General features: G+C 39.7%; 1 protein-coding gene and 1 non-coding gene across 7 annotated transcripts; both read left to right on the forward strand.

Annotated features, from left to right (window-relative positions):
* Window positions 1-9,669: 9,669 nt before the first annotated feature.
* Window positions 9,670-114,827, forward strand: Znf608 (zinc finger protein 608). Of its 6 annotated transcripts, none has more exons than XM_047556240.1 (10): window positions 9,670-9,913; window positions 13,258-14,356; window positions 52,633-52,888; window positions 102,427-102,514; window positions 103,007-105,461; window positions 107,331-107,748; window positions 108,313-108,485; window positions 110,758-110,911; window positions 113,533-113,617; window positions 114,214-114,827. In XM_047556240.1, the coding sequence occupies exons 2-10, from the start codon at window positions 13,442-13,444 to the stop codon at window positions 114,218-114,220; spliced, it is 4,551 nt and encodes a 1,516-aa protein (XP_047412196.1). In that variant the 5' UTR covers window positions 9,670-9,913; window positions 13,258-13,441; the 3' UTR covers window positions 114,221-114,827. The 6 variants fall into 6 exon arrangements, with proteins under 6 accessions (XP_047412196.1, XP_047412200.1, XP_047412195.1 ...); XM_047556239.1 differs by lacking the exon at window positions 9,670-9,913 and adding an exon at window positions 11,663-12,251; XM_047556242.1 differs by lacking the exon at window positions 9,670-9,913 and adding an exon at window positions 11,663-12,251 and having other exon boundaries at window positions 113,536-113,617.
* Window positions 50,156-50,227, forward strand: Trnad-auc (transfer RNA aspartic acid (anticodon AUC)). Its single transcript has one exon. It is a non-coding gene; the product is annotated as a tRNA-Asp (tRNA).
* Window positions 114,828-144,179: the final 29,352 nt, after the last annotated feature.

Here is a 144,179-nt window from a genome sequence, read left to right on the forward strand (position 1 = left end):
CCAGTTCTATTTCTTGAAATAAGACAGAAAGCATGCACTAAAGAAATCCAAATTACCAAATCTTTTTCTTTATTCCAAGTATATTATACTTGTAATGAATGTTGAATATTTATTCTTTAATTTTATTGACTCTGTTTCTTTAGGGAATCGATTTTTTTAACTTCTTGATTGAAATATAGTTCATGCAAGGATGTTATAAAGTGTTCAAGTGAGGCTCCTAAGTGTATGTCGCAAGTATAAATAGAGCATTGCAGACTTTCGCCCTATATGGCCTTACCAATATATTTGGCTCAGACGAATAAAACCTATGTAAACAAAGGGTAGAATGCAAGTGAAATCTTCTGCTTCTTTGTACACATAACAACGTCATTTGAGATAATTTTACTTTGTTGATGCCAAAAAATGTTCCAAAGTCAAGGGTTAAATTGTGTTTCTGAATAGCTCTTTCCTTTCCCCAAAACAAGTAACTTTCTTTTCCTTTTAGCTTTTAATGTAGAAATTTTCAAACGTGTGTGTGTATGTGTGTGTGTGTGTGTGTGTGTGTGTGTGTACAGCCCGTACGCTCACATGTGTGCCCGGATGCATGAGTTACATAAACAATAATATAATCCCTGGGGGGAGAGGAAGGAAAGGGGAGTACTGGGGATTGAAATGGAGCAAATTATGTTATATGTCTTCATGAACTTGTCAAAATGTACTCCACAATTATATAAAACTACAATGCACTAATAAAAACATAACAAAGAATGGAATGACCCCAGTGCACACCCACTAGTCCCAATAATTGAGAGTCTTATGTCATATTCACTCTGCCACCCATTACGATGATATTTTTAAACTGTTTAAAAATGTTGGGGCTGGGAATATAGCTCAGTTGGTAGAGGGCTTGCCTCACAAGCACAAGGCGCTGGGTTCAATTCCTAGCACCGCAAAAAAATAAATAAATAAATAAAAATAAAAATGTTCAGTTAGGCTGGGTATAGCTCAGTGGTAGAGTGTTTGCCTAGCATGTGTGACACCCTGGGTTCAGTCCCCAATACTGCAAAAAAAGAAGGTGGGTGGGTGTTCAATTAAATGATAACAAGAAACATATATATATATCAAATCTATATATATCATTGATAAACATATGTTCAATTAAATGATAATAAACTGAGGTACATATATACATACACACACACACTCTTATAAATCTTTATAACCCTGAGTCTTAGGACCAGAAGTAACATACTTTGTCACATAACTTGCTTTTCTGATGAAGCTCCATGATTTCTTCTTGGCATAGTTTTTATCTTTGGTACAAAAATTACCACATTGCTTTTCTTTGCTAGAAAAGCAGCTAAATTAATTTTTTTGTTTGTTTGTTTGTTTGGAAACTAATTCATCAATCACCTGCAAATGTTCCTATGCTCAAGAAAAAGGGTGGCATTGTTTGGGGAGATACATTTTTGGTGGCACTTTAGTATAGTGGTTAAGCATATAAACTCACTGGACTTCTGTGAAAATTAAATAAGTTAATATATATGGAGAATTAAGAAGAGATTCTGGAATATGGTCACACATGTATTTCCTATTATTATTCACTTGAATTACAAATTAATCAATTTATTTATTTATTTATTTATTTATTTATTTATTTATTTATTTGGGAGACTGAACCCAGGGGTATTTTACCACTGAGTTACAGCCTCAGATCATTTATTATTTATTTATTTATTTATTTATTTATTTATTTAATTTTGCTTTGAGACAGATTCTTGGCACATTGAGAAAACTGGACTCAAATTTGCAATTCTCCAGAGTAGTTGGGATTAGAGACATGGGCCCCTATATCTGACAAATTACAAACCTATTCTAACCTTGAAAAAAAAATTGTGTATTCTTAAGACACTTGTGAGGCTTACGGAATAGATAAATTTCTAAAACGTTTTAAAAATTATCAGTAAAATTCATTTTCTTAATTATAAAGAAAAGTACATCATATTTATCCTCTTAAAAGTGGTTTGGCAAAACTATTCAGTATTAAGTTCGAAACTTTTTCATTTAATGCTTTAATTAATAAAAACATAGCAAAAATTCTTGTTAGGACAGATAATAATTATAAAAAATAAAGCATATGACTGGCACAGTGGTGCACGCTTCTGATTGCAGCGACTCTGGAAGTGGAAGCAGTAGGATCACAAGTCCAAGCAAGGCCAGCCTGGGAAGCTTAGTGAGACCCTACTTCAAAATAAATAAAAAGGGTTGGGGATGTAGCTCCGCGGTAGAGTGCCCCTGTGTTCAATCCCCACTAGTAGAAGAGAAGAGAAGAGAAGAGAAAAGAAGAGAAGAGAAGAGAAGAGAAGAGAAGAGAAGAGAAGAGAAGAGAAGAGAAGAGAAGAGAAGGGAAGAGAAGAGGAGAGAAAGCACATGTTCCAGCAATGTGTTATTTAACTTCGTGAGATTGTTCTAAAAATCCAAAGACACGCCATGAAATCCGAGATACATAGAAAACATTAAAATATGGTCAGACGAAATGTCCCTGTACCTTAATCACTCTTAGCAGATCTCTAATATGACCCTTATGTGTTAAAAATACATAGAAGATGCTTCCCTGGATGATTTTAGAACCTGAAGACTGATGAAGAGGTAGAGAAGGAGAAGGAAGAAAACAGAATAAAATAAGGGAAGAGAAAGAAGGAAGAGAAAAGAAGGGAAATAAAAATATTTTTGGAAGAAGGGATGTCCCTAGAGGAGCCCAGCATGCCGTGTGTGTTGAACTGTAGGAACCTTGACATCCTGGCCCAGGAGTCAGCCAATCAGGAGGCTGAGAACCACATTTCCATAATGATGATTGGCTGGTGCACTGGAGGCTGCCTTGAGCTGGGAGAGGATGGGGAGAAAACGCTCTGCTGAGAAAAAAGCGAAACAACTTTCTGGCTTTCTGTTGTTTATTGCATATTCTCCAAATGATTGTAGTGATTCATCCTTTAGGGAAGCTTGTTTTGAAAACAAAAGAGGCACAGTTGTTCACAACAAAAGTGATATTCAACAGCGAAAGAAACTCTTTTCTTCTTTAAAATAAACTTTAGTCTTCTCGTTTCTTCTAACCATGCATAATAAGACTTCCTAGGAGGTGCATAAGGGTTACAATTAGACAGAATTTACTATTTCTGATAAGCATCAATGCTTTATTAATCTGCAGTCAACTTCATGAAATGTGCAGAGTATAATTCATAAAGTTTAAAAATCCTTAAATTCTAGTGCAAAAAAAATATATTAAATATTTCCACAATGAAGATAATTTCACAAAGAAGCTATTTTAGGTATTTTGCCTCTGAAATCATGTGTATGAAAGTTAAAGATACATTTATCAATGTATTTGATATCACTCTCATAAATTTACATATGCATAAAAATCTGTTGTAAGTCATAGTGTTTTTTTTGTTTTTTGTTTTGCTTTGTTTTGTTTTAATGACAGAAGTGGAATCAGAGAAAGGGAGGCAAGGAAGACAGATGAAGTGCAACATAATGGCTGTGTCCTGTTGCTTTTTGACACAGCAAAAAGTATGGCATTTTGGTGTAGTTGTTTTAAATTCAAATAGAGCAGTGACAACATTTCACCTACAAGTTTTTAAATTTAGTTTTACAAACATTGTTTCCACAGGCCATCTTTCTGGAAATGAGAATAACTCTATAATGCAGATTAAGCAGAAGTATTTTGCAGTCTTTCCCAGTGACCATTCCTTGGCTAGCTAACAGACCAGCCATTCAGAAGCAATTTTCTTCAGGCTGAAATTATGTGCTGACCGTAGCAGATCACTTCCCATAATAACCCTTCCCCCACCCAATGCTAAATACAATCTGTCTCCTACTCACTGTAATAACGTGCAAATGACTGTAATTTTGCAGACAAGAAACAGCCCAAAGTGAAACGTGTCTAAACAGAGGTCGATTTGAAAAATCAGGGCTATTACCTAAATCTGTAAAATACATATTGTAATAAAACCAGCAACAGCAATCTCCGATAAGTAGTTTTTTTTTTTAATGTAGCTTGTGTTTTGATCTTCTTTATGCACCCAGTCTCTACCAGCATAAAGGAAAAATCCTTTTCCAGAAATGGTTTTATTACATGCAATGTAAATTGCCTTACTTTGCTAACGGATCTGTAGACCTTGCTAGGGCACCAGTTCAGATAGAGTAGCACACACTACACCGCAAGAGTCTGGGCCAAGCAGGGGTACGATTTCAGTCACTTAACACTGACCTACATTACAATTCTCTCAATGCAAGCAGTATACAAATGTTTTTCTTTAAAAGAATGTGCTGTTTTGCAGTAGTTTGCTAGGTTCTCTAGAACTGAAAGGCATCAAAGGGACACAATCTGCTTTTTCTTTTTGATTATTATAAGGTGTAGGATTGGAAAAGTAATGAGGAAATATATGAACCTACAGGGAGAAGCACCATCTTCTTCAACTTTCTTTCTCCTTCCTTTCTTATGCTGGGGATCAAATGCAGCTCTTATGCACACTAGGCAAACGCTCTGCCACTGAACTATATCCCCAGTCCTATACCTGTACTCTTAAATCAATCGAAGCAATATTTACTTTATATCTTCTTTTGAGCCAAACTGTATTATAAAGATTTGTCAATGTAGTCATTATTCTCTGTCTTGGATGTAGAGTCCCTTTATCATACTCTAAGGAATTAAATTGAAGATAAGTTAGTAGGGCATAAAAATGACCTGAAAAGTTTAATATAGCAGTGTTATGCAATGTCTGTAAACATCTATAGTCACAACATGTTTTTTCAGAAATGTCCAAGTCTTTCATGGCAGGATACACCATTGATATCTTTGTTTCCTATTTGCCCCCGACCTCTGACCCACAACAAGGACCTGAAATGTTTCAGTGTACAGAAACCTCTCTCACTTATAGACCAGTTTTTGATGCTGTATCTTGGTCCAGTGATATTTCTGGGTAATATAAAATACCAGATATTTAAACAAGAACACCGCTCTTCTCTTTGATGAGACTTATCCAGAGAAGGATATTATTAAAAGTACTCCACAAAAACTTGAATTGGATTTAGTAGGCAGGTGTAAACGGGCAGAGAAACTTTTTCTAGAAGCTCTTTAGCAAGTAGAAAGTTAAAATATTACCTGTAGGAACTTGGCCTGGTGGCTCAAACCTGTAATCCTAGTGACTCCATGACGCTGAGGCAGGAGAATCACAAGTTGGAGGCAAGCCTCAACAACTTAGTGAGACCCTCTCAAAATAAAAATTAAATAAAAAGGGCCGAGGATGTGGCTCCATGGTTAAGTGCCCCTGGGTTCAATCCTCTCCCCCACTCTCTCAATAGATAGATATAAATGTAGATATTACCTATAAGGGTGTGGGGATGTAGCTCAAAGATAGAGGGCTTGCCTGATGTGTATGAGGTATATGAAAAAATCTATCTATATCTATATCTATATCTATATCTATATCTATATCTATATATTACCTGTTAACTGTAGGTAAAAAGAGTGAAGACCTGGTAATGTTTGTGTGGGTGTTTAATAAATCACCAACTCTACCTTCCCTAGAAAACAGACTAGGTCACCTGTCCACTGCCTTCAGGCAGACCATTGCATAACAACTCCCAGACAGATAAGGATCTTTCTGTGCAGTTTTCCCGGGTTAGCCAGTAGCCAGTACCTTATATATGTTTAAATTAGGTTCATTTTTCTATAAATTAAGCCCATTTATGCATATAATTTATTTATTTATTTTTTATTTTTCCATCTTTCCCCTTGATCTTGAGTAGATTTCGAGTGTTGTTGTTGGCACAGATTTAAAAACTAGGTCGAGGAACAGACTTGCATCTGAATAAACAAAAACTCACTGGGTACAGTGGTACATTCCTGAAATCCCAGTGACTGGGGAAGCTGAGGCAGAAGGATTGCATGTTTGAAGTCAGCCTCAGTAACTTAGCCAGGTCCTGTCTTAAAATAAAAAATAAAAAGGGCTGGGGTATAGCTCAGTGGAACAACCTGCGTTCAATCTCCAGCACAACAACAAAAACAAAACAAGCAAAAATTCAAGAAATTGGTTCTCATTCTTATTAGCATATCCCAAATAAAAGGAAACAGAGACAAAGACCACAATGTTTTCCCATGTTATTGCTTAAAGCCCTTGACCTCCTCAGCTTTTGCCAAAACCTTTTGATCACCTTGTAAAGGACACAGTATATGCTGGGCAGAGTTAATCCTGGGCCCCATTACCAGGGAGGGGTAATGGCATTTCCTAGAGGTGGGATGAGACAACTGCCCCTTTCACATTATTCTTATGGTTTCCCCAACTGTCAATTCCTAGTACTGTTCTCCTTTTCAGACATCTCTTTTCATCTTCCACATCTCTGAGTTGACACACACTATAATATAAAATTATGCTAGGTGTAGTGGTGCAGGCCTATAAGCCCAGTCACTCCGAAGACTGAGACAGGAGGGTCCTAAGTTTGGGGCTAGTCTCAGTAACTTAGCGAAGCCCTAAGCAACTTAGTGAGGCCCTAAGCAACTTAGTGAGAGCCTACCTCAAAATAAAAAAAATAAAAAGGGCTGGGGTTGTAGCTCAGTGGTAAAGTGCCCCTGGTTCAATCCCTAGTACCAATACAAAAATAAATAAACAAATAAGTAAATAAATAAATAAATAAATTGCAATGATGAAGCGCGCATATTACACAATGGTGTACTGTTATTATCAAGTACATGTATGTGGAGATTAATGTAGAGACAAGTATGTCCCCTGTTACTTTGATAAGAAATTAAGATAATAACTGAGGGTGGTAGCTGCTTTCCTAGCTTGCATGAAAGCTCGGGTTCTATCCCTAGCAATGCAAGGGAAAAAAAACAAGAAAAGAAGAAAATAAGAAAAAAGTTTTTTATACTGAATTGAATTTCCTCATTGTGTAAGGGCAGCAACTCTGATTTTCAAGGCTGATAGTTCATTGTCTTAGTTTCTATCATTAATTAGCTGATAGTCCTCTGATTCCACTTGATGGCCCCTTTGTCAAACAAACAAATACCACATGGTAAAGCCCGCTAGGACAACTTCATTGTATTCAAACATTGCCTAGACAAATTTGGGAACCAGGAGATGGGAATAGAGTGTAAGTGTAGAAATGCTGGCACGGAAGGGAATGCTTTAATTTTTCAAAATATTGAGTTAAATAGGTGGTGCAGTTGGGCATAAGCCTTCATCTTTGGCCAGTGGTATTTATCAAAAAGGGTTAAAGGAGGCTGGGGTTGTGGCTCAGTGGTAGAGGCTTGCCTAGCCTGTGTGAGGCACTGGGTTGGATCCTCAGCACCGCATGAAAATAAACAAATAAAATAATTGTGTTCATCTACAACTATAAAATTTTTTTTTTAAACAAGGGTAAAGGCGAGGTGTGCAATTAGGGCTAGTTTCGAACATTTGTGTATTAGGATGCTTAGACTTTGGTTTTGGTTATAATAAATCTATGCTGTAGACCTTTGGTTTGCTTTTACATAGGAGGTGTATTGGAGGAGCCCTACCCATCTCCATTGTCACTCGGTCTCATATTTTTAAAATGCCCTTTGAAGTCCTGTTGTTATTAAGAACTAACCATTGATTTTTCCAAACTGAGTTAACACATGGGTGTAACTGTAGGTTTCCCAAAGCTAAAATGGAGATGACCCTCCAGGGACCCAGCAAGTACCCAAGAATGATCTGGTGCTTTAATGAACCACTCTTCTGAAAGGTGAAAAGTTAAGGTGCTGTGCTATTATCCACGGGCCCATACACAAATGTAGAATTTATACACTCAAAACTATAAAACAAATACAAAACTAAACTAGAAGATAAGTGGATATGAGATATTTAATTTGTCCCATTTTGTTTGTTAATGTACAGCTTTGATTTGAGTGTAAATGTATTTAGGGAGGTCTAAGGACTATTATGGATTGCATTCTTCTAGTTTATACACCCCAATAATGGGTAGAAACTGCTGTCTATTACTATTTGCCACATCAAATGTAGTTCATCTAGAGTAGTGAAACAATGAATTGGCAATTTTTTTAATGGACTAAATATATTAAAAGCCCAAACATGAGTCAATAGCCAGTACTTAAAACATGTGACATAAATATTCGTATTGATCCACAAAGTCATCACTGAATATTTACATCATATGCTATCTTCTGCTAGCACTAATTCACTTTATGTGTTCATTTGATTCTGTTAGGACACATTCTTAAATTGCAATTGTCAGGTGGAAATTACAATCCCAGTTGTGTTGGATCCTTTAAACTTGGGATCATGATGCTTTCCATCAAATTCATTGGCTTTAAAATTTCCATATTATAGCTCCTAAAAATAATGAAAAATAACAATGAAAAATTATAAATGAAACATACTTTGAAGACAATATATATAGACACAGTCATTTAAAGATATATTAGCAACTTGCTATTTCATATTACTATCTTAACTACGTCATGAATCTTATTAACTTGGTTGTATGTCCTACAATAAAGACTAAAATTTGTGTGTGTGTGTGTGTGTGTTGGATTGCAGATGTAGCATTCAGAGAATTAAGATACCCCATTTTCACCAAGTTAGGGTTAAAAATTTGGGGAAAGAGGAATCACAACAATTCCAACGGTTTAAAAATGTGGACTGGGACTCTTTAAGGGGTTAATCTTCCTAGTATATATTATCTCCCACAAATCGATTTTTTTTAAAAATATGAGACTGGCCCGAGGTGTTAATATGGTTGGTGGCGGCCTTATTGTATTTTTTATTTTTTGGAGCCGCATAAGACCAGGTGGAAAGGTTTGTTACTAATTTAAGGGAAGAACCATTCCTGTAGTGCGGCTAAATGGTTGCCAGCGTTCACACTTCAGTGGTTGTAAACCCGAAGACTGGAAACAAAAGGGTTACTTGTTTCCCCGCCGCCGCCTTTACCCCCAGATCGATTTTTCTTATTTAATCAGCGAGCAAAAAGACACAGGAAAAAAAAAAAAAAAAAAAAAAAAAAAAAATTGCAAGAAGGGCAAAGTGGTGGGGGAGGGCTGAGAGCCTGAAGCTGCAATACAGAAAATCATTCTTGGGAGTTGGGCTGCCGAGTCCTTGGAACAAGGAAGGGAAGCCAGCAAAACCCTCGCAGTCATTTCCACACAGCCAGCCTCCCTGTTCTCGCTATGCGCTGGTGGCTCATTTGGCTTCCCTCTGCCACCGAGCGATCACATACATTATTTCCCCCAAGATAACACAATCAAACTTGTATTTACCGACATCCTCTCTTCGCAGCCTGTTTGAGATTTGTTTTAATAAATAAGTGTTTTATGTGAATGATGTAGTAATTGAAACGGGCGCACCATTTTTTTTCCCCTTCTTACTGCGGGAGGTTCCTCAACCCCAATCTGGTTGGAAAATAAAACGCTTTGTCTCCACAACTACCCCCCACCGCACCCCCACCCGGGCTCAGTGTGTGTTTTATACGTGTGTATATCTCAACCCCCTACAGTAGCCAAGAGAAAGCAGCTAGCCAATGAGAGAGCCCAGTTTCATAAAAGCTGCTCTCTGATTGGCCCGATGCGAAAGGGCATTGGGAACAAAGAAAAGTCCCTTTCAGGTATAGAGGCTGAGAGCTCCTTTTGCTCCACTCCCCCTGTGTGTGTGTTGTGTTTCGGTCCTGATTTCAGTGTTGCAGAACAAGCTTGTGTGTGTGCACCAGGGGGATTTTTGTTTTTTATTTTAATTTTAATTTTTGTTTTTACAAAAAATACACAGGACGGTCTGTGACATTTGATGGTCCATCTTCTTTAATAAAAAATTTGTTGAAGAGATTATAATTTCCAAAATAAAGCGGCTGCAACCAAACACATTCAATGCAGTTAGAAGGAAAAGGTCAACTCGATCCCATACAGACCGTAAGTACGGTTGCGTGGTGTGTCTCTATATAGCACTTAGCGGGGACTTCATGCAGGGGAATGTGCGAGTTTTATGCATTGAAATGAGGAACTAGTTACAGGGTTTGGCTTTTGCATTTAGAACAACCCAAGAAGGGTGAATTTTATTCAGTGGAGGGTAAAGCATTTGTAACTTCTTCACACAAATTAAGCTTGACTGGGCACTCGGGGTAACTTAGAGTAAATTACCTTTTGGGCTCTAACCCAAAGGAGAATAAAAGTGACACAGTTACATATCCTGGTCCGTAGTGTCAGTTCTCTAGCGCACCTTACCTTCTTCCTCTCCTTTCCTTGCTGGGCAGCCCCCCTCCCAAACCGAGCCATTAAAATGGGGGCAAGGGCAGAACAAGCCGATTTTTGTCTCCTGTCACATTCTAGTGCCCAATAATTTAATATTAAGGGAATATTCATCCATTCCATCTAATGGTTATAACTACCATTTTCCACTGTCTTAAAAAAGCAACCAGCAAAGACACCATTAAGAGAAAAAGAAGAAAAAAGAAAAAAGCCCCACCCAACCCAAACAAACCCACAAATAGTAACAATGGTGTGTTTATTACAGGACCCAGTTTGGGAGCTAGAAAAAAATGTTTTTCTTTGTGTAATACATGAAGGGGTCCCTAAAATCCAAATAGTTCGGAGGTGCTCTCCCCCTCCCCCAAGCGTCCGCTCTCTGGCCCCTTGGGAAAGCCGACAAATTGGAGATAAGTTGAGGAAAGGTTTATAAGGTGTTTCTTTAAAACATCTGCTTTGCTCTTGTGCTCATTACATTTCACTCCTTCCGAACTTCCGAGATCCTAGATCTGAGAAATGTTTCACATTCATAACTTGTAGCTTCGCCCACTGCGGGGGGGTGTGACGGTGGGGGGAGTGTGTGCAGGGGGAGGCGAGAGACCTTCAGCTTTTTTTTAAAGACCAGATCAGTATTTTCTTGATACGCTTGTCACCATTTTTGTTCTCACGACAACCAATTGAGCCCTTGATCCTCACGTGATGTGAAAGGCTTGCACTGTAACAAAATCGCTCCTTTTAGATGGTTGGTTGTTGCTAACTCGCCCATCCCCCTCTCCCGGCCCCGACATTTCCAGCAAAGCGACTCTCCACTTCCAATCCATCAACAATTCATTACTGCTTTTAGCTTCCAAACGCCAGCTAATTAAAAATACTAAGCCAAGCTCCGAGGCCATCTGACTAAACACAGGAGGGGGTGGGCAAGAGGTGGAGGAGGAGAGAAAAAAAATAAATAGAAGGGAGACGCACCGTTTGCTGCGTGTGTAAGGGGGGAAAACTGTCTTGAAAAAGGTCGCCTTAAATTTTTTTTTTTTTTTACTCTAATTATCGAATTACCACATGACTGATGGACTTGAGCGACAGAGGATTTTAGACCGTCCCCGGGGGGGTATACTAGGAACTCGGTTCCTTTTTCTTAAAACAACATAAAACAGGAAAACATCACATCCTTTAGGTTTCGAAGTCTGAGCCCATTTTAAACGCCGTTATTTCCTCCGCTCCGCTGCCCCCCGCCCCGAGCGAATGCTGTTATAACTGGTTTATCAGCTCACTGAATCGTCTGCTCCCTCCTCCTCCACACCTTTCTTTTTCTCCTCTGGCTCAGCTTCTCATCCCACCCTTTCTTCCTCCTTCTCCTCCTTCTCCTCCCCCCATTCTTCTTCCCCCTCCTTGTCTCTTAAGTTAGTTCGAGAAATCAAATCTGTCAGGACGGGCGGAAAAATGCCACTTCCCGACTAACAGGCGGAATCCAGCCCAGATTTTCAGTCCTTTCTTCTTATTCTTTCTTCCCTTTCACTAATTTATCCCGATGTTAGCACATTCTGTCTTGTTACTAGCGGACGCCTGTAGGTTTGCTACATGGGATCATTACTTACTGATCACGGTGACTCTGAAGTCTGGAACTGAAGGCGGAATGAGAAGTTGGGAAAACTTTTTTCTCTAAGCTCTTTCTCTCTCTCTCTCTTTTAAACCCTATTATTCTCGATGCTTGTTAAGAGGGAAAAAAACCTTTGGTGCTTCTGTTGTGAATGTGAAACATTATCTTCCAGCTGTACAGTGACACATTTTTTTAAGGAGAAAAGGACTCCTGATCCGTTTGCCAAAAGAGGGGGGTGGGGAGGTGGAATAATGTTATCGAGTGATTATTCTGGCTGAGATGTGTTATTTGGTTTCTTCCTTCTTGATCATTTGGTGTTTAAGTAAAATGAGGCACAGGCTTGTTTGCCGAGTGGAGTGGGAAATGCATTTTGATTTGCTGGCCTAATTAAAAAATGATAAAGGATTAAAGGTAAGCAATGTCTCTCTCTCTGTGTGTGTGTATATATATATATATGTATATTTATTTATTTTTTTCCTTGACAATCAACTGTTAAAAAGGGGCTGATCCCTTTAAAAACCGTTTTAACTGCTCTTTGTCAAACACACACTCATTTGCGGTCATTGAGGCCACCTTGGCGCAGATCACTTAAAGTGTATGTCTTAATCAGTTTCCCTGTACAGTCAGTAGCACCATATTTAACAGACTGAGCAATTCTGTGACCTAGGGATATGGTAGAATTGTTTAGGTGGATCTTTTTTTTTTTTTTTTCTGAAGGCAAATATTTAACCTTTTATATAACACTGTCTTTATATAGAGAAATGCTCTTGAAGACGTGTGTGTATTTCAAAAAAAATTGTATAAGCTTTTGGGAAAGGGAGGATAGGAGGGAGGTATGTATGTGTGTGTGGGATTATTGGTTGTTTTTTCTGTTCCTTACTGGGAACAAATACCAGATTGCCCAGACAATTTGTAAAAAGAAGTACTAAAATTAGAAATAAGGAAAATTTAGCAACATCATTCTGAAAACTAGCCTTCAGAGAACTTCCAGGGTCTGGTCTTTTAAATTGCAAGAGCTAGGACATGTTTAGGGCTGTTTGATGCCGTGTTCCTCTTGTTTGAGTGTTCAAGCTGTATTTCAGAGGCTGAGATATCACATGTGCCAGACAAAATTCTAAACTTAAACCCACAAAAACCTTCCTGGACTTGAATCAGATTCTTAAGGTATTTTAATGCTTTTTAAAAAGTGATTATCCTTGTGTTGTTGATAAAGGGATTTTAGTAAGATGCTTACTGTCATGGGTTTGTTTTGGGGGTCTGATTATTTTCCTTTAAACCTGATATTGGACTGTGGAGACAATACATGAGGCACCTTACTTTCTATCCTTCCCTGTACCCCTTACTGACTCCCCAGTATTAATCGTTTTTTATTCTGGTAACACCCAGACAAGAAATATTCGACTTTTCCCCTTCACAGGAAAAGGTGGACCTGGACTGAAGGGTGTAAAATCCCTGGACACATTCGTGGGGCAGGATAAAGAAGAGGAAGATTGGAAGATTTTTTTTTTCTTTAAGAGAAAGCCCAGCGGAGCTAAACGAATGTCCCCTCATCTCCAAAGGAAAGTTCATCGGATTTTTATTCTAGAGAGCTCATCTTCAGGATGTCAGTGAACATTTCTACTGCAGGAAAAGGTGTGGATCCAAATACAGTTGATACTTATGACAGTGGCGATGATTGGGAAATCGGGGTTGGAAATTTAATAATTGATTTGGACGCTGATTTGGAGAAAGACAGACAGAAATTTGAGATGAATAATTCCACCAACACCACTAGCAGCAGCAGCTCTAAGGATTGTGGAGGTCCGGCCTCCAGTGGGGCCAGTGCTACGGCAGCCTTAGCTGATGGCCTAAAATTTGCTTCTGTTCAGCCCTCTGCTCCCCAGGGGAATTCACACAAAGAGACCAGCAAATCAAAAGTGAAAAGGAGTAAAACTTCTAAGGATGCTAATAAATCTCTGCCTTCTGCTGCCTTGTATGGGATTCCCGAGATCAGCAGCACTGGCAAGAGGCAGGAAGTCCAAGGGCGCCCTGGAGAGGCAACTGGCATGAATTCAGCGCTGGGTCAAAGTGTGAGCAGCGGCGGCGGCGGCGGCGGCGGCAACCCAAACAGCAATAGTACCAGCACCAGCACCTCCGCTGCCACCGCGGGGGCAGGCTCCTGTGGGAAAAGCAAAGAGGAGAAGCCAGGTAAAAGCCAGAGCAGCCGAGGCGCCAAGCGGGATAAGGATGCGGGGAAATCCAGGAAGGACAAGCACGACCTGCTGCAGGGCCACCAGAATGGCAGTGGCGGCCAGGCCCCTTCCGGGGGGCACCTCTATGGCTTTGGGGCCAAGAGCAATGGAGGTGGCGCGAGCCCCTTCCACTGCGGGGGCACTGGGAGTGGCAGCGTCGCCGCTGCAGGGGAAGTTAGCAAAAGTGCTCCGGATTCAGGGCTCATGGGAAACTCTATGTTGGTAAAGAAGGAAGAGGAGGAGGAGGAGAGCCACAGGCGAATCAAGAAACTGAAAACTGAGAAGGTAGGATAAAGTCGCCTTCCTAGATGTCCCACTCTCTTCTGTGTGCATTTGTGTGGGTGTGTGGGGGTGTCCCTCTATGTGCCTTACACTTCTTCGTGCTTTCGTTCTTTGTGAGATTTCTTTGAGATATGTCCTTTACATTAAAATTTGATATGGGGGCGCTTTCATGGGTGCAATGTTTGACTCTTGCTGCTGTTGCTTCTGCTGCTTCTGCTGCTTTGGGCCCCCAGGTGGGAGGGTCTGAGTGTTGTAAGTACCTTCTGCCCTGCACGTGAGCTCCTGGCCAGTCAGCAAGTTGTGGTGTGCTTTCAGTTGAAAACTTGCTTATGCACCCACTTGCCTCTTGTCCTGGTTTCTCCCCTAAGAACATTGTTCTGTTTAGTTAACATGCCCATATTATTGCTAGTAATGTGTCCTTAGGTGCAGGGTTCAAGTTTCCTCTGTGGAGAGCATCCTCCAGGATTCCATTTTACACTTCACCCTCAGTCCATTCATTGTTACTTTCTCCAAAATAGTTCAGTCAAAGGATATCCTTGGATGATTTCCTGTTATTGCTTCTGAATTAAACTCCAGGCCTGGGGTGTTGGGTCATTGGTTTCATAAATGTGCAGCAAAACTGAGATGGTTTTGGTGGCTGCTAGGATGATAACTCTTCCTTGTTCCCTCACCAAGTTTTTAGCTAGAGATTTGTTTATCTCCTGGGTGCCAGCTTCACTGGGGAGCTTTAATGCTGTAAGAAGAGTAAAATAGAGTTGGTGGACTGATATTCCTGAAACGTGGAGACATAGCCAAAGGAAAGGTAGACACAGAAGTGAGGCTGAATACTAGATTGTGTGTTGCACTTGAACAATGTGGATAATTGTTTTAGACCATTTGGGTCCTTTCCCCCATCTTTGTCATTGTCTTAAAATCTGCAGTTAACACTATCTTGGGAAAACTGCCCTCAATGTTTTGCTGCTTAGGACTGGTCTTGCTGGTCTGGGATGTGATTGTTGCGCATTGAGTAATGTCTGCTGTGTCCACCAGGCAGGCTAGGAGCTAATTGGGGTGTGAGTGATCTTTCTGTAAAATTAACCTTTAGATTAATTCTACAGGTTGTGCCTTGCAGAAGCAGCATTTCTATCATGTGGCTTGTGGTGTGGTTGTTTGGAAATATGCTTATTAAATGATTTGATTTTTGTCCTTTGCTGATCAGAATTTTAGGTGGTGGTATATATCTTCGGGTAACCATTTCTGTGTGCAATTATTCATGGTTCTCTATTTAAACCTTTTTATTTTTGTTTTTGTGCATTCAAGATTCAAAAAGGAGTTTAGGAATAAAGTTTTGATTTTAGAAGTTGACAGAGGTATATTAAGTGTAGCTAAAAATGCCAACTTGGAAAGGACCACTGAACGCTTTTTGAAATTCATATCCTCTTGGTTAGATAGCCTTTTACATTGATGAATTTAAATCAGCTTTTTAAAATCCCAGGTTTTGATTCTTATGTTTAAATGTGCAGTTTCACATAATTTCTACTAAAAGGCATTTTGAAATGTTCTTATTATTTAGTACAGTAGGGCATTTACTTTTGTTGCCAATAGTCTTCAAATTGCAGTTCTAATCTGCTTTAACTATCTAGATGAATTGCCCTAATCCAGTGCTCACAATGGCTGTGGTTAAGGAGTCAGAGGCATTTGATTGGATTCACTGGCTGCCTGGAATGTGGGAGGTACTGCCCTTTTGCATTCCCCTTAGCCTTTTAATCTTCCAGCCAAATGTTCACATTCAACAATTTTGTTTAGCTGGCAATCGGAACATTTCAGGATCTCAAAGGCTGCTGTCATGGCAACTGAGATTAGAGCGTGGTGTCGGTTCTCCAGTTTTTGTGTTCTTTTCACTTTTCAGTCACAGAGGAAACTGGATGAAGAATGGAAGAATTAAATTATTCATATACACGCAACCCATCTTCAGTCAGAGCAGTATAAATGTGATCATATGAATTACATGAATGAAGAGCAAACAAGTCATGGTGGGGCTGGGGTGTGGAAGGGGAGAGAGAGCACATGGCACTTAGATTCACTCCTGGCCCTAAGTGGGAAGGAAGCTGCACTGCCAACTTTAGCCACTGGAGTTGGCACAAAGGTCCTCCTGGGATGATTTGGAGGCACTTGGATCTTGCAGGGTTGGCCATTCTTGTCAAGCAGGGGAGTTGGCTCAGGATCTCAGACTTCATTCCTTAAGTCTTTCTTCCCACCCCCACCCCACTCCACCCCAGAAGGACTTGAAAATGCTTTCATCCTTGGCACACAAAGATGGCACTCCCTGGCATGAATGCCACCCAGGGAAGTAACTCTAATTTCACTAACTAGTGGTTATGTCAAATTAGGCTTCAATTTAGAAAATACTTCCTAATGATATGAAGAAATCTATTTAGGAAGTAAAGATTGAGTAGGACAGGCTTCACCTGACAAATGTTTCAACTCTGAGGCATCTTTGAGGAAGGTTTTATTTTATTTTAGGTGGTGCTGGGGATTGAACCCTGGGCCTCCTGCATGCCAAGCAAGCACTCTTATTTACTGAGCCATATCCCCAGCCCTAGGGAAGGGTTTTGATTTTTGGACATTTTATGCAATGTTTTAATTTCAGCCTTGCTTGATTATCTGAGTTTGTGAAGATCCAGCTCCTTAAAAGTGAAGATGATTAATTTTCATTCATCAGATGTGTCTCACGAGGGGCTACATGTGAAAACCAAAGGAGAGTGTAGGTGTGTGCACATTTGCCCCCCACCCCTTTGGAAGGTTCGCAGGAGATTCATAAGACTTGCTGTTACTGGTTAATTTTCACAGCATGCTTAAACGTCTATTTTTGGTATGTTTATTCTATTTCCTCACTATACAAAGTCATGTAAAACATGATAAATTAGACCTTATGAAACCTAATTAAATCAGTGAGTGTTCTACTCCTTTATGTGGAAACCACAAGCATGTTGTAAAAGTCGCCACTCCCTTAATACGTGAACAAAATCAAAACATGCCATAATTCTAAGATGTTTGAGCTATATTTCTATAGCCCATTTTGTGGTTAAGCCACCAGTGACATGTCTGAATAAGTAGATTTGACGGGTTGGCTTTTGGATGTTAAAACCTGCCTCCCCACCACCCCCCTCCTTTCTTTTGATGCATAATAGTCTTGTGTTGAAACCCTTCTTTATGTGTCCTCCTTAGCCGTCTTATAGTTTTGACTTATCAGAGAGGGAGGCATTTGGCTGGGCTAAATAAACAGTTATATAAAGTATTATACATGGGTTTATTTGATCGTTAGATAATTTGAAGATTCTTCAAAGCAACTAATACTTAAATAGAAATGAAAAACACAGGAGGTCACATAGTTGTGTCTTAGGGTCCTATTCAATATATATTCCCAGGAGAGAATTATTTCTGTAATATCATATTGCTTTCATTAAGATGGTCCTTGTCATTCTAAAGGTGATATCTATAAATGGACCTGCCTATAAAAGATATCATTCATTTTATTTTATTCTCTTGCAGAAGCCTTTTTACACCTCACTAGGGAATTCTGGCACATTTTCTAAGTGAGTGTGAGCAGTTTAAGAACATATTTTGATTAATGAGTTTTGTGGATGATTTTTTTTTTCCAGATATAGTGCCCCTTATGAATTCTGCTTAGAGAGTGCAGATTATCTATGGTGAAATAAAGGGGCAGGAAGGTCACTTGCTATAATTAAAGAACAAAGTCCATTGTTGTTGGACAGCAAACTGTTTTGAAAGCTACATAAGGGATTTAGCTGTTAAAAACGTTGGTAACTAAGGCTGGCTCCCAGTCAGCATTGATCCAGCTCCTTACTTTTCTATAGGCTTCCCTGGAGGGTGACAGGGCTTTCTGAGGTGGGTGCAGAGGGGCTGCCCTTCCCCAAGGAAGGTTTCTGTGAGAACCCATGTATTGGAACACTTTTGTGACCAGGCTTATCACTGAATTCTGAGTTTAGTATTTGCTGGAGAGATTAAGAAATATGCACAACTGCTTAAGGAGATAATAGCAACTTTTAGTAACTTTACAAATAGTCTGTAAAACAAAAAGCGAGTGTTGGGGGGATTGATTGTCCAAATGTCATGAGGTTAAGAATGCTCTTCAAGTGAAATTGCTTGGCTGCAAGATGGTTTTAATTAGAGTGTTATAAAGACTTATTTTTCCTAAGCAGCATTTTATAGTTAGTAAATTAAATGTATGCCGAAAGTGCTAAGCAGAAATCTCCCTAACCACAGAGGTGTTCAATAACCAGATTCAAACAACATGGAAAGAACCATCTGTTCTTCGTTTTCAGCATGAAAAACAGGGATTGGATGGCTGAGATTTGCTCCAATTTTGATGGTGTCTCTGTGTGTGTGTGTGTGTGTGTGTGTGTGTGTTTTAAATTTAAAAAAAGTTCACCTGATACTTCATAGAAACTTGAAATTGCAGTAATATGAGTAACACTGTGAAAACACATGTTCCTACACTTATTTTAACCAGTTCAACTTTTATTTAAAAGATTTCCAGAAGCTCAGCCATTGACCACTTTATAATGGTTATTTGGTTCCTGCAGGCACTCACAATGGGGGTGGGGGTCAGTTCTTCAAAGATCTGACTATTTAGTCAGTACCTGAATTATTCTGTCAATTTAGCCCCTGGAGGTGGGAGGCGCTCTCACAGGCTAACCTTGGTCTGCGTTTATGGTTAATCTAATTGTGTGTGATAGTGCTTTAGATTGGTGTTTACTATGTATTGGCCATGTGCTTGTTCGGAGATGTAGTCTAGGATTGTCCATAATGAGCAAAATACATTTGTAAGGATAACTTTCTAGTTTTTGACTTTTAGGCACTAAGATTCTTGGTTCTGGGTTAGTAAGAGCCCTGGGTAAAACATTATCCGGCCTTTGTTTGAGGTCTTTTATTGAAGCTAATGACTGGGCTTGTGCCTCCCTGAGATAAATGACATTATCTCTGAGTGGGCTGACAGGAAACAGACATGTTAATGGTGAAGCTGCGGGGAGGATCTGCTCCGGTTCTGACAAAAGAGTGGAGAAGGGACCCCTGGTTGTGGTCATTAACACATAATGCATTCTTGCTCTTCCTAAGAGGCCCTTGATAATTGGAAAGCTATTTTAGCCACAAGCACTTAAATCATAAATCTACTATTCCTAGTTCCTTTGCATTCTTAAAAGTAGCAAAGTAATGTGTTTTTGTTAACAAGTGTGTGATCTGGTTTTTTAGCATGGTAGCAGTTCTAGGCTGCCTGATCATGACATTTAAAAGAGGTGCAGGTTGAACTCTTTTTATCAGATGGGCCCACTCTTTGTCTCTCAACATTGCTCTGCCATGGGGAAAAAGTGTCTCCAAAGCTTAAGAAAAGTCATTTTTATACTTGAAGATGTCTCACGGGGGGGGGGGGGGGTGAATTTTTTTTTTTTTTTTTATAAGCTGGGAAAGAGATTTTACTCAGTGATCTGAATGTGATGAAACCTGCCTTTTGAAGTGTGTGTTTTTAAAAAGTCATGGTTATAATTGAGTTTCAATGCAGTTTAAACTCTGCTTCTTGAACGAAGATAATTGCCATGTTGAACACACTCTAGAGGTGTAGAAGAGGTGGAAGGATTGTGTTATTCTATTCTTTAATATTAAGCACTGGAAGTTTTTCATAGTAATTACTGTAGCACAACATAGTTTTTTGATTGCCAGCGCTCTGAACTTGCTAGCGATCTGAACATCAAGGGATTCGCTTGAATACTAAACAGTTTATTCCTTACTTGTATAGCATTGTTGTATAATATGGAAGGGAAGCCAGAACTAAGGAAATATTGGTTTATCCTTTATGGCAACATCACAGTGGAAATAATCCTTTTTCTTTAGGTTTGTTTTCAACAAATGATAATAATGCCTACCTAAGATGATAGAAGAAAAGGTGAGATCTTTGCCTCAGTAATGACTTAAATTATCCTTACAGCGTGGCACAGGGATCATATTGGTGCTCTGAAACTGGTATTTCATAGTTGTGTGCATTTAAATTTAGTTGCATATGTAGATTGGATTGGGAGCATTAGGTGGTATGGGCTTTATTCTTTCAAAAAGATCACCATTGATTCTGTGTTCTACTCCGCTACAGAGTAAATGGGCCATTTTCAGTTCTCCCTTCCCACAGAAGTTTCACTAGTGGCTTCTTGCTTTCTTTTACAAGTTTTAATTGAAGCTGGTTTTGGCAACAGGAACAAAACCATTGCACCTAAATGAAAGGTTGTTGAACTATTCATAGTTGATTGACCGGGCATTTGGATTGTTTGTAATGTTATTTTGGGGTGAGGGGATATTCAAGATGGTCAGACTGGCACTTTGTTCTTAAAGTCAAATGTTGCATATTTGCTAAATTTTGTTTTGATTAGGTTTCTAAACAAAATTTGGGCATGTAGTAGAAGAGATTGTAGGTTTTGCCTGACAACCTGAAATGATCACAAAGCAAATACAAATACTTATATTTTGATAGGTCTGTAGAACTTGAACCATGGAAATCTCTGATATGTAGGTTTTCTTTTCTTACCCCCAGTGAAGCTAAATGAAAATTTAAAAGTATATGTTATAATTGTAATAGAGAACTCAGAACAAGTGGGTTTGAAATGGTGAACAAATACTATTGCTGATTTTTCAAGGCTACCCTGCCTCCACCCTTGGTTTGATTATTATTCATTGTGATGACTCCAGCTCAACCACTGAGGTTTCTGCCTCCTGGGAAACCTCATTGTCAGCCAGCACCTTAAGAAAAATGTGCCTACACGGACATTTTAGGCATAGTCCAGTAATGTCATGTGAATGCAGCTTTTGCAGTTCTAGAGTAAATAAAAATACATTGATTATATTTTGTGTTGTACATAATGATTTTAGAAAGTAGATATTTAGGTTGTGGAATTGGCTTATTATGTTAACCAGAGAGCAGATGGCATGGTGCCACAGACGTATAATTTTACTTAAAGGGACTTTTAAGGTTTTGATGTGTTTTCTTTTCCTCTTATTTCCCTGATGGCTTCTTTTTATTGAAGGGTAACTTAAGGAGACCTGGTAGCAATTTTACTGCTTTCCCCTGACAGTTTGAAATAATAGCTTGGTCTTTGGTTGCACTGATCTTCTACCAGTCAGCTTGATTCTGGTTTTTGTCATGTGGCAGTGAATTAAAAAAAAAAAAAAGTGTTTGTAGTATGTTTTAAGAAATGGACTCTTTTATATGCTTCAATTAGCAACAGACGACAAAGTTCCAGTTGGTCACACTTTCATAAACTCCTGGAAGTCACTGTTCTTCCTTTTGATTAAAGAAAACTCCTGGTTTGATTTCTTAGGAAAGCACATCTGGCCCTCTGGCTGCTTTCTGTAACTTTCTGTCCTTCACATTAGTCACTGAAGGTTCAAAGGTTATGTCTGAGTTGTTCCTAGTTAGGTTAGCAAGCTTTCCCCATGTTGGAGGGCTGTACTTTTGGTTACTACACTCACCACACGTTTGGATTTAGTTGGAATAAAAGTACCATTTGTTTCTGTGCCTAGATTTTAATTTAACCTGTTCTTCACTTAAAATATCATCAGAGTTAGTTGGAAAACATCTCCGAAAACTTTTCTTCCCCCTAAATGTGCATAGCCAGACCAGATTACTTTTGGATTTCCTGTCACATCCCTGGCTGATTTTATGGATGGCTCATGTTAAAAACAATAATGTTTGAATTGGAAGAACTGCAACCTTGGGTTTTCAATCTTCATAGAGAACTGTTTATTTGTGTGTGGTTCACCACAGTACATGGATAATGCTATCAAATCTGTGCTTTATTATAGGCTTATAACTGTCCCAGCAGCGCTTAGTTAGTGTTCCTGAGCTTCAGTTCTTCATCAATTCTTTTGTGATGGAAATGAATTAGAACTGAATCTTTGCAGCAAAGGAGAAAATAAGCACAACAAATAGAAACTGTCCCCTGAGCCATTTCAAAAGTAAGCAGCGTGAGTTTTTTAAAAACACAATTATTTTCTTAATAAGTGTAATATACATAAAAAGAGTTCATTTTAACTTTGGTGAAGATACATGGAAGATGAGCTGAACCCTTGGACAAATGGAGCCTGCTTCAAAAACTAGTCTTTATTCCGACTTATTGTTTGACGTCTTGAATAAGAGACTGAAAAGAGATTCATTTCCCCAGATCTTTAAGCTGTGCTGAAGGTGGAATTTGAGTTAGGTAATAGTATTTGCTTCTGATCCCCAAAGGGAGCAACATGATTTTAAAACAGAGCGATTGAGCTTTTCCACATCCAACTCCATTTGGGCAATTGTCTCCATTTACATTCCTTGCCCAAATCCTTCACCAGCCTTTCCCATGATGCCGCAGCAGATGCCAGACACTGAAGTAGAAAGCCAGCAGCTGTTTCCATTACTCCATTGCTGTATTATCCCCTACAATCTGCTTTCTTTTTCTCTCCCTTCCCCCACCTTAAAAAATAAAGCAGCTTTCTCTCTCTTTGACTTTTGCATCCTCCAGTTTATCAGTCTGCAAGTTTAATATCTTATCAGTAGCTCGGGCTTCTTCTGAAGGCGCATTTATTGTTTTCACTTAGGGAGCAGATGGAGGGCCCGGGTCCCTGGGGGCGTGGCCGCTGGCGCCTCGGGCCTGGGCTGCGCGCTCCCGGCGGGGCCGCGGGGACGCGCCCTCCTTCCCGCCCGGGACCCGTTTATGGCCCTGAGCGCTGTAAATCTGTCAGCTCTTCACGACGCCTTCACCTCTTTCTTCATTTGCTCCAGCTTCTAGTTTGACAACGTTCCCCTGAGGCGGAATTCTAATCTGCTTCCAATTAGTTGCAAAATGTGACTGAAATTTCCACATTATGACTGCTGTTTTACTTGCACGCACACATCTAGAAACAAATTAATGCTCTTGAATATTTATTTTTTGAGCCCTTGAATTTACTTTAAGAGGAAGAGTTTCCAACTGTTTGGAATGACTTCCAGGATTTGCATTCTTCCCCGCCCCCAAAGTCTCCTACAGTTGGGTTTATTCAAACAAAACAGAACAACTATGGTTGGGGTCCCCGCCCCCACCAGCCTTTAATGAGTCTTTGCCATCTTTTCAAGATTTCCCCAAATGTATTGCATATGTTTAAGTTTTGCAAATAAATTTTGTAGTATTTCTAAAATAAACAAAACAAGGATGTTTGGCTAAGGAGGGGTCCCTATAAAGTGTTTTACTAGAACACAAATACACGCAAATTTACTTCTAAATATAGCTAAAGTTTATTTATTTGGCCAAAACACAGAGACTTTGTTCTACGCTTTTAAATTCTTTGATTTGATTGTCAAAAGCTGTAAATCCAAATACATGAATTGGGTGATTAATTGGCTTGACAAATATAAGGACAGCATTAGCCATGTCATTGTGGGTAGTAACCTGGGCCCTAAATTTGTGTGTAGGTCTTTGGATTACACTATCAGAGTCTTTGAGTGCTTGAGTTGCAAGAGTTGGAATGGGTGTAGTCCTGTGACTTAAGTCCCCCCTTCCCTTAAATAATCTACCATGAGGAGAGTGAACAGGACTCTGGGTTTTGCGGTGATTTTAACCTTGAGCCAGCAGATCATTGCTTCAACTCTCATTAATTCATCTCTATTTCTTCCTTTTCAGTGATTTTTTTTTTTAAGATGCTTGATCCACCTGATTATATTTTAAATGTTAGAGTTGTTTAAATTTTGGTTTTTGAGAAAGTCAAATTAAGACTACTATTTACCTTATTTGCCTTGAGAACTTCTTTCTCCAGTACTGTACTGGAGAATTTTAACTACTTGGACAGTGGATTTCTGACTTAGTGTTTGCAGAAAGGTGGTACTCTTAAGTTAAAGAATGTAAACAGTGAAATTTACTGGTGCATTTTATAGTAGAATTCAGTCCTCAAACGTCTTGGCAGATTGATATCAACTGTAATAATGGGCTTTAAAGAGGTGTGAAGGATTTTATTGATGGTAAAGTGGTTATGTTGATCACATCACTCAGTATTAGTTTCTAAGTAACACCTTCACATGTAAATGATGCATCCATTGTTTTTTTCAACATTATTGTCATAAATAAAAACCCTGCACTGATTTTTACTGTCCTTTTTTATGTGCTATTTTCAATCTCTGTAATCAAGAGGTAGAGCATTTATTTCACTACATTTAAACAAAACTTGTTTTAGCTTATATATTCTATATATAGAATATAAATTAAATGATTTTATGATAAAACCTAATTGTTAGTACACCAGAATTCCAGAAGAGAAGTAGGAGTGCTCTTTGTATTGCTTTCTTTCTTTTTACTCGATTACTGGTAGTAGGAAAAAAATAAAAGTCAGATTAAGATCCTTAAAAATTTCAAATGTGGGTCTTTCAGATTGCAGAGACCTCCTGGGCACAAAAAAAAAAAAAAAAAAAAAAGAAAAAAGAAAAAAGAAAGAAAATAGTGGCCCTATAGTGAAATGCTTACAATGGGCATGATTGTGGTAGCCCCTCAAGTCCTGGGGTTCACTAATTACCCTTTAATGAGGTCAGTCTGCCCGGGCTTTTTCCCTACCTTGGGAGGGAAAGCACACAAGACGGTTGGAGTTCAAGTGGATCTTTCTGTATTTGCAACTTAGCATAACTGCTTTGAAGGCCCCCAGGGTGCTTAATTGGGGCCGTGCATTTTTGTTTGGGGGGAGACTGCACACAGCTCCTCATTGTGCATGTCGAAGCCACTGTGCATCTTGGAAGCATTACATGCTTTTGTTGATGGTGCATAGTTTTATCAACTCCAAATGAGCTTATTGCCTTTTAACCATTGGAGAGCTAAATAATGGAAGAACCTAGAAGTCTCTGGGTTGGGCAGCCGCCCAGCAGTTAAGGGAAGGAAAAAAAAAAAAAGGAGAAAAGACGAATGAATGGTTTAATTGTAGAGCAAACCATTTGTTTACAGATTAAGATTTACTTGGTCACTAAATCCTATGGAATAGGAGCTGAAAGAATGAGACTGTAAGGTACAGAAATTGAATGCCCAGTGTTGTGTTTTGTGATCATGCTCAGCTGTTTTTGCTCCCCACCCCCTTTTTTTCCACAAAGGAGGCAAAAGAAGAATGAATTGTTTAATGGTGAGAACAGTCTGGCCAAGTGTACTTTTTGAGCTCTAAAGAATGAGGGGAAGAACGAGGAGGCAGGTTGTTATGTCTTTGCTGCTGCTCAAGAAGTTGAAGCCTTCAGCTTCTTCTAGCTGAGAGGGGACTAGAAGATTGTTGCTGAACCTTCCTGTTGGTTGAGGGGGGTGGTGGTGGGTGGAGTAGTGAGTGGAAGAAAGGTGTGTGGGAAAGTGGGTGGTTGCTGGAGGCCTTTGTGGCCATGGCCCTGGACAATGCATTCTCATGAATAGTAGGAACCCTTTGCAGAAATCCCCCTATTTCATTAGTTAGTTTCTGAATAGAGAGGGACTCTCCAGCAATGGCAGTGAAGTGGTTTAGCAGCTTTTTTGGGGGGATGTGGGGGAGGAAGAGCTGTTCCCTGGCACTCTGAATTTCAGCATTTTTTACCTCCCCATTTTAAGGATTTTATTATATTTTAATAGTAAAAGGCCAGAAACCATAGTGTTTGTCCCATAGTAGTCGTATTTCATTCTTTTAATCTGCCTATGAATAAATAGGCTTATAGAACTCTCTAGTAGAGTGTTGTTTTCTAGCTGTGTCATTCTAAGCACTCCCCAGATCTCTGTTTTTACTTTTACATTAATCTTGGGAGTACAACCCGTTTTCTCAAACTGTTGTCTTGTGTATTAGTCTGTTGCCCTTTCTGTTAACTCAGGATGTAAGTACTGTTTCTACACCAAGTTTTTGTGTTTTGTTAGCTCGTGACTAGGCCCATCCCTTCTGTAACATAAAGTCATTTGTTCATTGCCTGATGTGAATTTGATCAACTGAGCTTTTAAAATCTTAGTTGGCTTAGGATGATCTTGTTTTGTGTTTTTCTCCTTTAAGTTTGGCCACTATTGTTTTCATATCATGATTCTTCTGAAATAGCATGATTTTTGAGTCCAGATGATGGCTGAAAACTTCATTCCACAGATGTATTTCTTCTGGGATTGGGATGGTGGTGTTGAGCAACACGATTGTAAGGGGCTGGAAAGTAAAGAGGGTATTAAAATGAAGACTTGTCAAACTGCTAGTGACTTGTTAAGTCGTTTTTGTTCATTTCTGATGCTTTCCTATTATCTTCTCTGTATTAGTGAGGAAAGACACTGGAGCATCCAACATAATTTTTAAAACTCCTGATTTTTAAATTGCCTGAAACTTAGCACTGTCATAGTCACCAAGTAGACTAACTTTGTGAAATCACATTTTTTAAAAAATCCTGAATTTTTTTTTTTTTTTTACTAAAGTGGTAAAACTCTACAAGTGCTCACCTAAATTTGATTTTTCTGGTGGTTGTTTGAATGTTAATATGTTCTCAGTCTAGGTTTATTTAGACACCAAAACACAAATGCAAAAATGAAAAACATGACTTGGGTTAATATTTACAACAGCCTTGGGCTATGTAAGCTTGAGATCTCTCTACGGTTTTAATTCTTTTGGAAAGAAAACTTTATATCAAATTGTCAGTGCCTCTACAAAATGAATGCTTCTAAGGATTTTTAAAATATCATCTAGTTGGGTAAGTTTGTGTTCTCTTGTATAAGAATGGGGAGAAGGTTCTGAGTTTCCTGCCCCTCGGGACTTTATCTGAACAGGAGCTCCCCTTGCTCTTCTTCTGTGTATTATTTAAGTGAATTCTTTGTGTTGCCCATGTAAAATGTGAAAGGAAAAACGCTAACCTAAGATGCTCTGAAAAAGATTTTTATAAACCTACTTACCCCAAAGTCTAGTACTTTGTGTCTTAGCTCATGTGAAAGTTTTAAAGTCTCCTTTGAAAGACTAGTGTATGAATCTATAAGCCTGCCATAAATTCATGTACATATTTCCTTGTAAAAACCAGTGTTTTCCATTTACCTGGAGCTTGTACAGCTGCAGAGTTACTTCCAACAGATAATCCTGTCCAATTTTAGATTGATGGAAGTTCTGTAATACTACAGTTATGTACTGGTGATTGGATGTCAGTTTAATGTACTCAGAGAATGTACTTGAGTTTTCCTTTTCTGACAATTGTAGTAAACTCTGAAGACTCTTGTTCTTGAAAAAAATCTAGAAAATGCCCAGCATATTCAAATCATGTTTTTACCAGTGTTCAATACATAAATATAGAACTCTGCAAATTGCTTTTGAATTTAGTGAGCAGTTTGCCAGCACAAACCAGTAGCAGTAGGACAGTAAATGGTGGTTAAAAAAAGAGATGCTGTTTTATCTTTTGTCTGTAAGATAAATTGTGAAAGGTTTTTGAAGAATTTCATTTTGGAATTGTCGCAACTCACTTTAGTATAGGAATAACATTAACTGTACAAATAATTGTGTGCAGTGAGGTATAGTTGCCTCCGTGTTATCTGAGCCTCAATGTGCGTGCATAATTGGAGAGATTATTGGAAAGAGAGTGTTTTGCTGTGGTAGATGTGGTTTAAATCCTAGCGCTGAGCATAGCATTTAGTTTCTCAGCTTACCCACAAAATCTGTGACTAATTTAGTGAATGTGAAGATTTTTGTCCAGATGGTTAGGTTTAATTGTAAAAACTGGAAAGATTTCAAAGTACCCTTTGGGGGAGTACGGGAAACAAACAACACAAAAGAATTAAAAGTAACTATAAATCACTAAATATAGCACATATGTATATATTTCATATTTATAAACATACATAGTCATATATACTTAAACATACACACACATATATGTATATACAGTCAAGGAAAAGCTTAAAGAATTGATTGCAACAGCATGAATAAATAGGATCTGTGAGTGATTGGAATGTTTAAGGATTCACCATGTTTTATTCTTAAGTATTTCCTAGTTTGTGTTTGGCCTTTCTGGACTCAAAACAAGTTTCTTCTCAAGTATGCTAAAGTATTGCTTTCTGGTCGCTGGTTATTCTTGGTTGAGGGGCTTGGTAGTGACCAAATGTTAGGGCAAATCCTTGCTCTAGCCCAGAACTTTAGTGGCTGCTTTTGCTTCTTTGTGGGGCTCTGAGGCTTGGGCCAGCTTGCTCTTCCCAGTCTGCAGCTGTGAGGCCAGAGAGGTAGTAAGCTTGCAAAAAGGGAAGGTAGATGGAGCTTATGTATCATAGCGACTTCCCTTTCAGCATCCATTTCTTCTTCACACTTACTCCATTTGATGGCTGCACTAGAATGGAAATGATAATCTGAGCTGATAATTTTAGAGCTGCTCAAGACCTCATCCTTCTTCTGGTTGTTCCCTGTGAAGAGCAAAGCTTTAGGGACAGAAATTGTCCCCCCCTTCAAATTGGTTTTGAAGTTGGTAGGCTAATAGGGTTCTATGGTGAACTTTGTGTTACCTGGAACAACCAAGAGAGGAAGAAGAGGAATGGGCCATGGGGTTTAGAAAGTAGCAGGACAGAAGGTGAGATGGGCTACTGATAATGTCTGCTGTGTTGGAGAAAAGTGGAACTTCATGGCACAGTGCTCTACAAGGCAAGAAACATGGACACATTGCTTGTGCAGGAATGGAAATGTACCCCGATATTTATAAACATACACATTTCATAACATTCAGGAAGTAGAGAGGAGGAGCTAAATGTATGTGTTATATTTAATATGTATCAATTGCTTTAATATTTGATTATAGAGTCCTTAGCATTTAAAAATGGCCCGAGAAATGAGCTTGAGGTTATCTTGTACAGCCAGGAAGATAAGCAGGCCATGGGTGTTGGGATGGTGATTTTCATGCCATGAAAAGTCTATGTAAGAGAAGTGGCTCCCTAGGAGGAGTAAAGTGTAGGTCAGTGAGGTCATCCTCTTTTCAAGCTCTTCTCTGTCCCCTTCCACCACTCTTGGTCTTCCCTCTATTTCCTGAGATCCTTCTCTAGGGGTTTCTTAAGATACTTACAGCCAGCTTTAAGATTCAAATGATGAAATTGAAGCAGGATCTGACATACTTTCCCTTCCCCCTGGTGTTTTTTTGGAGAGGGGCATTTTTAAAACTAAAATAGGGAGTACGATTCATTTAGGGATCTAATAAGCAAATGAGAGTCTGAAGCTTGGTACTGATATTAAATTGTGCTGTGACTCACACTGCAGTATAAATGTTTTGTCTTTTTACTTTTCACATCTGTTATTCAAGTTTTACATGCATTTCTATCCATAAGTTGTGTTTTCTAGAAATTTCTGCCAATTTGTAAGATACCTGATGAAATTGATATGAGGAACAGAACTAATGCACAGTTATGCACAGTTATGAACTGACAGTTATGAAGAAGAAGCTGAGACAAAGGCCACTGGGATTCCAAGGACACAAATCAGAAAGATAATGGATGTGATAAGCTCACCACGATTTGTGCAAGCAGTGGTATTTTTAATTTCCTCTGATGTCTTCATTTTGGGAAAAGAGAGCCTTTTGGGTTGCCAGAGTACACGGTTATGTGTTTTTCTGTTGGAAATTCTGGAACATCTTAGGATAGAGTGGGCAAGGAGGTTGACCAGAAAAACAAAGGTTTGCCTACTTGTTGCAAAACTTCTTCTGTTGTTAATATTTCTTTAAGGCTTCTGGTGCTGGGAACTGCACACGAGGGATGAAGTTGAAGTTCAGGGGCTGATGGAGCTGATTTTGAAGCTCTATTACAGGATAGAGAGCTGTATCAAGTATAGGCTTGAGATGGGAGAGAAAGAGCAGACTCAGCAGAAAGAACCACGTCAGCAGATTCAGCAACTGACGCTGAATGGAGAGGGGAACCAAAGCCTGGAATCCCGATTGATTGAACGTTTGCACTTTTTTCTGGACATGCTTCCTAGGCTTTTTCTTGGCTGACTGCACATGCTGTTAAATCCACTCAGATAACACACGCGGAATGTGTTTTGCACAGACCTTGTCGAGATTGGGTTGGGAGTTGGGCACAGTCCTAATCATGCAGGACCTTGTAGGTCATAGTAAGGAGTTTGGATTTTAGTTTGAATATGAGAAAATTTTCAGAATTTTGAGCAAGGGAATAACATGATTTGGTCTGTTTTTTAAAAATCTTACTCTGACTACTGTGTACAGAATTGCCTATAGAGAGACAGGAAGACAAGAAGAGGAATAGGGAAATCAGTTACAGAACTTACTCAATAGGCCCAAGGAGAGGGAAGAGACTTGGTACTCATGAAGGCGGAAGGAAGATAGGACTTGGATATGTAGTCAGGAAAGAATGAGGATTAAGGATAATACCTGGATTTGGGGGCAAGTGGAATCAAGAGTTGTGATTAGTCTGGTGCATACCTGTAATCCCAGTTATTCAGGAACCTGAGGTAGGAGGATTCCAGGTTTGAGACCAGCCTGGTCAACTTTGTGAGAGCCTGTCTCAAAATAAAATAAAAATGACTGGGGATGTGCTCAGTGGTAGACTGCCCCTGGGCTCAATCCCAAATACCAAAAAAAAAAAAAAAAGAAAAAAAAAAAAAAAAAGAAGAAGTACAACTCACTTTTGATATAGCTGCTGGTTGCCAAGTGATGTTTGATCAGTTGGATGGCTAGACAGGAGGCACAGATGAGGAGAAATGGTTATATATAGCTTGAGTTTAAAGTTGTTGGGCTGGAGTGGGTTACCTAGAGAAAGGATAGTTGGAGAAAACTGGGGTCCAGAGCTGAGCCATGGACATTAGGATGAGCTAGCCCCACTTCAGTGAAGCGAAAGAAATCCAGTCAATCTGGTGTTTCTGGAGAGCAAATGAAGAAATTCCAGCAAGGAGGCTCTGATCAGCCATGGCAAATACTGCCAAGAAGTCAGGTTAAGATGAGACTCAGGACTGACTGATGGCAACCTTAACATAGATGGTCCTGGGATGAGGGATAAGGAAATTAAAAATCTGACTGCAGGACTGGATTTTTTTATGAGTGAGAAAAAAAAAAAAAGAATATAATTAATACATCATTCTTTTCTATAAGGGGCACCATGAGGTCAGGGACTACTCTATCATTTTCTTTAGAGTGGGGAACTTTTAACAGACTGTTTGCAGAGGGGAGGATGGTGAAGAGAAGTATCAAATTAGACAGAGGTGGTGCGCTGGTGTTTGGGAGGGTCTGGTACATGGGTGCAGCTGTGGGCTTCTGGAGTTGCTGGGACAGGTAATCCATCTGAACAGGAAGAGTCTGCATACATGCAAGGGAGGGAGATAGGTCTTGTGCTTAAAAACCAAACCAAACCAAACCAAACAAAAAATAGCAAGTTTTTATCATTTGTGCACTGTTGGTACTATGTTAAGTTTTTGTTTTGTTTTGTTTTGTTTTTGTTTTTACCTGGAGATGCAGACAGCAGTTGGATATTCATTTCTTCATTCATTCCACGCCTCCTTCCCCCAGCAGTTTAGGGGAGCTTTGGCCATTTTATGTTCAGACAGTAGAAATCTTAGAAAGGAAAAGTGCTGATACAAGTTTGAATTTGTTTTTTCCTTTCCTTCCTTGGTCCTCTCCTTCCCTCAGCAAGTAGTTTTTGAATGTCTATCATATGTGAAGCACAATCTGGGTCCTGGAGGTCCAATAGTGAACAAACCAAGTATCTGCTCTCATGAAGCTTATATTCTAGTTTATTCTTGTCGAATGAATGTATTTTGGTTGGCGTTACGTGCTTTAAGGGAGAATCATGTCTGGGAAGGTGGGAGAGAGAGTGGGATTGTGGGAAAGGAGAGTTGATATTTGTTTATGTTTGAGTAGGGACCTGAGTACAGTGGGGAGGAGCCATTTGGCCTCCTGTGGTGGGAAACTTTAGACCTGGGAAGCCGCCTGTGTACAAGCCCTGAGGTGGTGAGTGTTTGGTGTGTTTGCTGAGAGGCAAGTGCCAGGAGATGAAGTTCAAGAAGAAACTGGAGGCCAGGCTCAATCAAGTAAGACTCAAAGGTGGGAGGGACAGGCTGTGATGGCCCTGTGTGGGAACCTGCCCTAAACTTCACTATGGCTCCAGTCCTTAGATTTCATTTTCATTTCTAAGAGGTTAAGATACATGAACAGGCTATCTTGTATGAATTTTATCAAGTGATTCACAAGGCAAGATTGTAAATATTGAGGCTTTAAAAAAATGTAAAAGAGTGGACAAAAACGTTACCTTCTTCAGAAGACATTGATTAAAAGAGATTCTTTTTCCCTGGGGCATGTGTTCAGATGTCTCAGGCATCACAGACTTACATACGCGATTATATTAATATAGTTGATTTTTACCAATTTTGCTAACAACAGAAATAGAAGGGGTACTAATGTAAATGGGTCAATATTTTTTGCCTTTCACCTCCTCCTTTGAAGAATAGTCTAGAACCCTGAGAAACTATTGCCATTTATTAAAATACTTTTTGACTTTTTTAAATTTAAAAAAGCAGTAAATAAATCTATAGAAGTTTAAGTTGTAAAATGTTATATAATGGAAAGTAGTTTTTACTTCCCCCTAAACGTTCCCCCTAGCCTATTAGAACCAGCTACTTTTAACAATTTTGTGTGTCTCCATCTGGTCAAGCATATATTTATGTTTCTCCTCTCAGTACACAAGTTAGAGCACTTGAAAGAAACTAATGTGCTGAACACAGTGGTGCACGCCCGTAATCCTAGTAACTCAGGAGACTAAGACAAGAGGATTGCAAGTTTGAGGCCAGTCTCAGCAGCTTAATGAGACCCTACCTCAAAATAAGAAAAAAAAAAAAAAAAAAAGTGCTGGAGTTTAGCTCAGTAGGTTGAACCCAGTGGGTTCAATCTCCAGTACTGCAAAAAAAGAAAAAAAAAAAACAAAATAGCAATAAAGAAACTGATCTGCCCCTTGCCCTTTGCAGTTAGCACAGTCTTGGATAGCACATGTTCCTTTTCTACCTTTGATTCCATAATTAAAGTAGTCTGAAAGCCATTAGGTTGTTTCCAGTATTTTTCAGCTGCAAAAAATTTTCTTGTGAACATCTTTGCACACATGTATTTCAAAATGCAGTTGTTCTCCAACTTGATTTGCATCAGATTGAGTATCCATTTACACTGGGACTTATTAAGTGCCTGTATTTCTATAATCTAATGCTGTGGATTATAATTTTCTGGCTTCAATGTTAATGTGATAATACAGATTATTTTATTTGTATTTTTTCATATGTACAAGTCATTATGTATATTTTCCTACATGTTGGTAATTATAACCTTTGACTACTTTTGTAATGCATTGATAGCCATTTCTAGTTAATTTAAATGTATTTTAGTATATATTAGTTAAATGCACTTTTTTTTGTTTTGAAATTTTTTCATGTGCTTTGCAAATATTTTTTCATCTCTTTATTTGTCTTTTGCGTCTGTTTATGCTAGTCCTCTTCCCTCCCCAGCAAAATATCTTAAACTGTGTAGTCAGGTTTATAATTTATGTATTTTTATGGCTGCTGGGTTTTATATTGACTTAGGAAGACCTTTTTTACTCCAAGATTATTAAACTTTTTTTCTTCTTTTGCCTTTATGGTACTTGAACTATCTTTAAGGTCTTTAACCAGGAGAAAAGAGATTTACCTTATTGATTTTGAGGGTCATATTTCTCTATAATTTTTTATCCCATATTTAAAAATTCTCGAGACCTTAATATAAATAGTTCTTGTTAAGAGTTGTGTCTGAATCACCCAAAGAGTGGTTAAGTTTTCTTCATTTCCCCAAATACCCAGTCCCTGGTCCCCACCCTTATTCTGGTTCTTGAGCTCCTTTGTGTGCATTTAGAAAAAGCTTCAGACAACTGATCTGAAGATTCTCTCTCTCAGGACGAATGTTAGGAATGGTTATTAGAATTTTTTTAAAGGTGGTTCTGTATAGAAAAATCACCACAGTATTGCTTTAAATATGACTTCATTAAGGTGTTTTACAGGTGTTTAATTTCTATACTTGGTCAAATGGGAGGTAGAGTCAGAACAACTTAATGATTTGCAGCTCTAGCCCTAGGAATATTTATACCCAGTAAATACACTCACTAGCGTTTCCTAGAATCCTAGGGTAGAAATATTCCTGCACAGACGAACTGCTTAAGTAGTAAAGATGAGCCATGACTTTGCTTAGTTAGCCATTTTGGTTTAGTAGCATGTAGATAATTGCTGTGGAGGCAGGAGGAAATGTTTGGGGAATGTATAAAGCATGCAGTTTCAAGTATTACGGCTGCTGGTCTGATCTATGGAGGTCATCTCTCCTGGTCAGCTGGGCTTTGACTTCTTTTATGATCCTGGACAAACGCCACTGTTTTCTGGGCTTTGTTTTCTACTTGGACTGTTGCCTCCCGGTTCCAAAAGAGTTCTAATTTCCCCCATTCCTACTTATTGCACTGGAGACAGATGTCTTTTATCTACACTTCTCCCATTTTGTTCTGTAATATCTAATGTATGTTTCTCTGCTAGCCCCAGACCCTGAGGACATGGATGCCATCTTATTTTTATTTCAGTCAATATTTGTTGAACTGGATGCTCTTTTAGTAGGGTCACAGAGTAGAAGAGGGCCTGAAGGCTGGCTCCACTGGGTCTCCATCTTTTGTCTTTCTTTCAGGTAGAGATCACAGGCACAGACACTACTGGGAATTATTTGGATTTTCTTCTATCTTGCACTTATTTTGGCATTTTATCTGTCATCTGGATAATCAGTTATATTGTGCCTGCTTTCTCTGGGTCTGGTAGTGCATGTCTGTTGAATTTTAAAGAATAAAGATAAAGATGATTTACCCAGAAGGGTTATGTGGTGTCAGAATAACAGATTACAACGGCATCCTGTTTGTTGGCAGATTTTTGTTTGATGATTTCTTTGTTGCCCACAAAACCCTCAGGACTAAAGTGGAAGGCTATGCTTAAAAAAGAAAAAAAAAAGTCATTATTCAAGAAAAAAGAAAGAAGTGTTTATTGGAAAGCTGACACCGAATCATCAATCTAATTTGCAAACAAAAACTTTTAAAAAACCAGTCCAGGAGTTTGGAGTGTGTTCAGATCTTTGGGACTCAGGCATGAATCTGGCCCCTTTCTCTCTGCTGATATTCATATAAGAACTTGAAGCACAGCCCATTCTGAGGAGTTTGGTGTGTAATCACTGATTACAATCATATGTCATTATTAGCTGTAACTGTTGTTAAATAGAACAATGGTTTGATTTTTACCTTGAAGTTGTCCATTAAACTCAACATGTTATTAAAGCATATCCTCCCCCCACCAAATAGTCTTGCTGTTATGCGTTCAGTAGATTGAAACTATTCATGTTTATTGTGAAAGTCTGCTTTACCTGAATGAGTTTTGTGTTAGCCACCGCATGGTTGTGGTTCTTATGGAGCCTCTACCCAGTTGCATGTCTTTTTTGCTAGTAGAGAAAGAAATTTGATAATAAGATATATTATAAAAGATGATGGATGATGCAAATTAATGAGAAAGCTAACATCTATTGGAGTGAGCAAATACAGCATCAGCAAAGCCTGAGAGTAGTTTCCTCTTTGAGAAGTTCCCCAGATAAATTATTTACTTAGAAGTCTTATTTCCTTTCTAATATCAAAAGGTACAATCGATAATTTTTACTCTTGGTACAATACTTAGCATTTAACTGCCCAAGGAATGTTGGTTGAATTCAGTAGCACCTTAAATTATGTGTAAATACTTCCAAAGGAATATGCTGTTGGTTTTTTATGACAGTCTTCAAAGGTCATAAGAAAACATTTTATTGCTTTGGTTTCCAGGCAGAGAAACTGAGGTTTAGAATGAATGTCAGTGCCTTCTAGTTTATTGAGTATGTACTACAATGAAAAAGAGGCACAGCTTTTGCCCTTGAATTTATACCTGGTCTGTTCTTACCTCATCTTGTAGGTTTGGATTTTAATGAGCATCTGAGGACCCTCTTTCCAGGAATTAAAAAAAAAATAATAATAGAAGAAGAAAGAAAAGGTGCACACACACACAAACCTTTGCTTCTATAATCACAGGGTTTCTCAGACTCCACAAAGTCTTTGAAGCTCAGGTACAAAATCTTTGATTTAACAATTGCTTGTCAACAAGCCCTTGAATTAAGTGATTTGCTCAGGGGCCAAACAGCCTGACTACTGAGAAGCAACAGGAACCCCATGCTTCTTTTTCCTCCCCTAATGTTTTCCCCATACCCCATGCTGATTCTGAAATGATGAACAACAAATTAAATAATGGGAAAACTCTTTGTAAATATAGAGTGTTTTACAAATATAAATGCAAACAAATCTGTAAGTGACAGGGAAACCCAGGCCACACATTTGGAAGTGGCTTATATTCATGAATTAGGGAGCCTTCTAAAACCCCACTAAATGTTGAGTTGCCAGCTGTTTGCTTTAATCTTATCATTTACAAAAAAATCCAGCAATCCTCACTGATGTGTATGTTAAATAATGATATAAGCAAAATGAATGCTGTGCCGGTGGCCTCTATTTTTGCAAATGCTCTCCATATATGGGTTGTGAGAACTGGTTTAATTCTAATTGCAGAAATATCAATGGGCTTTATATCTGTCTTCCTGAGAGTTGTAAAGAAGAAATTTAAGTACTTAGAGAACACACATTTTGATTTTTGTTCTACAATGGGAAGAACCATGTTAGCTTGAAGAACCTCATTAATGTGAGGGTTAGTACTGTTAGTTTCTCTTAATTAAATTTTGGTGGATGGCAGAAGTATTAGAAATAGAATACAGATGAGATTTTACAAAATTTCTGATTTTGAGAGTAGAGAAAAAGCCAGTGGTTATTTCTACTGTGCATGATAATTTAAAAATAATTCATAAATGACTCCATTTGTGTGATGCCAGTATTAAAAAAGGGATATGGTGAAGGCTTGCCTGTCTTTATTCACCAAATAGCAGTTTTGCAGACCCTTACAAGTTCCCATATGTTAGTGAAAAACATTTTCCAAGGAATTGGCAGTGTTGTACTTTGTAGCTGATGCCAGCTTCTTCCTTGGGCCAATTCAACAGAGAAGAGAGAGAAAAAGCCTTGTTTTAGTGGCTGAATTACTCTGACAAGCTTTCACATTGCCCCTCCTCTTATTAATATTCTTTTTGATGTGAGCTTGTAAAACAGAGGATTGGCTGTTAATCTCCAAGATCTCAAGGGCTTTTGGCAGTGGCCCATAATTGATGTGTTCACATGGCTGTTGTCTGACTACTAATGATTAGACAGCAGTGTTATCTACCAGCTAAATCAGTGTTGCTTATAAATCACACTTGATAAACTGCAGTTTCATTTCTTCAAAGAGTCCGTACATGTCTACATACTTTGATAGAACTGCCAGAGGCATTTCATGATTCTATGACAGCTTAGATTAGGTTTATTTTTCATTTCTGTTTGACAAAATATTAGACTCTCTAACGCATGTGAAAGAGAATTTGTTTTGTTCCCCTAACAAGGCACTTGGGGAATGATAAGCAGAGGAAGATTACCTGTTCTCAGTGGGAGGGTGAACAGGTTGTGATGGCAGGTTGTATTTTTTTTCCTTTGCGACTTACTCCAAGGTGAATGGAGTGGGGTGGTAGTACTTGGGGTCATGCCACTCTGAAAGAAGGAGAGCAGAAGACTCCGGGGAGAAAGTTCTCAGAATGTGGGCCTGTGCTCAGATTGTGACATGGCTGGGGAGGGCCATCTAGAAGTGTGAGATTGTGCTGACTGTTCAGTCATAGTGTGTGCTGAGCCCATGCAAGGTATGACTTCCTTTTATAGAAGGGCCAGAGAAAACAAGAAGGTTCTACAACAAGAAGAGGTAACAGCCACAGAATAATACCTGTTGTTCTCCACTGCCTGGTGCTTGCTGACCACAGACACATCCAGAGTTCCCCATTTGCCCCAAACTTTGCTCACTACAAACAGGAAGCCTGGTTGCATGTCCCATATACATGGTGGGCTTTGGGAACTTGACACTAAGTCATGGCTCTTTACATAAAGGCCACAGACTCCTCTGGCCCAGAGCTAACTTTTACTATTTGTAAAAGTAAAAAACAAAAGGATTTAATTTTTAAGGTTATTTTGTTGCCCTATGCATGTACTGGGGCACAATTGTTTATTAATGATAGTTAATCTTTAATTTTGAGATCAGATGTTTTTAGATTTCAATGAAATAGTTAAATCAGTATCGTCTTTTTTTTTTTTTTTTTTTTTTTTTTTTTTTTTAAAACTGGGAATTGAACTCAGTGGCACTCGACCACTGAGCCACATCGCCAACCCTATTTTGTACTTAGAGACAGGGTCTCGCTGAGTTGCTTAGCACCTCGCTTTTGCTGAAGCTGGCTTTGAACAAGATCTTCCTGCCTCAGCCTCCCAGGCTCCGGGATTACAGGCTTGCCCCACTGTGCCCAGCTCAGAATTGTCATTTTTAAGAAGCTGATTTTTTTCATGGGTTTTTAAAAAATTATATTGCTTTGAAGAGAAGTCTGTATGGTTTTAAGGTATATCAGAGGTTGAATATTTTATCAAAATTCATTAACTTTTATTCAGAGTATTAGGTTCTGTGGCAAAGATCAGGGTGGGGGTTCTGTTAATATATTGCTACAGTTAGTGGAGTTCTTGGATATAGGAATGCAGGAGACCGCACTTAGCACCAGAGCTGCTTAAAATAAATTGTACTTACCCCATCCAGAGCAAACAAAAGAGCCATGAGTGCTGCAGAGTTTTGATCTCCTTAATTCCTGGGGTCAAGTTTATTCCTCCGCTATCTAAGAGTGGCTTTGACATGAACATTCCTTTTCCTTAGTAAATTTTAGGGTTGTAATTAAAATAAGCACTAACGTCAAGGAATAAATGTTTATTGAAAAGTGTGAACATTGACTAACAAAGGTACTTAACTAACTTGCTTATCTTACAGTGATTCATGGTTGAATCTAATACTTTTTTTTATTATACAAAAGCAATTTATAAGTTGTTTTGGTTATGGTTATTAGATTTTAATATACTGGGAAAATACCCATGATTAACTCAGAGAACACAGTCCTTCAGTTATTTAAATAGATGCTTCATTTAGTTTTGATACATAAAGCAACTATATTAGAGTTTCTAATGTAGCTGTAAATAAGAAAAAAATGCATTAAGAGGTATGGAGCATGGTTTTCATTATGTAAAGTATGTATGCATATGTAAGGACTGGATGGTAATATTAAAAATAAAAATTATGGGAATGTTTTAAAAGATTTTTATACCATCTTTAAGTAATGTTTTATTTTTAAAAGTAGTGTATGTACACACATCTATGAGTTTTATGAAGTGTATTATTACCATTATGGCAAAAGTAAGCATGCGTTTTTTTAATGTTAAAAGATATTAGTTCTTCTTGACTGATGGTTTAAATCATGATTCAAATCAACTTGATTTAAATTTAGCTTAGTCTGATGCTGAAACTGTTGGCAGGTGTTTATTGACTTACTGGAAATTATTGTAAAATTAAGGGAATGTATAATAGAAATATTTATTTCTATGTAAACATGGGAAGTTCTTTTGCCTACAGGGTGCTCATAGTTTGATATTAGTATATAGAATATATCCCCGTCATCTGCTGTTTTGGGGATCACATTATATAAAATATCTTATTCATTGGTTAAGAAATCTTGGATGCTTTGTGGTATATACTGTAAAGATTGTGGCTACATGTTCATTTGGGAGCTAATCTCTTATTGTTCTGTGTGACAAAAAACTATTTGCCAGATATGAGATTGAGTGATTGCCTCCCCCCACCAAATTAGTTTTTTTGTTTTCCCAATGTTGGGGATTGAATACAGGCCTTATGCATGCACTCTACCAACTGAATTACATTCCAGCCTCCCAACCCCCCATTAGTCTTAATAATTTCCTATTGTCATCCAAAAACTTTTCTGAAGTAAAAGACATGTAAAAATAAGTAAGTATTCTGGAAAAAAATGGATGCTAAGAGAATGTGATCCTGTCTACCCCTGTACTAGCCTTTAATCTTTCGTAACTCTATAAAGTGGATTAGTAATTATACAAGTACAAATGGATAGTAACATTTATTTCTGTTTATATCTGTGCATTGGTTCGAAGCCATTTTCATAGAGTTCATTTTATTTAATTCTTGAGATGCTTCTATAAAATTGCTGAGGCAAGCATTCTTAATTCTTAGATACTGACACTGGTGGATCCGGATCTCATTCTTAGGTGAGGATTCTTCCTAGACACTAGCTTCTGGAAGAGAAAAAAAATCATCTCCTCAAATAAAATCCTATTACATATGTGATTCTAAATAACTATAAATATTCTATTATAAGTCCATCCCTATGTATTTAGAGGTTTTCCATCTTTCATCTCTGTTGAGAACTATCCTGTGGTTTCCAGAGACCATAGTAGCTTGGTTTTAATATGTTGGCTTAGCCATATGGTAATGTAAGCTCTGTAAATGTGTTATTAAGGTTGGTGCCTTGGGTATCACTGGAAGTGGCAGGATCAGGTAGTTCACTCAGGATACCCATTGGATTTGTGACACAGCCCCCTGAAGTGAAGTTCACTTTTTGCCTTTTAGACTGCCCGTGACACACAAAGGATTAAGGGACATGGCATTTAGGAGTAGGGTCTGCTTTCTCAAAGATCACAAGTCATCTAATGGGAAAAGGTGATTGCAGTCCCAGGCTTGAGTCTTATTTCTTCTCCTGCATTGAGACAGACAGTTCCAAGTGTGTGTAGTGACCACTGTGGGCTGCCATTGACTGTTAGAGTGGAATTAAGGGAAGTGTCGGGAATTGGCAGTCTTTAAGAAAACCCCAGCCTTGCTCTTCCAGTGGTTGGAGGGGAGAGGGATTCTGGGCCAGCTCCGTAAGAGAGCTGGGTGCTCTTGGCTTCTGCATGGTGGTGCTGCACACTGTGTAGCCCTTTCTTTTTTTCTTTTTTTTTGATTGAACCCAGGGCCTTGTGCTTGGGAGGCAAACACTCTACCAACTGAGCTATATCCGCAGCCCACACTGTGTAGCCCTTTCTAATCTTGGAGCTGCTCTCCACTCTCCCTGATTACTGAGTCATTCAGCTCTTTCCCCTCACTCTCTTCTGTACCACTGCTGGGCTGTCCAGGGCTCTGCCCCTTTCCTCAACACTCCTCTCGCTTCTCCTGAGCCATCTTGTCCACTCCGCTGGCTCCATTACTTTCTCTGTACCAGCGACTCCTCTCTAGTCTAAATAATTCCCTTGAGTTCCAGCAGTTCTGCTCAGTATACTCATTGCCCCCCAGGTGACCCTCTGCTGAAGCTCTGCAGAGTGACACTTTCATCTGAACAGACACCTGGGATTCATCTTTTGGGTTTATCCTTTCCCTGCCTTCCTGGGTCCCATCTGCTCCCTGTCCCCACCATGGCTGCCCTCTTTTTCTTGGAATTCGATCATGGCTTCCTAATTATCTTTCTCCCTCTAGTTTTTCCTTCTCTCATGTGTTTTCCAGCAGATTTTTGAAGTGCTTTTTATCAGATGATCTTCCTTTGCCCCTGTTAAGAATCCTCAGTGCTGTCTTCTAACTTCACAGTGAACCCCCAGATTCTTAACCTGGTCTGTTTGTGAGCTGACTTTCAGCCTCAGCCCTTCCTGTCCTTCCTGGCTTCCTGAGCTGCCAACCCCTTAACTGAATGTAACATCCAGAGTGGTTCAGCTCTGCCCACACACCCCACCTCTTCAACAGGACAAATTCGACACATCCTTCTGATCCATCTCAGCACACTCCCTACGCCACCCCCTGGTACTTCCACAATGCCCTGAGCTTACCTGACCATCCCAGCCCCGACCACTCTCTCTGTTCTGCAAATACCATTTGTCTCCTCTGCCAGCCTCCGGCTTCCAAATGGCATCTGGAACAATGCTTGGCACATAGTGGCACCCACAAATTTTTTTTGAATGAGAGAATGACTTCCCCAACAATGAGGTGCACACAGCAGCCCTTGCAAGGAGGGTGTTGGGTCAATGCCTGGTTCCCCAGCACACAAACTAGGTCCTTTATCCACCTGAGACTCACTTGTTGAAATCATAGTCCTCCGCCATGAGCTCTCTTCCTCAGCCCTCTTCCTGTTTATGTCTGTTTATTCTAAAATGGAATGGCTTAACATCTTTTATTAAAGAGATGTCTTTAAATGATACAAGTATAACATGTTCATGTTAACACTCAGGTTAACACAGAAGGCTGTAAATGAAAAGTGATCCACTTTCCCTCCGTGTTTGTATATGAGAGGATACACAAGAAACTGCTAGAAAAGAGGTTCAGAAGTGGCCTACTGGATTTTAAAATCTGATCTATTCTTAGGAGGGCCAATAGCCCTGGCCTATGCGTAGCATTCTTTCATGTGGGGCTCTGTGAGAAGAAACTTTTTTTTTTTTTTCCCCCGAGTGCTGGGATTGGACCCAGGACTTTGTGCATACTAAGCAAACACTGCACTGAGCTATCTACTCAGCCCCCAGAAGAAACTTTTGAAAGTTTGGGTTGTGGTGTAGAACTTGGTAGAGAGAATGACCGATCTCACCAGTATAGCCCATGTTTTCTCATTTTTGCTTCTGATCCTGAGAAGTAGCGTCTTTCCTAAGACTTCAGTTTCCTCGGTTCACAAAAGCACATGAGGAAACCCCCACTGCTGTTGCTTTTTTTTATTACATGGTAGTAGTGAATGTGTCTTTTAAAGTACACTTGATCCTCTCATGTATATCTAAAAAGAACAAATAATAAAAAAGATTTTTGAAAACCCCCAAAATAAACAAAGTGTACTTGAGAATAGGTATGTGGCTAAGTATTATGTATGGAAATACCATATACATAGATGTATGTAGATATGTTCGAAAATAGGTACATACAAGCTCTATGATTTTTCTCTTTCTCTTTAACCATTTCATCCCTGTGATAAATGATGGGGAGCTTTACTAAGTTGTACTCAATAATTAAAGCTTCAGAACATTCCTAAATTTAGTGGGATGGATCAATATTTTGGATGGATGTTTGGGAGGGAGGGAAGGAAGGAAAAGATGTATACACTGAGCCTTTTAGACAAGTGTTCAAGTTTTGTGAGCAGTGCTACTATTTTGCAAGGAGGAATGTGGTACCAAGATAGTATCCTGGTCAGGGAGACAATATTGTCCTTTCTGTGGCTGATTCATGGTGCTTTGAAAAAGCAGGTTTTGACTCTTTTCAAGATACCGTCTTAGTTCCCACACTGTGTGATTCAGACACACCCCCGTCATTTAATTTGTAATGGGCAGCATATGTCTGGTTTACCATTCAAATGTCTTAAAGTTTAGTTGTAATCTCAAGTGAGATTTCTTAATATAATATAAAGAATTGCTGTTAGTTGAGAGGAATAGGAAGAAGGGGATTATCCCCCAACAGGTTTTCTTTCCTTCCTGGTCCCTGCCTTCCTCCTCTCTTCAAATCATGTTTGCATCCAGAAGGATGAGGGTCAGATACATTCAGCCTTTCCCTGATTTCTGTGTGACTTCAAGGAGAAACTGGGAGCTCTGCAAATCTGGCACTGTTTATCAGTGGTCAGTGTCAACTAAGATACATGCATTATTCATGTGATTTGAAATCGATGGGCTAATGTAGGTGTATTCCTATAAAGCAACACCCAGAGTTTACCATTTGACTCTCTTTTAAAAGTCTTTCTCTTAAGGGCCCAGAAATGAGATCTAATTGATAGACATGGAATCTGTATGAAACTTTTCAGGAATTCAGCTTTCTACAAACAAAGGGACTCATAAAAAGAATTAATCCAAGAACACAGGCTTTTCTAGTACCTTTACGATGGTCTCCTTTCTTTGTAGCTTATTTTCATGTTTTAAGTGTCTTTGGAAACAGGATGAGAGGAAATCAGAGAATGCTTTTGAACGAGATATGAAAACACTGATCATTTACTGCTACTATTTAAAGCACTCCCAGCTCTGTGCAGTGAAAGATGTCAGCGGCGCTCTCAGACAGATTGAGTATCTGTGGCTCAGCAATGGACGGGATTCTTTCAGAGAACACAGATGAGGCTAAGTATGTGACAACTGATGTGCTCTGGTGGAAGAGTCCTCGAGGTCCCAGCATCTGCTCCACCTCTACAACTGTCACTTTGCAGTGAACTCGACACATTAAGGGCCTTCAAGGGGAGATTTAGTTTGGCTTCAAAACAAAAATTTAAAGCATTGAGTAGAGTCATTTAATTATGCTTAGTCTTTACATGCTCAGTACCTTCTGTTGTACTTTGAAAACTGTCAAGGCTAGAGGATGAAGTTAAAAATAGTCACTGTTTGGAACATATTTGACACATGTGACCGACCATGTGAGCCTCTGCTTTGTGACTTGTGCACAGAGCCACCTCTGGGGTGACCACAACAGTTGGTGACACCCTCCCCCACACAGCACCATGAGGTGTTGGATTGTTGAAATCAGGTTCTGGCGAAATGGAAGCATTCATCTTGACCCTGTGGGGCCACAGACCTTGCCCGACCCAGGGGGTCAGTTGCTAAGCCCAAAACACATTTCATTAACTGAGACTGCTGTGACTTGTTATTTAAGACAATGTTGGTTTTCACAGCAGGTAGTGCAAAAATGGAACTAGTAATATAATTTCCACGTATGTGTACATAGTTGTAGCTTGTGGAATTGAATGAGTTTAAAACAATAGCAACAACAAAACCAAACCTGAGCTTTGGTTTTAGAAGGAGGTTTCTGAAGGGAATGCAGTATTTGCTGGGAAGCCTTGAGATGCTCTGTTTCAACCTGTGGGCAAAAAACACAGATTCAGGAGTGTGGCTTCCAACATAATAGGGGAGAGTAAGAAATTACCATTGGAGGAGGTTTTCTTTCCATCTCGTCTTCTAGTGTACATTTAAAAGAGTTTGCCTTTGACGCTAGACCAGGGCAGACCCAATTCTGACTCAGCCAAGGCATTCTAAGTCTTCTTTCTAGTTACTTAACTTTTCCCAAGTTTCCTTTTCTTCATCTCTTAAGGTACTTCTATTCACAATCTTATGAAGATTCTTATGAAGAATGCAGAGTATAAGCCTGCCTATACTATAAATGTCAAAACAGTTAAAAATTCCTCTATGGTTTTTTTTTTTTTTTTAATACTAAAGTTGTGGCCAGGGGGATTTTACCACTGAACTACATCCCCAGTCTTTTTTTTTTTTTTTTTTTTTTATTGTGGGATAGGGCCTTGCTGTGTTGCTGAGGGTCTGACTAAATTTGGTGAGGCTGGGTGTGAACTTGAGATCCTCCTGCCTCAGCCTCTGGAGGGACTGGGATTACAGATGTGCAACACCACAACAAGCGTAATCCCTCTGTGTTATACGTGTGAAACAGTAGCTGCTGCCAGTGTTCTTACTATTTTTACAAGAAAGATTGTGGACTTTGAGACTTGGAAGCTTTGACTTTAAATTTCAGTTCCTCAGATAAGTGACACATACTGTTAGATCTTTAGTTTCTGCCTCTGTCAAATTGGGGTGATGGGGAGTTAAAGGAGATGGAATTCTGGCACCTTAGACTCTTAGTGAGAATTTGTTCATGTTGTTTGTGCAGCAAGCTGTGAAGCATAAATTGCTCTGATCATTGTTCTGAAAAGTCTGCATCACATTAGGAAAGGGAGGATTAGGAACAACCACAGATATAGTGGTTCCAGGTTTGTCCATCAGGGATGGAAATTCAGACTTGATTAACTCACAGAGAGGTTTTAAGCCTCCCCTGCTTTGCTGATGAAGCTGTGATGTCAGGCAGATGCCAAGTGCGATTCTGTGGCACTGGTCACCTCTCAAGAGTGGTGATTTCTCCTACTGTAGTGCAGGCTCTGTCTAATGCTTTTTAAATTAAGAGGTGACTGTGGGCAATCTCATAAAATAGCCAAATACTAGGACATGGAGAAAATGTGAGCATTAAGTAATCATAACCCAGCATGCTCATAGAATATAAAAATATCGACTCTGAGCAAAATAAAACACCATCCCCCCTCTGGTTGTTGGCAATCTGAGAATCCCAGGATTGAAGGGTTAATAGTAGGATGGGTGTGGAGATTTGTGGCAACAGATGGCAGAAACCTGGGGCCAGCTCCCTCCTGCAGGGTTCCGCCCTGACCCGGCCAAGGCAGGGAATGGCTGCATTTAAGAGACTTGCCTATCTGCAGTGCTGGGCTCCACCTTCTCCCTCTGCCTGGCAGCACTCGCTGCCTCATGCCACAGAGCCACCTGAATGTCCATTATTCCATCCGGGTGGAGCAGGAGTGCCCACTGGAGTGCTCCCCAGCCCTGCCCTGGAGACCCCTCCTCATTTGCCGTCAGTTTGCTGGTACTGAAAACCATCTCTGGCTGACGCTGTCAAATGCTGGAGTGATGAAAACCTGCCACCACCAGCACTCCAGCCTTGGAGTCGTCCTTGTTCATCAGCACTCAGGAAGCCCTTGAAATAAGGTGAACAGAGGAAATATTGCCAGGACCTCTGCAGAGTCCCCCCACCCCACCACCAGCCCTCCGATTGCACACGCTAAGTGCCGCTATCTGTGTAAATAACCTTTTCTTCCCCGCCTCCCTCTGCCCTCCCTGCTCCCCCCTCCCATGCTCTTAGACTCTCTGGCGTGATAAATAGCCAGGCTACTGCTCAGCGTGCTCCAACACCTGGGAATAATCATGCAAAAATAACAGTGAGAGACTGCCGCGCGTCTGTTCTTGACATTAACTTTCCTCAGTTTGACAGGCTGCCACCACCAGCTGTTAGACTTATGGGTCTTTTTTTTTTTTTTTTTTTTTTTTTTTCTTTTCTACTGGAGATGGCTGCTTTCCTGCTTTCCTCTTTTGGCCTCTAATAGGTTACATCAGTGCCCCATCAAGATGACAGAAAAGAGGTTGGACAAAGGAACCGTAGCTAAAACTGGCCATTTCTTTAGCTTGATCTCTTACTCTAGTTGTTATTAGACCAATAATGCCTCAATGACTTTTAAATGAGGAATATCTGATTAGAACTGTATTTGAGTTTCTCCCCCAGAATGATATTCAGAGCTGCCTCTCTTGAACTGCTCTTTGGTGTAGTAAATCCTGGCATTTTGCCCTAAGGGACCAAACCACTTATCTATTTTTTTTTAGTTCAGGTTTCAGATGTTTTTGTAATAATGATAATAACATGTACAGTAGTAATCACTCCTGTTTATTGAGTGCTGCTCTGTACCAGGTGCTGAGCTAAGGTTATTTGTGGGATGTCACCTAGTCACATTAGGCAAGTGCTGTTGCCATTTTGTCATTGAAGACAAAGGCCCAGAGAGATCAAGTGGCTTGCCTGAGGTGACACAGCTAAGGGTTAAGGTGGGATTTCAACTCCAAAGACTGATGTCTGCGTCCCTTGTCTTTCACCAGGGCCCTGCTTTTTTCACACAGGCCACCAAGGACAGTCCTATGGATGTGGTTCAATAATACAGCTGTGATTTTGATCTATTTATGTGATGATTTGGAGTGTGACAGTCTTCCTCACTAAGCAGTTAGTCCATGAGGGTAGGGATGTGGTTGGTTTGGGCCAACTCATTCTAGCAGGTTCCGTGGTACCTGGCATCCAGCATGTGTGCTATAATTGTCTGTTAGGTGAATGTGTGATTGAGTTTAGGTAAGCAGGAGTAAATTTTTTTGATGGCAGTGCATGAAAAGAGGTGCAATTAGAGATTAGTGGAAGGAAATTTTTGTAGTAGTTTAGAACTCTTTGGGACCTCCATGGCAATCGCATCATTGCTATAAAACTATAAAATGGGGGTGGATTAAGCCAGTCGACTGCTGCCAGATGCCAGTATATGAAAGAAGCAATATTTCCCCAGGCTGAGCTTCTCTGGGTTAAGCCCCTTTTTCTTGTACTTTTAACACACTTTAACCGCACTTAACCATGCATTTGGAGGGGATTATAGATTTATGTTAAATATAGTAGGATATAAAAAGAGCTTTGTAAGGTTGTGTGCAGGGTTAGGGAACTGTAATATCAGACCAGGGACTTTTTTTTTTAAGCCAGTGTTTACTGAGCTATGCACTGCACTGAGCATTCGCTTTGCATGAATTATCTCATTGAATCTTTGCTGCAACCCAGTAAGTGAAACTGTTTGTTATCATTCCCATTTCTTAGATGCAGACAGCTGAGCCCAGTAACTTACTCAGGGTCCAACACAGCAAGCACAGGTAGGGCCAGGATATGAATCCCAGGGTCACCACCTAGGAGGCTGCCTCCTCTTAGGATGAGGTCCTGTGGAAATCTTTGCTGCCTTCTGCCTTAATGAGCTTCATTGTTTGAAGGGATTGTGGTTCAGTTTATGGACCATTGACCTGAGAGGTCAGGGTGCAGTTGGGTTGATCTTTTGTATAAGGCAAAAATAACTACTGAGCATCCTTTAAAATTCTGCTTTACATATGGTACCACATATAGTACATGCAGCTTCGGGGGTGACACCATGAGATACACATGAGAACTGAAACCTTTTTGTGGGGGGCATCTTCCACTGGGGGCATTACCTGGAAGAAAGAATTGGCCACATTCTTTGAATTATTTTCCTCTCACCCTTCTTGGTCTCCCAGTATGTGCAGAACTCTTGTAAATTTTCTGCTACTCTACTCGGCTCGCCCCAGCTGCCACTAGTGGTGGCTTATTGCCCTTGCACAATAGAGGCTGCTCTTTTCTCCCTAGGTCGCTTGACCTCAGTGACCTTCTTGGTGGAACATTCTATGACTGCTTCAGGGAAAGGCTGGAAGCACAAACTCGAGCTGCCTGTGCGGGGCGAGTTAAATGGGAAAGCTGAAGTAGAGTTCAGCCCTGGTATTGATGCTGTGGGTAATGTGGGCCCAGCAAAGCACATTATCCAATTTAATTTTAAGCTGTAATAGAAATCCATATCCCTCTCTAATGTTTCAAGTACTGGCAAAAAAAAAATTGGAGCATTTTTAAAAATAGCATACCTGTCCTGGTGCAGTGGAGCACGCCTGTAATTCCAGCGACTTGGAAGGCTGAGGCAGAAGGATCACAAGTTTGAGGCCAGCCTCCACAACCTAGAAAGACCCTGTCTCAAAATAAAAGATAAATAGGCCTGGGGATTGTAAGGGTTGGAGAGTTAGCTCAGTGATAAAGTGCCCTGGGTTCGGTCCCCAGTACCCAAAGAACAAACCAAAACAAACCTCAAAAGCATACTTGCCAAATAAAACACTTCCAGAGTATCTCAATTCTCCATCTCCAAACCCCTTTCCCATTGGTGACCTCTAGAGAAGAGGGGCCTGCCACAGACCACATGGGTGGTCTTTGTACTCCATTCTCTCCCCAGGGAGAAGAGAAAGGGCCTGCTGGGGGGAGAAGGCAGGGTTCCCTTCATGCTTCTTAAGAGACACAGGTGGTGCCCATCCAGTGACTCTGGGAATGGTGGATTTGAGCTACCACAAGCAAAGCCAGTACAGGAGAGAAACTAAGAGAAATTCACTTGTGTAAATAAAAAACCTTGACCTTTTAAGACTATTACCTATCAGGTTTAAGGGTTTTAGACTATTATCATGTCGGATATTCATATTTATAGTTCAACATCTCCGAACCTTAGCATTGTCATTTTTAAACATGTTGGACAGGGTTCTAATTTCCCATTTCTAGTATCACCAACTAAACTTTTGTCATTACATTTGGATTGTATTAATGAAAATAAGCAGTTGATTCATTTGTAGGCCTGTAGGATATCATGGCCCCACCCTCGAGCCAACCAGATTCTCAGAAATCTGGTATCTTTGGACTGGTGGTGTAGCTCAGTGGTAGAACTTGTGCTTATCATGCATGAGGTCCTGGGTTCAATCTCCAGCACCACCAAAATAAAGAAGAGGAAGAGGATAAGGGGAGAGGAGAAGAAGAGGAGTAGTAAATTAGATCTTTGGAATTATATAAATATCACTGATAGTATGGTGTATTTGTATGCACATAAATACAGGGATTTGGTCCCAGAAATCTATGTGATAGGATTTATCATCAACAGAAGGCCGAGGAATATACATTTTCTGTTTGAGGAAAACACCTCAGAAGTGTGAAGTGACTCTTCAAGGTTACAAGCTAATTAGTGTCAGACTGGAGGCCAAAATCCTGGAGTCAGCATGTCCTGCTCCCTTAACTTCTCTAGCATTCATTGCCCCATTGTGTCCTCAGCTCAAGGAGCTGATGCTTTCTAAGACCCCTTTTTAATTTTATTCCATTTTCATGCGTATTCTTCTCCAGTTCAGTTGTCTTGGTATTAATGGAGGCTGTCAGTCAGGCCATGTAAAGAACATGACCATTTCTTTACATTCCATTTTGTCCTTACAGTTTATACACATAGCATTGAATTATGGCCAGTTTACAACAAACTATACAAATTATGAAGTTTTGGGGAGCAAGTAGAACTGATTTATAATTTTCTTTCTTTTTTTAAATTCTGGAAAATGATTCTAATCCCACACTGCTTTTCAGTTGTAATAAAGACTACAAGGTAACATCAGATTGTTTTTTTCCCCTGCTTAAATTTCCTGCCTCAGAACCCCTCTCTTCATTTGTCAGCCCAATTTAAAAATAGGAACTATCAGCGTGAACTTTGATCCATATTAAGGTGCATTTACCCAGAATCATAAATCATCATATCTGGGTTTTGGGACTGCAAAAATGCTTTCCTCTCTTGGACTCTGTGATCAAAAATATAGAACAATAAAATGCATGGAGCAAAAGAAGTTTTATGGCAGCTTTGAGAGCAGGAAATTAAGTTTCTTTAACATGCAGATGGGTGAAGGGCTGTTCTATTGCGGCTTGGATCACTCAGGCAAGTGAACGTCAGTTTATCACTTTAGTGAAATGCAAACTGTAGAAGTAGTTCCTACAGGCATTTGAACAAGGAGCCCACACAGCTGACTGCTTCAGCTGTTTAACTGGGCGCACACTTCCTCATCTGATTCTCTTGGAATATATTCTTTTTGCTTTGCTTTATTACATTTTTTAAGCAACAAAGACTATGATATTACATCTGTAGCCAAGTGACTGCAGAGGATAACAAGGGATATATGTGAACAACAGATAAGATAGCATTTTACCAGAACAACCTTCTATGCATCCTTTTTAAACATTTATGATGTGTTAGCCCAACTGATAATGCAGCATGTCATCATTTTTAAGCAGGCCATGTCTATGGGCAACATCAGGATATAGGATAATCTGGAGTCCTAGTACAGGTGTGTTTTGTGTAGCTTTTCCCACAACCAATAACCTGTCACCAGGTTCAAAGCTATTCTGTAGTAGGTCCAAGTTGGTAAGTGGCAAAATAAGGAATAGGTTGTTGGTGATCTACCTATGTAGTGTATGCATAGGCTTTGATTCATCATGATAGACTTCTAGACTTACTCTTTTGCTGACCTCCTGGGGACAGGGTGCAAAGGAGATATCTTTGCACCACAAACTCTTGTACTTGACTGTCATTTCTGTTTCCTGTATTGAGAAAGAGGGCCATTAAGCATTGGCTAAATTCATCAGGGATCTTGAAAGGCAGAATCACTAAAAAGGATTTGTGCACTGGAATAATTAATATTCTGTTGAAGTTGGGCACACACATTTATTTCTCCTCTTTTATGAATTCTGCTAAACTTTGCAATAGAAAACTTAATTAGGAGTTGATGTTTAATACATGCTAATAATATCCAGTTTATGTGTTTCAGTGTGTGTAATCAAGTTTATATATTTTATATATTCAGCAGAGTAAATTAATATATTTTAGTGGTGATTTAATTCATTATGGTTTATAAAGTACTTTGAAAACAATTTCAGTCCGTTTCCTGTACTTAATTTTAAGTCCAATAAGGTAGGCCTTATTGTTTATTGATATTTATTGGAGTTAATCCTTTGGAAAAGCATATAATTTTGAAAATAAGATTTCAGTCCAAGTGGAAAATAGTGTTAATTTGAACACATTTTTCATTCACATCTACTGAGACTAACAAGTTGTCCATTGGTGAATGTAGAATATTGCAGGCCTGGCTGTAAGTCAGGAAGCTAGTGCTCTTACGTTTACCTTGTTTGGCATGAAAAAATACAATGCTCATTTCTATTCTACTTTATATTTTGGCATCATTAAAACCCTCAAAGTAGATTATAATTGCAAATGGAATTTGGAATGATGATGTATTCTAGAAGCGATGTAAACAGATTGCATTAAAAAGACTCGGGAATGCAGCGCCACTGCAGTAAGCCTGTCTGTCTTTCAGGTTGACCCCCTGTTCACAGTGCCAGCACCACCGCCACCGATTTCCAGCAGTCTCACGCCTCAGATTCTACCCTCCTACTTTCCCCCATCCTCATCCAATATTGCAGCACCAGTTGAACAGCTTTTGGTTCGGACTCGTTCCGTGGGTGTCAATACGTGTGAAGTTGGAGTAGTGACAGAGCCAGAGTGTCTGGGGCCCTGTGAACCTGGGACCAGTGTGAATTTGGAAGGGATCGTGTGGCATGAAACAGAAGAAGGTAAATACAATTTATTTTTCTTTATTTTCCTGTGCCCTCTACCCTGTGTTGTGTTTCTGTCCATCTGTGAGGGGAATTTGTTTTGTGGTATTCAGAGAGGAGAGAAAAGAGGGTTTTAGGCTCTCTGAATTTTTGTTGATCTAAGAACTGTGTTTGTTGTCTTGTTCATGGATGCTTTTACCTTTAGGATGAGTTGGTGCCCCTATAAGTGGTTCTCCACTTTAAGGGCTGAACAGGGAAGAACTGTGAGAAGCAGGGTCAGGGGTAACTTGATGTCACGTTCATTTTATTCTTGGTGTGCCAGACAGTCTGTCTGTCTTGATGTGATTGCTTTTGTGTTGTGGAGGCTTATGTTTACCTTCTGGATGGAGCAAGGGTTCTTGTACATAGCGAGGACCATTGTCATGATGTGGTTGTGGCTGGTTGGTGCTCAGAGCTAATGGAGCCAAGGTCAAAGGCTTACACCTAGTTGAGCCAGTCATCTCTTCTATGGCCAGAGACATGGGACCTTTCCTGCCCCTTAACTCAGCAAGCCATTTGGCAAGTGCAGTCCATTAGTCACAAGGGAAACAAGGTACAAGAGAAATGGATCGATTTGTCATTGCTATTGGAAATATAAATCAGAGCATGTGCCATGCTGGTAGTGGATCCACTTAGAGTTGGCCACGTCTCATAGCACATGGTCGTCAGGTACAGGGTGTTTCAGATGGCCTGTGTCATTAACAGGCCAACAAATTCTAAAAACCAACTGCCAAGGACCGAGAGCCCCTTGCTTCCTTCAGAATGGGTAGAGGAGTTTAAGGAAGAAGTATGCCCCAGGGGGCACCAGAGGGAACAAAGGAAAATAAAGAACTGGGGACACTTTTTCTCCCCGTTTACTAGACTGGTCAAGGATAAAGGGGGGGTGCAATTGTGAATATTACTGTCATTTATTAGAAGAGTAAAGACCAAGATGAGAGTAATAAGAAGTGTTTTACACTCAAAATCATTCATTAGGTTCCTCCGAATCAAGGGGGGGAAATTGAGGGCCAAAATTCAAAGGGAAGTAGAATATGTGCAAAAAAAGAGACTGAGTGGGTGGGAAAGAGGAATATGTCAGGGGAGTAATTGCTGGGCAAGAAGTAGCTCAAGCTCTTTCAAGATAGAAAAAACAAAGATTTTTAGATAAGGCTTTGAATTCTACTTACTACATTACACATACTTTTGTATGATATGTTTCATAATTAGATAAAAAAATTGTGTAGATAGTGCCAGAAAGAGAGAAAAAGACTTAATTACACAAGAAAAGGAAATGAAAATAGTATCTGTGATGTGCTCTCTTGTTTGCTTACATGGAAGTGATGGTTAGAATTTACTTTTGGCTTTAGAAATTTTGGGGTTTTTCATCTTCTCCCTCATTATATTTTTAATTGGGGTTTTTCAGACATTCTGGGAAGCAATTTAAAACAATACTGTGAAACCACATTGGGAGGAATTGATGTAAGAGGAGCTGGAATTAAATCGTTCTGAGCTTGCTTGTCTACTGGGGACCCCCTCCTCCTCCCAGCACCAGGACAGGCTTCTGTCTGATCACCTCCCTTTGGGTTGTGCACAGTTTGCCTTCCCTTGGATTTTTCCCTGGAGCAGAAGTGGTGGAGAAGGGTTTCAGACTAATACCTCAGTGTGAAAAGTATAGAAAAAGGAGTTGAGGCATTAATAAGATCACAGTTAATTAGTTTGGGTGCAGATTTTCAGGGACAGAAAAAAGATTCGGAAGGAACAAGAGTGAACTTCCATACACTTGGAGTCAGCTTTTCTTTGTACCTGGATAATTGCTCATTGGGATGAAGTGCTGTTTCCCGGTTCTTAGCTGTGACTTAGCACTCATCAGTTCAGTGCTTGTCATAATTTTATTTATTTAACTGTGGATTAGGAATGAGTTCCTGCAGTGTGATCTCACTGGGCGATGTGGTAAAATTAGCCACAAACTTTCTGGGACAGTTGGGGTTGTTTTTGAGTTTGCTTAGAAGTCTGGTTTAGTTTCAACTTTTAACCTTAACCTCTAATAAAAGATAGGATTATTTAGAAAAATAGACTCTGTCTTTAGAAACTAGCAGTACATGAATTGAAGTAGAATTCTGATACTCTGATCATATGTTTGAAGAGCTGAGATATGATTATTATTATTTGATAATGATATATATATAAAGCCTCACCATTCCACAGTGTCCTCTGAAAAGTCAGTTTGTTGATTCTGACGTGCCTGCTTTTGTGTGCTGCCATCCGTCTGTCTCTGCATATGTCTTTGTTCATTCTTATGGCAGACCCAGCCTGAGAGGCCTTTCAGGCACTGTAGCAGAACCTTGGGCAGCTCTGAACTTCTCTTTACTGCCTCATATTTTCCAGGATTTGGGGATGTATAGATGTTTACCATGATGATGAGAAGGAGCTGGAGATGTTAATAGAGATATTTTTCTGAATAAAACTAAACTTCTGACCTCCATAGGATTTAAGAGCTCATCTTGGTGAAGGCCTGGGTTATAAGACGTGTGTTTAATGTGCAACCATTTTCTAGAGCATTCCATTTGCATTCTTTTCTCAGTACAGTGTATTTAAAGCCTGTACCAACTTAAAAATGAAGTCCACTTGACCGTTAAATTTTCCCTTTGGGAAAAACAGACATAGAACAAACACATTTGGAGCCAGTTATTTGGCAGAGCTTAAAGAGATGGTTTTGGGGAGTAGGGAGGGAAAAGTAAGATACAATAGTTTGGTAGTATGAGGTTTCGCTAAACAAAGAGCTTTGAGTGGAGCACTTATAAAACTGTCAGGTGCTTTGACTAATGTTCTGTAGATTCAGTTGGGTAAAATCCCTTCCCTGGTGTTTTTATATTGAGGGTATTGTATATCTGGTGGTGTTTTTCACAAACCTAATTTGTTATGTGCATTCATGTGTGTGAAAGTTGTGTATGTGTGTGTGTGTTTTAAGGTCCTAGAATTTTGAGAGTTCATACTGAAAGTCTTTGGGGAATGTTGAATATTCTTGTGGGTTTGTTTGGCTGTGGTGAGACTGGAATGTGAAATCCCTATTTAACACTTAATTGTTCCTTGTGCTTGGAATTTGTCTTTAGAGGACAGTTCTTTTACTCAGAATCTTTGCCCCCAGTGTATTACCAGTACATGAAGTCCTGCTTGTCTTTAGAACCAAGTAAAGTGTTACTAGTGAAGTTCCCTCTGGAAAAAATTAGTGTTTCAGACCATGTTTCATAGGAGAGAAAAACTATTACTACATTTGGATGTTTGGTTATTCTACTCTGATCTTTCTTCTTTAAGGTGAATGCATAGGAGCAATGATGTATTGTACAAAATTACTCACAGATGTTGGAAAGAATTTCCTCAGCATTTCATTCCTGACATTTGGGACACACATGCCTATGTATAATTATTTGTTTGAGAATTTTGCTTTTTTGAGAAAGAAAAAAGCATGGTATATAAAGCACTGTGTATAAATACATATGTGTTGAACTTGGCTTTTTAGCTCTCATGAATGTATTTTCTTTTTGCATTTCATTGAATCATGTTACTAAATGGACTTATTTTTTTGTGGGGGGTGGGGCATAACCAAGAACATACTTGTTTCAACTAAGTCTATTGTCCATTGCTATGACTGTCATTTACTCTTGCCCTGACAGTATCATTCACATCCCCTCTAGTCTCTTTTAAGTATTAGACAAAACTACTGAAGAAAAGGAAGTGAGGGGAAGAAAGCTGGCATTTGCCAATGATGGTCTTTCAGACATCTATAGGTTATGGGACATTGGATCTCACTACTGTGCCTTTGAATCACCTGGGGAGCTTTAAAAACATGCAGATGTCCAGGTGCCATCACAGCATTTCCCTCGTCAGATGTGGTGATCTGGCGTTGGTCTTTTATCAGAGCCTTCCCAGGTGACTCTACTGTTGAGACAGTGGCAAACTACAGCCTCGGGACAGGGTGGAAAACTGAGCCTTCTGCAAGTTCCTTGACCATTTCCCTTTAAGGAAATCACGCGTATTATCGATTCACGTTCCAAAGTATGAAATGGACAGGGCACCTGTGTTGTTTATTCCACAGAGTAGATAGTGCCTATCAAGATGCTGAAGTGTGGCAGGTGAGCATGGTTGTCTAGTGACCTTTGAGAAAGAGGATCCAGCCTTGAACCTCGTGGTGAACACCACAGAGGATTTGAGGGGCTTCTTGAACCGCTAATTGATACCAATCTTTCTAATTTATTGATGTGGTGGGGATGTCCTTACTGTTGATTTCTCAAACGAGCCAGACACAATAGTTTCATTTCTGCGTGATCTCTGCTAAATGATTTTTGAAATAGTTTAGAAACCCATACTAGTAGGGGAAGTGGTTAAGATAGCAAAGGAAGAACTGGACTCAGAGAATCGGAATGAGTTTTCAGGGGGGCGAGAGTGATGAAAATTCAAATGGCAACTTAGGGTAGTGAGTGTGATTTTAATGGGAAGACGTAGCATCAGGTGTGAGAGGAGGAATGCTTGGTACCTCATAGGACGTTCCTCACCTGGTGTTCTATGTGTTCAGCTTCCAAGGGAAGAAAAGTGATTTGGGGAATTATTGTTTTAAAGGTAATTAACTGGAGAAATAAATGGTTCTTTTTTGAACCACTAGAGATGTCCTTAAAGTCTTCTGCTTCTTTTGTATCTCCAGTGTTATTAAATGTGCAGTGTAGGGGGTTTTAAACTAATTCATTAAAAGGCAAATGATCCTATGTAGTTGAGGATGGATTTAACATATGGTATTGTTATTCCTCCTCTGCAGTATTTACTTACAATCTTATTACTTCAAATAAAACATTTCTTTTAAAATTCTGATTACCTTGGGTAGAGATTCAACATTAATCCAGGCTAACTTTGTGTCTTCAGTAACTGAGCATGGAGTTTGTGCAATAACTGATGGAGTGAGGTATTATTTATGTAATTTTATAAATTCAACTTTGACTCATAAAGGGAGTAAGAGGAACACTTTTAACTTGTGTATTTCATTATACCTTCCCATCATTGATAATCAGAACCATACACTTATGGGGAGCTTTAGGATGGCCAGTGGTTGGTGCTTTCCATGAGTGCTAACTGGGGGTACAACATCAGCCCCTATCCAGTAGGTGAGTTTGTTCAGATGAGCCTTGTTTTATCACTGTGGTAACAGGGAAACGGGTTCAGCCTGGATTCTCACCAGAGATTCTCACCAGAATGCCACAGAGGTTTTGAGGGACTAAAAGAACTACGAGTTAGTTCTACCCAGTATCTGGGCCATCAGCTTCTCTCTTACCTTCTCAGGCCAACCTGCAGTAGGGTTTGACCATGAGAGAGTGGATTGAGATCCCTGGTGGCAGGGCAGCCCAGAGGCGGCCGTGTCCTTCCAAGTTGCACATTTACTGCCCACTTTGCCAATGGAAAAGGCAAACCAAGTTGAAAATCAGATTTGTGTGTTTGCTGGACCACAATGGTGAATTTTCCTCCCCCCTCCCCTCTCCCTTCCTCTTTCCTTCCTTCCCTCCTCCCTTCCGCTCTTTCTCCCTTCCTCTTTTTTTGTTTTCATTCTTTCTTCTCTTTTCTTAAGACAGGGTCTCTGCCCTGACCTCAAACTCCTGGGTTCAAGTGATTCTCTTGCCTCAGCCTCACCAGTAGCTGAGACTATAGGCACAAATCCATGCCAGCAAAAAAATTTCTAATAAAAATACAATCCACTTAAGGATACATAATGAACAACAAAATTCACTGAAGTACTTTCTTTCTTAAGGTGAGTGAAACTAATGTTACCAACTTTCAAGAGTATAAATGGAGAGTGGGTCTTCACATAGGCACACAGAAGACAATAAAGATTTATTGAATGAAGGAGAGGAAAAGGATCAGAGAGGTTTCGTGGATTTTGTGCCATTTTCCAGTGTTTGTTCTGCTTTCCCCCACGCCCCACTTGTTTTACGCCTTCCTGATGAGGTGATGTGGTCAGAGTTCGGGTAGCACGAGTGATTGTGTGTTTTGCTGCACAGCAACAACATGCATGGTCACTTTACCTCTTGCCAGTGTGAAAAATGTGCTGCTCTTAAGTAGGATTCAGCTTACTGACTTTAGACCAAACATTTAGTTTCTGGTTCATTTGGGTGTGTATGTTGGTATGGTGACGTTGGGCGTTAAGTGATGCAGCAGTAACTTTTGAACTCTCCATATAAAGGCATCTTGTTACCCCTTTTTGTTGGTTGATATTATAGCTAAACTTCCCCCACTCCCCCATGGTACTGGGGATTAAATCCAGAGCTTCACGAATGCTAGGCAGGTACTGTACCACATTGAACTTGTGATCCTTCTGCCTCAGTCTCTGAAGTTGCTGGGATTATAGGCATACACCACCACGCCTAGCATGAAATTTAACTACTGTGTGTGAATATGGAATGTAAACATTTAAAAGCTTTTTTTAGGACATGGATGTAGTAGAAGATTAAAGTTGTCTTGTAGGACTTGTGTGTGTGTGTGTGTGTGTGTGTGTGTGTGTGTGTGATATTGTCTTGTCTGCTTGTTTATTTTTTTCTTGTAAAGAAGGAATTGGTAAGGAAATTTTAAGAGTCTTGACATTACAGGGACTTTGAACTGAAGATATATTTCTGATTGCAAAATGGAAATGGTCTCATTAGTTGCAAAGATTAGCTGTTTGCCCATCTAAGCATATTGATCTGAGTATTTCATTGATTTTTTTACACAATGTTTATAGCAGCTTTATTGAGATATAATTTACATAACATACAATCTACCCATTTAAAGTGTACAATTCATTGGTTTTTAGTATGTTCAGAGTTAAACAACCATCATTTATAATTAATTTCAAAACGTTTTCATTACCTCCAAAGAAATCCTGTACCCTGCCAGTTATTGGACTCCTCCCATTCATTGACTTTTACATCTTTGTCCTTAAGTCCTTGCTTTTATGCTTAAACAGTTATATTTTACGTATAAGACAAAGGATTCATTTGTTGAACACTTAATCTGTGCCAGGCATTGTGCTGGGCACACTTACCAGATGGTTTCTTTTATCCCACAGAACAAAATCCAAAGTAAGCTCACTCTCCTTATCCATATTTTAATAATGGATTCTTAGAAGGGAATTCACCTTACCAGGTGGCTGGCCAAGTCCAAATTTGAACTCTCCACAGTTGGACCTTCAAAGCCCTTGCTCTTCACACTATTCCTGGGTTCTGGATTTCTCTCTGTCACCACTCAGAAGTTCCTGTGTATTTCTCAAAGTGCTCTACAGAACGAGGAGGTAAAAAGTGACATAATAGCTAGATTTTTAATTTTAAAACATAGAATGATAAAAATTTCTTTATAGTTTTAGCATCTAATTTTGACAGTTGTTCTAGCATGAGCTTCTGCTGGGTTGGTGTGTACAAACCATCCCTTTCAGCCCCACTTTGCTGTGAGCTGCTTAAGTGCACAAATCTCATCTGTCTTGCTCACTGTTGGATCCCTGGTGCCTGGCACAGAGTAACTGCATTTGTTGACTGTTGAATAAATTCATGGAACAAAGTGGTATGCTCTTGATACCTGTTTAAATTTGAGTAATACAAATTTCTAGTCAGGAATATGTTTCTTTTAAATTAAGTTTAGTCTAGACAGTCAAAAACAGTTCCAGAAACCTAGTTTGTCACTGATTTTTTTTTTGATCCATTATAAAATTAGATTATATTTTATTATATTTCAGCTCCCAACCTTGTTGCTATTAGGCTAATCAGAACAAAAGGAGAGAAACAAAATATTTGGCATGCCTTTTCTGTTAAGTCATGCATATCCTCAATATGGTTTCTATTTTCTGATTATAAAAGGAATATATGACCATTTTAGGACATTTGGAAAGAAAAGTAAAAACGTAGAAGAAAAAAATCTATACTCTCACTATTCAAGTACCACTTAGTTCACTTTCTTTAAAAAATGATTGCTAACTATAGGTGCAGTATTGTATAATGGGTCACTAGAACATATCATTAGAACATATAGCTGACCGCTTTAGCATTATGTTCTCAAGGTTCATTCCATTGTGGTTTTGATTTGCATTTTCCTGATGGTTGGTGATGTTGAACATCTTTTCACATACTTGGCCATTTGTCTTCTTTGGAGAAATGTCTATTCAAGCCTGTTGCCCATTTGGCAAAAAATTGGATTACTTTTTGTTTTGCTATTGATTTTAAGGAGTTCCTTGTAAGGTTTGGATATTAACCTCTTTTCAGATATGGGTTTGCAAATATTTTTTTTTTCCATTCCATAGGTTGCCTTTTCATTTTGTTGATGTTTCCTGTGCTCTGCATAAGCTTGTTAGTTTTATGTAGTCCCATTTGACTGCTTGTACTTTTTTTTTGCCTGTGTGTTAGTCTTTAAAAAAATATATATATATAATGTATTATACATATACTATATATGTATAATGTATAATGTATATATGTATACTGTATATATAATGTATATAAAATATATACATATAATGTGTATATATAATGTGTATATATATATATATATATATGTAAGTTGTAGATGGACACAATACCTTTATTTTGTTTTTTTATTTATTTATTTTATGTGGTGCTAAGGATCGAACTTAGTGCCTCGCATGTGAAGGCAAGTGCTCTACCGCTGAGCTACAACCCAGCCCATCTTAGCTTTTTTAAATATACATTTTTAAAAAATAGTCGAGCTCATTCATTAGATGTACTCTTTTTAAAAAAGACTTTATATTTTAGATTCACAGCAAACTGAAAGGAAGGTATAGAAATTGCCCATATAATCCTTGCTTCTACACATGCATAGCCTCCTCATTTACATTCCCAGCCCAAGTTGTTTGTCTGTTATATTTGATGAACCTATATTGACATAGAATTTTCATCCAAGGTCCATAGTTTATGTTAGGGTTTACGCTTGTTGTTGTGTAATCTATGGGTTTGGACAAATACATAATAACAGATATGTTCCATGTAGTATCAATCAGAGTTATTTTCACTTCCCTAAATATCCTCTGTGCTCTTCCTGTTCATCCTTCCCCACCCTTAACCTCTGGCAACCATTGATACCTTTTACTATTCACATAGTTTTTCCCCTTTTCAGAATGCCACAGTTGGATTCATATCGTGGGTAACATTTTCTGATTGGCTTTTTTCATATTGTTAAATGCATTTATGTTTCCTCCTTTCTTTTTGTGAGTGGTAATTTGTTTCTTATGCGCACTAATATTCTGTCTGGATAGACCACAGTTGATCCATTCGCCTTACTGAAGGACATCATGGTAGCTCCCAAGTATGAATAAAGCTGATACAAATATCCGTGTGCATGTTTTTGTGTGGATGTAGTGTTTAGCTCCCTTGGTCGATACTAGGGAGCAGTGCAGTTGCTGGAGTCCATGGTGAGTTCAGTTTGGTAAGAAGCTGTGGAACTGTCTTCCCAGGGGGCTGCACCGCTTTGTGTTCTCACCAGCGGTGAACAAGAGCTGCTCTTGCTGCACGTCCTCATCAGCACTGGGCTTCACCAGTGGTCCTGGTTCCATCATTCTCATAGGCACGTGCTGGTGTCTTCTTGTTTTAATGTGAATTTCCCTAATGACACAGAACATAGAGTCTCTTTTTTCATATGCTTACTTGCCATCTGTATGCTTTTTTTGGTGAAGTGGTAAGATCTTTGGCCTGTTTTTTTTTAAATAGGTTTTATTTCCTGGTTGAGTTTTAAGAGGTATATTTTAGATAGCAGTCTTTTTTCAGGTGGGTCCTGCAAATATTTTCTCCCAGGCCTTGGCTTGTCTTTTCATTCTCTTGATTGTTCTTATGCAAAACAGCACATTTTAATTTTAATGAAGTATACAGCATGTTGTTTTTTTTTCATGGATTGTGCTGGTGGTGTATCTAAAAAGTCATTCTCAAACCTAAGTTCATCTAGATTTGCTTCTATGTTATCCTCCAGTTTTATAGTTTTGCACTTTAAACTTAGGTCTGTGATCCATTGTGCGTTTATTTTTTGAAAGGTTTATAACTAGATTTTTTTTCTTTTTCTTTTCTTTTACACATAGCCAATTATTTCCCATTATTGGTTAAAAAGATTATCTTTTCTCCATTCTCTTCTTTGTTCCTTTGTCAAAGATCAGTTAACTATTTTCGTGGATCTTTTTCTGGACTCTAATATCCCTTCATCTATTTGTCTCTTCTTTTACCAGTACCACTCTGTCTTGATTACTATAACTTTAAAGTAAGTCTTAACGTCAGTCAGTATCAGTTCTCTGACTCTGTTCGTCAATATTTTGTTGGCCGTTTTTACTCATTTTTGCCTATCATTAGAGACTTTAAAATCAATTTGCCAATATCTATTAAATAACTGACAGGGATTTTGATTAAGATTCCATTGACTCTAAAGGTCAAGTTGCAAAAACTGACATGTTCCAATATTGAGTCTTTTCATGAACATGGAACATCTCTGCGTTTATTTAGATCTTTGATTTTTTTTTCATCCGAGTTTTGTAGTTTTCCTTTTATAGATCTAGTATGTATTTTGCTACATTTATTCCTACATATTTCAGTTTTGGGGGTGCTAATGTAAATGATATTGTGTGTGTGTGTGTATGTTTTAATTCCATGTGTTCATTACTGGTGTATGGGAAAGTGATTGTCTTTTGTGTATTAACCTTATATTCTGCACCTTGCTATAATCACTAATTAGTCTTAAGTAGTTGCACTATATTTTTTTTTTTTTTCTGATGCTGGGGATCCAACCCAGGACCTCTTGCATGCTAGATAAGTGCTGTATCATTGAGCTACATTGAAAGTTCTTATCTTTATTTTTGAGACAGGGTCTCACAAAGTTGTCCTAGCGGGTTCTACTTTGTGATCTTCCTGCCTCAACCTTCTGACTAGCTGGGATTACAGTGTGCACCACCACTTCTGGCTCATTACTGATAATAAAACACTTTCTGAGAAGCATTTTTCTTTGCTGTGAAATAGTCCATGGAATGGACACACCAAAGTTTAATTTAATTTACATTCCTCTAACAATGGATATTTACATTCATTTCACCTTACTAAATAAATATAAGTAGCCTTGCTTAGTGTATCTTTGTGGATGGAATGGGTTTTTGTTTGTTTATGAATTTGGAATTATTATACTGGTATCAGTTTTCAAGAAAATGAATTGCTGAGTCAGTGGAAACAAACATTGTTTGTGTGCTGAAACACATTTTGCTTAACTGCTTTGTACACTGGATGAGAGTACCTGTCTCACACTGCCCAACTTTGAACCCACTGACATTTCAGTGAAAAGGAGATGAGCTTTAAAGTCATATACATAACTTGCCCATATCCATGTTCCTACACTTAAAAGAAAGGGAGTGAGAGGTCCCCCTTGTACACACATCACAAGGGTTCAGCAAAAGAAAGCAAGGCGCAGGGGACACTCCAATAGAAGACATGCTGGGGCTCTGCCTCAGTGGGGGACCTTACTCTGGGTGATGGGTTTGGATTATCCTTGTGTCTATGTTATAGCCCCCCATGAAGGAAATTAAAAGATACTTCTACATATAAGGAATTCAAACATCCAGGGGAGAAAATCAATCTGTCATTCATCTTTTCTGAACTGGCAGGAATCAGAACCACTTGTGCTTTTGCTTCGGCAAACGTCATTCTTTTGGGTTTTGCTCCTTCCAAATAAGTAAGGATGAAGGACCAGTTTTTTTTCTTTTTAGAAAACCTTTTGTGTCCCATAACTTGTTTATAATGTATAATTTGTCAATCGATACATTCCAGCCATATACACATTTTTCCCTGGCACACCCAAGCTCTGCCTGCTTCCATCTCTTATGTTTACTAATAGTCTCTCTTCCTTTGGCAGGAGGAAGAAATATCCAGGGAGGTTTTTTTTTTTTTTTTTTTTTTTTTTTTTCCCCCACATCATATCTAACAAAGTATTCCCATTTTCCCATTTGTCCTTCCAAACAACCTTTCTATTCTCAAATAAGTTTGGCTGACACTTCCCTGGCAAAAGGAACATAAGCTATAATATGGGAAAATGTGTATCATAGGTTTCAAAAACCTGTTCCTATCAGGGAAAGTTGGGGAAATTGGGCTTCTGGGCACAATTGCAGAGTATTTATCAGGCTCTGACATGACCTGTTCAGGAGACCCAAGAGGAGGGCAGATAAAAAGTGCTGTGAGGTAGGCAAAACCCTTATTGCTCATTTATAATTTCTTATAACTAAATAGTAAATTGAGCAAGTATATGCATAGCACACCCATATACCCATATATATTTATTTTGTAAGTAAACCTTCTGACTCAATGTGTAATTGAGGCACTATATAGTATTTCAGTTCCTGCTAGAAATGTGGCTGCTTCCTTTAGGTGACACATGACACACCTGGCTCGTGTCTGAACTATTTAAACACTTTTGTCTGGGGAATCTTCCATGTTGCTCTTCAACACCATCTAATTAGCATTTTTCTCATTTATATGGCAGTCTCCCATAATTAATCCTACTATTCTCTGGAAAAACCGAGATACAGTCTAAATGAAGCGACTTCAGGGAGTGCATTTTATCTAAATTTCTAGTTCCAATCTAAAATCATTGGCCTTTCCTAGTTTTGAGCCTCTCTGTGTATATGTGTAGATGAATATAACTAGTTCTTTCAAAATATGCTAAAGAAAACAAACATCTGCCTGTCAGTTTGACTGAAATGTGGAAGCCCTGTTCATTGACAGAGTGAAATGTTTTTTAAGTTTAATATTCACCAAATATTTTTTTACCAAAATACCCCAAACATCATTTTCAACTATGTATTTCATAACAAGAAAAAACGGCCAACCACTTCCTGTGCCTCAGAGAGGCAGCACCACATGTTCTCCTGGCCCAGTGGGCAGCTTGGAGCCTGCCAGCTCTTCAGGGACCCACGTGTACATGTGCACAGTTTGTATGCTGTCATGTAGATGTCTTCTTGATATCCACATTGACAGACAACTTTTGAAGTAACTCAAGTCGAAAGAGCTGACTGAGGATATTTAATGTGTCTTCCTTCGCTTGAGTAGCAGCACAGGGCTGCTTATTCAAAGAGACCAAAGTCTGCTTTCCACTGCGTTCCTCAGCATTCTGAGAAGGCCTAGTCACTTGACGGTATGAAAAGCCAGTCAGTCCCAAGCAGTGCACACAGTTGGCTGCTTCTTCCCAGCGTCTCTCATGCACATACGTGGAATTATTCTTGTCCAAACAAACTTACAGGGTGGATACCGCAAGCAGGGCTGAACCATCACTGGAATCGGATTGGGTAAATTGGCTTGATATTCTCCATACCTGCAACTGAGCAGGCTCATGTGAGAGGTGCTTTGAAATCTTTCAATACTCAAGGGCAGATAAGGGAAGAAGCCATAGAATGGGAATTGGGACAAGCTTCATTGCAAAACCCTAGAGCCTTGTTGAACTCCTCTTCCATTGACCCCTGCCTGGCAGGTGACTGAAAGCACATTTACCAGGATTTTTGCGTTGATAGTTGGACAAATAACGTAATGGAATTTGGGGGACAAAAGGTCAATGTTCAAAAAAAAATCAGAATGCAGTGAGGTACTTAAAATTATGTTGACTGCACATTACTCCTCAGTGATTCAGGAGAAGAGCATTACCTCAAAATCCCCAGTCAGTCACCAGAGGATCTCTGAAGTGTGCACCTTCTAGGAGATCTCACTTTGTCTCTGGCTCTTGAATTAAATGTCTTCTTAGAATAAATACCATCAGCTGCACTAGTCCCCCTGAGCTTGCAGTTTGAGCTTGTAAGTAGCACATTTCCAAGTATGGAATTTCAACAAAGCACGTCGTCATGTGTTGAAAGTAAACGTTAAATATTTGAGCTGTGATTTAGCATCACTATCTTTATTTTCTCATAGTGAGGGAAAAAAGAATGAGGAATTTCTGACTTGTGTAGCAATCAGGACAGGGTCCAAAGGAGAATTCAAAGGCACTCGGTTCCACAGCTTAAGCATGGTGTACGGGAGGGATCTCACTGTCTTGCACACATGCACCCTCCTCAGAGTTCCAGGACCAGGTGGGCTGGACCACAGGCTCTTCCTCTGAAGAATCAGGCCTGGCAGCTAAGCCAGATCCCCAGGTGTCCAGGTTCTGGTTTGTTGATAAGTTGGTTATTTTCCTTCCAGATTTGGCTCATCCTGTCCAGTCTTGATCAGTAGAGAAGTTATATGTCTTTATCTCATACAATAACTAAGCAAAAGGTGCATTTTAAATTTCATACAGAGGAAGGGCACAATTTCTCAGGTCAAGAAGTGCCTGTAATATTTTGATTAAAAATTCTTTTATTTTTTGGGGGCTACAGTATTTTAATATCTCTCCATTTAGTAGATTTTAAAAACGATGTATTGTTGCAGAACCCTCAAGAGTTCTTGGTATTGCAGTCACGAATACTACTGGACAAACTGTTCTTGAGAAAAGCCCTGTAGTTAACCCATGAGAAAAACCAAATTAAAACAAAGTGTTGCAATTGTTATCATTCTGAGGTGACTAGAGTATATTGGTTTTAAAAGAAAGGGAAACCAATTAAAAGGGAAAAGGAAACCATGTGACCCTTGCATCAGCCTGTTGGGATCTCTCACTTCCTACCACCATCCCTGTTTGTGTTAAGAATATGCGTATGGGTAAGGACCAGAGCAGTTCTTCCAGTCTTCCTGTAGCTTCCTCTGCTTTTGCTGATGTGATCCCTCCTTGTCCTGAAAACTGATGCATCTTACATAACCTGAATAGTACAATGTAGATCAGAAATGCCTGGGGACTTGTGGGGAAGCTTGATAAAGGTACAAGGGAAAAGAAGAACCCTGGAAGACAGCACTGACTAGGTGGGAGAACCAGGCTTAACCTCATCTCTTTCACTCCAGCTGTGCTTCCTTGGCCTCGGGCCACACTTTCCTCATGTGCAAAATGTGGGGAAGGGTTGGAGTTCATGCTCTTTTGGAAATACCTGAGGTTTAGGTAGCACAGGAATATAAGGTGTTCTTCATGCCAGAATCATTTCAGACTTTAAGACTTCCGAAACAAAATTCTTAGAAAATAGGTGGACAAGATGGCATTATTCATAATAACCCTCTGGGTTAGTGCCAAGTCCTGTCGAATAAGCAGGGCCCAACTTAAGTCTCCAGGACCAGATCCACTTCTAGGACTATTTACTCAAATCATTTATTGAACTGTTAGTACTTGTGGAGGTAACGTGGGATCTGATCAGAGCAGGCTGATGCTGCTTTTATGCTCTGAACCCTCCAAGGAAGAATGAGCCCATTAATGACATTATCAGATAAAATTCACAGTTCCGTTGGCAGGTCTTGGAACCCCTGGTCCAGTGCTTCCAGTGCTACTTATACAGACTCCTTAAAATGTCCTAAAAACCACTGTGAAATAGAAAAGTTATTGGATACACGAGAGTTAACACAGAAATGCAGTTTAATCATCTTTTTAACTTTTATGCAAGTTACACGTGTATATAGTTTTAAAGGCCACAGAGTTATACAAGGTCTGTAACAAAAAACTATAGTTTCATATTCCACCTTTCCCTCACCCAGTTTTTACTCCTCAGAGGTAACAAAATGAACTCTTCAGCTGGGATATTTTCTCTGCATTTTAAATACAGGCTTATATGAGTATTTCTTGATTATTTATTTCAGCTTCAGATGTTTTCTAGAACCTCCTATTTTGGAAGATAGTGATTTAGCTCTCTTGCCTCCTTAAACACAAATATATTTTACCACCACCTGTACTCCCGACATAGTTATGAGTTATGAGCTTTCTATTGCTGTATAACAAATTATTCCAAAATGGTGTGTCTTAAAATAACAAACATCTATTATGTCACAATTTCAGTGGGTCAGGAATCTGGGAGTGACTTGGCTGGGTGCTTCTGGCTTAAGCTGTCCTGTGAGGATCCAGTCAAGCTGTGGGCAGTTGCTGCTGTCAGGGCCGGAACTGAGGGACCCCCTTCTAAGCTTACTTAATGGCTGTTGGTGGGCTTTAATTCCTCACAGCTGCTGGGCTGAGGGCCTTAACTCCTGTCTAGGCCCAGTGGACCTCTTCATAGAACTGCTCACAACAAGGTAGCTTGCTTTTCCAGCAGGACCCGAGAGAGGGAAAGGGAGGGACTGGAGGTGGGGAAGGAGAAACCCCAAATGGAATCCATCACATTTGTATAGCTTAATGTTAGAGACGACTCATTTGAAGGAAGTCCGAGGAGGGACCTTTGGATCCATCTTAGAGGCAACCTACCCCAAGAATTTGTCCATGAGGTCAAATATTCAGTATTTACATTGTTCTGACTATGAATATATTATTCACAGCATAGCCCTGTACTATGATATCTTTCTTTTCTCATCCAGCTTTCTCCCTGGAGTTAAACTTGACTTATTTTTTGATTGCTTAGTGTTCTCAGTACTCATCACTAATTCATCATGAACTATCGTGCTGGAATTATAAATTGCTTCTCAGTGTATTGAAAGACATCAAGTATTCTATACATTTTATCTATTGGAGTAGTTTCTCTCATAGTCTTCTGACCTGCTCCAATTTGGACTGATTTTTCTAAGTATTATTTGTGGTTGTAAAAATCTGAGATCTCTCCCATATGCCATTCTGGTTTCTTTCTTTCCTTTTTTTTTTTTTTTTTTTTGTGGTGCTGGGGATTGAACCCAGGGCCTTGTGCATGCTAGGCAAGCACTCTACCAACTGAGCTATATCCCCAGCCCCCATATGCCATTCTGAAGCTGCCATTGCCTCTGATGTTGTACTCACTATTTCCTGAATCTCTGCACTCTTCTCTCTTGGTCTGTCCCTTCATTTTGGTGGACCACATCTTCCAGTAGATTTCTAAGAAAGGCTCATGGGAAATTAAAGTTTTGAAATCTTGAATGCCTTAAATATGTTCCCTTCTACTTCACACTTGACCAATAGTGTGGTTGGATGAAGAATTGTTGAAAGTCATTTTTTCCTCAGCCCTTTGAGGGTGGTGCCCCATTGTTTTGAGCTCTCCAGTGTTCAGCTAGGTATTTGAGCTCTTATGTTTGATCCTAACCCTTCGTCTTTTCCTTCACTCCAACATTCTGACATATCACAGTGACATCTTTGACCAGAGTCTTTTAATAACCTGTTGGTGCTGAGCTCGGTCCTCTCATTGGAAACTGAGATCCTGTATTCAAAATTATGTAGATTTATTTCTTTGGAGAGAATGTAATTTATATTCCATGTTCTACCTTTTTAGAATACCCTTGATTTAGAACCTCCCGTACCAATGGGCATGGTGACTGATTTGTAATCTCAGCTACTCTTGAGGATGAGGCAGGAGGATCTCAAGTTGGAGGCCAGCCTGGGCAACTTAGTGAGACCTGGTCTCAAAAAATAAAAATGGCTGGCAATGTAGCTCAGTGGTACAGTGTTCTTAGGTTCAATCCTTAGTATCAAATAAATAAACAAACAAACAAACAAATGAAAGAACTTCTTGTACCAATCTTCTTTTCTGATCTTTTCATTTTCAAAACTTTGGTTTGACGGTATTTATGTATTTCTGATTTTGGAAAAAAAATTTCAATTCATTATTTTTTTCATTTACAAATCTGTGCATATGCATTTAATTTCTAAAGGCTTTTCAAAGAATTTTCAGAACTGTTCCCTTCAAAAGCTTCCTACTTTAGCTGGGCACTGTGGCTCTCTCCTGTAATCCCAATACTCAGGAGGCTGAGGCAAGAGGATCACAAGTTCCAGGTCAGCCTTAGCAACTTAGCAAGGCCCTAAATGACTTAGTGAGACCCCGTCTCAAAATAAAAAATAAAAAGGACTGGGGATGTGGGTTCAGTGGAGAAGTACCCCTGGGTTCAATCTCTAGCACCAAACAAACAAACAAAAACAAAACACAAAAACCCAAAAACTTCCTATTCTAGTTTCATGAATGCAGTCTCTCCTCTTTTTTCTGAGGATATTAATTACCTTCTTTTTTCTTTTTTCCTATCAACTTTATTTCTAATTCCTCTAAGTTTCTTTTATTGTTTTGTGTGCTTGCTTTGGCCTCTGTGTTTTTCTTTTGTTTTTGTTTTTGTTTTGGTACCAGGGATTTAACTCAAGGGCACTCGACCACTGAGCCACACCTCCACCCCTATTTTGTATTTTATTTAAAGACAGGGTCTTACTGAGTTGCTTAGGGCCTTTCTGTTACTGAGGTTGGCCTGCAACTTGTGATCCTCCTGCCTCAGCCTCCGAGCTGCTGGATTTACAGGCATGTGCCACTGTGCCCGGCTTGGCCTCTGTGTTCAATATTGATGACTTGCCTTCAAAATCCGATGAGCCTTGGTCGTCTGCTTCTCATAGTGGTGTGTTAAAAAGCTAGTTTGAAGTGCCACATGTTTGAAGGAACTTATTGATACAGGAATATCCAGGTGCCTCATTTCTCTAGAGAGTCTCTGAACTCTGAATTTCCACTTACCTTTGTCTTACTTTTATCAATTTCCTCAGAAAAATTTCCTCTTGATTCCCAACTATTTTCCTGATGCCAATTTTAAGAAAAAAGGGCAAAGGTTTTACTGTCCATCATATAAACTTTGACTTAATCTTCCAGTTACTGACTGTAATATTATCCCCATTTTATGGATGAGAAAATTATTAGCTTTAAGTTTCTTTGTTGAGATTTCTTGGTAGTAGCCTGAAATTGAGATCATTTCAGTCAATATGGAATAAACCTTCATACTTATCACTTTTCTTCTATAGAGAGATCAAATCATTCAGTTTATTATTGTTATGGTGTACTTGGCCTCCCCCCACACACATATACATACTCCAAGCAAGTATGCTTGGTTTTTTAGACAGAGTTTGGAAACTTAAAACAGAGGCATAGAAATGGAACATCTTATGTCATCAAACTGCCTTCTTCTTCTTTTCTTTTCTTTCTTTTTTTTTTTTTTTTTGATTCTCGGTTTTCTAAATAAAACCAATTTAGTAGCATTTGGAATGGGCAGACTCCTCTAACCCCAGCCCTACCTACCTCCTTATGGTTCTTTGCTAGGTCATTGTCTCGGGCTTGAGCTCTTCTTTTAATCTTTTCTTAGCAACAAGAGTGTCCTCCCAGCTGATTTTTTCATAAACTCTTTTCAGTGTTTGCCACAGAACTCCCCACTTCTTCATTGAACACCTGCACCTCTAAGAACTTGAGTTGAGACAGGTCTCATTAGCATGTTCCTTTTCCACAAGGGACAAGTGCAGGGAAGACTTATTAGCACCAAGGGCCCCTGCTGCGCTGAGGTTCACTTCTGGATGCACATTGACTTACTTGAGTTTTTAAGGTTTTGTTCTCAGCCTAGAAAGGTGCTGTTTCTTTAGCCCACCTGCTCTAGAATAATAAAAGATACCTGCTTCCCTTTCTGGAATGTAAAGATGGTGAAAGATGATTATAAACCTCAGATGGATGTCTTCTTCTGAGGCAGAGATTTCTGTCTGTCTGGTTCATGAATGTATCCCCAGTGCAGAGCACGTGGGCAGCCACCAATAAATACTGTCATCTGAAAGGATGAATGAAGAGAAAGTAGGCCAAGTCAACCCATGACTATCTTTCAACCTAGAACTCCATGATTAAAGCACTCCTCCCTTCTCCGTCCTGCTCCACCACGTTCCTCAAGCAAGGTGTGAGTGCTGAGAGGTGCATGTGCATGGTTGGTGCTGTGGTGTCAGTGGAGTCACTAAGGTGATGGGCCATGAGCTGGAGGAAACGTTTTTATACCCTTAAAAGTGTTATCTTCAAGGAGAACAGTTCGTAATGCTGGAGAGAAAAGAAGCCTCCTTTCAGATGACCGGCTTGATTCAGGCAAAGCTGCTGATTTGTTTTTAGCTTGAAGGAGATTGAGAGCCGCGGCCTCCCTGGCAGTAGCTCACAGTGGAATTGTTTTCTTGCTTCTTCATCTAAGTCTGCTGCTCAGCAATAGGAAAGCTCAGATGTTTACCGAATTGGCAGGACCAAATTCCTCTTTTGCAGACAGACGTGGAGATTTGTTGCCCAGGACTTCTCTGACTTAATGGTGTACTCTTGGGAAAATACACCCATCTCTTTCATATCTGAGGACAGCCACAGACCTGCCAGGAAGAAAAAGAATCAGAGGGAAAGTTCTTGGCCCTCTAGCCCTGGGCAGAGCCGTCATCTGCCCTGCATAAAGTAGACAGCAAACAAAGACAACATACACATCAGCTAATGTGAAAGCTCTCAAAATGCTAGTCAGACTTAAATCTTTGGCCGAATGGTCTAGATATGCTCATGAGAACTAAGATGGCACACCCATTATGGTGTGGATGGCCATTCCAAGCTGTCCTTTCTGACCTAACCAACCTCCAGTTAAGTCCCAAGTCTGTTTAGACTACACATGCAGGGACCTATCCGTGGCACTTATAAGAGGAATATAGAGAAAAAACAAACAAACAAAACAACAGCAACAAACCCTAGAAGGCTGTTATGTTTGTGCACTCTTGGACAGACTTTCATTATTATGTAGATTTCCATAGTTAATTAGATTAATTTTAGTCTATTACAGTTCACTGCAATTTTTTTCCCCAAAGTGGAGGCCTTTGGGTATTGAGAATTGGAGTTTTTAAATTTCTTGGTAATGCCTGGATCAACATTCTAGGAATTGCTTCGTTGCCAGCTTTCTTTTTTTGGCAATGGAAAATGCATGAATAATGCCTTCTTTGAAGGTTTAAGTCGCACAATAAGCTAAGAACTCTCTAATTGAACTTTACAAGCTGAAGGGGTTGACTTATGGGCAGCATTTGGACAAACTTCTAGTCACTATAATTTGGTAAGGGTTGACTGCCAAAAGCCATATAAGGCTTTATTTGATCCATTTATGAATTAAGGACCTGCAGTAAATTAATTACCACATATTGGGACTAATAAAATATAGCAGGAAGAGAATGCCTTTGGGTTCATCTGTAGAGAGGAATCGGGACAGAGAGTGGTTCCTGGTATCTGGGTGTTTCCTGGCCCGGAGCTTTCCACAGTGCTGGGCAAGGATGGAGTTCAGGCTCCGTGTCCACCCAAGAGGCATTTGAGCCAGCTTTTGGCTCTGCCACTGCTGGAAGGCTTTGCTTTATTGATCATAATAAGCTGTTCTGTCTTATTAAAGTTGCATCATGGAGTCTGGTTTTTAGGAGCCCTATTGAGAATTAGTTGCAGAAGAAGCGATTTGCTTGTATTTTCCGACAGTTAACAGGCCAAGCAGATGGGATAGCAGACCTGAAATAGTTGGGTTGGCTGCCTGCCACTGTTCTATGAATTTTGATTTGCACGGATATATAATAGTTTTATTTTTCCCTTTTTTGGAAGTACTTGCCTACGAGCCTTGGGAAAATTAATCCTTGGTTTCCTGTAAAATACACGCTTGTAAACAAATGTGCTGCAGTGCTCCTTGCAGACCCTGTGCTGTGTCACGTGTCAACTATCTCAGGACACTGTGGGCTCCAGGTCCTGTCAAAGAGGGATATGCACATTTCGTATGTTGGAGCACGGTTTACACGCACAATTTATTTTGTGTTTTAACGTGTTTTCCTTTTCAAGGGTGAGATTACTTTCCCTTTTCTGCAGGCTGTGTCCACCAAAATATTGAATAAATGAAAGAAAAGATGTTAAACAAGTTTAAAAAAAAGGAATTTATATACCAATATGAAAGAAGCAGGGGTGGCATTGAAGTGAAGATGATGAGTTCTTCCTAAATCAGTTGCAAAAGACATTTTATTAATTATTGAATATATACAAAATATGTTTTAAAACATAGACAAGGTGTAAAGAACAATATGAAAACACACATATATACATATATGTATTTCCCACTGCTTAGATTAAAACTTAGAAAAATTAACGGCTCCAGAGGCTGAGGCAGGAGGAGGATCGGGAGTTCAAAGCCAACCTCAGCAAAAGTGAGGTGCTAAACAACTCAGTGAGACTCTGTCACTAAATAAAATACAAAATAGGGCTGGGGTGTGCCTCAGTGGTTGAATGCCCCGGAGTTCAGTCCCCAGTACCGCCCCCAACCCCCAAAAATCAGAAAAGTTTATTTTCAGGACCTTTGAAACCCCTGTGACCCTTTCTCATTTGTATTCTGCTTCTTGTTCTCCCTATGTGACTGCTAGCATTAGTTTTGTATTGTTAATTACCTTATTTTATCACAAACCTCTGAATTCCTAAATAATACATTGCTTAGATTCTCGTTTTTTAAACTTTCCATGAGCAGAATCATGCACAGTGTCTTTTCTCAACTTGCTTTTTTGCTCTACACTAAACTGAAGTTCATTGCCACTGCTATATCAGATTGAATACACCATTATTATTTATACAATCTCATGCCCATGGACTTTTGGATTGTGGCCAGTTCTTTGCTATTTCAGTGTTGTCTCCTGGTTTCCAAGCCAGTTTTTAAACAAACCAATCTACTTTAAACAGTGTGCTGGCGTTTTTTTCTTTTCTTAAGGTTTGTTTTGCTAAATATTTCAGGTACTATAGATTATAAAATGACCATTTATTACACACTTCAAAGAAAGGCCCGCATTTACACAGCAGTATAAAGGAACAGTAGCTTTGTTTTTCTGCTCTGTACAGTGGTCCAGATAAAGGGAATTGTTACTGCAAACGCATTTCATTAATATTTGTTAAAAACCACAACTTGAGGAACCAAGTGGAATTTTAAGATCAAAAAGACAAACAGAAGGAAAAGGAAACCTGCAAGGAGAAATGCCCACTTCATTTCCATGTGCTGCTCTCACCTCCCTCTCTTGGGTTCATGGAACATTTACTGTTTGCACTTGCCTCTCGTCTCTGGGGTTCTGGTTACTTCTGTACACTGAATGTTCTAAAGGCCTTTGACGGCATCTCTTTAACTTTGTCGAGGACACGCTGGGCTCTCCCTGAATACGTGCCACCTCTCAAGCATGACTTCTAAGGTAAATGGAAAGGCACACTTCTCCTTCTGCAGCCCCAGCTCCTTGCTGTGGAGGGCCTTTGAATGGTGCCATCTTGAGTCTTTTAGATCTTGCCTTGGGTATTATCTCCCCATAAAGGGCTTCCTCCACTCCCATTCCCAAACTAGCCTCTCCCTTGACACTTTCTAAACCTGTATTTTGCTTTATTTTCTTCAGGAACTTAGTACCTAAAATTATGGCCACTCTCAGGACTTTTATTGATTTGTCTCATGTGGGCATAGAGTCTGTCTTACTTACTGTATAGCCTAACTCCTCCTCTCCCCCTCCAGGAGCAGGGTATAAAAATGGGTTTAGGAACAAATGGATAAAGGATTATCTCTAAATATATGATGACTGTAGTTTCAGTGAGGAATTTTGGTCAAGATGAGAGACTTCTAAGAAAGTCATTCAACTCCTTGGGCCTATTTTTCTCATTAGGAAGATGAGATTAATAATGTGACAAATATAAAATGTAAATAGATAAAAAATGACTTTAAAAAATGGAAAAGTTTTTATTGTTAAATGTGTTACTGTTGTATAAACTGCCACTGGTGTCACTGGCCCTAAAAGTTGTTGAAGGGAACTTGGATTGAAAGTGTTCAACTTGGATTGAAATTAGGAAAACGACAGGCTCCAGAGACTTATTTCTCTCAAACCTTTGACTCCAGGTTAGCTTCAGTAATTTTCCCAGAGAATCTGCACACTTTGGGATGGTTTGTACACCTAGTTAATGTGAACTGAAAACGAAACACTTTTCAGTTTTCTTCTCAACACTTAAGTTTTTCACAGTTCTATAAATATCATCCTTGTGAGAAGGTGTTTCTTAATATTCTTTTGTTATTTCATCTAAGTATATTATTTATCTGACCAGACGAGTTGCAGCCTCCTTCAAAGGAGAGGCTGTTTTGCTTTTTAATTTGTTATTTTATTTGGCAAACATAATCATATGCTTTGCAGAAAAGGGGTGTTTGGATGAAAGCTTATTAAGTTGTTTAAATACTGTTTATGAACCTTAGAATCTTTAATACCCCTTCTTCTCAATCCAGACCATGTTAAAATAATTTTAGCAACTAGGAAAAAAAAAATGCCAGGGCTCAGGTTTCAGGTCCAAATATTCTTATTTAGCTACTTTAAGATAGAAGAGTTTAGGCATTTTTGAAAAAATTATTATTATTAGCCTGTCATTTCCTACATATTATAACTGCATTAGGGCATTCGTTCATAACCCTGGCTGTCCACTGGACTCGCCTAGAAGTTAAAACGTGCTGATGCCTGTGTCTCACTGCTGTGGGTTCTAAGTTTGAGGCAGGCATCACCCAGATGATAGTAGTGTGCCCAGAAGTTTCTGAACCACTGTACTCATGTACTCAGTGATGGGTTCCTTGAACCCTGTGCCAGACACGGATTGGTTAGGCCTTTCCTGATTTGGCTTGCAGGTTCACCTGTAATGCTTACAAAAGTGCAGATTGCTGGATGGTGCTCCACATCTACAAAGGAATGGTCAGGGAACTCCAGGTCACCAGGATCCACAGGGTGTTTTGGTTTTGGTTTGGTTTTGATTTGGGGATTGTGTTGTTGTTGTTGTTTGTTTTTATAATACAAGTTTGGGGAATATTACCCAGTAAACATTCTACTTTTTACTGCATTATGGTTATGAGTATATTTTCTCATAATTTACCAAGGTTTACCATTGAGCACAGAAACCTACTTTGTAGGCACATGTTGTCTTTTGAATAATTAAAATAAAATACTTTTTTTTTAGGGAAAATGTATAAAAGCAGCCAAAGGTGTCAATTATGCCATTTCAGGAACAATCATAATTGCTTTCTTTCTATAGTTAAATGATCATAAACTACATGCTGTGTAAATCCTTGAAACAAACAGCCTATTTAGGGATAAGCATTTGATCATAGAAATATGGCAGATTCTTAACTGTTTATTAAAAGCAAGGATATCACAGGTAATTAAAAGCCAAAACTGATGAAAAGCCTCATCATACTTGAGGGTTCTCCCTCCCTTATCTCTTCTCTCTTTCTACTGACTCTTTTAAAGTTGGAGTTGTCTGGTTTGAGTTCCACCCTACTTCATTTTCACTTTCATCTTATGGACACACTCAAATATACCATCATATTACAAAAGAAAGAGAGAAACAAATAAAGGTGAAAAGCCAAGAGCACTCAGTAGAATTTACTGAATTCTGTTATGTGCTCAGCATTGAGCAAATTACTCGGAGTGAAATTAAAAGCATAAGATGACCACTTGGAGTTGAGGGATGAATACTTTTCACAGGGCCTGCATAATGTACAACTCATTTAATCTACTAACTGGTTCATCAATTGTGTAACAGTTGAGAGTGGGAGATACGTCTATATCTCCATCTTACACATCATTGTTGTCCAGTGTTTCTGATCATTTCTGAGAGATTTCCAATCCTTTGTAAAGTTCCTCTGTGTGAGTTAAGAGACTGAGTTTGATAGTACTAAGCATTCCCAGTTTCCTGCTGAATATGTCTGAAAGGCTGCATGATCTGTGCCCATATTGACGGTGAGGGATATGGTGTGTTGGGACTGTGTAGATATCACAGTCAAGTTCCCCTAACTGGATATTGGAAGCTCCAGAAATTTATTAATTGCTTGTGTCCATTCTCTCCGGTTATGTTTTTCGTTCTTGTTATTTGTGTGTTTTTGCAGTACCAGGGACTAAACTCAGAGGTGTGCTACCATCCAGCTACATCCCTAGCCCTTTTTATTTTTAATTTTGAGGCTGAATCTCACTAAATTGCTCAGACTGACCTCAAACTTGCAATCTTCCTGCCTCAGTCTCCCAAAGTACCAGCGATTACAGTCATGCACCTCCGTATCCAGCTGAGGTTAATCTTGTTTGTCTGTTGTTCGCAATTTGAGAGTGGCTAGTCCATTGCACTTCCCCTTGTTCCTATTTTTAGCTCAGAGAGTCACCTTAATTTACTAGGATCTTGCTATTGTCACCACATAGTGACTACAAGCCTATGATAAATGACTTGGGTTCAGACTTCTTTCTGATGAAAGAACTTTTAGGAAACATATTTATTTTCTCTAGGTTTCCTCTGAACAATGTTAAGATCTGAGATTTTTGCCTTTTAGCATTGGAGACCTAACATCAAAAGACCGTTTCTTCAAAGAACTTCATGCTGCTATTTAAATGGTAATTGCTTTCCCCCTGGTTTAGCTCTGGGCTTGGTAAATTTAATAGGCTTCGGTATTTTTATTTTATATTGTTGGTACTATGAGATGAGTATCTGAATTGAAAACACCTAAATTTGGATGAGGAAAACGGCTGAACACCTGGATTGGAGATCTGCTCCAGTGTTGCTTGGGAAACATTTTGAATACTGCCTCAGTGACTGAGTGATTCTTTTGCTTTGGGGTAGTCATTCATTCATCTTACACACATTTTTCACTGTGCAGATAGTTTTCCCAGTCAATGTAGCCCACTGGTGGAGTTAAGAGCATTTAGAAATGCATCTTTTCCATGGAGGAAGAACCTAGGCCAGTGGGTTTTCAATTCTGGCTCCCCATGAGGATCACATTTTTTAAAATGTGACCGGGGACCCAGATCACTAATCACTCTATTAGGGATCAATCCATGGCATTAGGTATTTAATTTTTTTTCTCTGTAATTATAATATGCCACAGAATTGGGAACAACTGTCATAGACAAACTAATTCTACATTTTATTTAACCAAGAAAGAGTTAAATTGACTTTGGTGGTTATGGATATTTTACGTTGCATTTCTCAATAGAAATTTTAGGGAAAGAATGAGTCTTTTGGCATTTTTGCAATTTTGCTGGTTAATCTGTTTGGCGTGTGTGTGGTGTGGGGGATTGAACCCAGGACCTTGCACAGGTTAGGACAAGCACTGTACCCCTGAGCTACCTACCCAGCACATTCCTGGTTAGTTTCTTGATTTTTTTTTTTTTTAAATCCTTTCTTTGTTATTCATTCACTTTATACCCATTTGGGGTTTGTGTAGGAACCATAAGCCTTTCTGTGCACTTCCTGGTAGAAAAGTCCATGGAAGTATGATGAACCTATTTCTTAACCACAAAAAGAAACTCGATTTCTGTATCCATATAAGATATTTTTGGTTAAGATAAATTTGGCCTTCGAGGTAGTGTGTGGGTGGAGGCATTTGCAAAAGAAGGTTGGAAATGGACTCTGTTGTTCTCACTATGTGCTGCAGGAGTTATTAGAAACTTAATGCGGAACGGGATTTGTTTTTGTGGTTTCAAGTGACCTTTTGGGTATGGCAAGTTATTTAAAACCCCAGGTGGCAAGGTGAGTCTTGGCACATTACCCATCTAGAAATTAGGCTGGAGACACACAAACAGAAAAAGACCTTTCTGGGCTTTTCTTTATATTTTGTATCTCTATTCCCCGGCCACTTAGTTAGAGTCTCCTTTGAATATTTTATTATCTACTTGGTTTATAATCAAGACCACCCACCTGATTTTAGCCTGCTGACTTTTTTTCCTGCCTTTTTATTCCCTCAAGCCCACAGTGCATGTGTATTCATGTTTTTGCTTTCCATTCACGGAGATCTCCAGCTGGGAAAATATAGTGTGTACAATACTCTCTGCCTTCAACTGACATTGCTCATAAATTGCAACAGAAACACTGCTATCAGCAGCTTAATAGCAGGTAGAATACAGCTCTACATATCAAGTCTCAGCAGGATACAGAAACTATGGTTACCAAATTTCCAAAGGAGAATGGGAGGGGGTAGAAAGTTTTCTATCTAAGAATAACTGAAACAACATTGAAAATTGATTCACTGAAAGCAGCTTTTTGAAAAGGCCTTATAAGGGCTGACTCAGTGGTTGCTCTGCTGTCACTTTTTGCTGAATTGTTATTTCTGAAGACCTCACAAGAGGTTTTTTGTGGTGGAGCAGGGTAGAAAAGGCAAGCTTGTTCGCTTCTCTTCCTCCCTCTCTCCCTGTCTTTCTCTTCTGTCCTTTCAAAAGAAAAGAAAAGGCCTTTGATAAACTTCATGAAAAGGTTGCTGGTGAGGGGATTCTCAGGGAGGGTGCCTAGGTGGAGTGAGAAGTGACTGTCCAGTCATACCACCTTCACCCAGAGGACGCCTAGGACCATGGACAAGCTAAACTTGACATTAGTTTTGCCCCTGAGCCACAGTTTATTTTATCTTGCACTGTAACGTGTCTGGTCATTTGACTTCTGGTAAAAGAGCACCCAACTGCATAACATCAAGATGTGAATTTTTAGGCTCTGATGTGAGAATAGATACTTTCCATTAAAAAAAAAAAAAAAAGGAAAAGAATAGATAGCTGCTCCAGTGTGAGAATTTCCAGTGCTTTAGCACATCGTTTTATCTTAATAAGTGAGATTATATTAATATTTTGAAAAGTCCCAAATTCCCTTCCATGAAGAAAGGATTGCTAGGCTCCATCATCTGCTGTGAGTGGCCACAGCAGAATTCTGCCTCTTGCCAGAAGAGATTAGTGTGGATGGTGAAATAATTCTTTCTTTAAACCAAGTAAAGCTGTTGTATTAATACTCCTGTCAAAGGGTTCAGGCAGATAAAAAGTTTCAGCCTCATTCCAGCCTCCTTCGTGACAATTTTTTCAAAGGAATAGCAAAATACATCCTACCCCTACCTGCAGCCCTGGCCCCCAGGATGTTGGAAAGTAATTCATCAAAATCACGAAACATTTCTTTCCTGGAAAAACTAAACTTGGTGTATGTATATTTTATTTTATATAGGATGTATATTTTTCTTTAAAGTCTGTTAGCCTAGTGGCTCTCATAAGAATCACCTTAGCCCTTGGGATAGAGCTAGGAATTAGTATTTTTAATAAGCACTCAGGGGAAAATAGGTCAGAATTTGAAACCCAAATATACCATCTCCAGGGGTATGTGGCGGGGTGGGGGGGTTCCCCTGTAGTCCTTCCAGGGACCCAGGCTTGGAAACTTACCCTTTTTCTCCTTCAGAAAGGGAACCCCAATTCTAAGCATTTAGAAGGTTCTGGAGCCTCGCAGTCTGCAGAGTTCACTTGCTACAACACTCCCTTTGGTGGGCATTGTGTGATGCTCAGGCGCTGTGGCATCTCCACCTGGGCAGGCAGTTGTGGGTATGCTGGCTCAGCACCATCTCCACCCCCCGCCCCCTTTGTGTTTTGGAAAATGCACTCAGTGGATGCCTGAAGATGCAGCCCCACCTTTCAATCACCAGTGGCCACTTTCTCTGAACCTTGTGATACAATAAAATAAGTAGAGCAAGAGACTTGCAATGTAAGTTTAGATTAAACTTTTTTTTTTCTTCTTTTGTATCTGGGATTGAACCCAGGGGTGCTTAACCACTGAACTACAGTCCCAGCGCCCCCCCTTTTTTTTTTAACTTATTTTTTTTTTTTTTAATTTTCTTTGAAGTTGTAGATGGACAGCATGCCTTTATTTTATTTGTTTATTTTTATGTGGTGCTAAGGATCAAAACCAGTCCTCGCACATGCTAGGCAAGTGCTCTGCCACTGAGCTACAGCCCTGGCCTCTGTTCTTTTATTTTGAGACAGGGCCTCACTAAGTTGATCAGGGCCTTGCCAAGTTGCTAAGGCTGGCTTTGAACTTGTGATCCTCCTACCTCCGCCTCTGGAGCCCCTGGGATTGTAGGCCCAGCTAGATAAACTCTTATTTTGTAATGTGATTTCTGAAGGGTAGAGTGCTGAGTCATCAAGCTCCTTCTTGTCACCCACTTGTCCCTCTTGTCTTATCAAGGTGCTCTCTGGAGAGGTCTTTGGTCACAGTTTATCTGAATTGACCATGATTCATCTGAATTTATCAAGTTCTTTTGTTCATTGAGTGGGTTGAATTTTAGTGTATGTCCTTTACAAAAAATGTCTTCTAATTCATTCTTTTCAGTCGTTTTATATGTCATAAATTCAAGACATTCAGCTTCCTTGCTAGTTGGGCCAACAAGTTTAGGATTGATTAAATGAAAAGAGGAGTCCTTGTTTCCTGTGTCAGCTACCTACCCCAGGACTTTGGTTACTGCCCAGTGCATTTCTTCGTCCAGACCTCAAGGAAGCCTTTCCTCGACCCCCTTATTTTCCAGAGCAGTATTAATCACTCGGCTGTGCGTAAGTCTCATAATTCCTACATGACTCCTGGCTGTGGGTGGGGCTTTAAAGGAAGCTCCTGCAGTGGGGAGCAAAGGACCATTAGAAGAGAAGACAGTTGGAGACCCAGTTGTGATGTTGGTGCTGGTTATTAGTCTTGGGACCTAGCACCAACCATTTAACCTCTCTGGTCCGTGGCAAGTTTCCTTCTTGATGAAGAGAGCAAGTTTGGAATAAGTGATCTCCAAGATTCTTTTGTGCTTGAAAATTATGTTGGGGGGGGGTTGTTATTTTGTGAGAATTTTAGACATGATCTGATGAAGCTCATAGTATGACCGAATTATCTGTTGTGTATGCATAGAACCCTAACAAATGAGGGCACGAGGCCAGTCTCTTAAGTAGAGGACCGGGAGTGTTATGGTCACTCTCTTTCCACCAGTGTTTTCTACATGGGCAGTTGTCACCAACTACAGCCAGACCTCACTGGGTTCTATTGCCTGGTTCCACAGCTTACTGTCTAAGTGACCTTGGGCAGTTACTACTGCGTTGTGAAGTGGAGATAATATGGTATCCCCTCACTGGGTGTTAGGATTAAGTGAGTTTATATGTGTAAGATGCTTAGGATAGTGCCTCAGTCACAGTCAGCACGGTAGACCCTGGTTAAACTTCACAAACAAGAGTGTGTTTTCCAGTGTTGTAAGGCTCTTTCTGGGAAGAGCTAAAGGTGCTTTTCATTAGCCTGCCCATACTTTCTCTATAATTTGGGGTTTCAACCCAGAAGACCTCATTTTTGAAGGTCTTATTACAGTGATTAACAGTGGCATTAATGCTGCCATGTATGTCCTTCCAACAAAGGTGACCATGAGGGGAGGGGCAAGCTGTGATCAGATCTGCAGGAACTGCAGGGAGGGAGCACTGTTCCCAGGAGTTCGGTTTTGCTGATTGTCAGGTGCAGCTTTCCTCTGGGGTCACATGGAATCTAAGCTACAAGAAAACGTGTAGCTGGAAATAGCTGGAAACAGTGCTTTATGTGCAATTACTTTGTAAAAAAAAATTTATGGCTCCTCCCATCCCTCCTGCCGCCCCAACTTCCAAACCCATAAGCAATAAATTCCTTTTCTTTCTTTCTTTTTCTTTCTCTCTCTCCCTTTCTTTCTTTTCTGTCTTTCTTTCTTTTCTTTCTTTCTTTCTTTCTTTCTTTCTTTCTTTCTTTCTTTCTTTCTTTCTTTCTTCTTCTTCTTTCTTTCTTTCTATGTAACTACACTAGTGGTGAATACTGTCTAAATAGAAGTTATCTTGAAAGGTTGATCCCAAATACTTCTGGCACTCAGGGATCAGGCAGTTCATTTTTACTATGAATTGAATTGTTAATTTATATGAAGTAAATAAGAACTTAAATGTCTGTTCTACTGCACCAAAGGACACAATTTGCATCTATATTGATTTGATCACCAGCATTTACATTGTTGCTGTTGTTATGGCCATGGTGTTTTAGAATGACAATTTTCATAAAAAAAATTTCTTTTTTAGTATTTTGTAGAGTACTATTATGTTCTGTTTTGTAGAATGCATGCCTTCACGCTAGGATTTCTACATATTTACCAAGTTTCTATTTTAAAATATGCCTCAACATATAATTAGACTAATTTAATTAACTGGGATTAAGTATTAAAGGCCACAATTTGTTAAACAGATTAAACAGACACACACACACACACACACACACACACACAGCAAACCTAATTTGTATTTTGATCATTTGAGTTGTGAAGGGACTAGTAAGTGCATCACCAATCTTCTGGGGGAAAAAAGTATGTCTTTATTGTGTTATGAAGGCAAGAATTGTGAAGTTATTCCTTCTCCAGGTCCTTCCCTTATCTTAGGAGCCAGGTATGTGGTTCCTATTAGCTTAATGACCTGAGATTTATAAAGTAACTACTATATTTATAATACTTGGAGAACAGGAGGTACACAGAAACATTTTGGGAATGAAAGTTATTGTTCTGCATTCGAACTGTCACCAAGAAAGTGCCTATTGAAGATCATGAGCCACTTGTTGAGAACAAGAGGTGTATGTGCCCACTTCTTGTAGTAGCATGCTAACCAAAAGGCAGATGAAACCGTCTTTGTCAACAGGGTCAAGGCAAGAAAGCATCACCTGAGTTTTCCACCATGGACAATCATGAACGTATGACCTGGAGTTTACATTGCCAGGCAATATGTTAAGTAATTTTCTGACTCCTTGAAATCAATTTTTGGTGATCACACATGCAGATTGAAACCCCCGGTTTTAAGATTTACACTCAGTGAATAAAATTTACGTTCCCTGAAAGGCAAAGAAGGCTGTCATTTCATGCTCCCTGGCCTTCATTGTCTATTTCCCTTTGGTACACACAAGTCGCCTGGTACGCGCAAATGTACGTGCCATTATGGAGAGAGAGCTTTCTGCTCTGTCAACTTTGTTTTATAAAAGCTCTGTTTTCTTTATTGCCTTTATCTATTACATCTGTAAAATTTATTTAAGCAATGACAAATCTCTCTTTGGGGCCCAGAGTCTGGGAGAATAACCACTGGCAGGCTATTGGGAGGAGATTTGTTGGATATGACTGTTCATTAAATTGCAAGGAGTACTGAAAGAGGCCAACAGTCTGGATCTGTCGTGGCTGGGTGGCTTATGGCCTGTGTTTAGAGCTCCTGCATCAGGTGAGCAACAAATGTACCTCATCAATTGCTTTTGTAATAGTTCAATAAAAGTGGATGGCTTTTGAAATCCCAGAGGAGAATTCCTACTTTTGTTAACTTGTAAGATTATTTATTCCACAAAAAAATTCTATTAAAAAAAAAGAAGATGCATAAAACCAAATTATTTATATCTATATTGTTATCAGATTATTTGAAAAGTGGAGAAAATCAACTGAAAGGAGCTCTTTCACTTAGGAGATAGCACAATTAGCTGACAGTTTTGAACTTCACAATTTTCACTTTTATATTTTGATGTGTGTATGTAATTATAATACAGGAGCTCTTTTGTATTTTCATTCATTTTAACATTTCATTTTCCTTTAAAAAAATGTGTTGGGTGCTTACACTCTAGCAGAGATTTAAAAACACGTAGTGCTTAGCCAACTAGGAGAGGCTGGCAGGTAAAAATCAGGCATCTGGAATCTCGTGGTAAGTGCGTCTACAGAGATACCTGCTGGGCAGTCAGGGCTTTTGGGAAGGGCTCCCTGGAGTTCAGTGCACCTGAACTTGGACTCAAAAGATTAAGCCAGGCAAGGCAGGTCATCATTCTCTAAGCAAAAGATAGGAGCAAAGCAGGGAAGTGTGAAATAACTTACTGTGTCCCAGGGGTATTTAAAGTCATCTTGAAGTGTGAGGCAGGAGAGAGGTAAGTGATAACCTGTAGCGACCTAACCAAAACCTGATTTTGGAAGGTGGTGTGGACAATGAAGGTGTGTAGTTGAGTTATGAGGAAGTCAAGATAGGCACTCCTCCAAGACCACTGAGATGTGAGCGCTTAAGCAGAAGGGGAAGCCTGGGATTGGGGATCCTTTGAAACAACAACTAAAATCAGAAGAATTTGATGCCATAGTGAGTTCTAGAATCATCCTCAGTTTTCTCTTACAGACACCTTCTAAAGAGTTAAACTTGAATATAGAAGGGTTTTGAGCTTCTCTGCTTTTCCCAGGCCCTGATTTTCTCTGACAAGGTACATTACTATATGAGAGAAGAGTAGCAGTTCAACAAATTAATGTTCAACAAATTAATGTTATAACCACTGGCATGCCCTTAAGCGGCTCTGGACGGGAGCTGCAGAGGGAAAACCCGGCAGCATTTGCTGTTTTCTGTATGTTTGTCTCCACCAACGTCAATTTGAAGCTTCTAGTGTGATGCCACCGAACGTGGAGTTGGGAAGAGATTTGCACATCTGCAGTGCATCTCAGACACACTGCTGGTCATCATGGAGATGGCCTTTCTTCCCCTTGTAGGTCCCCATCTGTGCGTTTGTAGTTCCTTCATGAACTTGTGTGACCTATAAACTTACATTTATGTAACCTTACACAATGCACCTGGAAGCCCAGTAACAGAAGTCAAACTCCCTGTATTCAGCCTCTTGACTTTCTCTTCTGGGGCAAGTCCATTAAAGATTCTAAGAGTTAATTTTTGCTCATCAGTAGAATAGTGATAATTTAAGAACCCAACACACAACCTCTGAGGAATAAATGAGATAATCTGTGTAAAAACACTTATCTTGTGACCTATATGTAGCTAACCTCTCCATCACCGTTCCTTGTATTTATTTTCCACATTTACCCCCTGGGGACAGTATCACAACCGTTAACTACCAGGAGTGTAAAATGACACTATTTTGTTAGTTTTCGAATTGGCTTCCTGAAGCTTCAGGGGAGGCCCCAAATCCAACCTCATCAAGATTGAGTAAGCGAATATTGCAGTTTGTCCATAGGCTTAAACATTTTAGTAATACCTATTTTGCTCTTGTTTTCGACTGTTTTGTGCTGCTGAAATAGAATACTTGAGATTGGGTAATTTATAAGGAACAGGAGTTTATTTTCTCACAGTTCTGGATGCTGAAAAGTCTAAAGATCACGACTGTGGCATCTAGTCCAGCCTTCTTGCCGTTTCCTCACATGTTTGAAGGCGGAAGAACAAAAAGGGGATTGAACTCTGTGTCAAGCCCTTTTATCAGGGCAACTAATCTCATCATGAGGTAGACACCCTTAGTGCCCAATCAGCTCAGATCAGCTCCTAAATTTCCCACTTTAATACTGTCACATCGACAGCACCTGAATTTGGAGGGGACACACTCAAATCATAGCATTCCACTTGTAACTTCTGTCTTTATTAACTCAGGACTTACAATTTATGGTAAACCCAGAAATGCAGGTTCCAGATCCTCAGAACCAACCCACTACAGATAAAAATACTTGGCGGGGAGGTGGGAGTCTGTTTGAACATTTTTTTCTTATCATTATTCCCTAAACAACACAACTATTTACATAGCATTTATGTTTTGTTGAATATTAGAAGAAATGAGAGGATATTTGTAGGTTTTATTCAAATACTATGTCCCTTTTTATAAAGGACTCGAGCACCAGCAAATTTTGGTGTCCACTGGGAAAGTAGGCATCAATCCTGTAACCCCCTGGACAACAAGATACATATATATATATATCTGTCTTTATGTGGCAGCTACTTAAATGTAAGAACAGGAATGTAAGAACACATTCCATTTTGTTTTGGACATTGTCACAAAATGTTTTTCAGCCTTGATAGCCCATTGTATTTGTGCATTCAATCTGCTATGAGCATGCGTTCTTGGTGGTTTAAAATTAAAGGTGTTTTAAACACATTTAAGCTGTGGACATACAACTGTGACTTTAAGGGAAAAAATTCATAGCAAAAATTTAGTTTTTCTTGAATTCATTCTAATCTTAAAGTTGATTAGGACTCATTGGCACCAGAAAATGGAAACCACTGCACCTAGAGGTTATTAGGACAAAAAGCACTGTTCTCTTACCAGTTACCTTTTTGAAAAGCTTATCAAATTTAGTATTACTGTCACACACCTTGGAGTTAGTACACAGTGAAGCACTCAAATGGGGAAGAATTTAAAATGGCAACAGAAAAATGACTTTCTACTTGCTTGTTTGGAAAGGTGTGCACTAATTCATATATATTAATTCATACACTGGGGTTTACTACACAAAGTAGCATAATCCCTTAACTAAATACTGATGGTTTTCGCAGCTGAAAATTTATCAGCCAAAAGTTGATTAAAAAAAAAAAAAAACAAGCTTTTTGGTTTTTGTGATATTACTCTGTACTCAAGAAATTTGATTTCCAAAAATGTCAACATGTGATTTCCTTCTCAAATTCCAGTCTTTTGTTCACCACCTTCAACAACAAGGTGGGGTTTTTGTTTTATTTTGTTTTGTTTTGGGTTTTGGTGCTGCCGTGTGGCATGCCTGGCTGGGCCTTGGTGCTGCTGGCAACAGACCTGGCTGGGCCTGCTGTGCTAACCCCCACCTCGCCACTCGCCTCCTTTCCCTGCACTCTCCCCAGAGAGGCCTGGCTGTGGCTGAGTAAGAAGAGAGAATGGTTTGCCTGGTTTTTCTTTCAGAGAAAATCAGACAGCCTTCGGCCCAGTTAATTCTACTACCCCTTCAAGTGCTGAGTTCTTCAAAGCCGCCTTAGTGGGACCTCGCACACCTCACCCTGAAGCCAACCAGTCTGTTGCTGGCTGCTGACAAAGACAGCTACCAGTTTCAACTGAAAAAGATCTTGAGTTTCTTTAAGGAAAGGTCATCAGAAGGAAATAATAGGTTTCCACTTCATTCCTCTATCAGGCATTTTCCTGCCCCATGTACTAATCCCCACAGCTATTTGCCATGAAAAAAAAAAAAAAAAAAAAACTATGTATTTATTGTTTCATGTGCCAACTCCCAAGTGTTAGCTTGTCCAGCCAAACATTCCGTGTTTGCATTGGTGTTAGATTTAGTAATTCAGAGATGGTGGTGGATACAAATCAGATTTTTGTGGTATATGTGTGTGTGTGTGTGTGTGTGTGTGTGTGTGTGTGTGTTTGCGTGCGTGTTTTAACTCTTGTGAAATACAAGGCAACCTGGAAAGATGTTGAAATATTTAGTCAGGTCTCAGGTTTTCCTCCAGTGAAAGAGGTGTATAAAACACACCCTGATGATGAGCAGCAATTAACAGTGCATTACTTTCTGGAAAAGACTTGAAGTTGGCTGCCCTGCAGGTCAGAGTCAATAAAGACTGAGTTACTAACAATAGCCTTTCTCTCTTGCTGAAGCCTTGGACTTAACCCTAACTTCATCAGACCAGAGAAGAAGAGAATAATGCGAACAATAGGAGTCTTAGAGGTTGACTTGGGCCTAATGCGCAGGGGCTGTAAAAGCTGTCAGAGAGCTTGATTGATTGGCTCACACGCCTTAGTCCCCAGTGCAAAGCACTAATGTTTCTGCCTCTTCTGAGAGAGCTGATGTGCCACCTGGGGTCAGAACTTATCAGCCTGTGGGGCTAATGTTTCAGACGAGGCCAAAGTGCAGTCAATAATTTATACGGAAATTTGTGCTTAGATTCGCAAGGAAAGCATGTTTTGACTTGAATTTCTCCCTCTGTCCATGAAAGAAGTCTGAGCCAACTTCAGGTCTTCCTGCTAACATTGTCGTGTGTGTTGATGACACTGAAGACACACTTTAATTGAAGAAGAGAATAATTTATTTAGCAGTTAACATTTGGAGCCATAATTTCAGGCTTTCAGAACCAATTGGTGAAATGAGGGAGGGAAACAGCCACTCTGAATGTCTATAAAAAAAAAAAATGAAATCACCTCTAGAAAGTAATAACCAGGTCAGGTGAAATCTGAGTGACTTCGGAAACAATTACCAAGTGACCATGGGGAGCTTCAGTTACAGGCTTAGGTAGTCTCAAAGACTGGAAGATAGAAATGTCAGCGAGGAATTAGACTTAAGCTGGATGCCTTGAATACTTCATCTGGTTTGCAGAGAAACAGAACCAAAAGTTAGCTTAGATGCCTGAATGTGTGTATGGAACATCATCCCCATGTCTGTATAAACACGTGTATTTACACACACACACTGTATAGAGGTAGGCAGTGAAGCAGTGACACCCAGCCGGGCTGGTCGATCAATAACCAGCGAAGTTTTGTTCTGCTCCAGCAAAATGACGACTTTGCTCCAGTAAGTGCTAACAAAGGCCCTTTTACCATCCCTCTGCTCAAGGAGAGCACTATTAGTCACACTTCATTAGGCTTGTTTACAGAAAAGAGCTGGTCTCTAAGCACGTTATTGAAATACTTGTAACTCTGTTGGGCCTTTTCTCTTCCCTGAAAGATAAGAACTTTGGAATGTGGGAGGGGGAGGGGAAGAAGCAGCCTCTGACCATTGTCAAGAAAACTGGTCTGTTTAGATGGGAATTGGACCGATAAGTTCACATTTAACCCCAATCTAGCTACACCCCCAGAGCCTTGCTGCTGTGTTTCATTTCTGTTGTCCCAACTTGGGGAGCTTTAATTTTGACTTTGTAATCTTGGCACACGTCAGGTGTTTCAGTTAGCTGGTTCCCAAAAACTTGCGATGAGGTTTCCTTACCTTTAATAGTCCAGAGAGGAGGCCTCAGTTATAGAGAACTGAACTGCATTTCTCAGCACGCTTTACTGTTGTGTGGTCAGATGAGGAAACGCTTCGATCAAATAATGGACACGTTTGTCAGGAAATACAATGTTGTATGGCTTGAAATTAGTGGTGGATATAGAAACTTGAAAAAATGTCCTTAAGGTTGGAACTTGGCGCCTGTAAGATTCTGAAGGATAGATGTGCTGCATCTGCAGTCAACCTTGTGCCAAGACTACAGGCTAATTGGGCTGGGCCTGGGCGCAGTGGTAAAGTGCTTGCCTAGTGTGCCTGAGGCCCTGGGTTCAATCCCGAGCACCACAGAAAAGAGGGGAAAATATAGGCTAATTATTGCAGATGCCTGCATCTAAGGGACCTTGCCTGGAAGGAAAGCAGGAAAATTTTCTGGTCCAGTTTCTGAGTAGGGCTTAAGTTACAGAGAGGTTTAAAAGTCACTGAGTGACTGCTGTATGCCCATGCATGAGCCCAGTGCTTCACCTAAATCACATCACATTTAATAATCACACTGTCCCTGTTATGTAGATGAGGAAACTGAGGCTCTGGGAGGTTTAGTTCAGCTCAGGATGAAGCAGCTGCTGAGCTGAACCAGAAGTGTCTGTCTGTGGGAGCTTAGGGTGCTCTATTCAATCACCATGCCTTCTTCCTCTTCAGAATTGACTGCCAATTAAACTTGATTAGAGTTAGTCCCTTCAGCTTTCCTCCATTCTGAATCTGAGCCATGCTGTGTGTTACCAGAGTGTATGAAATGTTCCCCAGGGTGCCTGTAGGGCAAACCACTCCCAGTGAGAACAGGAGGGGTACTTGCACAAGAAACCTCATTCACACTTCTCTCCTCAACTGGGAGGATACTGAGGGTAGCTTTGTGATGTTCCCATTCCTTCCTTTTCTTTCTAGAATGGCCAAGATGGTGGCTTTTTGGTGACACACAAAATCTACCCCTTTGTGTGCCATATGCCTGCAGATCCCTCCTGTTCCACACACACACACATACACACACACAGAGAGTTAAGAGAGGCAGTTCCCTGTTTCAGCTGCTGTTGTAAATTGCTATTTTAAATTTCAGCGAGTGGAATAATAGCAGAGCGATCATCTCCAGTAAATGTTGTTGGCCTATGTAAAGAATGACTCCTTCGGAGGTTTTATGATTTATAGAGGACACAGCTGGTGGCCAGCAGAGCTGTAGGAATGTGTGCTCTCCTGGGCCCGGTGAGCTAGAGATGAAAAGGACCCAGAGCTGGCACAAAAGCAAATAAGCGCTCTGACTTTAAATAAAGCATCATAATTTATAGGAAGCCTGGCTCTTCAATCCCAGTGAGATACACGGATCAGTAGCAGCTTTTTGATGTGGAGCATAATTGTCAATTGGTTCCCACTGTCTCCTTATGGCTCAAGGACTGGGGATAAAAAAAAAAAAAAAAAATTACTTTAAAACACAATCCTGCAATCTATAGTTGTACTGCACATATTTTGACAAGCAATTCAGTAGCATTTAAACCTGGAACTCTGCTAATCATCCGTGACTTGGACTGGCAATGATCTAACTGGCACTGATTTAGGAGAGAAGGAGGATTTTGAGAAAGGCTAGGTGATTAGGGATGTTGGGAGGACCCATATCTCTGTCTTTCCGTTTCCTTGTCTACCCTTCCCCGCAAAGCACATGAGGTTTTTCCATTCTTTATTTATTTCCTCTTCATCTTTCAGTTTCATTCATCTCCGTAATTACTTTGCCTCCCCTAGCTCCTCCCTCCCCTGCTCCTGGTTGGGGGCAAGGAGCCTTGAGCAAGAGACAGAAGGCTGCCTGAGCCAGAAAATGGGAAAGTGGCAGAGAGCTGGACATGACTTCATCTGCACAGCATTTTACCCTCTCAGCCCCCTAGAGGACTGTCCCTCAGAGGGAGTTTGGGGGTGGGGGGGTGGGGAGGCTTTGTCTTGAGAACTGATTTTTGTCTGGCTCTGCTGTTCCCTTTACCTGTTTTTCCAGCTGAGGTAATGGCATGGTGGAGGGCTTGGGTGTAGGAGTTGTTAGCTAGAAAGGTCCTGTCATTAACATGAAGCGCAGGAGAGGACGAGAGTGGTGGTTTGAAAGACCACATCCTTTTAGTTGCTTATCTTAGGAGACATGTGAGTCTGATATGGGGGGATAGGGGGGAGTAGAGGCTGTTTCCCTCTCACTATGAGAGATTCTGGCCATGTGCTGCTGTGTGCCAGGGCCACTTGTACACAGTTGTGCCCTAAAATGACATTCTTGAGAAAGGAATGACTGTTGGGAGGTAATACAATAAGAACTGGATCATTATTGTTGCCCATGGTAAGCCTAGTTCAACAAATATATAGAAAATGCCTTTCCCAAACTTCTGAATGCTTTTATTTAAAGGAAGAAAAATATCTCCTAATGAGCTAATAATAAAAGCTTGTGAGCCAGGCCTGGGGAGCGGGCTTAATCCATTAACAGTGGGCTTTGAACTCCTGTCTTCTCATGATGAAAGGGAGGAGAAAGGGAAAGAAAAATCCAGTATCCTCCAATGAGAACATTGTGCTTCAAAAAAAGGAGAGGGCGTGAGGAACCTGCCAGTGTTAGAAGTCCTCATCTAAACTCGTCAGAGTTCTGATAAACCAGCAGGCGCCTTGAAAATTCAGGTTTAGAACTTGGCATTGGAAATCAGAGTGCTGCTGTTGCTTATCTCCAAGCCCCAAGCCTCAAAGGAAGCAGTGCAGTTACTGGAAGTTCACTCAAAGGCAAGAAATAAAACCTCTTTGTGCAAATGCACACAGACACTGTATACATTACATGTACCTGTTCAGTTTATGCATTTAAATTGCTCCAAATGTCTGTGTGAGAAACCTGTTTTTTGGGGGGGAAGGTGCATTTTCCCTTGTCCCTCTTTATTCTTTCTATCCTGCTGTGTGTCAACAGAGCCCTAATGGAACATGACCCCTAAAAATCATTCCCTTAGGGGCACAGAGGTGGCTGCTTTTTTTTTTTTTTTTTTTTTTTTTTTTTGTGGTACTAAGGATTAAACCTAGGGCCACTTTGCTACTGAACTGAACCCCCAGCCCTTTGAATTTTTGTTTTGAGACAGTGACTGGCTAAGTTTCTGAGACTGGCCTCAAACTTGCAATCCTCTTGCCTCAGCCTCCCAAGTAGCTATGTCACTATATTCCTTTGCCACTGTATTCCTAGCCAGCCCAGTAGGGGTGGCTTTTTATGCTGTCCAATTAAATATCTCTGGTTTGCTGTCCTAGTTGAAGCAAGATCAGGGGACTTGTCTTCCTGCCCCCTTCTGACACTATTGCCTCAGACCTGTTCTTCCTGCCTGTCCCCAAATAGGGACACTGGACACCTTAGCAGAAACCAGTAGAGGAATTGCCCAAGCAGTAAGACAATAAGGGGTATATATTGTGATGTGAATGGTGATAATCTCAAGTCATCAAGGTCACTTTGTGATGTATATGTCTGTCTAATTTAAAAGCAAATGTTTTGTACTGATCGTGTTTAAACTTCCTATCTAAAAAGCTCTATGTGATTTTTTTCCCCATGATGCTTTTTGTTACCGACTATGTCTGTAATGACCTCTGGATGTTTTTGTGACCATGAAACTTGCATGCTAGAACATAGGTTCTGATAATTTAAAAGAAAGAAAATAATTCTTTTTGCAGTGAACATTAATTGATCTCTGATGATCTGTTTTGATCCCCTATTTCTTAAAAGTTGTACCTTAGGCTATCACCGTTTTCATTGGTACTTAAACTTCCTGAAAATATCGTTACCATCCTCATGTGCAGTGCAGGCTCCTATGCAAATGTATGGGACAGCATTTTAGTGTCCCCAGTGGGACCTGACAAAAGCCTTATTTTTGCTCCCTCTTCTGGCCCACTAGACTTCTTAACAGGCCATTGTATTTTCTAGAAGTGGGAAAGGATAACGTTACTAGGGAAGCAAGAGAAAGAAAAGCAGCAAGAGCTTCTTTTAGCTGACCAGTCAACTGGATATTGACCACCTGTCTTCATGGGAAAGAAATAGATGGCAGTGAATAAGCGAGAGTCTAGTTTTCCAAGAAGCTCAATGATTTTCCCAAATCAATACAGCTCATCAGGCCTCAGAACAAAGGCTGCAGGGGGAGGTGACAGTGATGGAAGTGGCTCTGTGTTCTTTTGTGTATTAAACCATAAGGCCCATGGGGAAACAAGGTTTCTTTAGCTGTGTGTGTGTGTTTTTTTTTTCTTCTTCGTCGTCTTCTTCTTTTTCTTCTTTTAAGGGCTTATTCAGTATATTTAGGGGGAAAATCCATTCAGATATATATATATATATATATATATATATATATATATATATATATATATAAAACTTAAAGATCTCCACAGTTTGTATACTGATGCTCAAATGTATTTTGAAAGAGATAAGTGAAGTCGAGTAAGAAAGAATACTATCTTTTAAAATGCAGATAAGAATAGCATTTTGCCATTGCTTTTTCGGTATTGGTTAAAGTTTAATTTTCCCCCTTGTTATTTATGGATGGTGTTTAGATGAACCTAGAAGAAAGTCTCAGTGTTCCGATTAACCTCTGGCAAAGAATCTCCACTATCCTCCCATAAATGTGAACCCTGTTCCCAATGTCCTGAAAATAGCACCAAACCCTAATCTGATCTGAGAGGTTATAATTAACATAGATAGAACGATGCCAACATTTTCCAGCCACCGACAGAGAATATCAACCCAAACCAGCAATTTTTAGCCCTTCAGTCCTTTAATCTTTAAGCTGGCTATGCTTTCCATAAAGTAGTACATTAACACCAGAGCAGTGTATCTCTGGGGTTTATGGCTGGGGTGGCGGCACACTAGGGCATGAAGTGTTTCATTACACTTCCTTTTGTTAGTCCTGCCCTATCTCCCAAGCTCCATTGCCATACACTATTTGTTCAGATAAAGCCCAGTGTTCAGGGTGACTAATCGCAGCACTGTGTTCCAGATGGTTTGATTACAGGATGTGGTTAAAATGACTCTTCAAACATTCAGCCCAGCAGTAGGGCTCTTCAAAAAAAAAAATACGGTTTTATGGTCATGTGACAACACTTACTTTTCTTGTCCTAGTGCTCCATATATATTTGGTGTAGGGAACAGGAAAGTTCCTCTGCTTTTGGGCTGGCAGGTATTTTGTGGGCTACCTTAGTTAATAACTTTTGCATTTTCCCAAACACTTACAAACTCACCTTTGTCCTTTGAAGAAGGCTGCATCTAAAGATGAAGAGCTCTAAAGCTGAAGCAGTGAATAAAGGGGACTCTTTGTCAGTTTTAGCCTGAAAAAAATGTACCCCGTACTGAATAGAGCAGAACAAAACTAACAAAATATTAGGGGAACGAGTTCTGAACAAAGGAATACATCATACTTTGTGCAAGAGTCACATTGTGTGAGAATGTGGGATAACATGATATCTGAAATATAGGAATTTTATTGAAAATAGCATATTATGGCATTTTTATCAACACCAATGTTTCACTAGGAAGAATATATAAAAGGAAAGAAATGTGTAAACTTTGAAAAGAAGGATTAGAGCATAAATGGGTTACAATTTGGTATTATCAGAATGAGGTTTCTGTTTTCTGCCTGAGTGCACACCAAGTCCATCCAGATGTGGTAGTCAGAATAAGAGTTCAAAAACACTTCTGTCTGATTTCAAATTCAGCATTTGCAATGCTTGGCAAAGACTTCTGTCCCAAGGATGAGGCATTTTAAAGACTCTGAGACAGTCTTTAAGTCATAATATAAACATTTTATGCCGATCCACTGGGAAATTAGGCATTTGCCCATTTCTACAGGAAACAGCTTCACAAATACTAGAAATAATAATTCATACGCCACATTTATAACATCTTTGGAGTAAAATCTCTCCATAGAGAATGTCTATCATCTATAAGCTAGTGAGAGATTTCCTTATTGAAAAAGTATGGTAATATTGGGAAAAGAAGCCATTCAGGACTCAACTGCTATTCCAGTTAATTCCTAAGTGTTTGGGGAGTTCTCACTGTAAGCCAGGCACTGTGCTCCTGGGGGCTGTGGGTGCAGGCACTGCCCCTAATCTCAAGGAGTGTCACCTAACTGGATGAGATAAGCTCACTGTGTAGTGAGTGGAGTGAAATGTCAAAGGACATGTATCAGGGTGGACACAAAGTGTTACCATATTCAAACATGGGAGGAATTTACTTGCTGCTCATCTAATAGACTGAATTGAGTACAGGATCCTGGTGAGTTCTCGTCATTCAGGAACCCAGATGTAGGAGAATCTGCAAGCTTCAACTTGTGACCTTCAAGGTCACCATAATCATTTCTATCTCCAGGAGAAAGGGGAGGAGACCAGAAGAATATATATATGGGAGGTTCTTAAGGGCCTCATCTGGAAGTGACCCACGCCCCTTCAGTCATTTTCTTTGGTAAAATGCAGTTACATGGCCACATCCAAGGAAGGAAGGCCAAGTCCAGCTGTGGACTCTGCAAGAGGAGGGAAATATGAATTCTGGTGAGGACCATCAGGGAAAACTGTATATAGAGTCCAGCTGAGAACCCAGGAGAGAATGACTATTTTGGAGGTGATGTGCATGTTCTGTGTGTGACAAAGGAAAGGATTTACATAAGAGATAATACTGGAATTTGTCACTGTTTGGTCCTAATTTATTAGGAAACTCCACTTTCCTTGGGATTGGGACTAAAATCCTTTATTTTAAGGTTTCTTTCAGGGGAGTTAAAACTGTGAGGTGAAGAATGTTTGAAGAAACTTGTCTAGACTGGAGGACAAAAAGAGAGGGTGGACTGGAAGTGAGAAAATGTCAGCATGGTTTTGTCCTTGCCTGGATGAAAGGCTGTCAGGTGGTGGAGGGGTGGACTACTTCTGCAGGGTATCAGAAGGCACAGCCAAGATAAGGTATTCAAAGACAGGTTTTAGGTTAAGACAAGGAACAACTTTTTAATAAAATGACTGGAAAATAACTAGGGGTCTTGTGTGACTGCTGGTAAAAATCCTCATCAGTGATGAGGCCGGAGGAAGAACGGACACATACAAAAGTGCCGAGGGCATTGCACCAGCAGTTGGCTTCTTCGCCTTGTAGCTATTGCAGCCTTGGAGCTTTGGCCCATGTGGTCCTTTCAGCCTTTTAGTTACTTTACGACCTTTAAGGCTTCTCAGGGTACCAACTCTCCAGAACTTCCATATTCCTAATTTGTATTCCCAGCATAAGTCTCTTTAGTTGCCTGTGTTTTAGATGCCCTTGACTCAAGGCGGGAACCCAGTAACATCATATCTGGGGTCCTGTCTAATGGGAGGCCATAAAGGGCCTGCCTACTCAGTAAATGTGGGTATTACAGAACCAGCCTATGATGGCTCTGATTGCAGACTCTTTAAGTACGGAGTTTAAAACATTTCCAGCCAAACTGTGTTGATTCAGTAGCACATAATGTATACCCCACAGATGGAGTAAACCCTTGATGGGCCTATCTTCCTGGAATCTCTGTTGAGGAAATAGAACACTGGAATCCTTATGAGGTCTCAGGGCTGTTTTGACTTGCAGAGATGAGGAACTTGGACTATATAATAAACACCATGTTCATATTACATGCTCTGTAGGTAATACGCTTTTGGGAGCAGCATCTTAGATTTTGCTTCAGTATCTGAAACAAAATGTCAACACTACAGACAAGAAAACGTGTGATGAGCATACTCTCAAACCATCCTTTGTATGCTTCTGCTGTCTTCTTACTTGCTAGAAATAAGCCTCAGGTATTTTTCAAATTAAAAAAAAAAAAGTTACAAGGTATTTATTAACTCGTTGAGAAAGACCATGCCTAGTTTGTGGTAGAAAGGGAAAGATAAGAAACCTGTGAGATTTTTGAGAATATAAAAGTGTAAAGGACTTGTATAGAGCATCCCCAGCACCTAGCTCATAGGCTAGATGTTTGAAAGAATAAATGTGCTTTGAAAGAAAATAGCAAATCTTTGGGGAATAAATGCACATTTATTTCCAATTTATATAACTTTATGTCCAGATTGATAAAAGCTGGTTTTATACTTTTAGAGGACTAATTTTCATTTAGAACATTGTTGCCCTTTGTACATATAATCTGCTTTATATGGCCACCGGTTTCAAAATATTCAAGATTTGAGATTTCAGCAAAATCATAAATCCTTTACATATTTTAGAGCTAACACACCACTTTTATTCTTGGCCCTTCATAATGGGATGTTGTCTAAACATAGACCTTCTTACAAAGAAGCAGTGCACTGTTTATATAGTAGTACAGTAGTTTATATGAGGAACATTCCTTAAGCCTTCCTTCCAACATAGAGGGGCAGATTTGGCTGTGTAAACATGTGCGTGTATATATTCGTACATGGATTCTAGGCAGATTTAAATACTCTGTGGCAATATGAGTGGCTTGCACATGTAAAGATAGACACAAGTCCATATATCTAATTAGGAGTGCTTGATGGAAACTGTTCAAGTGTCCCTGGGAGTGAAGCATTTGTTTTGAGCATTGTATGTGCTTCTGGAAAAATAAGGGTGACTTTTTTAGGCCCTCTGAAGTTGAAAATGGGCTTTTCTTTACAGGATTTCATTCCTGCCCAACACCACCAACAATAAACAACATCCTTTGTACTTAGATAAGAAGTGTGCTTGTGTGGTTTCTAGAGACTAGCAGATGGGAATAGTTTTAGTGTGGAGATTGCAACTGCAGTTCAGCCTTTGTGACAGTTTCAACCTGTAGTTCCGAATCACCAGTGCTTGACTGATTGATTGCTTTGGGTCCCTTACTTGTCTCTGGCCCCACCTTTCCCCTGATCCGGTTTTGAGACCGCGAATTCGGGTCTGAGTGGGTTGGGATGTTGTGTTGAGCCGCGCAGCGTTCGTGGTGGAGCGGCGACGCAGCACCTCTGCGCAGATCGCAGCCTTCTTCCCGAGAACCGTCCTTGTTAGCGCAGATCAGCCCGCGCGGATTGAAGGAGTCGGACCGCGCGAGCCCTCCGGCCGCCGGCGCCGGGCGCGCTCGTCCCTTGTCTGCGCGCCCGCCGGCCCAGGGGCCGCATCCTGCTACCAGCGCGGCTCCTTTCTCCCAGGCCGCTGCCTCGGGAGCTCCGACCGGCCGCCCTCGGCCCAGCCAATCAGACGCGAGCGTTCGCAGCAGGCGCTGGCCAATCCGCGGCCAGCTTTTGCTGGAAACGCGAAACCCTTAGGGGAAAAGCAATAACAAAAGCCTTTCACTGCAGACAAATGTTAAGTGTCTGTGCAGACTTTTCCTGTTTTTAATTTTATTACTGCAAGAATGGAGGGTTTGTTGTTTCTTTCATGTTTCCTTTCAAGCAGTTTTAATTATACATTTGTGCTACATCAGGGACTCCGGAATGCAGTGATTCAGCCTATTGCATCTAAAGCTAAAATGCAGTAACCTTCTGGCAATACAGATATATTCCTGCACTGTAAATATAGCTGACATGCTAAAGAATTTTAAGCAGCTGCAAAGGTCTTTGACACCACACAGAGTGCCCCAGAGAGCAGATGATGAGAAAACCAGCTCAGTCTTCCCCTTCCCCTCCTCTCCCACCCCCTCCCCTTTCCTGAAGGGATGTGCTCATAAAGAATCCTTTCCTCCAATTGTTCTGTCTTGTGCAAATTTTGACCAAATGCCTAATTACCGCTGATTATCATCGCAATACAAATTTTTATATTCAATGGTTAAAAAAAATTTCCTGAGGGAATTACACAGGAATCAGCCATGAGTTAAGGAAATGCTTGCTTTGCTTCATCCTAGCTCTTCTTCCCCTGCTAGACTATTGCTACAATAGACTGAATTTACAGTGAGTAAATTCAGCTGTCACATAAGCACTAGCAAATAGACCATATGGGAAACGATTTTTAAATCTCCTTTTGAGACTTTTGAAAGAAAATCTTCCTTCTCCATTACTTGAGTCCCAACCATTCAAATATTTACCTTCTGTTAAAAGGTTCCCAAGGAAATGAGTCTTACCTTGTGAGGTTTCTCTTACCATAAAGCTTAGTTCAGGTTTTTGTAAAATTCAAAATGGCACTGGTAGCTCAAGTGAACAAAACATCTAGAAAGAGCTTTGAGCAATGTCCTCTGGTGTTTCCAAGAAAGAATGGGAGGTTGATGCAGAAAAAACAAAGGTTCACTAAAATTTTTCATTTATTTACCCTGTATTTTATTTATGTTCCAAAAAACTAAGTCCTCCAAACATGTGCTTTAAACGAGTGATTTTTTGAAAAAGTGTCACCTGTCCTCTAGGGAAACAAGGAGGATGTTATATTTCGTTTCTCTGTGACATTTGGTAAACTAAGTGCACTTAAGTTTAGTAATTCACAGATGCAGTGCTAAATTAAATTGTCTGTCTGCAAAGCAGTGGGGAAAAGCAGAACGGCTTGCAGGAAACAAGTGTGTTGGTTTTGAGATTTCTTTTCTAATCCTCTGTGGCAAATGCTTACCAAAGTTGATTCCAAAGATAACCCCAAGAGCAAATCTATTGTGCACATTTATTTTCTTAAGAGGGCTATTTTAGGAGTCCTTAATATAAAACAAGACCAAAGAGTGAAACAGATACCATACCAAGGCTGATTATTGTCTCACAAAGTCAAAGAGGGGGAGGATTAGGAAGGAGGAAACATGACTGACTGTCTGCTATCTGGATTCTGAGTCCCCACTTTCCACTCTGTACCTATTTTTATGCACGTGCATAATTTTTTTATTAATAGAAATCACCATTATTTTACATTGTTGAATTGGAAACAAAACCTATTCCTTTCAGTCACCTTCTGGTTTAAGCACTGGTAACTGGCGCTTAGTTTATGTTGGCTGCTTGCCAAACGAAAGCAATTATGTGTAATAATAGAAAAATTAAGAGGTGAGTGTTGCTGTTTTACAGCAGGACATGGCAAAAACCATTTCCTTCTGTCAGCAGTATCTTGATTACACTCTCACACACAGTCTCACCCTTTTGTACCACATGCACGCACGCGCACAAATTCACACACACACAATTTCCTGTGGGTTTTAACTTGAGGTCACTGAAACCAGAAAGAGGAAGAATGCAAACCACAGCTTTTGAAAGCAAATGGGAATAGAACTTTGCTGATAAAAATAATAACAATAAATGAAGTGGAAATAAAATAATCGGTGTTAAATGTGGTCCCTTTTCATCCCTTACCCCCCGCAGGTGTCCTAGTGGTCAATGTCACGTGGAGGAACAAAACTTACGTGGGGACCCTACTGGACTGTACCAAGCACGACTGGGCCCCTCCCAGGTATGCACGGGGCCTTTGTTTCTCCTCTTTTTCTCCTTCCCCCATCTTCTCTTTGCAAGGAAACTGTAGAAAGAGATTAATAAATTTTAAAAGTCTGCCTGTAATTGAAAACAGGCAGAAGAGAAATGAGCACTTCAGAACTGAGCACAGTAAAATGCAGATGGCTAGCTTTTCTATCAGATCTCTACTCCCTCCCCGCCTCTCCCCCTCTGCCTTTGTCTTCTTCTTTTTTCAAAATGGAAATTTGAACTGGATTGAAAACTAGCTACCTGAGCTGTTTCTCTTTGATTTTCTGAGGAGGGAATGTAAGCCATTGATGGGTAGCCTGTTCTTTTGGGGGTGCTGAAATTATCACTGGAAGAATGAGGAGTCTTGGCTGGGGCCGCCCACAAGCTATGGAGGTGTTGACTCCGCTTGGCCACTTTCTATCTTGTGATTTCACCCGGTTCTTTTGAAGGTGCTCATTTTGACGACTGTTGCTTGCTTCCCTAGGTTTTGTGAGTCACCGACAAGTGACCTGGAAATGAGAGGGGGCCGGGGCAGAGGAAAGAGAGCAAGGTCTGCCGCTGCGGCCCCCGGCTCCGAGACCGGCTTCACTGAGTCCAGAGGGCTGCAGAGCAAGAACAGAGGGGGGGCCAATGGGAAAGGGAGGCGGGGCAGCCTCAACGCCAGCGGACGAAGGACACCCCCAAATTGTGCCGCTGAGGAAATCAAAGCCAGTCCTTCCTCTACCAATAAGAGGAAAAACAAGCCTCCAATGGAGCTGGACCTGAACTCCAGTTCTGAGGACAATAAGCCCGGGAAGCGAGTCCGCACAAATTCTAGAAGCACTCCCACCACTCCTCAAGGGAAACCAGAGACTACTTTTTTGGACCAAGGCTGCTCCTCTCCAGTGTTAATCGATTGCCCCCACCCAAACTGCAACAAAAAGTACAAGCACATCAATGGCCTGAGGTACCACCAGGCTCATGCACACTTAGACCCAGAGAACAAGCTGGAGTTCGAGCCTGACAGTGAGGACAAGATCTCAGACTGTGAGGAAGCCTTGAGTAATGTGGCCCTCGAATGCAGCGAGCCAAGCACAAGCGTGTCAGCCTATGACCAGGTGAAGGCCCCCACCTCTCCTGGTGCTGGAAACCCCCCTGGGACTCCCAAGGGAAAGAGAGAGTTGATGAGCAATGGCCCAGGTTCTATTATCGGTTCAAAAGCCGGAAAGAATTCGGGTAAAAAGAAGGGCCTTAACAATGAACTGAATAACCTTCCAGTCATTTCCAACATGACGGCCACATCAGAGGGTTGCTCAGCGGTAGACGGCAGTTTGGCTGCTGAGATGCCCAAACTGGAAGCAGAAGGACTGATTGAAAAGAAAAGTTTGGGCGATAAAGAAAAGGGCAGAAAAGCTAACAATTGCAAAATGGACAAAAACCTCTCTAAACTGAAAAGTGCCCGACCCATCGCCCCTGCCCCGGCCCCCACGCCCCCACAACTAATTGCGATACCTACTGCAGCCTTCACAACCACCACTGCGGGGACGATACCTGGACTGCCCTCCCTCACCACAACTGTGGTCCAGGCCACACCAAAGAGTCCTCCATTAAAACCCATCCAACCAAAGCCCACCATTATGGGAGAGCCCATCACCGTGAACCCAGCTCTGGTGTCACTCAAAGACAAAAAGAAAAAGGAGAAGCGAAAGCTAAAGGACAAAGAAGGAAAAGAGTCAGGAAGCCCCAAAATGGATGCTAAGCTGGGGAAACTAGAGGACTCCAAGGGGGCTGGCAAAGATTTATCTGGGCATTTTTTAAAGGACCATCTCAACAAGAATGAAGGGCTGGCTAATGGACTGTCAGAGTCTCAGGAGAGCCGCATGGCCAGTATCAAAGCTGAGGCCGATAAGGTCTACACGTTCACAGACAACGCTCCCAGCCCTTCCATAGGGAGTGCCTCGAGGATGGAGTGCAGTGCTCTGGTGAACGGACAGGCGCCGATGGCACCACTGCATGTGTTGACCCAGAATGGGGCTGAGAGCTCAGCAGCAAAGACCAGCAGCCCTGCCTACTCAGACATATCCGATGCTGCTGACGATGGAGGATCGGACAGCAGGTCGGAGGGCATGAGGTCAAAGGCCAGTTCCCCATCAGATATCATTTCTAGTAAGGACGGTGTTGTAAAAGGGCATTCGTCAGCTACAACACAATCATCTCAACTGAAAGAGTCCCATTCTCCCTATTACCATGGCTACGATCCTTATTATTCTCCAAGTTACATGCACCCAGGACAGGTTGGCGCCCCTGCAACTGGAAACAGCGGGAACACGCAGGGAATGAAGATCAAGAAGGAATCTGAGGAAGATGCAGAGAAGAAAGACAAGGCAGAACAGTTAGATTCTAAGAAAGTGGACCATAATTCTGCATCCCTACAGCCTCAGCATCAGTCGGTGATCACACAAAGACATCCTGCCCTGGCTCAGTCACTTTATTACGGCCAGTATGCTTATGGACTCTATATGGACCAGAAGTCTCTGATGGCCACCAGTCCTGCCTACAGACAGCAATATGAGAAGTACTATGAGGACCAGAGACTGGCAGAGCAGAAAATGGCCCAGACTGGTAGAGGAGACTGTGAAAGGAAAACTGAGCTCCCCTTGAAGGAGCTGGGCAAGGAGGACAGTAAGCAGAAAAACATGCCATCGGCCACAATCTCAAAAGCTCCCTCTACCCCGGAGCCTAACAAAAACCATTCTAAATTAGGGCCATCAGTGCCTAATAAAACTGAGGAGACAGGTAAATCACAGCTTCTCTCCAATCACCAGCAGCAGCTACAGGCCGACAGCTTCAAAGCTAAGCAGATGGAAAACCACCAGCTTATTAAGGAGGCTGTAGAAATGAAGTCTGTCATGGACTCTATGAAGCAGACAGGTGTAGACCCAACCTCGAGATTTAAACAAGTAAGATTGTGGAGTGTGGCCCCAACAGAGAGAGCAGTCTGAGATGCGTACATGTCTGGGCTTGAATTGGTTAGACTTGGAGAGAAACCAACATCAGGGGTTTTCCACTTCTCTTGAAAAATATCTTAAAAGATCCTCAGGACTTGTTTTGTAGCTCTAAAATGTACACTGCTCACTGTTTTATTGTCATGTTGTGTAGTAAAATGAACTCTAGACATGCGCTTTGCAGATGTGTGGTCCATGCCATCATTTAATTTTGTGACTTTGATGAGGTCCCTTATTTCTTGCTGAGCCCAAGGTGAGGGCAGTCCATTTCAGGGCTGCTGAATTCCCTACAGACTCCAAGATTTTGAGTCTGATCACTGAAGTACTTGTTCATTTATATTTCCAATTTTCTATAGCTTCTTCTCAAAATTTTAAAACTGGGCACAGCTAGGTGTGGTGGTGATGTCTGTAAATCCCGGTGGCTTGGGAGGCTGAAACAGGAAGATCGTGAGTTTAAGGCCAGACCCAGCAACTTAGCAAAGGAGACCCTGTCTCATAATAAAAAATAAAAAAGGGCTGGGGTGTAGCTCAATGGTAAATTGCACCTGGGTTAAGTCCCCAGTATCCCCCGCAAAAACAAACAGAAACAACAACGAGAAACCTCATTGGACACCTAAGTGTGCATTTCCCATTTCATCTTTTCAATACAGTTGAGGACCCAGATGTTTTTCACCTAGGGCCCGAGATGCCTGATTTTTGTTTTACATTCTGTGTCAAGTGCCCAAAGCAGAGTTCAGTGCTAAACATTTGTGAGGAAGGTGAGGAGGTTTGAGAGGTGGGCCTCAGTAGTCATCCCAGAGAATAGCAGGCCAGCCTGAGAATACCTGAAAACCAGTCACCGTGAAACCACACATGTGCTAGGACTTTCTGTCATGGATCAGGCATCCTGACTCACTGCAGCCCTGGGAGCATTAATTCTGGTATTTCCCAGCACCGGTCCCCCGCTGCCCATGCTTAGACAGTCCCTAGTGAATCAGAATGAGAAATTTTCCCCATGCCCATTTCTCCTGAGTTGGGATGTGGTCTTAACTTTGCATGTTCACTCAAGATCTGAATACCCAGTATACCATCAGTAGGATTGGGGTCACAAAGGCCATTAGGATTTTTAGTTTTCCTCCTTCCAGAGACCTAAAAATCAAGTCTGTTGCTTCACAGGCTGCATTAGAACAATACAATTGGGGGGGGGGTCTTATAGATGGCTTTATTTTATAATAGAGAAGCCAGAAGGTATGCTATGACTTTGAAATTTTGTTTTGATAAGATTTTAGTACATAATGAGAAGTGAGCCAGTATATGAAGCCTCAGCTGTGATAGATGAAGAAAGCGTATTAGGAAACCAAGAATTTCCTCCTAAATGGTGTTAGTAGCTATAGTAATTACTTAAATTTACCATTATGAGCTTCAGGTTTTAAAATCCTTTTTACCTATGTGTGATACTAAAAGGAAAATAGGATTAGATTACATATGTCTGAGGGTATTATTTAATGTTGAGAAATTACATTTTTAAAGACCTACCTTCATATTCCACCAGACCTGAGTTTGAAGCTCAGTTGCACAACTGGGCAGCAGTATGACCTTGGTGTTACCTGAATTTTAAAAGCCTTCGTTTCATCTTCTGTATAAAGGATCAATAATAACCCAAGATACTATGTTGAGAGAAGGAGGAATAACACATTGTCTGGCACATAAATAAATGTTAACCCAGTATGGGAGGTAACAGTGATAGTGCTATTGTGATGATTAATGGGTTTTCTTAAAAACTGAAGTTTTAAGACAAAGTCTTTTTTTGTTTTGTTTTGTTTTGTTTTTTTAATTTTAAATCAGGATCCAGATTCAAGGACATGGCATCATTATGTATACCAACCCAAATATCTGGATCAACAGAAATCAGAAGAACTTGATAGAGAGAAGAAATTGAAAGAAGATAGTCCAAGGAAAACTCCTAACAAAGAGAGTGGTGTGCCCAGCCTTCCTGTATCATTAACAAGCATTAAAGAGGAGCCCAAAGAGGCCAAGCGTCCCGACTCCCAATCAATGGAAGAGAACAAGTTGAAAAATGATGATCGAAAAACACCTGTGAATTGGAAGGACTCTCGGGGGACAAGAGTGGCTGTGTCCTCACCCATGAGTCAACATCAGTCATACATTCAGTACTTGCATGCTTATCCTTACCCACAGATGTATGACCCCAGCCACCCTGCATACCGGGCTGTTTCTCCTGTCCTAATGCACAGTTACCCTGGTAGGTGTCCTGTTTGGAGTTTTAAGTATATTGGAGGGAAGAGACACTGTTCAAATATTAGCTATTAAAACTCAAGACAAATTAGAAGCTTCGAGAGTGACATTTGTTTTGCTTGCTTTTTTACTGTCCCAAAGATGTAACTGATTTAATGTAAGTTTTTTTTTTAATGAAATGTCAGAGTCTTCGGCTATAGCTTTCATAGTCTCTGATGGTCTGCTGTAGACGTTAGACTGACAGATACTTCATTGCCTATGAAAATATTCTAAGCACTTACTGTCATAATCATTATAGTTACTATTCCTTTCACTTAAGCAGACACATAAATGCATGAAGTGGCTGTAAGCTCAATTTTGTTTATAACCTCTGTTCATCAGGATGAATTAACTGGAGAAGAAAATCAGAGAACCTAGATACAGTTTAACAATGATGTAGCCTATTCTTAATGTAACCCCTTATTTTAAGATCTCTGACTCTTATCCCAAATTCATGTAACACAAATGATTTTTTTCTTTTTTTTTAAGATGTAGCTTATAACTTGATGTGGCATTTGTCGTTTATCTGCAGGGGCCTATCTCTCTCCAGGATTTCATTATCCTGTTTATGGGAAGATGTCAGGGAGAGAAGAGGCAGAGAAAGTCAATACCAGTCCCAGCATCAACACGAAAACAACCACTGAATCTAAAGCACTGGACTTGCTCCAGCAGCATGCCAACCAATACCGTAGCAAGTCTCCTGCCGTAAGCCTGCTTTTGTTGTCATTTACAAGGACTATGTTTTGGGGGAGAAAGAAGGACAAGCTAGAGAACAGTCTTGAAATAGAAATGGTTTTGGAACCTAGCTGTGATTTCAGGATGCTGCTTTATCCTTGGTACAGGAAGAATAGAGTGTTCAAAAGTCGGATATTTTCATACACAAGGGACAGGTGTTGTTGAAGCTTGTATGGCAGTAGTGAGCTTTTTATTAGGCAGACTTTAAAAATTATAGGACCTGGGTGTTGGTGCCAAGTATTACTGATAAAACTTTGAAAAAATAAGTAACAGAGGATGCTATTTTAGAGTAGCTTTGTAACTAAATATTTCTAAGTCCTGAGGCTTTTGACCCATTGGTTTTGTTTGTTTGTTTGTTTTGGTACTGGGGACTAAACCCAGGGACATTTTACTACTGAGCTCCATCCCCAACCCTTTTTATGTTTTTATTTTGAGACAGGGTTTTGCTAAGTTGTCGAGCCTGACCTTAAACCTATGATCTTCTTGACTCAGCCTCCCATGTAGCTGAGATTATAGGTGTGGTTTACCACACCCAGCCAAATTGAGCTTTAAAAAATGCATTCTTTGGGGACAGCTTTCAAAAATCAGAGTTTTCTTCCCTTAAGACAGTAGAAAATCTGGTCCAAAATCCCATGGAAGAAGTAGCCCCATGAAGATGGTATGTCTTGCTCCCCTTCAATGTATGTAAATAAGACCTACCCCTCCTGTATCACTCAAGTTTGGTTTTAGCCTGTTTTCTGTAGAGATTTGAGTGTTTGACTCCTTCTGTGGATCTTCGGCATCCACATGGTCAGTGTTTCTGGTCGGAGGCTCATCATGAGCAATGCTGATGGTCCATGACATGTAATAACTGTTAATTTTATTCAGGCACATATTTGAGTCTCGCACAGTGTGAAGCTCAAATGCAAGCATGAGTTGCTTGACTAAGAAGTGAGGACTGCATCTGCTGTGGGCTTTTTTTTCTTTTGTTTTGTTTTTTTGGCCTTTACTCATTGCCTTGTCCCTATAACTCTACTGAAGTAATGCAAATAAATGTCTCTGTGAAAGAGACTCCTCCAAAAAAGGCAACTTCCAGCTGCGGAAACTGATGAAAGAGTGACTAAAGGAAGGAAATGATGGTTCTTGGCTAGAAAAAAGAAGTTTAAAATATAGTATCTGCAAGTCTGCCAGACACTATATAGGGAAATTAAAAAGGTGAATTATGAATCCTTTTCTGTGACTCTTCCTTCTAGTACACAGATTTTTTTTTTTCCAAGTGAGAAAGAGAACTTTAGTGAAAGGGTGGTTAGGCTCTAGAAGATAGAAATATGTAGGAAACATAATCTTTAATCAAACTTTGTTTTGGGAGAACTGGAGTGCTTTATGAATATTCAGAAATTGAGAGATTTCAGAATGTGGGAACAGGACAAAGGATTGCTATACAGCAGTCCCTTGGAGTCTGAAGGAGAACCCTTGCAGACCCCCCCACTGGTAACAAAATCCTCAGATGTGCAAGTCTTCACATAAAATGGCACAGTGTTTGTGTATAACATTGGCACATCCTCTTGTGTACCTTTAAGTCATCTCTAGATTGCCTATAATATCTATTACAATATAAATACTATGTAAACAGTTATTATGCTGTATTGTTTAGGGAATAATGGCAAGTCTGTGTATGTTTAATACAGTGACTTTGAAATAATAGTTTTGATCCAAATTTGATTGAATTACTGGGATGGAACCCATGATTATGGAGAGCAGACTGTACTTACTGTATATTGACATATGATATCTGGATGTGTATTTTCAGTGGAACCAAATGGATACAGATGTTTTAAACCATGAGATAGGTTGTTCCCACAAAGTATACATTAAAATGTAACTAGAAAATTTGACCTCCAGTAGATCTCCAAAACTACTTCTTTTCCTTGACCTGTCTATAAAAATTGTTATGGAAAGTTAGGTAGATTTCAATGACAGAAATTATCAGTGATTATAAAAAGAAGCCCTCTTGTTTCAGTCATTTGAGGACAATATCGATGCTACTCAGCTTACCATGGATGGAACAATTATTTTTTGTTGTCTTAATGACAGTGGAATCTAATGCATGTCTTTTGAAATTATCTTCGATTAATAATTCAGTACCTGTAGATCTACTTTTTAATCACTAACACAATATTGCCGAAGGGGTGCAGGTAGTTTAGTGTGCCTTCTTGTTATATTTTGAAACGCGAAGTGGGGAAATTTCTCTGTTCTATTTCAGCCTGTGGAAAAGGCCACAGCCGAGCGGGAACGAGAGGCAGAAAGGGAACGGGACCGACACTCGCCCTTTGGCCAGCGGCACCTGCACACGCATCACCACACCCACGTTGGCATGGGTTACCCGCTAATCCCTGGTCAATATGACCCTTTCCAAGGTCAGCAGCTCGATCATTACTGTGTCTTTTTTCATTGTGCTTTGGAAAACAGTTGCTAAAAACTACCTGTCATGGTTTTAAAATAAAATTATTGAACTTTGAATTAACATTAGCTCTGGGGAGGATTCTTAACACTTATTTCCTAGCATTGCCCACTGACACAGCTAAGGCTGTTCCCACATCTTTGTATTCTATTGAGACATGAAATGGCTACCAGTTAATAATTGTCACTGGTTGATGTTATCTGAGGCTTACTGCTATCTCACAGGCTGAGGGTGGCGGCCAGTGTCTGGGGCACTGAATATAACAATCAGAAGATCAGATACTGACTTCAGGAAAATTGGAAAGAAAATGAGGGATTGTGGGAGGTTTGGGGGAAGTATTTTTGTCCTGACATCTGCAGGCCCTTTAAGTCACTCTTTTCCCATGCAAGTAATGGGAGTGAGGTGACCACGTTTAACACTTTATAATCGAACTCAAGGACTCTTCACAGCCCTTCACGCTGTGACTTTCACCAAAGATGAGAGTCGAGAAGAAGGGTTTTGTTTTGTTTTTTGCTTTTATTAGTACATTATAGTTACACATAATAATTGGATTCATTTTGACAAAATCATAGGTGCATAGAATTTAATTTACTCCATTTCAATCCCTGTTGATCCCCTCTTTCTCTTTCTTTCTCCTTTCCCCATTTCCTCTTCCTCTAACCTACTGGTTTTCCTTTCCCTCATTTATTTTTAGTTGGTCCTTTTAAAGGTGGACTCCATTATGGTATATTCATACATTCACATAGCATAGTAAAGAGCCACAGAATTGACATGGTGGAGCTGTCAGTCCATGGGGTATTTGTTGAGCATGTATTTTTTCTCCCATTGTTACCAGTGAGCACCAGTACTGCCCAGGAGGAAGAGGCTAGGCTGCAATGCTCATCACTCCAGAAATGTTTGGAATCAAATTGGTAGGAAAATAGATTTTCTTCAAAGTTAGCTTTGAAGGAAGATAGAAGAAACTTATGGTTTCAGAAAGCTGTCTTCAAAATCTCTGAACACTAGTGAAGCCTTTGAGGCAGCAAAATGGGACAAAAGGCAGGAAGTAGACATAGATTTAGCCAGCCTGTGCTGCACACGCCTGGGGAGGGGACAGTCTCCACTCAGCCTCCTTGCTGCATTAGGCCACAGGAACAGCCCTTCGGCCTCCGTTCTTAGCTGGAGCAAGTTTTTCTCAGTTCAGAAGGTCCTCCAAATTCAGTCTGTTTCACCGTCTTTGTCACTTCAGAAGGGGTTGGTCACAGTCTTTACCAACAGATCCACCCACCTAGTATCTGGCTGTCTTGTCAGCTCAGACTGTCATTTACAACATACCACAGATTGCATGGACTCAAATAGCAGACGCTTGTTTCTCACAGGTCTGGGAGTGGGCATTGGAGATCTCAGTGGGTTTCTGGTGAGGCTGTCTTACTGACTTGTGCCACATAACCACTCCACGGGCAGGAGGCAAGCACTCAGGTTCTTCAGAGGACACTAATCCTGTCACATGAGGATAAGGCCCTTCTGACTTCATTTTACTTCAATCACCTCCTAACAGGCCCTGTTTTCAAATACACGCAAATTGTGGGCTCAGGCTTCACCACAGGAATTTTAGGAGGACACAGTTCAGTCACTAATAGGGACCAAGTTGCATGTTACCTGCTGTATGAATGTAAAGCAAAATATTATGTTTACAAATGTGAAGGGACCAGCCTTGTTTATTCAGCTCTCGTTGCTTGGTGTCAAGCAGTGGTGTTAAAAGAGAACATCTCGGTTTCCTAAACAACTTGTATTGAGTGTGATAAGAACTTGGAACAGAAAGAGATTTTGTTTCTAGCACATCACATCTATGTGAATGAATGTGAGCAGAGTATGCTGTCACTTTCTATATGTTATTATTTACTGTAGCTGTTACTGTAATGTCCTAAATTACCTCTGGGAAAGGAAACTTTGTCCAAGTAGAGGACACAGAAGGAGAGTTATCTTCCCTAGGTTTACTTTGTTTACTCTCATTTTACCCAGGACTATTTTCTGTAGAATTTAGAAGAACCTGGATTAGGCAACTTAATACCATCTGGAGCTGTTACAGTGTCTGCTACCTTTGTTTTATGGATTAAGACTAAGAACTTCTAAGTTTGATTTACTGATTCCATGTACTTTGTAGGATGGATTATGGCAAATCACTGGGAAGAATGTTAAAGTGATCAAAGTTATTGTAAAAGTATCGTATTCTAAGGCAGCAAGTAGCATGTTGCTACTATAATTCACTGTGACTTTTGATTCCTATTGTTACCTGGTACCCATTATTTCTCCTGAGCTTCCTATTCCAGGATGCATGCAAACCATTTAGCACCATGCAGAGCCTGGGAGATGGAATGCTCTATCCCTGAATAGCTATTAAGGAAACCACAGAGGATTCAATAAAGGAATAGATATTGGTTAGACCAAGTGGCTTGTACTCTGTCCTTACTGCATGAGACATTTCATGTGTTTAGGAAAGGACAAATTGCTGCTACAGGGTCTGCAGCCTTTGCCACTGGGCCTGTATCTACTCTTATCTTTCTAAATGTCACGGAGACCCCACATTTTTTCGCCCAGCAGGCTTGACCTCTGCTGCCCTCGTTGCCTCTCAGCAGGTGGCTGCCCAGGCATCTGCATCAGGAATGTTTCCTGCACAAAGAAGGTAAATATTCTCTATGTTTGCAGTTATTTTTCTAGGCAGAGACATCTTAATGTTTTTGAGGAAGCAAGTCCAGGTTTTTCAGATGAAAACCTTAGTTCCCTGGTTTTTTGTTGTTTTTTGTTTTTGTTTTTGTTTTTAATCATTGTAATCAATGGGTTTATTTGGCTAGTATGATTCGTGGTACAACTTAAGTTCCAGGAACTTCGTTTTATAAATGTAAGGTGGATTGGTAAAGAGTCGATTGGTTTTTAGGCAGTTGAACTTTTCTTAGTTTATCCTCACAGCTTTGTTAAAATGACCCTTGTTTTCTCATATTTTAGAATAAAATTGCAAATGGAAAACTGTATTATCCAAATGCTGGATGTTTCTTCTATGATTTTTAATCACTCCTCAAGTTATTTTAAGAAGGAAAATAGTTTAAAGGAATTTCATGATTAATATAAAATTAACATTTTTCACAAAATGTACTTCATAGCCTGCTTTTAATTTGCTTTTTCTGGAATTGAATCCTACAAATGGAGTAGACTCTCAGTCTCAGTATTTTCAGTGTCAAATGTTGGTTGAACTCTATGCTAACATATGCTTTTCTTTTGCAGAGAATAACAGGATTGGAAGTGTACGGTGTCATGTGACTGGATCACATGGGGAAGCGCTTTATACAGACATCAGTTCCATGGTGTTAATTTGAAATGCCTTAATGGCAGGCAAAAACCAGTCATTTCATTTTTGTAAATTACAGATTTTATCACAGAGTAACAAATGTTGCTGTAATTAAACTTCTGTTTTATATATATATACGTATACATATCTGTATATATACATATACATATATATATATACATATATATATATATATATATATTCTTTACTTTTTGTATCAGTAACCAGGCTCGCACACACAGGGTCTGCTGCCAAGTCGCAAACCACTCAGTAAAGGAAATAAAAAATGTATTTGTCACGTTGAAAAGTGTTAGCCACGAAAGGCTGCTTACTTTCTTTTCCTTTCCTTTGAAATTGTAAATAAATAATGTTATGTATCAGTGTGCCTGAACCTTGCATATCCTTCATATATTTCCTGTAAGCCCCTCAGAAAGGCGAACTGTGATGATGACACTTTGGTACAATTTAGATGTCTAATTGGTGGCTCCTGTTAAAGACGCATCAGTGTAAAATGTTCCTGTAGTCACTGTTTGTACTTGTGTATTGTGAGGAAAAAAAAAAAAAAAAAAAAACCTTTTGGAAGGCATGGGGTTGCCAGTACCACAAAAACTGTGTTGTATATAATGTAAAGATTAAAATGGGGAAATAATGAGCATCTGTGAATAATGAGGTGTCATTTTTTGATAATCTTGAATGGCAAATAACCCAATAGCCTGCATACCAGAGACATCTGTGATTGTTCTATTACTTGAATAGTCCTGCAGTCCTTTTTTTCTTCTTCTACTTCTTCCTTTTTTTTTTTTCTTTTTTTTTTTTTTAATGTTTACAATTATCCAGTTTTAGAAGAGAGACTTTAACGCCATTGCCTGGTTACTTGTTTTATGCTGTAATCTAGTTTATTTTATGTAAAATGTATATTGAATGCTTTCCTTTTTTATACCTGCCTTAAATAATTTGGCAATCAGAATTAAAAAGGTTTTGTTTTTTTTTTTATAATGGCTTCTTGTCTGTCTCATGTTATTTCTTGCTGGCTGGTAGTGATACTGACTTTCGAAGAAGGGTTTCCTAATACTGTGAGTGTATACGGTATAAGGCAAAGATAACTTTTCTTATATGATACCCAGGTATAGTAAACAAATAAAAATATTTCATTCAGCGAATATATACATACTTAAGGGATATTTACTTCAAAATTTGGAAGTATCACTACAAATCTGTAGGTCCAGGTTTCTTCAGCAGGGAATGTTTTTCCAAAGGATATAGATTTTGTGACTTGCGAATAGTAGATAAAACATGTAAAAAGTCAGTCAGCTAGCTGCCACTAAATTGATTTACTGGAATATTTTATACCAAATTTTAATTTTTTTCTTTCTTGCTTTCCTTCTTCCATCCCTCCCTTCCTTCCTTCCTTCTTTCCATGCAACAAATAGCTACTGAGCGCCTGTTCTGTTCTAGGCACTGGCACCAGGGTGCTGGGATACATTGCAATGAACAAAGCAATGAAAATTCCTGTCCTCATAGAGCTTGAATTTTCTAATGAGTTAGGGTAAACATAATAAAACGTAGATAGAGCTTGCATTTTCTAATGTGTGAGGTAAGCATACAATAAATTTAAGTACTATGTAAAGTATGTTAGTCCGATAAATGCTTTGAAGAAAAAGAGAGGATGATGGTGGATGGTGGGTAGGGGTGGGGATCTGGCTAATAGAGAAGCCCGAGAGAAGGCTTCACTAAAGGGATGAGGAAAGGGATCCATGCACACTTCTAGGGGGAAAGCTGTGCAGCTAGATGGAAAAGCAAGTACAGAAGTCAGTCCTTCTGTAGGAGAGCACTCTGTGGGTGGGACGGTTGATTTCATTTGTTCATTCTAGCTGGAAGCTCTTAAATTTTTATGACTACTATAATTGTTAATGACAGTTCTACTGCTTGGTTTACTAAAAAGTTCTTTAAGTTGACAATTTGTTTTCCTATAATTTGGTTAGTTATTCTTTAAAGAGCTTTACTTCACAAGTGAATTGATTTTTGCAATTGAAAAGAGATGTTTCCTCTGCTTTTGAAAAACTACCTTAAAGTATTGGCATTTGCTTCTAGCTTTACAGATCTACTCCATGTTCCTCATAGATTTCAGTAGGAGGATTTTTTTTTTTTCTAATTTTCAGTTTATTTTGCTTTTGAGTTTCCTCCACATTGTCATTTATAAAAATGTTTGCGTTATTTATTCCTGCAATAAGAGCACTTCACATATTTTTCATCTTTTTTATAAACCATCAAAAAAAATTTTTTTAGTTTTTAAATCACATCTTGATAGTCTTCAGACTTAACTGTATTTGTCTTATACAGTTTATCAAGCATGTTTACTCTGTTCAGAAAACCAGAATAGCATTTATAGTGTGCAGTTCTGTCCATAGTCTTTAGGCTGCTTTAGTTCCTGACCAGTCCCTTAACTGCAGAAACACAGGAGCAGAACTAAGGTCAACTTACATCTTCGCGCAATGAATTATCATGTTCCTCTTGGGAAATGGGTGAACTGTGGATTCCTGATGATTTCCCTATTTTCTATAATGCACATTTTAAAAATCATACATAATACATTCATATGCACAGAAGCCAATCTTATTTTTCAACTGCAGAATGACTGGTTGTGTATTTTTATTACATACCAGGCTTTTAATCACTTCTAGTTAGGTGGTTAAATAGATAGGATTATAAATAGGTGCATTAGACCATGCTTAACTCTGCTACTGTAATAAACGGGAATGCTGATAAATGCAGAGAGATACATGACCAAAAGCACAATGTGATTTGAATAGTTTTCCCCTTAGGCTTTTACGGGAACATTATTCATGACTGGTTTACATTAATCACTAAATGAAGTTTTGTTTCTCCTCTGCACTGTTACAGTGTTATCTTTGCTGATGACAACATGAATTGCCAAAGGCCAGAGCTTGTTTATATTATGTGTGCCATTTCTCTGGCTGTGTATAGAGTCAGTACCAAATGGTAAATTAAAGATTCCCAAAAGACAAGCATACTTGGCTCCATTATATTACTATGATGAATCTGCCATTAATACGCTTCTAATTGTTTTACTTTTATAGACATAAAATCAGTCCCTTTAGTGACTAATAATAGGGTTTATTGATTTTACTAAACATTATTCATTCCAGGCCTGCTCATATCAGCTTGTCCTGAACATATGCAAAAAGCCTGCAGTGCTGACACAGTGCAAATTAACTTCATGGAGAAATGAGAGTGAAGAGTTGTTTACAGCTGTGGTCCCGTTGAATACAGAATATTAAAAACAAGGTAATAGGCTCCATATAGAACCATTTATTCCTAGATTAGGGTCTCAGATGGCTTTTTCATGGAAACTTGCCATCGGTGTTCAGCCCAGGTCATTAACACTTCACAGAGTAAAAAGGCTGGCCTTATGCATTGGCTCTGACTGTGACCCTGATTTAGTGTGGTTTCAGCCCCAGAGTCTGTGAGTAACCGGAATGAATAGCCCTGATTGATACAGGATAAAACAGCAGTTTAAATGATAATTACTGGTCATTTCATTCCCTCTGACTCTGAAAAGAGACAAGACAGGCAAAGCCATTTATGATTGTTTGTGTCACTAACTACAGTCATCCATTCCCTGCTTCCTGCCTTAGTTAGAGTCATAAATGCTACTTACTTTCAGTTAACTTTAGGAAAGGAAGCAAAGACGCAAGTCTGACTATTAGCACAGACTATTAGCTCAGCCATGAATTCTTCTTTACTTGTATTAACAAAATCTTTCTTTCAAGCAGGGAATGAGGGCTGGGGATGTAGCTCAGTGGTAGAGTTCTTGCCTCAAGTGCAAGGCCCTGGGTTGCATCACCAGTACAGGGTGGAGGTCAGGATAGGGAATGGCTGTCAGCTTTGGCACTACTGATGTTGTTTTAGGCCAGATGATTCTGTTTGGAGAGACAGGCCTCTGCACACAGAATCATTAATAGTACCCATGGCCTCCACCCCAGAGATGCCAGTAGCATCTTCTCCAACAAACTATGAAAACCAACTGGTCATTGGAATTCTAGAACTTCTGCCTACCTTCTACCCCACAGGAAGACTCCTGAGTCCTCTTGTTCTTTGTTGCTTCAGGAGGTAAAACAGCCATCAACTGGCTCCTGGTAACCACATGAAATTATAATGTGGATGCTCATTTAACCATCATAGATGAAGTTGGTCCAGATTGCCAGCTTTTTAAAGAGAATTAGAAGAATTGAATGATTCAGATTTTAACATAATAATTAGTAGCTTTTATAGGTTGAAATTAACTCAAAAAATATTTGAGGGCAGAATTCAGTTCATAACTGAATAGTGCACATAAATTTACAATACGATTTTGTAGTAGCCCTCAAAAAGACACATATTTCACCCCTGGAATGAAGACTATGAAGTTGGAACACCTGGAAAAGTGGGTCATTCTTAAGGGAGCTGCTGGGATTGAACTTGGATTTCCTTCCCACAGGGAGAGTTATTCATTTGATGTACAGAAATAAATTTTGAGAGATTCTCAGACACACTATTTCAATAATGATTTTCTTTTTCACTTAGACATTTGAAAATAAAATGAAAGGAAAGATGCCAAAATCTGAGATACAGAAAAATTCAGCTTCTCCAAGGCCATTGTGAGCACAAGGCGCTGACAATGCCCAGAGGTCTGTGTGAATTCAGGAACCAGGTTCATGGCCCAATCAGATTGTCCTGACGCATGTCCATCTGTTGTCATGTGCCTCTCCACACAGAATGGCAGGTAGTGAGGTGAGACCAAAGTTCCCACCTGAGTCTGTAGCAGACATGCTGATTGCAACACCTGCTATCCAGCTTTGCAGCCTTGTGTGAAATGAAGCTATTCACCACCTCTGCACGAAACATAGCTCTTGAAAAAGGGAATCGTGATCCTATAGCTTTCAGGGGCATCAAACCCCCTCCTCATTTTCAAGCCTGCAGTCTTTACCTTATTTGAAAGCAATCCTATTGCTTTAGTCAGAATAGTTTGAAACCAGAACCATCATGTATTGACCACCTATCTACTGACTACAGAGGTGTTTCTTTTAATTTTATTCAATTCAATTCATTTTGCATCCCTCTTAGAAGGATTGGGTCCATCCAGGTAATTCAGTATACTGTCCCCATCTCAAAGTCAACTGATTAGCAATCTTAATTCCCTTTTGTCATGTATCCTAACATATTCATAGATTCTGGGGATTAGCATGTGAGCATCTTTGAGTGACCATTATTCAATAACATCCTACACAATTTTCTTTCTGTCTAGGATGTAATAACAATATGATAATAACTTTATAAAATAACTGGCATAATTATGATCATTATATTAATAAAATACAGTATTTACTATGCAGTAGACATTGTTCTTAGCATTTTAAATATACCAACTCATTTCATTCCTATAACTCCTTCTACTACCACCGTGTTAGAGTTGAGAAAATGGAAGTGTGGAGCTCCTCTGTTTTGTCTGCTGCAAGGGAACACCACAGGTTGAGTAATTTCCAAACAGTAGAAGTTTATTTGACTTCTGGTTCTGGAGTCTGGGAAGTCTGCAATCTAGAGATTGTACCTGGCAAGAGTCTTCTTGCTGCATGGTGTAAGGCCTCACATGGGAGAGAGAGGGAGAAGAGAAGGGGACATCTCAAACGACGAACCCATTCCTGTGATAACAATAAGAAGCCATGCATGAGGACAGAACCCCCATGACCTAATCACCTCTTAAAGGCCTCACCTCTCAACACTGTTGCCCTGAGGAATTAAAGTGTCAACACATGAACTTGAGGGGACACATTCAAACCACAGTACAGAGGCCAAGTCATTTGTCCAAGTTCACACTGCTATGTGACCGGGAGGGATTCATGACCACTGTACCACGGTGCTGCAGGAAAAGAATCATGAACTCCCTTAGGCACTTAAGACATAATCAACTTTTCTTTGTTAAAGTATTTATTACTTTCAAAGGGTCAAATGAGGGAAATGTAGTCCCTGTCTTCAATCTTCTCTGAGACAAAGCCTGTCACAAAGCCAGTGCCTGTCACCTACCCTTGCTATATTCCACATTCAGGCCCAGGATTCCAAGAGCCCAGAGGGTCCTCAGTGCATTGCTGGCAGAGGTTGATGGAAGTTTTACTTTCATCCTCATTGTCATGATGGTTCTTTCTTGAATACTGCATGGTTCCGATAATTAGAAGCTCAGAAAACAAGGGTTGGGTGTGGAGGGATCAGTGCTTGGGAGCATGTCTAGCAAGATGGCTGTACAATTGGATGTTTTCAGCTGCACAAAGAAGAAACCGTGACTCAACTGCCTTTGAGGAAGTGTATTCTCTCCCATAACACTAGGGCAGAAGCAAAGGGAGCTCAGACTTCATCCTATGTGCTGGTGCAATGGCTCAGCTTCTTGAAATATCCTTCTTGGTTCTCCTCGCCTTTATCCACCTGTATATGGCCATGGAAGCTCCAGAAGACCTATCTAGAGGAGGGAACCGTGTCTTCCTGTGAGTCTCTCTCAGGAGGGAAGAAACCTTTCTCGGTCACTTCTTTGGTCCCATTCTGGCTACACACTCACTCCTAAACTATCACAAGTGAGATTGCCATGACTTTCTCAGAATAAGAAGGATGAGACTTTGTCCCTGGGTCACAAATGGGAGGTGTTGAATGTGACTCAGACCCAGAGTTCTGTGAGAACAACAGAAATGGGGGGATGAATGTCTTGATGCCCAACTCATAAAACTTTCCTAGAGGCCATTTGGGTGGAGGATTCTGCAGTCCTCCCCTGGTCCTCTTGGGATGTAAGTGTGGGTGTGGAATAGGTGTGGGTGAGAAGTAGCAGTTGTTTGCACTCAAGCAAAACTCAGCCCCTCAGTTATAACTGATTCTCCCTTAGAGAACCTGGTGACTGGGCAGAATTAAGAGAATGAGGCACTCATGGCATCAGGCTCCACCGAGCATCCAAAGGAATATGGAGGGATGATTCAGAAACCCACCGCATTTCTCTTCCATCTCTTACATGATACATTTGAGTAAGACTGCTATTGGGAAGAAAGGTACAGACCCTACTGCCATGCCAGCACACGTACATATACGTCCTCCTTCCCCTCTGCAGAGGTTCCTCAGAACTTAGAGCCTATAAGAAAGACAAGGGCACTACTGTCTCCCCAGTGGAAGGAGCCAGCACCCTGGAGAGAAAAGAGGAAGTCAGGACCAAAGAAGAACAGAAGATGAGAAGGTGTGGGGTAGACTGGAATGTTAGGGAGGTCAAGCATTGGGTCCTGGTATACCAAGAAATGGAAAGAGAAAGAACAAATTAGGCCACTGGCAGAGGGAGAGTCTCATTATACCAGAAACAAGATTCCTTGAGAAGAAAGAGAAACAAGGCTTAGGCTTAGAGTCATTGATTTAAAGTTATCAAAGGCTTTAGGTTGAGAAAGACCTTGTACAGGTCTCAGAAAACAGTCCTGCTACTGCTGGAAGAAGAGTAACTGGGGAACCCTGGGTATTCTCACTTGCATGGGGGAATACCTCTCTATTCCTTTGTCCTCTCTCCACTCAGAGAGAGCAGAACTTCTCTGGTAGGGAAGAAGATAAAGAGTGCCTCCAATTCCTTGCCTGTCCTCCACCTTGCTGGATTCCTATGTGCACAGGACTAACATGCTCACATGTGGAAGAAGGAAAGTCAGATGGTGTCATGCAGAGATGCTGCCTGGGCAAGCCGTGAGCTAGTGCCCACCTGGCCATCAGTACCCAGAGCCCCTTTGAGTGGGATTAATTCCCGCAAAAGAAGAAACTTGGAAAGTAGGTTATTGGGACACAAGACAGCATCCATCTAGGGAATATTTCTTGAGTATCTACTAAGATCCGGGTGTTTGCTTGAAACAAAGAGTCCCAGACACTGTTCTCTCAGTTCTTATAGATGGAGCTGGGCAGCCCTACCTTCTTTGAGAAGACGAATGTTTCTATAGAGCTGAGCAAAGCGGAACTCTGCAGACCTGCTGTTGGCGAGAAGATCTGATGTGAAGACAAGAGTTTACTTTGAGACTCTGCAACAGAAGTTCCCAGGTACCTGTGCATCTGTTGCTTCCAAGCCCCTACCATCCACTCTGTGACAAGATATAAAGACATGGTTAATAAAAGATGGATTTTTATAAAAATAGTGTGATGACAAGACTATCCTTTGGTCAGTCTGCCTCCAAGCTGAGGGCTGAAGTGGGGTGAGTCATGGGATAGAGAGACCCTGACAGGCAGCTCAAGGGGCCTCTGACCTGGCAACACTGTGAGTTTGGTCTTAATTGGCAACTGGGGAGCTGCAGATGTGTCAGAGGTAGGAAGATGTGGTGACTCATTCCCAACCCTCACCTGGAGTCCTCATCCCCATCTGAGTGGGCTGAAGAGTCAGACACAAAAGAGAGCCACACAACTGAGCTTCTCCGATGCCTCTTAGTAATCAGACTGTAGATGATTTCTAGTTTAAGAATCTTTATACCATGCTGATGCAGATTCTGGAAACCTGTGGAGCTAGTTGGACATCCTCTGACTGACTAGTAGATAAGATGTGCTCAAGATATATAGGTGACCTAACCACATTTCCAGGTTAGCTGCAGGAACCTCTTCGCATCATCCAGTGGTGGAAATTGATGGATTGGTGCTCTATATGAATATCATATTCTCCTGGAAGGTCAAGTATCTCTGATCTTATCCCACTTAATGTAAGCAGCCACATGGGCTCTGCAGCTCTTTCCGAACGCTTGGGAGGGCTCACCCACACACTTCCAGCTTACCAGTGCCACCATGCTTGAGTCAAGGCCTTTTCAGTTGTAAATAACAGAAACCCAAACAAATGTAAGCAAAATGAATTTAACACCTTATGGTAGCAAGAGTGGGAGGAGTATCCAAACTCCAGGGGGGTTGGTACAGGGACTCATGGGCTCTTCAGGCACCTCGGACTCCCTCTTTTTTATCCCTCTCTTTCTAATGTCACATCGTCTTCTGTTCACATACTCTCCTTCTCTGCCTCATTCTTTCTCTGAACAATGATTGATTCTCCAAGTCTGCATCTCTTAGTTCAAAGTGCAAATTCCCCAGAGAGAGGCTGGAATACCTGCTTGGGTCCAGTGAGCCCAAGGGTCCAGCAGAGAGAATGAACTTGCTTGGCTGAGGGAGTAGAGGTGTGGGGGAAGAGTGGGGTCAGGCTGCTAGACTGGTTTCTAGTTTGTTTGTTTTTTATCAGTCCTATGTTTTAGCCCACCGTCCAAGCAATATTTATGGTCAGAAGCAGAAGCCCGCCCATTCAAACCAGCTTAGTTATACAAATGATTCATTGAGAGCTCAGAAGGATCTGTCAAGGGAATTGGCAGATCACAGGAACAGTGCCTAGAAAACCTATGTCCCTCTGGAGTTTCACCCGATCTCTTACCCTCCTCTTGGGGTAACTGTCTCCTTCTCCTGTCCCTGTTGACAGACCATTTCTACCTCCCGGTGGCTTCCCTGTTCTTACAATCTAATGTGACTTGGGATTGCTGTGGAGCCCACTCTGTCCACTTTCCACCATTATTTAATTGGCTCAGTCTTTTGGTTCACATTCCAAATTCCTGTGCCAAGTGCAATTAATTTCTGTCCCCTGAAATAACCAAATGTGACAGGACCAGATTTGGGTGAGATAGGGCAGAATTATGTAAGACCAAGGACTGTCAACTCTTTTACAACTTAGGAAATGCCGATGACTTAGCAAATTCTGTGCCAAGAACAGAGGTGGGGTGGACACAAAGATCAAATATTTGTTTTTATTACTGCACAAAAATAGAAATGTCCCCCTTGCCCTAGGTACCTCCTATCTTCTTTGCCTTACTTTATTTTTTCTATATTGCTCATCTCTATAACTTGTTATGTATTTGTACATTCACTTATGGTTTTCTCTTCCAATGAGAACATAAACTTGATAAAGGCGGGAACTTAATCTCTTTACTGTTCTTATCTCTAGCCCCAGAGCACACCTAGAACTGACTCACCAGTCAGTTGATGTGGGAACATCAATAAAAATTGTCATACAATAGAGCAAATAAGTGGCATCTCAGGATTCAATAAGGATGTCATTGACTCACCACCTTCTTTGAGAATCTGCCTCACCCATGTTTGTATAAGGTTTTGCCATTCATACGGAATCCCTTAGGCCATACCTGGGTTTATGCTAATGAGGTGACTCTTGGCAGGTTCCAGACACCTTCAGGTGGGACCTGATCACCAGAGAAACCAATCACATAATTAGAAGGATGGAGATTTTGCAGAAGAGAAAAACTGAAGAAGGACTGAGTGCAGTCACCAGTGACCAGTGATCTAATCAGTCATGCCTGGATAATGAAATTTTAATTATAAACTTCAGTAACAAATCAGAGACCTTCCAGGTTGGTGAACATGGATGTCTTGGAAGGTGGCCTGCCTGGAAAGGGCCCGGAAGCCACCCCCCGCACATGCCCATACATCTTAGACATCTCTTCTACTTGGCTGTTCCTAGGTCATATACTTTATAATAAAACTATAATTTTAAGTGTAACCCTTTCCTTAGTTCTGTGAGTAGTTCTAGTAAATTAGGGGATAGGTAGGAGGGGTGAAGGACCATAAGAAACCCCAGACCTGTAGTTGGCTGGGCAGATGTGGAGGAAGTCTGGGAACCCATTTGTGGCTGGCACCTGAAGTAGGAGGTAATCTCATGGGACTGAACCCTTAGCTTGAGTGGTGTTGCGTTCACTCCAGATAGAGGGTCAGACTGAATCATAGGAAAACCTTTGGTGATGGGATATTGAAGAATTATTATTGGAAAATGATGTATAATTTTACCTGGGAGGTCCAGGAAAGAGATATCTGAAGAAAATGAGGGAGCAATCCACACAGATGACTGGATGGAATGTTTCAGGCAGAGGGAAAAGTGCAGAGAGCCTGAGGAAAGACTGTGTTTGGAGTCTTCATGCAAAAGCCAGGAGAACAGTGTGGCTGGACTACAGGTGAAAGGTAGGATGGTGGAGAAGATGCTGCATGGACACAACCTTGATGCAGGGTAGCATCCAACTATGGAGCCAGATAGGCTGAGAGTCATGCAGCTGCAAGCTCACAGATTTAAGATGCACAGATCACATAGCTGAGGTAATTTAAACGGAAGTGTAGAGTGAGAAGCAAGTGCAAGAAGTGAGTGAATAAACACAATTTAGGCTGGGTTACGAGCAAATAGAAGGACTGCGCCCCTGGAATTCTGTGGTACACAGTGTTCATATACCATGCTTCTCCCTGTGTTGCATGGGCCTTTCCTGCTGATGGTGTGGTTACAAGGACCAACGTGGAGGGTGAAGAAGATGGAAAATGCCTGGAGTCAGGACAGCTTGCTCTGTTGGAGAGCCTGGCCAAGAGCTGTAGTGTTAGCCTGATGAGCAGCTTTGGATTTTATTTACATCTCCAGTGTAGGGAGCAGATGATGCTGTGCATAGCTGTCACCAAAGTGTGGTTAAAGTAAGACCTTATGGGTAGTGAGTGCTTCATGTCCTTATGTGTATTTTGAATAGAATAAATATTCAGTGCTTTGTGTGTTTTGTGTGTATTTAGTATATCATGAATATTTAATGTTTAGTTTACTTGGTACTTTTATTCCTTTCCGTCTGGGTTCACGCATATACTCTCTACTTCATCTGTCTGACATATCTCCCAGGTAAATAATTTAATTATCTGTGCTAACACATCTACTGATCTACCTCAGTCCCATTTGCCTTGTTGTCTTCTACAGCAGAATTGAGTATTCTCAGTTCAGGAAACACTCATTGCCTGATGTCCAAGGACTCTTTTGCTTGGGTTTGGGTGGGGAATGTGTAAGCTCTTGTAAAAACTTTATTTTTACTCTGAAGAGGGCGAAGGTACTACCTGTTTAGATGAGCCTGTATCACTTGCAGGAAAGATTTTAGACAGGAGGTAGGAAAAATTATAGAAGCAGGTGACAGGGTCTTCTTTGTAGGATAGTGTTATGTAAAAGTGCTAAGAATGGGGGTTGGAGGGAGGGTGAGGGTAATGAATATTAATTTCACTTCTTTGACTATCAGCCGTTTCAGTTTTGTCATGCTGACAAAAGGACAAAAAAGGGTGGAATAAGAAAACTATCCCAGGATGTAGAGAGAGGCTGGGCAGAGTGGACAACGGTCAGTTGGAGAACAGATGCAGCCAACTCTAGAAGGAATCATAAAGCGAAAGTTTGCAATATTGCTTTTGACAAATCGGATTTTGCAATGAGCTTGTCTCAACCCCCTAAGATGTTCTTTTCCTTATGTATTTCACTTTGCCCAGTTGGATAGATTTTGAATGACATGATATTGTATACTTTAATTGCACCATTCTCATGATTTAAGTTATCTTGGATAGAATACAGACATATTTCCTACTTTAATTAAAAAAAATTGCAGTACAGCCAGGTGTGGTAGCACATACCTGTATTCTCAGAGACTCTAGAGGCTGAGGCAGGAGGATTTGCAAACTGGAGGCCTGCCTGGGTAATTTAGTGAGGTCTTGTCTCAAAATAAAAATTACTAGGGATGTAGTTTAGAGGTGGAGTGCATCTAGGTTCAAACCCCAATTTTAACTGGTAGAGAGCCCTAAAATACAATGTAAACTGTTCTGGAAAAAATATAGTCATTTAAAGATGTTCTTGTGGAATATAGTTGTTTTTACTTTTTCTTGGAATCTGTCTTGTTAAAAAGAATTCAGGAGATTATTCTTTCTTCATGTTCCTATAACATAGAACTCACAAGTGTATTTGGTTTTTTAAGAAAAGTATCACAAGGCAAACATCACTACCCTATGTACATGTATGATTACGCAAATGGTGTGACTCTACTTTGTATACTACAAGACAAATGAAAGTTGTACCCCATTTGTGTACAATGAATCAAAAATAAAAAAGTATCACAAAATTTACAAAGTAACTGAGGCATACTATTAATATTTCTGAGAAGTAAATATAATGCCTTAAAACATAAAACAATTTTATCCTTCTTTGCAATAAAACATTGCTGGACCAGAAAGTGTGGTATGCTATTGCCTTAAATATAGCTTGACACTTTGGGTCACCAAATGGAAATAAACTAGTCTGGAATCCTATATAATTCTTTACAGCAAAATAAATCCCAAATGAATCAAACCATTAGTAAAACTATCAAAGTACTAGAAAAAAACATGAATAAGTTTATTTATGCTTTTGGAGTTTGCATGGTATTTCTGTTCGTAGTATAAAATTCAGAAGCCTTATGGCTTATAGGTAAAGATGGATAATTTGATTACATAAAAAATTTTAAGTTGTATTCAGGGAATAACATCATCAATAAAGTCAAATAGTAAAATAGCAAACAAGAACGAAAGGAAATGTTTGCAAAATTTACCTCAGGCAAAAAGGGACAAGTTTTATGCTAAAATTATTTTTAGAAAGCCTTAAGTCAGAAATCTCACAGAAAAGAGACAAAGGGTATAAACAACAAGGTAGCTGAAAGGGAATATAATGACTGACAGAAATAGAAAAAGATGGTCCAATGTTAAATTAAAAGGATCACAGATTATTTCTCAAATGTCAGTACAACAAAGGTTAAATGTTGGTGAAGACGTGGTTCAAAATTCTCACATGTTAAGAGAGAAATAAGTTAGAGACAAATTTCACACTCTTTGTCAAAAACATAGATGCATATAGCAATTTCCTTTTGGGGAATAGTCAACAGCCATTCTCACTCAACTGCAGGAGGACACTGTTAAAAAATGTTCATTGCATCATTTTAAACAACTGAAAACTACTTCAACATCCATCAGTGTGGTCTAGTAACAGCACAGCCACCATAGGCTGCCTTGAAAAGGACGAAATAAGTCTTATGTACTCAGAACCATGGCCACAACATATACTTAACACGTGAATTTGCTGGATAAAGTCTATGTAGAATACTGAGTGCAATCTCGTTTCTGTCAATAAATGAATACATATTTACTTATGGGAGTGTCATATGTTTGTGTGTGTATATTAATATGTGTTTGTGCAGTATATTTGTATTTGAACAGAAAAATCTAGAAAGTAAACCTCTCAAACTGTGAGCAGTTGTTAATAATGAAAAATGAATGGAAAGTGGAAAGAAGAGGCCCAGAGAAGGAAGGGAATTTTATATCAAAATTGTAATATTATAAGGAACTATTTGGGTTTTTAAAACAATGGACAAGAATCACTTTAAAAATAAAATGACATTTCTCTCACCAATAATATGTGGTAGGAGGTGTCTTTCTTCTCTCTCTTTCTCTTGCTTTCACTATCTCTACCTAATTCATCTTTAATTAGCTATAAATATGTTAAATGAAGGAGAGTGTTTATTAATATAGAATCTTTTACAGTGATATTAACAGCTTTAAAAAATGTATTAAAGTTTATCCTTGGCTATTTAGTGGATAGTGTATTATTTTAGCATAATATTGTATGAATTATCTTGGAAACTTAAAGGAGAAGGTACTCGAATGGAGAAGCAAATAGATAACTTTGTTAATAATTGGTTAAGTACCCTCGCATGTTTCTTAATATCTCACAGTGAAAAATGGAACATATGAATTGTGAAGAAGTCTATATAAAGCTCTTTTCATACATGGATTATTTCATTATAAAATAAGGGAGAGAGTCTCATCATTTAAAGAAGTCCAGTCATAATGGGCAGCTAGTAGTGCATAGTGGACTCATCTACACGATTGCTGCCATTTATAAAGGGTACTTCAGAGCCCTGGGAGGCAGAAGACACAGAGTGGCTTAGGTCTTTAGCAAGAAGGGAGTTTGGTAAGGAGATAAGTTTAGGTATCATCCAAAGTGACAGAAAAGCTTTTTTTCTTTCTTCCTTAGCCTCTCAGGACTTCAGTAACAGATGGACACAGGACATGTAAGTATACTTAGGACAGCACTTAGAGCTAAACGATTGCAATGAATTTCTATCCCATATGCTCTTATCTATTTCTATATCAATAGAGGCAAGACTGCATTTTTAATATTTTTCATTGGCCTGGAATATCTTTACCCATCCTTTTCATTTCAATCTTTCTGAATCGTGTGCTGTGGATGAGTCTACTTCATGCAGTATAGAGATTAGTTTCTTAGAAATTCAATCTGAAAATCTATTTCTATTAATAAAGTTTGGGTCATTTTTATTTATGACTCTGAAAGATAGTTTTTTTCTGTTTCATCATATTATTTTGTCTTATTTTGTTTTGCTTATTTTAATATTGTGATTCTTCAGATATTCAGGGAAGTTAATACTTTTGCATAAATATTTTGTATTTTTATACAAACATTTTGAACAACTCTTTTGTATTAAAGACATAATTACATCACAAAAGGTTACTTTATACAAAGGCTACCTTTATATAATAATCCTGTTCCTCAAATTGAAGAGAATCAGTAGAAGAGAGGAAAGGAACCAAGGGGAGAGAGGACAAAGGAAAGGGGAGGTACTGGGGAATGATATTGGCTAAATTATATTGTTATATCATGGGCCTGAATGAATATGTAATAACAAATCCCACCATCATTTATAATTATAATGTAGGCATAAAAATAAGAAAACCCTCCAAATCCCAATCCTCTTTGTTCCTTACTGTTATCAGTGATAAAATTAGTTTATGTTCTCTTTCTTCCTGTGTACTTTCCTTCCTCCAAATTTAGTCACATTTTTTATTGTCAGCTTTGTGGTACCAACCATATTTTTACTTTCACCACTTGCTTTGTCAATATTAACTTCCTATTTATTTATTTATTTTTTTTGTGGTGCTGGGGATTAAACCCAGGGCCTTGTGCATGCAAGGCAAGTGTTCTACCACTGAACTATATACCTCCAACCCATTCAATATTTCCTTTCCTTTCTTTCTTTATTCTTTCTTTCCAGTCCATTCAATATTATAGCATTCTTTTGTTTCACTCATTTTCTTAGTACTTCATTCCTAGTGTGTTCTTTTCATTTTAGGTGTGTTTGTGGTTGTGCTTTGGGGATCTGCTGTCAGCTTGGGTCTCTTCAACCCTTCCCAGGCTGCTCTCTGTTTCCAAGTGTCTTCTTTTGGGACTCTGCTTGACCTCAGCTTTGGGAGCAGCATTAGTAACAATAAGTTCATATAGTATTTTTGCTATCCAACTTTTATGAAAAAAATTTTTCTTTCATAGCCAAAGTTCATCAGTCCAGTTTCTGGAAAGAAAAGAGAAATTCTGAACCAAACTGCTGATACTAGAAATCTTCATTCTCATACTTTGATCATTTTCATTTCTATTTTACAAAATTTTTCATGGCCCCAGTCATATATAAACAAAGGAAATTCAAGTGTCCCCTAGTCCTCTTCCCAACTTGGGAAATAATCATTTTAATTAAAAAGATATAAATCACAACAAAATATTTCTTCATGTTTATGTATGAAATTAATATTATTTATTTTTAAATTCATCTTTTTAATCTTAACTTTTAATGATACTTTCTTTTCTTTCTGCTTCCAATCCCCCATCTCATCTTGCTATTCTATACCTTATTCTATAACTTCAGAACTTGTTAATTAATTGTTACAAGAATTATTGGTCTTAAAATACAGCAATTCCTCCTAACTTCTTGATTTTTCTATTTCTTTCTTCTGGGCTTTAATTTAAACCCCTTTTTACCAAAATCTGAAAGCAAGAACTGAAACTCCTGACATTTCTCCATATAACTCTATTTTGGTTTTGGCAGTACTGGGGATTGAACCCAGGGTCTCATGCATGCTAGTCAAGGGCCCTACCTGTGAGCTCCATTCCCAGTTCTTCCTTCTTCATTCCTAGCAGACTGTAGGATCCTTTCTTATGAACATGGAACAAGATCTCCTTTTTGTGAAGGCAGTAGGGAGTTCTGAAGCAATACTCTTTTCTTCTTTACTTTTTTTTTGTAAAGTTACTTTTATTTCTCTTGTGCAGTTAACTTTTTTAAACTGTGAGAATGATTTTAATTTAAATATTCAAATGAACATTTCTGAAATATTTTGTTTTGAGCAGTCCCTTTAGTGTTTAAACAACTTCTCCATTTCTCCTGATCATAACCATAAAAGAAGTTGCCATCTTATGCAATAATTTTTCTCCTTCGAAATCACTTATGGTCCTATGTGAAGTAAGAAGATCAAAGAAAATTTACTTTTGGTAGACTGTATCTTCGTGCTGATCCCCTAAATGAGACTCAAGCAGTTGTACCTCAGACATCACTCTTTGAGCCTCTGTTTAAGTCACCTGATTGAGAGGCCGGTCTTGACAATCTATCATTTGCAGAAAACAGTCATTTGGCACAGTTTTGATTTTCAGAGTTTATTCATCCACAATAAGGATAACAAATATAAAAGGAATTCTCTGTAATCATAATTACCGCAAAGGAAAAGAGGGGTGGGAGGAAAAGAAAACCTTAAATTATTGCACTTAAAGATGAGATACTTCTAAGAGTATATTTTTTGAAAAATTTTCTACTTTATTTATTATCAGTTGGACTCTAGGGATGCACAAACCCTGGGGAAATAGCAGGTGACATTTTTGTACAAGATGGTCACATTGAAATTTTTTCTGGAGGAAAAGATATTTAGTTTTAATTAGGTCCAAAGATATCCATGAATGAAAAAGTTTAAGAAGTGTAACTGAAGATACTAATAGTTTCCTACAACTCTGTTTTTAGTGTTATAGTCATTTGTTGTCTCTGCCTTTGGTGACTTTGGTGACTACTTTAGTGTTCCCGTGGGGACTTCCCACCTTCATGCTCAGAGCAGGTGCTGCACCAGCTCAGGTAGGATTAATGAGCACAGTCTACACTCCTGGACACAGAGGCTGCTTCAAGAGTGAGCAAATGACTCACCAAATCCCTGAGATACTTAGTTTTGAGAATTTGCTGAACTTTTTGGGAAAGAAGCACTTTCTTTTCAGTGGAGTTGTTGTTAAACAGATATAATATAAATATGGATCTGACAGGGACCTCCAAATAAGATGAGGGCTTTTCTGGAAGTGAAGCTAATTGGAAATAAAATTGAGTCAAGAAAAAAAGAGAGACCAGCATGGTATCTTTTGAATCCTTAAATCTAGTCGTGTCCAGTGCAGTCTCCTGTACTTTTTCAAGCATCGGAACTGTAAACAACCCCTCCCAACTCCTTGTTAGTACTTGAGTGACAGAGCCCTGGTGAATCAATCTCTCTCTCTCTTTTATTTATTTATTTATTTAGTGCTGGGGATTGAACTTATGGGCTCACGCATACCATGCAAGCACTCTATCTCTGAGCGACATGCCCAGCACCTCCCCACCCCACATCAAGGCTGGTTTTGAACTTGCAATCCTCCTATCTCAGCCTCCAGAGTTGCTGGGATTACAGGTGTGCATCTCCACACCAGGCTCTTGTGTACACATATGGTTTTTTAAACGTGTGAAAGTATCCTCTGTATGATTTGATGTACACAGAAATATATCGAGAGTGGTTTAAGGGATGTAATTTATCATTTTGTCTTTTTAAATCTGTTCACATAAATATTTTTAAGAGAGTTAAGAAAATAGATACCTCTTTGTTTATTAACCTGGGATTGTAGCTTATGTTTTGTTCCTGACCTACCATTTTTTGTTCCTTAAAAAAGTGCCTTCCTGCCCACAATGACTTACATAGTAATTGAGCTTCATCTGATATTTTAAGTAGGCAGTGTGGATGGCCCCATGTTACCCTGTGACCCAAAGAAGAGAGTAGGGAAACAAGATAAACTGGAGCCCACCCAAATGTGGCCTCAGGGTTTTTCTTATTTCTTTCATTTGCAGTAAGAAGGAGTGCTCGCTGTATATAACCCAGTGAAGTTAAGACAGAGTACAAAGAATCATTTTGAAAAATCCTCTCATAATTCTAACAAAGTAGATTCTCTTATCTAAGGTTCAGTCACACACAACAAAGATGGAAAAACTCTTGTGTGTGCTCCAGTACTTTTTCACTTTTTGAAAAAATCAATACCATGTTCATACTAGTGTTTATTTGTATAAAACATGAACCGACGACACATTTCTTTGAGTCCTTATGTAAAAGTGCCCATCTTAATTATCAGATGAGTTCTAATTGTCTTCCCTCCCCTCTTACAGAAAGAGTAATGAAAGGACAGCTAAAAGCAGAACTATATAGTTATTTTATAACTGGCACTAACAAATTTCGCCAATTACAAAGTCCATTCTGTAAGCAATGAATGTGTGGCTCCCAATTAATCTAGCGCACCTCCAGGCAAGGTCTAAATCAGCTGGATACAGCTAAAGCAATTTGCACACAGCTAAAAGCAAATTGGAAAATCAGTGTTCCACGCTGCTGCCTATCTTTCCAAGCCAAAGACACAATCAGTATTCTGGCAGCAACCCTCTGTCATGTTATTTGCAGCTATCAATTTTAATTATAACAATTATCGATTAGTTAGGAAAGTGAATAATCTGAAGTGCCAATGAACGACTCTGCTGCTTCAGGACTCCTTCCTGTCTCATAGGAGGTGTTGTGAGTCCTACTCAGAGACCCCCACTTTGGTGTCTGGACTTTCTGTCCTTGCTTCTTCCTGCGCCTCCCCACCATGCACAGTTTCCATTTTGCAATTTGACTTAAAGACTGTTCTGACCTGAAATCGAGCTTGGTCAGCACTTTATTTCTAATCAGAGAATTTAGAGGCCATTAAAGAAAAGGGAGCTAGAAATGCTGAGAATTTGGAGTTCATGAATCTTTTTTGTTCAGGAAGTGAGAAAATAAATTCAACAACAAGAAAGAAAAAGAGAATTATACATAAGGAGGAAAATGGGTACTATAGTTGTTAGATGGGACAAGCAGCTTAAAGTAGTTGAATAGGTGAAAAAAATGTGGGTTTAGGGTCTAAAAGGCATGAAAGATCTTCAAGATTATCCTACACTCAGTAATTTCATAATCTTGGGAAAATCAAATAATGTTGTTGTTAAGCCTTTATCTTATAATCTGTAAAACAAGAGTCAGAATTACGCAATGAGAATACTTTTTTCATTACCTAGTTTAATTTTTTAGGTAGAGAGGGTTGGCATGGGGAGATGATTACATGATACACTCTATTTAAAAGGGTTCAGCAAGAGGGTTATAAATGTTATGTTGAACTTTCCCAAACAAGGTCCAACATATTTGTTGAATTAACCACGTTCTCCTCTGAGTCAATTTTCTCCTGTCAGATCTGCATGAAAAAAGGTCCAGAGAGGTAGGCAGATATAGAGATGATAGATATGAACATAAATAAATTCATCTCTCACTTTTTGAAATAGATGCACACTAGCAAATTTGGCTATAAAGTGAAATTCTGCAAAGCAAATTCCATTTCCCTATTGATATCTATTATAAAATCAGATAAATATCCATGGAAAAAAATTTCCAAGATACTAAGTCAAAAATCATTATAGGACAACAGCAGTTACTTTGAAGTGTCCTCAGAATTTCCAATTATTTGGTATGGTTTTCCCAACTCTGGAATTCATCTGGAACCTATCTTTGTAGAAAAGTTTGGTTAATGCCTATGAAAGTCCAATAATTCTTGGAATGAAGCATCCCTTGGGGCTGTGGATGTACTCAGTGATGGAACCCTTGTCTAGGATGCATGAGGCCTTGGTTTAATCCTTGACAACAAGTAAAAGATGAAGCTCTTCTTCCCTTTTGGTTCAGTTATTTACAAAGTCCACGTTAAGCGGATGAGTTCTGTGCTTTACCACTTTTTAATCTAAAATCTCAGTGCATCGAGTTTGTTAATGGAAAGTTGGATAGAACTAGACCACATTAGATATTCCAGTCTGAATGTCACAACTGTAGTGCAAAGGGTGAATGGTCTTCTGTGAGGTTCCAGAGCAGGACATAATCCAAGAAATTAAGATCAATGCTTTCCTATTCTTAGCAGTTCTTAAAGAAGAACAGTTAAAACCTTAAGTAGTCAATGCTTAATCTCCACTATGGGGGGCTGGGGAGATAGCTCAGTCGGTAGAGTGCTTGCTTTGCAAGCACAAGGCCCTGGGTTCGATTCCCCAGCACCCCAAAAAAAAAAAAAAACTCCACTATGGAGAATCATACATTTGGAGAAGCATGCTTGTGGAATTCAAACCTCATGGAGTAAATAGTCAACTATGTTGTACATATGTGTATGTGTGTATATACATATTTGTACATATATGCATGTATACATACAACTTAGAAATTATTTCAAATTATGTGGGACATAATCTACTTTTCACTTTTACTCTAACTGAAAGAAAGTCATGGTCTACTTTTTCGGAGATTGAGATTTAAAAAAATATATGAGCATATAATTGCTAGCAAGTCTGTCACTATATTTCAAGGGAATCTATTTGTTACTTTAGTAAACATTTAAATTAAACACCAAAGTAAATAAGTGACATGAACAGGAATTTTCAACCAGAGCGATCATTTTTTCAAGCATCCTATTTGAATATGCAACATGAATCATACTGAGAATATTTTAGAGTACCACATTATTTTCTAAAGGACCTCATTACATTTTTGCTCTTGAATCTTTAACTTATAAGACAAACAGAACTGTATGTTAATATCTAGTTCTTAAAGTTCTTTAATGATTTACCACATTTCAATCAGTTGAAATTCCTCCTATGAATAGACCAGGCAAAGCAACTTCCTTATTTGATAAAAGTTACTTAACAGGGACTATTCTTGGATTAGGAATGTCTTTAAAAACTTACATGACTTTTGCCATTGAATATGGAGCGATGGGATGGGATCCTTTGAAAAGTGCCTATTTTATAACTCAAAGTGTGTTATAGGACACAACAGAAGCTGCATGAGATTTGATATATAATATATTTGGGATTTTATATATATAAGTATATATATATATATTATATTTATATATAAATATATAATATATAATATATAAATATATAATATATAATATATAAATATAAATATATAATATATAATATATAAATATATATTATATTTATTATAATATATATAATCCAGTAAGAACCTGGATCTGTGTCCTCTGATTCTAGATCCCTGGTCAAGTTATTTAACCTCAAAGAAATTCATTCTCTCATCTTAAAATGTAGATAACCAAACAAAATGGGTATGAAAGAGAATTAAATAAGGTAGCAAATTTTAAAGCATACAAGAATCGCTCAGAAAATTTTTTTTTAATTCCTTCTCCTATCTCAAAATAACACCAAAATGTACATGAGGGTACCAGGATTCCTCAAATGCTAAGTGGAATACATTTACAAACTTCAGATTTCTCTATACTCACAGTCAAAAAATAGGTAGAAAATTGATCTGGGATAGTTCGATAGTTTAAAAAATTCAAATCTTTATTGTAAGAGAGTCTTAACTAACCAAAACCTTTGAAGTCCTAAGCATAGGCAGTATTATTTCAGCAATATTTTACATCATCACAGAATCTCAATGCTAGAGGAGGCTGAAGTATCATCTGATCTAATTACCCCCCTGGCATCCTACTCCTCTCTGCCTAACAACTGGGCTCCTATCAAAGAAGAGAACAGATCCGTGCAGGAGTCATTAGACCAGAATTTTCTCTGTGGAACAACATTGTCATAGGCTGTAAGCCAGGTGACCTTATTATATATTTCTTCTGGGATGGTCCCAGTCTGCAAGCCCCGGGGTTCTTTGGTAAGTACAGAAACATTCCCCACTTGGCAAGTATAATCCTCTCCCTCCCTCCTTCTCTCCCTCCCTCTCACTTTCTCTCTAACACTTGGGATTAAACCCAGGACCTCATGCATGCTTGGCAAATGCTCTGCCATTGAAGTACTTTCCTAGCCCTTTATACTGTATTTTCAGACAAGGTCTCACTACAGGCTGGCCTAGAACTTGGGATCCTCGTGCCTCACTTCTGAAGTAGCTGGGATTACAGGCATACAACACTGCACCTGGCCAGTGTAATTGCTTCTATACCTGCTCCAGTGAATCAGGCCTACTGCCTTAGGATCTGTCATCTTTGGTTGCTTGTTGTCCAGGTCTGTTGTCCTCCTAATCTCTCTAGAGTCTGGACTAAATACTGTCTTTAATCTTTCTGGATCTAAATATCCTCAGCTAACAGACTAATTTGATACACCAATTTATAAGGTGTTAACAATAATCTCCTCTCTTGTGGTTACTCTCATCTTAAAGGTGACTCATAAAACCACCGTGGCCTCATGAACAGAAAGAAAATAGGGCTATTTGGGACCTAGGCAACCTCAAGGGAGAAGGAGGCATTGGGAGCCCTCCCCCACTATCCACAACATGCTTTTCTCCCCCTGTTGGTAAGGCCATTGTGGACAAGTGTTCATGTCAGAACATCTCAAAAACAGAGAATATCTCTTGCAACATGCACAATTATTTAATACACTTGAAATGCTTTAGTGTAAGAGTGAACTAATCTGGTCAAGGATGAGTCCTATCACATATACTTCTAAATGACTCAGCTATAAAGTTTCTACAAAGAAAAAGCGAGTCCCCCAGCTTCTTCATGATTGAATCTGGCACCTTTCTAAGTGACTGAGAACAGGTAAGGAGGGTCTACCATGTGACCCACTCTAGCAGGGAGAGCTGGAAATCAACATTCCTGTCAAGACAAAGCTTGCTTTTCAAACAGCAAATACAAGTAGTTAGGTGAGGCCTCGTTGGAAACACCATTAGGCCTGCTGCCTACACCTGTAATCCCCACAACTTCAGAGGCTGAGGCAGGAGGATTTCAAGTTTGAAGTCAGCCACAGAAACTTACTAGGAGCCTCAGCAATTTAGTGGAAATTTGTCTCAAAAAATATATGTATGAAATAAATAAGGACTGGGAATGTAACCAATGGTAAAGTACTCCTGGATTCAATCCCTAGCACCAAACAAACAAACAAAAATCCCATAATTATAGAAAATCTGTGTGTGGAAGAGCTCAAGTCAATACTGTGAGAAATAGAAGGAGAAATTATTCAGTAAAAGGGGTTCCCTGAGTTATTATATTATTATCTGTTATGGTTTGAACGTGAGGTGTCCCCCAAAAACTCACATCTGAGACAATGCAAGAAAGTTCAGATGAGAAATGATTTGGTTGTGAGAGTCTTAACCCAATCAGTGGGATTAATTGAAGTGGTAGGGTGTGGTTAGAGGAGATTGGAATTGGGATGTGGCTTTGGGGTATATATTTTGTATCTGGCCAGAGGAGTCTCTCTCTGCTTCCTGATAATGCAAGCTGCTTCCCTCTGCCACATTCTTTCACCAGGATGTTCCCCCTCAACTGGAGCGCTGAGGAATGGAGCCGGCCTTCTATGGACTAAGACCTCTGAAACCGTGAGCCCTCAAATAAACCTTTCCTCTTCTATAATTGTACTGGTCAGATCATTTAGGGACAGCAGTGAAAAAACTGACTAAAACATTACCTATGCTACTCTCCACTGTGTTTGTCCCCAGGAAAAGTGTTCCTCTAGATTCTGTAGAGCCTAAAGAAAAAATCAGAAATTTTGAATTCACTCTTTTGAATATTTATACTAGTGATTGTGATTTATATAACAGTTACCCAGGCTAAAAATTTTTTCAATAATGGATATTTCTGTCGTGTTTTTTAAGTGGCATTGAGTGCTCATTTCACTGGGTGTACTAATTAGTTGTCCATTTGATAAGTGTACCTCTTACCTGTTGTTTTAGTCACCTATTTTTCTGCTGTGACTAAATGACCTGGTCAGCACAACTGTAGAGGGGGAAAGGTTTATTTGCGGGCTCACAGTTCCAGAGGTCTTAGTCCACAGAAGGCTGGCTCCATTCCTCAGGGCTCGAGTTGAGGCAGAACATCATGGCGGAAAAGTGTGGCAGAGGGAAGCAGCTTGCATCATCAAGAAGCAGAGAGAGAGAGAGTGTCTCCACTCTCTAGATACAAAGTGTATACCCCAAAGTCACACCCCAATTCCTGCCTCTTCCAGCCACACCCTACCACTTCAGTTAATCCCCCAGGGACTAATTCACTGATTGGGTTAAGACTCTTACAACCCAGTCATTTCACCTCTGAACCTTCCTGCATTGTCTCACATATAAGCTTTTGGGGGACACCTCACATCCAAACCACAACACCTGTCATGCTGTTATCAATTCGATCCCCAACCCTATCCTTAGGAATCATACTTACCAGTTAACCTTTGATACTTTTATTCACTAAACAATGATTTGGCCACTTTCTGAAAGGACTTTAAGAAAATGGAGGCTGGAAGACAGAAACACTTCAGTTTTCTTCCTCTCTTTCCTCCTTTAGGAAAGGAGGCACTATAGTTTGGCTCTGAAATGAACTCCCTACCCCAAAGCTCATGCATTAAAGATTTGGTCCTCGGCACATGGTGGTATTGAAAGGTGGTAGAAATGAGGCCTACCGGGAGAAGGTTGGGTCATTGGAGATGTGTCCTTTAAAGGGATATTGAGACCCTTTATCTCTTTGCTTTCTGAACAATATGAGTTTAGCACTTTCTTCCACCACGCACTCCAGTCATGATGTACTGCCTCCCCACAGGCCCAAAAGCAACACAAGTGACCATGGAATGAAACTTTGAAAACTGTGCTCCAAGATAAAACTTTCCTCTTTTAAAGTAAATTTATCTTATGTATTTTGTCACAGTGATGGAAAGCTGACTAACATAGGAGGTCATTTCCTTTCTGCCAAATTTTCTCCTCTCTTGCTTCTCTGCCTTATACCTCCTTGGAGTCCCTACTCTCTTTACTGACTTTGCCACCTATATTTACTGCTTTCTTTCCTTCTCACATGAATATTATCAGCTCAGGCTTTGATTATCCTAAATGATTTCAATTGGTCAATCATTTTACTCCCAAAGGCATAACGCCTCCTTTCTCTTCACCATTGAATTTAATGAACATTCTATTCCTCTTGCCTCTTGGTTATTACTCAGTCTTTAGCATTTGGAAATTTGATGTATTTCCTCATCTTTCTACTGAGTGTACTTCATTAATTGAAGCCTGGTGGTTGACAGATTAAATGACACCTCCCTGTAGCCTGTGTCCCTGACCATCTGCTGCTTCCCAACTCTCTGCTTCCTTAGCTTTGAGACCTGATCCTGTTGTAATTTTCATCTATATTTTTTTGAACTCTTCTGTCTTCTATGTGGCTTTTCTTAAATAATTTGCTTTCAACCACAGAGTTTTCCTCGCACTACTTCTCTCTCTTTTTTAAAAATAGCTGTACATGGACACAATATTTATTTATTTTTATGTGGTGTTGAGGATCAAACCCAGTGCCTCAAACATGCGAGGCTAACACTCTACCACTGAGCCACAACCCCAGCCTGCCCCCCTTTCTGTTATTAAACTCTCCTGTGTTTTAGTCCTATATTTCTAAGTACTTTCTAACATAAGGGCATCTTTACCTACAGTTTTCATCAGTCTTGGAGTTGGTAAACCAAAACTACAAGTCCCTTTTCCTCCATCAAATAAGCTTCTACTCCTGGACTCCATGTGTCTTTCTAAGGTACTACCTCTCCCAACTTCCCCTGTGCTCAGACCTTGGAGTATGTTAACTTCTCTCATGTGTTTAGAAACTTGTTACTTCTACTCTGCAATTTTTCTTACACATCTCTTCTGTCATTATCATGGTTGGGGTTATTCTTTCTTGCTCTGACTGATAGCTTCCTGAGTCCTGCATCTGTTTCCCAGGTCTTTCACTCTGAGCCACACTACACACTCAGTAGAAATCCTCCTATTCCTCATTCTCAGGATTGGTAGCTTGCGGGTTAACAAAAAGAAATTCAATTCAAACAGAATCATGTGCAAGGCACACACATATCTTAAACATTTTCTTTAACTTTAAAGCATATAAATGTGCGTTAATGGAACACCTTCTGGACCATTGATTAGTTTTCTACCTCATCTTTTTTGCATGAGCAACTGCATGGTTTCTTTGGTTTTAGTTTCTTTTAAGTGGAGCAGGAACTTAAAGAAATTTTTGGAGCAATCTGAGAAAATCCTCTTAAAATTGCATGCTATCCATCAATCATTTACAACTCTCACACCTAATTTGATATAAAAAAAACTAACCTTTTAAATTTCTTTCTTCTGCCACTTTGTTTATTTTAAATTATTTTAAATACTAAATAAATTGCATAATCATAATAACAAAGAATAAACAGTTTTGGGACTCAATGAAACTTATTCTTGGTAAGTGTATAGTATAAATGATGAGTGCAGAGGCGCTCACATATTCTGTCCAGAGAGGAGAATGTAAGCAATGAGATGAGCCATTTGTGTGTGATGGCCAAGAATCAGGGCTGGGAAAATATCAACGAGTCTGAGCATTTGGCTCTTAGAGTATCAGTTAACAGAGCATCTACTGTATTGTCAAATTACCTGGAGGGAGATATCTTTGTTTCTGAAATCCTAAAGAATTACCACTCAGTCTGGAGAGACACCTGACCTCATGGGAACTTTACTTTGAGGTGGGTTTGGAGAGTATTTCTGGAATAATACCTTATCATTCTACCAGTAATTTCTGCCTTGTCAGAGATGGCTACTAGTCTGGCATCCAGTGAAACCTGCAACAGGGTCTTTTCAATTTTTTTTTAACAGATTTTAAGAAACATTCATACATGCAACCACAAACAAAAAACAAAATTAAACTGAAGACATATACACATCTGATTTTTTTTGTTTTGTTTTGTTTTGTTTTTGTTTTATTCTAGGGGGTACTGGGGATTGAACTCAGGGGCACTTGACCACTGAGCCACATCCCCAGTTCTATTTTGTATTTTATTTAGAGATGGGGTCTCACTAAGTTGCTTAGCATCTTGCTTTTGCTGAAGCTGGCTTTGAACTCCTGTCTCAGCCTCCTGAACCATTGGGATTACAGGAATGCACCATTGTTCCCTGTTACACATCTGATTTTAATGTAGAATTTCTGTAGAAATATAGGACTTATTGTTCAGTATTAGGTAATTTAGAGGCTGATTTGCTCCCAAAATAGTTGCATAATGATAATCAGTGTCTGATCATTGGAACCTTGTTCTTATATCAAATATTGTGATCTCAAGTCTTTCAGCCTACCATGAGTTAAGGCCTACTCTGGGAATTGATGTCATATTCCCTAACTAGAATCACTCTTGAAGAGCAAAAATAATTTATTGAGAAAAAGAATCCTAAAAGAATTTGAGAGCACTAATCCATGGATTAAAATATAATTTTAAAAACTCTTTCTGGCTTCAGAGTTCATCTGCAAAATGACTTTACTGAGTCTTATCCTGTGCAAGTTGAGCAATGCCAAAACCAGAATCACCTCCTTCTAACATTTATAAACTTTTGTTAAGCTCCAAACCAACTTAATTACAACTTGAGATTTCTGAGGAAAGCGTTCTCCATCACAAATTCACAAATCAAGCCCACGCATCTAGCACATGTTTTTGACGTTCTCTGGCTATTGCATAATTAGAGGTTGCAATTTAATTGGCATGCACAGAGTGGGTGCTGGGAGTTCTCAGAGGGCTCATGGATCAGGTCTGGAGAAGCCTGTTTGGTCCTGTCCCCTGGATCTGCATCAGTGAGCTGTCACTAGGAGTTCAGAAACATTTTACAACTTGGCCTTGAACTTCAGCAGGGATGACTTGTTTTTCCAAAAGTAAAGAGGGCCATGTTACCATATGATCACAGGAAATAGCCCTGATCTCATTCATGGGCCTTTTTTCTGTTTGTGTCAGGGAAATCAGACTGTGCAGAAGAGTGAGCTTTTCTTTTGGTCACACATGGTTGTCTGCCTCATTTTCCTCATTCTTAACCTTTGCTTCTTCCTTGGAATGAAGTGTGAAATACTGCTGAGACTTGGCATTCTTTTTCTATACCTTCATTGCAATCGTCAGGGTTAAAGATGTTTGCACACCCAGAAAGTAACCCCAGCACACAGGACCAGGTCTAAGTAGCCATCTCTCAGTGGGAAGAAGCTGTACAGGGAAATGGGTTCAGGGAAGATATCTGTTTCTGTCTTATATAATATGCATGGTAGCAGCACAGTTAAATGTCTAATCTAAATTAATGATAAGAATATCATGTAAATAATAAAAGTCCCCAAAGCAAAACTTTCATTTAATAGTACTAATTGCCTTTGAAACAGACCTTCGTTTTAAGACTGTCTTAGTACCAGCAGAACATGAATTATTGAATAATGTTTAAATCCTTGCTAAGTAAAAATTTGCTATATTTTATGTGATACTTGTTTGAGTCAGATTTTTCAGTGCTGTGACCAAAAGACCAGATCAGAACAAGGGTAAAGGAGGAAAAGTTTATTTGGGGGCTTAAGATTTCAAAGGTCTCAGTCCATGGATGGCAGACTCCATTCCACTGAACTAGAGATGAGGCTAAACCTCATGGCAGAAGAATGTGGCAGAGGGAAGCAGCCACATGACAATCAAGATGCCCAGAGAGACACTCCACTTGCCAGATACAAATACATACTCCAAAGTCGCACCCACAATGCCCCACCTCCTCCAGCCACACCTCACTTGCCTCCAGTTACCACTCAATCCCATCAGGAGATAATTCACTGATTGGGTTAAGGCTCTTACAATCCAAGTATTTCCCCTCTGAATCCTCTTGCATTGGTTCAGACTTGAGGGGACACCTCACATCCAAACCATAACAATACTTTACTTTCTTATTCTTTTACTTACTGTACATATGGTGGAATTTTGAATAATTCTATAGATAAGATTATTTCTAGAAATGTGGGGAGAATAGTTTGACTCTTCATAGCCAACAATTAAATATGCTACTCACAGGACATTTAAGAAGGTCTTTGTCTTGCCTGATGGATCAGAAAACATTTTATTATTTTTACTGGTTC

Source organism: Sciurus carolinensis, chromosome 6 (genome assembly GCF_902686445.1).
Source record: "Sciurus carolinensis chromosome 6, mSciCar1.2, whole genome shotgun sequence".
NCBI lineage: Eukaryota > Metazoa > Chordata > Mammalia > Rodentia > Sciuridae > Sciurus > Sciurus carolinensis.

Bases quoted from the DNA above. Each gene is read 5' to 3' on its own strand.
- Znf608 (XM_047556240.1), top strand. From the start codon at position 13,442: ATGTCAGTGAACATTTCTACTGCAGGAAAAGGTGTGGATCCAAATACA. The intron at 52,889-102,426 runs GTAAATACAATT...TACCCCCCGCAG, and splicing joins GTGGCATGAAACAGAAGAAG to GTGTCCTAGTGGTCAATGTC. The intron at 108,486-110,757 runs GTAAGCCTGCTT...GTTCTATTTCAG, and splicing joins ACCGTAGCAAGTCTCCTGCC to CCTGTGGAAAAGGCCACAGC.